The sequence below is a fragment of the Marmota flaviventris genome, chromosome 12 (assembly GCF_047511675.1).
Source record: "Marmota flaviventris isolate mMarFla1 chromosome 12, mMarFla1.hap1, whole genome shotgun sequence".
Taxonomy (NCBI): domain Eukaryota; kingdom Metazoa; phylum Chordata; class Mammalia; order Rodentia; family Sciuridae; genus Marmota; species Marmota flaviventris.
Window position 1 is genome coordinate 77346255 of NC_092509.1, and position 141218 is coordinate 77487472.

The following is a 141218-nucleotide window of genomic DNA, read 5'->3' on the forward strand; positions in this document are numbered from 1 at the left end:
CTCTGAGACCTGGTCACCTTTCACCCACCTAGCCTGGTCCCACGGGTGGGATTTATGACTGGCTGCCCTGCCGTCTGTCCCTAGGTAATAAATCAGGGCAGAGCAGGAGCAAAACCATCTCAAGTGCACAGTGTATAAAAGAAGGGCTCAGGAGCCACAGGCTTCTGTGGATCCCAAAGAGCCCAAGACTGAGCGGAAGCATGGACGGACAGAGCAGAATGCCCCGCTGGGGACTCTTGCTGGTACTCTGGGGCTCCTGCACCTTCGGTCTCCCTGCAGACACATCCTCCTTCCGACGGTAACCTGGGAAGAGAGGGGGTGGCAGGGGTGAGCTCTCAGATACATGGGGTCACCCAGTGTTCACGACCAGCCAGTCAGGGAGGTATGTTACTGTTCAGAGAGGTGAAGTGACTTGCCAAAAGTCACACAGCCAATAAGCGACACTGCTCAGGCCTGGAGATCATGTCTCTTAATCTCTTCCTAGAGCTTTTGATTCCTGCCCAGAGCTCCTTGCTTGGCACTGTGGGGAACTCAGAGATGATTAAGACATGCCCTTCCCCAAGTAGCTCACAGTCTAATTATTAAGAAGTGTGTGGGTAGTTAAGTCTATTGAGTAGTTAAGAGCAAGTCTTATGGAGTTGTTTTGGTTTTAATTCTCCTCCCCTAGAAGAACACGTTAGCTCTGAAACCATGGGCAGGTTAACCTCTCCGAGTCTCAGTATACTGTTTTTAAAAACAAGGATGAAAACAGAACCTGCTTCCTAGGGCTGCTTTGAAGATTTAATGAGATAATGCATGTAAGGCTATGAGCGTCTTGCTGTGCCCACGGTAAGAACCAGATGCTGTTAATAACACACGGCAGATTATCACCAACCATAAGAGAACGGCTTTCTGCAGCCCCGAGCACGCAGAGAAAGCCCTGACATCCATTTGGTGCCAGGCCCCACAAGCAAGTCCCTAAGACTGGAGAAGTGGGAGGCAGAGCCAGAGGCTTCATGGAGAAACAGGCGGCAGATGAGGCCTACAGGGGAGTCTTGAAGGGCGCAGGCAGGGCTTAAGAGCAGCAGTCGTTGCTCAGCCTATACAAGGCCTAGTATTTCACAGGAGCTCTTCACGTGTCCCCTCCCAAATGATGTCCCCACAGCTCACCATTTCCATTTTACAGATGGAGACTCTGAGGCTCAGGGAGGTCACCTGGAAGTGACCTCAGCACACACTCCATCTTTGGATGTGTGAGGCTCAGGACACACTCCATCTTTGCTTCCAAAGCCTCTCTCCAGCCTCTCTAAGGCTCTCAGCTGCTGGGTTGGAGTGTGGGGTAAGAGGATGGATGGGTCCCAGCAGCCCCACCCCAGGATACAAGTAGAGGGAAGTAAAAGCATGGAACAAGAAGAAGGGAATCAGGCAAGGGGTGAGAGGGAGCCAAATCTGGGGACAGCCATAAGATTACTTTGCCACCTATTCCATGCACAGCACCATGCAAGTCTCTGAGTTAGCTGGAGCCATTAGGCCCATTTATATGGAGGAGCTAATGGGGATTCAGAAGACGCCCAGAGAGGTTAGGTAATGCTCAGAATCACACAGCTAGCAAGGGGATCCAAGAATGTCCCCACAACCACAGTGTCCTCACCGCGATGAGCACTACCCCCATGGGCCGTGTGGTGTGCTGGCTGGAAGGACCCAGGGGAAAAGGAGCAGGAGCCAAGGTAAGGGATACCTGTGTGGGTTGGAGTCCCTGGGGCAAGCTGCCAGGTGGGGATTCACGCGGGGCCTCGGAGGATTACAGAAGTGAGTTGGGAGTCTGGAGAAGGAAGGGATTTTCTGAAAGTGAAATGGCAACAAAGAAAAGGTCCAACGCAGAGACTCTCTGCAGCTAACATGGGAAATGCAGCTTCTTTGGAGTCAAACTTCCATTTTCCCATTTGTAAAATGGGACCAAGAAAAGCACCCATCACCTGAGAGGGCTAAGGATCAAGTAAAATCAAATGTGATAGGCATATAGCTCATTTCATCTACAATATTACCTAGATAGGCATGAAAGTCATGTTCAGATTCATGGGCAAAATGAGGGGAGGGTCAATAGTAGGCTTGGAGTGTGGGGAGGGATGGAGAGGACAAGTACAGGGGGACTCACAGCCCAGAAGAAAAAGGGCCTCTCCATCTGTCTGGAAAGCCAGTTAAGCTGGGCTTCAATCCTGGGACCCTTTGGCCACCAGCTAGAGACATCTTCCTCAGGTTCCAGCAGAAAGCCTTCCCGTGGAAGCCCAGGGGACCCTGTATGGGAAAGAGGGCCAGACACAAGCTTGGAATCCCTACTCTACCATTTGGGAGCTACTACCACCCCCGGAACCTTCCCTGTATGTCAAACAGTAGGGCCAGTTTGCCAAGTTGTTGGGAGGTTTGCTTGGGCATGTGTGCGCTATGGCTGGCACTGCCCCAAGCAATTCAGCGTGCTGCGAGTTCTCTTCTTAATTCCACCTGCCAAAGGTGATTGGAAGGCATCTGTACAAGAAGTCCAGGGTCTGGAACTTAGGCCCAAGACACATCTTGCCAAGGGCAAGGTACACTGCCATCTGGAGATACTGGCCGGTCCCTGCCCAACCCAGTTCAATGGGTCCACTCCATCACAGCCCAGGCTTCATGGCTGTCCCCAGGGGTCTTGGAGTCCCCTCCCCACTCCTCATCCCCCGACCCTGACCTTTCAGTCGGCTATGTGCATCTGCTGCCACCTACAGGCCTCACTTGGAACTGCATCTCCCATCCAGCATAGGGCTGTGGGAGTGTGACCCCCAGACTCCATCCACTAGAGGGGACCTCAGTGTGTTTCCTGTCTATTTCTCCGCCTGCTGGAGTTCCTTAAAGGCAGTGATGGTCTTTACATCCACCCAGTGCAGTGAGGCACAGAGTAGGTGTTCAACACAGGATGGATGGATGGATGGAGGAAAAACAGCCTTGTCTAATAAAAATCAAACATCAGGAGGAAGTTGGTTGAAGATGACTTAATATCAATTCAGGTGACCCAGAGGCCTGTACATCCTCCTTCAGAAGCCCTAGGGCCCAAAAGTGAGTTTTGGGTGCTTGGGCTATGGTCAGCTTAGAGGTACTAAAAGTCGGGGCCCAGGACTCTCCCATCACTGTGGGGGAGTACAGGGCTCTTCTATTTCCTTCTTCCGCTCAGGATCTTCCTCAAGAAAATGCCCTCCGTTCGGGACAGCCTGAAGGACCGAGGCGTGGATATGGCCAGGCTCAGTGCTGAGTGGGGCCAGTTCACCAGGAGGCTCTCCTTTGGCAACAGCACCTCACCAGTGGTCCTCACCAACTACCTGGACGTGAGTGCCTGGCCCCGACCATCTCCTTTCTTTCTTGGACTTACTGCATTTTGGTTGTTGCCAGGACCTTTCTCCCCTGGCTCTGCTTGAGAACCACAGAACACTCCAGAAAAAAAAAAAACATTTTATATCTGGAAAGCCTGAGGTGCAGAGAGCAGGAAAGAACCCAGAGGCAGTGTTAGGTTGGAATCAATCCAGGTCTCAAGCCAGGCATCCCTGGTGGGGGGATGTGGGAGGAGTGTGCAGCTGGGCCTCACGGCCTGTCTCCGTGCAGCCCGATGGCTCCGGTTCTGGTGCCCCCTCGGGGTTCGATTCATTTTCACAGTTCTTATTATGCTTCCTTGTCTTGTTGAAACTTCCATCTCCTGAGATGTCAGGGGACAGTGCCAAGCACCCCCACAGTTGCCTGCAGGACAATAGAAACCCAGAGAGGCTGTAGGATCTGCGTCATCTTCCCCTGAGAGCCAAGAATGGAAGCAGGCAAGACCCCAAGCCCCAAGGGTCCCTGGGCCCCTCCAGCACCCTCTTCCCTTTTACCCCCACAGACCCAGTACTACGGTGAGATCGGCATCGGCACACCACCACAGACCTTCAAAGTCATCTTTGACACGGGTTCGGCCAACCTCTGGGTACCCTCCACCAAGTGCAGCCCCCTCTACACTGCCTGTGGTGAGACATGGCCCCATGGCGCTTGCCCCCAACCTCCCTCCCTGCCACCCTCAGGCAGTCCTACCCCACCCCAGCCAAGTCCATCCTGCTACCAATCAGCTCCTTCCTCCCTGCCCCTGTGCCTAGTGACCCTGAGAGGAAAGAAGGTGACTCCCACTTCCCTGATATGACCACCGAGTTCAAATAGCCAGCTCCAGGAGCCACCTGACTACCCAGAAGGCCATTCTCCAGTCTCCATGAGACTGAGACAAGGCCAAGTTCGTTCCCTCCCTCCCTCCCTCCCTTCCTTTCTTCTCGCCTGGATGTGTGTGCACACGAACCTGTGAGTGTAGGAGATTGAACCCAGAGCCTCACACACGCTAGGTGACAGGACCAAATTCTCAAACCTGTCCCAGGCCCTTGGGGTCCTCCACTAAGTTTTACTTACTCCAGGCCCAGAATTTTCTCTGGCATTATCAGTGGGCAATTCCTTTACAATGCTTCATTGGAGACAAAAGTCTCAAAGATGTGAGCGTGGAACCAGGCCCAAGGAACAGCCCTTGATGCATGAAGCACACATTCCGAGGCCCAGCCTCAGGGCCACCCCCTCCCCACACCTAACTCCTCAGCCACACAAGCTGTGCCCACAACCCACCCTGCCTCCAAGCCCTTTGCCTGGGCGGCTCTTACTCAGGCCTGAGTCTGTGTCCCTCCACCAGAGATTCACAGCCTCTACGATGCCTCAGAATCCTCCAGCTACTTGGAGAATGGGACGGAATTCACCATCCACTACGGATCAGGGAAGGTCAAAGGCTTCCTAAGCCAGGACGTAGTGACTGTAAGTGAGGCTGCCCCTGGCCATCTGACCACCTACCCTCCTGTCCCCAGGCCCCTGCTGCCCCTCTAGGCTACACTGGGGGCAGATATACTCAGCCCACCTCAGAGCCTGGGGAGCTGATCCCTATTGCTTCTAGCTGGAGCTACAAAGAAGCACAAGCGTGGTGGAGCAACCCAGGCTCCCTGCCACCCTTGGGTGATGGATGGAGGCATTTACATCTAATTTGCATGTAGGGCTTGTCCTAGCTCCAAAGCCTGCAGCCAAGGAACCTGCCTGATGTCACCAGCTCTGACTAGACTCTGAACCAGACCCTGGATTGAAAACCAGGATATTGTTGACATTGGGGTCAGGCTTAGATCTAGGGTCCACCACAGCTGAGGTTAGAGTCTGGGGTGTGGTGTCAGGGCAGGCTTCCTTTTACATTGGGCTGGTGTCTGACCCCTTCCCATTTTGGAGTTTCTTAGCCCCTACTGTGGGGAGGGGTACCCATGGAACCTCAGAGGAAATCTGTGAGCCCCTCTCTCCTCTCCTTGTCTGTGAAATTGGGGTGAAAGAAATCCTGTGCTGAAGACATCCTTAGCCTGCGATGGCAGTGGGGACTGAGGCCCAGGCCTGCGGGCCTGAAAGCAGGCCATGCGGAGGGGTTGTGACATTCTTGGTCTCTCTTCTATCACTGCCTGGAAGGATCACCTTCACCGCCCATGCCCTAGCAGCCACAGGTCACCCCAGCTGTCTCTGAACCCCACAGCACACATTTGTTGAAGGAGAGGCTATGTGTGTGGGTGAATGGGGGTATTGATGAAATAATTTTACCCCAAATGGCTGTACCCCAGAGAAGGTGTGACCCTGGGGCTCCCAGTGTGGAAACTCAGATCACACCCCAGTTGGCGTGAGCAGTGGGCTTGGTCTCCTCTGATTCTTCTTCCCACAGGTGGGCGGAATCACAGTGACACAGACATTTGGAGAGGTCACAGAGCTGCCCTTGATACCCTTCATGCTGGCCAAGTTTGATGGGGTTCTGGGCATGGGCTTCCCTGCACAGGCCGTCGGGGGTGTCACCCCTGTCTTTGACCACATCCTCTCCCAGAGGGTTCTGAAAGAAGATGTCTTCTCTGTCTACTACAGCAGGTGGGCTCCTGACTCCAAGACCAAGGGCAGAGGAGGGAGGAGCAGAAGGAGCTGGGGAGTAGGAAAGTCTGGGCCAGGATTTTTATGCTGGTGGTAGATGGTCAATCAGTACCCAGCGCTGCACTAGTCAGTATGGAGGCCACTACTGAAATATAAATGAATTAAAATTAAGTAAACAAAAGCATGAAGTCCCTTGGTTGCACTAGCCACCTTTCCAGTGCTCAGCAGCCACAGTGGATGGTGGCTACCATATTGGATAGTGCAGTGTAGAACAGTTCCATCGTGGCAGAATGTTCTAATGGTTAGTGCTGCTCTGGAACAAGAGGATATCGGGTGGGGATTACTGCAGGCTGGAGATGCTTCCTCTGAGGATGATGGCTCCTCCCACACAGACAGCCAACTTCAGTCCTTTATCAGCTTCTATATTCATTTGCTCACTCATTGATCCAATCAATGCTATGCACCACACACTGGGTGGGCTCAGCCAGGACAGTGAACATGGCAGATGAGCCTGCAGTGTAACAGGGAAGAAGAAAGGCCCCAGTGTGATGGGCACCCAGGGCCATGCTGCTGAAAACCACGGTGCTTCTCAATTCTAGGCTGAGCTGACATGCTGTGCTCAGCTCCTGAGTAGGGCTGTGATTTGCTTCAAGCTGCTGGGTTTAGAAAGATGGTCTGAGTTGGAAACAGAAAGGTCGTATGGGTAAGAGCATGAGTTGGAGGGGAGGAGCAGAGTCCAGACTGAGCTCAGAGGTAAGAGGAGTCTCTGGTTGGTGACAGAAAGGGAGATATTGAGAAAAGGCCACCATTGGTGGCTTTGCAGTCAGGGGCAATCTTGGGGAAGAGCCCTTTTAGAGGAAGAAGGGGGCAAGGCCTGAGGGCAAGCAGTTAAGGGGTGGAGGTGAGTGTCAGGATGTGGAGGTCACAGAACGTAGGTTGCTCTGGGAAATTCAGCAAGGAAGGGGGTGTGGGGTGAGATCCAGAGAGAAGCAGGGACGGGAGGTGGGTGTTTTTAAACGCTAGAGGATCCTCCAGCAATGCTTGTGGGAGGAGGAAGAAGCCAATGGAAAGCAAGAGATTGAAAATGTGAAAAGGCGATAAATGTGGGTACACAAGCCAGGGCTGCGGAAGGGATAAGGGTCCGTCAGTCGGGAAGAAGGCCGTCTTTGCTGAGCAGAGGTCTTTTCCTTACCTGGGGCTGGGAAGAAGGGGACATGCACAGAGAAGCTGAGGCGTGAGGTGAGGGCAGGAGGGAGCTTGCCACTGCTGCATGCACACACATCCAGAAGGAGGCAAAACACAGGAATCGACACTCACACGAAAGAAAACATGCACACATCTACAAATTCTAGAAAGGCACACCACATACACACGCACGCTCTAGAAACCAGCTCCTTGAGCCCTTAGAGGCCTTGCGCAGCATGGAGGAGAGGAAGGCAAGGGGAGTCAGCTCCCCACCAGGAATCAGGAGCCCTGGCTCCTGCCCTGTCTATTAAGGCCCAGGTGACTTCAGGCAAGTGACTTTGTTGGGGTGACTCCATTGCCTGAAGGGTAAAAAAGAACATGCCTAATCTACCATGCCAAACTGCAGGACTGGTGAGGCTCCCCTGAAATAATGAAGCTCCCCCTTCCCTCCCCCTCCCCCACCTCCCCTGCAGAAATTCTAAGTAAGGAGATGAAACTCCCACATGGCCCTGTACTCCCTGAGCACCCGGAATCCCACGTGCCCCCTGCACCCAAAGCTCTCCTCAGCAAGCCTGGGCCCACCAGGTGCCATCTCTGCCCCTCCACCCCACTCTCTCCACACCCCTGCCGGCCCCGCCCCCGTGGCCTCCCCAGAGCCCACCCACGTTTCTGCTTCACCTAAGGGAAGGGGTTGCCTTGTGCCTGTTCCTTTTCTATGACTTCTCTGGGGAATTTTTTTTGGGGGTGTACAACTGGACTACCCTTGAAAACCTCTGGTTGGGCTTGAGAAGGGACCAGAAAGGGGGAAGCACCCCATTCTTCATGCTTCTTAGAGACAGCTTCCAGCCCTGCCATCTGCCCCTCCTTGTTCCCTCGCCCAACTCTCCCTTGTCACTGAATCTCAGAACTGCTGGTCTCTCCTTTAGGGACTCCCACCTGCTAGGGGGAGAACTCGTGCTGGGGGGCAGTGACCCCCAGTATTACCAAGGGAACTTCCACTACGTGAGCATCAGCAAGACTGGCTCCTGGCAGATCATGATGAAGGGGTCAGGAGTCCTTCCCTTCTCCACTCTACAAAACTTCTGGGGTTGGGCTGGGTGGGGACAGGGAAGGATTACCATCCTGACCTCTCTGCAAATAAGGGATGGCCACTCACTGCTCTCTGCCTGCTTTGTGCAGGATGAAGAAGACAGATTTGAGGAGTAGGGTGGGGGAGGGGGCCTAGGCAGGGCTGAGGAGTCACTAGGCCCTGTGCTGGGCGGGGGCATCTTCCCTCGTCCACTCAGGCCTCACCCCTCCTCCAGTGCATCACTGGACTACCAGCATGGCCTCCTGTCACCATCCTCACTCAGAAAAAATAAGCGGGCTGGGGGTGCCCTTCAGCTTTCTGCCTGTCTGACTGTGGCCTCCCTGCAGGGTGTCTATAGGGTCTGTCACCTTGCTGTGTGAGGAGGGCTGCATGGCAGTGGTGGACACTGGTGCATCCTACATCTCGGGTCCCACCAGCTCCCTGAGGCTGGTCATGGAGGCCCTGGGGGCCAAGGAGCAGAGCACAGATGAAGTAAGATGCTAAGGGGTGGGGTCCCAGGGTGGGGGGAACACCCTCTTGGACCAAGTCCCCAAATCACCCCAGGCAACATTAGGTCCCAAATGAGGCCATTTCAGGCCTTCTCCTTGTCACCTCTCACTCTCTCCACACCAGGCTAGTCCCTCCTGGAGGCAGGGCCAGCATAATACTCTCCAGCAGAGGGGTCAGGTCACGAGTGGGGCTCGTGGTTTGCTGAGAGTTCCCACGCTCAAAAGGGCTCCCTTGACCCCTTTCCTCCCCAGTATGTCGTGAACTGCAACCAGGTGCCCACCCTCCCTGACATCTCCTTTCACCTGGGAGGCAGGGCCTACACGCTCACCAGTGCTGACTATGTGTTACAGGTGAGGCACAGGGAGGAAGGGTGGGCAGGGACCCTTGCAGGGGGATAAGTCGCAATGCATAGATTACATGCTAAGCCATGGTTTCCAAAATTGGCTGCTCATGTCACCTGCAGAGCCTTTAAAAATCCCAGTACCCAGGCCCCACCCCACACCTGTGAACCCAGAACATCTAGGAGTGGCACCTGGGCAGTGTGGTTTCAAAGCTCCCCAGGGAGTTCCAGGGTGGAGCCACATTTGTGAATCACTGTCTTTGGTTTGTCCCTCTAGCACCATCCATTTTCTCATCAAATGTTCCTGATAATCTATATATATATATATCTGCAGGGATTGAACCTGGGGCATTTAAACACCGAAGAACATCCCCAACTCTATTTAGAGATAGTCTTGCTGAGTCTGGGTTTTTTTTTTTTTTTGTTGTTGTTGTTTTGGTACTGGTGATTGAACTCAGAGGCACTTGACCACTAGCCACATCCCCAGCCCTATTTTGTATTTTATTTAGAGACAGGGCCTCACTTTTGCTGAGGCTGGCTTTGAACTTGTGATCCTTCTGCCTCAGCCTCCCAAGCTGCTGGGATTATAGACGTGTGCTTCTTATGCTTAGAGAAATCACACGTCTAGGGTCAGAATCTAAAGCCAGATTGTGAGCGCTTGAATGCAGCTCAGTGCCTGGTGGGTTGCCTGCCTGGCTCTAGCACAGGGCCCTGGTGCAATCCATGCAGAGTTCAGATGGCCAAGATGTGATGAAGGCCCAGGGTGAATGGGGGAGGGAAGGTAGAATGTTACTGAAACAGATGAAGGGCAAAGGGAGGCTGGTTTTTGCTGAGCAGTACAACAACCCTCCTGCTTCCTGCCAGGACCCCTACAGTAGTGAGGACCTGTGCACATTGGCCCTCCATGGCCTGGACATCCCACCGCCCACTGGGCCCATCTGGGCCTTAGGTGCCAGCTTCATCCGAAAGTTCTACACAGAGTTTGATCGGCATAATAATCGTATTGGCTTTGCATTGGCCCGCTGAGCCCTCCGCTGCCTGGGGAAACCCTGACTTCAGCCTGAGTCCCTCTGCCTTGGCCTGTACGCTCATGTGGGGACACTGGATGTGGAGCTCCTGCTAGATGCTTGCCCTGCCCCCTGCACCAGCCCTTCCCTGCTCTGAGAATAAAGACTTCATGTTCATGATCCATAGCATCTGGATTTACTTGCTTTTGGAACAGAGAGGGGAAGTTGCATGGTCATGTGTGAATAGGAATGTGACAAAGACCAAACAAATTCCAATTCACCCTGTTGCACAGGTCCCTGCATGCAGAGATGATGCCATCTGTTTGTTGTCAACAGGGCTTGGTGGAGTTTGTTTACACAACCTTGGGTGGAAGTATTTCGGAGAGTCAACTCCAGTCCCTTCCAGTCCCTCAGGGATCAAGGCTAATGCTGCAGCAGAAGCTGTGGGCCAGAAAGATGCCCCTAGGGCACGGAGCCCTCTCCAAGCCCAGACTCTGTGCTCCACACGCTGTGAAACTCCCTTCACCTGCTTCTCCTCCTCTGTAGACCCTGCCCCACCCGGTGTGGCCATTTACACAGGCAGTCTAAGGCACCACCCTCTAACAAGGCAGACGAGCAGAGATCCAGCCAGTACCCCCTCTTCATATGTGGGAAAACAGGCGCACTGAATGGCAAGCATTTGCCCAAGATCACTCAGGAAAGAATCAGGTAGTGAAGAATTAAGCCTAGAACCCAGTTTGTCAGGCTCAGGTCCTGAAGGTTTTCCACCTGATCCTCACAGCTGGAACTGCCGCAGGTACGGAGCTCATGTGTACGGTCACGTGTAGGCACATAGACGCTTACACTGCTATCCTCCGTTGCGTCACACGACTAAACGGTCAAGGTCACTCCAAGTGAGTGAACTTGGGGAATAAATAAAGACACAGACACAGAAAGTACCTTTTCTTAGGATTCAGTGACCACTCCTCAGCCGCAGCTCCCACAAGAGGGGGAAGGCAGGCAAGAAAGAGAGAGAATAGCACAGCATGTGCTGAACCCTTTTATTGGGGAGAAGCCATTCAAATGAGGCAAGAGGTCAGGTTTACAGGGGGTTGAGTCTAGCTTCCTGATGTCTTGCTGTCAGCAGGTTGACTGACATCTAGGAAGGCCACACCCATCTCATGTGCTGTGTGGGGATCTTAGGCAGAGCCAGCAAAAAGATGCATAAGTTGCCCGCTCAATGCTCATAGTCACACACACACACACAGCCCGTGGCTGGCTTGCCACATCTCCACATTCTCATTGCTCAAGGCTAAGGGATGCTGGGTTCCCATGTGGCAGCTCCCAACAATCCTCCATCTCATGGACTTGAGACTCCTTAGGCAGAGTCTCTTCTCACACTGTTACCCCAAGGACTGTCCAGGCGTGTAGGTTGGGAAATGAGAAAGCAGCAGCCACCTGAAGCCACTAATGCTGTCCCTTAACTGTAGCTACTCAAACCTCTTTTGCCTGAAAAATATGAGTCTCTGAATGTTCCAATCAGGCTCTTGGTACCTCTAGGAATGCAGCTTCCTGGGACTAGATGGGACCCCAGGGATGGCTTTATTTTCTCAATGCAAAAGGAAAAAATGAGCAGGGCATGGGGGCGCATGCCTGTAATCCCAGCAGCTCAGGAGGCTGAGGTGGGAGGATCGCAAGTTCAAAGCCAGCCTCAGCAATGGCAAGGTGCTAAGCAACTCAGTGAGACCCTGTCTCTAAATAAAATACAAAATAGGGCTGGGGGGTGTGGCTCAGTGGTTGAATACCCCTGAGTTCAACCCCTGGTACCAAAAATAGGAAAAGCTGGAGGCAGTGTTCTTTCCAGACCTGAATCCTAAGGATCCATGACCTGAAGTAGGCAGGCCCCCATGTTGTCCAATACAGTGGCCACATGAGGTTGTTTACATTTAAGTTAAATACAATGTCACACTAGCTACATTTCAAGTGCTGATAGCCACCTGTGGCCAGTGGTCACTGCATTAGACAGCACAGATACTTCAGTAGGGCACAGCTGGGTTATGGACAGAAACAATCATAGGGTCTTGTGGTTGAGAGGTTCCTGGGTAGGCCAAAGGGATAACTTGGGGACACAGAAACAGGTCCCTTTTCTGTAGGCACTGAGTGAGACAAAGTAAGATGGTGACTAGTGAGGTCCATGAGGCAGGACAGTGAGTGATGGCAGCCAACAGGAGGTGACAGAACGAGTAGTGAAGACTACAACTAACAGTGGCTTCCCCGTAGGCTGGTCTGGCCCCTCCACATCTCCTCTTCCTCATAGCAACTGCCCTGGCACACCTTGTCAGCTCACCTCTTTGTGTCCCACTCCCCAGATATTGCTTATTCTGCTTTGGCCCTATGCCAGGCTTCTACCTCTTCTCCCAAAAGGCCAGTCCAAAGTCTATCCACCTCCACACCCCTTTGCCCAACAAAGCACTGGGATAAGGGACACCTGCTGGGCTACTATCTGCCCCCAGTCAAACTCTTGGGTCAGGAGGGAGGCTTTAATAATTTATTACTGACCAAAACTCAGTCCTTCTCAAAGTCTTGGCCTAGAATGTGCCCCAATACTCCAATGCCCTGGAAGGTTCAGTGACCTGTCAGAAGACAAAGTCTGCCGGCTTAGCATGCCCACCTCCAAAACCATCTCCCAATATCCCTCTCCATTAAATATGTGTGTGTGAGGTGGTGGTGGCAGTGGGGAGTACCCAGGACTCCCCGCAGGGAAGGAAGGGCCTTTGAGAGGCAGCAAGGGCCACTCCTGCAGATCCTTTTCTGGGGGCCCAGGGACTGAGCTCAGAAGCAGGGACCAGGATGGGTGGGGGGGGATTCAAGCTGATGTCTTGGGAGCACTCGGATTTCCATAACCCAGGATGAGGAGGGGCGCCGAAGAGCCCTCCCCGCCCCTGCCCAGCTGCTGGGAAACTGGTGGAGAGTGCCCGGAGCAGCCCCAGCTGGGACCCACGGGCGGATCCTGCAGAGGCTCCGCCCCCGGCGTCACCGCCCCCCCGGGGGGGGCGTCACCCCCCACCCCCCACCCCCCACCCCGCGCTCCAGGTAGCTGAGACCACAGCTGCCCGCGATGGCAGGCGGCGCTCCCCGGCGGCCCTCGGGCCCGGGCGGGGGCGGGCAGGAGGCGTTCCCGTGGCCCGCCGCCCGTGATGTCACAATCGCGGCGGGCCCCGGCGTTCCGGGGTCGGCTTCGGGCGCCGGGCCGAGAGCCGGCGATCGAAGCGGGCAGCTGGCTCCTGAGTCATGGACTTCCCCTGGCCCCTCCTCTACCACTCCCACTCCCTCGCCGGGCCCCCCCGCAGGGGCTAGCGCTCGCGCGGCGGCTCCGAGGGGGTGGGGCTGCTGGGAATGGCTGTGCCCCCTTCGGCTCCTCTGCCGTGCTCGCCCTTTTACCTGCGGAGGCAGGCGCCTTGCCCGCAGTGCTCATGGGGCATGGAGGAGAAGGCAGCGGCCAGCGCGGGTTGCCGGGAGCCGCCGGGCCCCCCGAGGGCCGCCGCTGTCCCGTGCTTCAGCGTCTGGGTGGACCAGGACGACATCCTCCCGGGCGCCCTGCGCCTCATCCAGGAGCTGCGGCCGCATTGGAAGCCGGAGCAAGTTCAGACCAAGGTAGCCAGCGGGTGCGGGGCCGGGATGGGGCCCTGCCGAGGCTGCAGCTGGGCTGCGTGGACGCCTGTCCATGCATCCTTCCGGGTGCCGGTCCCAGGGGTGCGCGACCGCTTTCGCAGGAGAGCTTTGGGACGTGGTTTGTATGCCTGTTTATCCCACCGTCTGTTTTGGTCCAGAAGCAAAGCTAGGCGCACGCCTCCTTGGACCTTCCACACACGCCTCCTCTCCGGGTTCTTCTGCTCGCGGGAGGTCCACCTGCCCACTGTCAGCATGCTACGCGTGCGGGCCCCACCCCCTGTCCCTGCTTGCTGGTGCCCCTAGCTGCCCAGAAGCGTTTACCCAGCCAGCTGTGAGACCTGAGGAGGCAAGAACTTTTAAGGGAACCCCATTACCATCACCATACACGTGTTGCTACCCCTTCTCCACCTCCATGGTGGAAGCAAAACCTCCAGGTTGTGAGCAGCCCCTATGAGTCCCGGGAGCCACCTCGTGGAATCCAGCCAGCATGGAGCCCCTCACCATGACTGCAGGCTGGGACTCAGCACGCACACACACTAATCTCCAATAGGCGCCTTGCCCACCCCAGCTGGACACGCTCTCCCTGACACACCTGTGGGCAGAGCTTCCCACTGAGCAGTGCCAGGCTGACTCCCCAGCTGACCTGCATTCTCGGAAAGGAGGCCTCCACCTGCCCACCACCCCCACGCCCCCTCCGGGCTGCCTATGAAGGCAAGAGCGGAGCTGTTAAGGCTTCATGCTGATGGGCTTTCTGGGTAGAGAAAGGCAAAGTTCTGGGAAGATTCTGGACTTGAATGTGGAGGCTGACAGAACCCTCCAGGGAGTGGGCAGCATTTTCAGAAGGCCCAGTTTGGTGTGTTAAGACGTCAAGCAGGGGGCTGGGGTTAGCTCAGTGGTGGAGCGCTTACCTGGCATGTGTGAGGCCCTAGGTTCCATCCCCAGCACCACATGAAACTAAATAAATAAAATAAAGGTATTGTGTCCACCTGAAAATAAAATTAAAAAAAAAAAAGACATCAAGCAGCCTGTGGTGTTGGCACATGCCTGTAATCCCAACCACTCATGAGCCTGAGGCAGGAGGTTGGCAAGTTCAAGGCCAGCCTCAGTAACTTAGCAAGGCCCTAAGCAACTTTGTGAGACCCTGTCTGGAAATAAAAAATAAAAAGGGGCTAGAGATGTAGCTCAGTGGTAAAGCACCCCTGGGTTCAATTCCTAATATGGAAAAGGAAAAAAGACATCAAGGGATCTGAGGTCATTTCCAGCACTAACCAGCCTAACATTTCAGCTGCCAGCCTCTCCCTCTCCTGGTCTCAGTTTCCCCACCTAGAATTGGTCCAAATGTCCTCTAAGATCCCATAAAGCTCTGTCATAATGTGCCCTCCCCTCAAACCCATGGTTTCTTCCTCCTTATAACCCTATCCATAGAGCCTGTGCCCCAGCCCAGTTGTCTCCTATCTCTACTGGTATGGAACTCAGAGGCTCCAAGGACCTCTGGCCTCCAAAGTCCTGGGATGGGTGCCAGCCTCAGTACCTTCCTTGTACCTCTGCTGCTGGATAGAGCCAGAGGTACAGCAAAGAGCCCTCTGCCTGGCAACAGTGAGAGGCAGCTGGTCAGGACATTCTGTCCCGGGTGACTCCCAGTCTTCCTCTGCCACTTTCTGGTCCCATAGGGTGTCTTTCAGGACAGGGATGGAGGAATAGGGAGGGGAGGGACTTCTACCCACCACCCAGTGTGGACTTTCCTCTACTGCCAAATCACATCCACTAGGGTCAGACCCAGGGGAAGAAGTGTGCCTGCGCTGAGCCCAAGCTGCCATTTTGTTTCTCCTTTGGGCTCTCTAGTTTATCCTAAGGTTAGGGACAGGACTGGGTTATATGTTGCTGTGGCCAGCATTCAAATGAGCCTCTCCTGCTGAGGCACTGGGGGAGAGACCAGAGACATCCTGCCCCACCCACCCACAGCTGTCCTCTCCCTGTGCTAGCGCTTCACTGATGGCATCACCAACAAGCTGGTGGCCTGCTACGTGGAGGAGGACATGCAGGACTGCGTGCTGGTCCGGGTGTACGGGGAGCGCACAGAGCTGCTGGTAGACCGAGAGAATGAGGTCAGGAACTTCCAGCTGCTGCGAGCACATGGCTGTGCTCCCAAACTCTACTGTACCTTTCAGAATGGGCTGTGCTACGAGTACATGCAGGGCGTGGCCCTGGGGCCTGAGCACATCCAAGATCCCCGGCTCTTCAGGTAAGGAGGGTGCAGGGTTCTATTCATCTCTGTTCCTCTGGCCTTGAGCTTTGAAATCCTTGGCTCCCTTCATTGCTGTAGAGTGGTCTCCATGGAGGAGAAGGAGATCTGTGAGCTCCCTGAGATTACATGAACGTGTGTGTGTGTGTGTTGTGCATTGCTTTGCAGAGAGGCGATGGCTTTCTGTGGGTTTTCATTGGAGTTTGCTAGAAGGATGAGCTCTGGGGGAGGAAAGTGAGAATTTTAATGAACATTGGACCCAAGTTTCTGGTTCCTGAAATGCAGCAGAGATCTGCTTCCTGATCCCATGCCTCAAATCTCTGCCCACCCCTGGTCTGACCTGGAAACATCTCAGAACTTTGGAAATGAAATCCGAGCCAAATCCACAGGAACACACTCAGGTTTTCCTGCCTCTCCTCACCTTCTGCAAGACCTTAGGTGTGCGAGGAAAATGGGCTGTATCTAGGGTGTGCATGGCTTTATGGAACAGAGAGAACCCTCCCTCCTGCTGGTCTGAGCTCTTTTGGGGCTCCCTGACAGTGTGAGAATCCAGGTTTGGGGAGCTGCTGAGGCCTTCTTGCAAGGGCTTCAAAGAACCCATGACCCTTAGGGGGCCCCTCCCCATAAATACCTGGATGTGTAGTGCCTAGAAATTGTACTTAACCTTTAAACCCTGTGGATGCTGCTGTGGGGCCCATAAAGGGACTAATCAAAGTGTCCCTAGTGTACTTCTCTGGATATGCCACAACAAGGGTACCAAGCCATGTCCTTCCTCTTCCCCACAATGCTATGAGCCCTGGTGAAGACATCAGTGAGTGAGGCCTGAGACAGGCTGAGGTTATTGGGGACAGCCGTGCAGGGTCTGCCTAAGATCCTTGGCTTCTGTTCTGTGCAAAGCAAGGGAAAGGAAACCTCTGCATACCGAGGGCAAACCATGAGGCCCACCTGGGGGTAGGCCAAGGGCATCTTTGCTTCCTCACCTGCCACCCAGTTAGCCCAAGTAAGTATACCCGGCTCTCCAGGGACTCGGGGAGTCTGAGAGCCCCTCCACCTCCATGCTCCTGAGCACTACCTCAGGCTGCTAGGGCCCCGTGAGTTGTGCCTTGTAGCTGTGCTTGGAGTGCGAGGCGTGCATACCTGTGCAAGGGTCGCTTCAGCCTCCAGTGAACAACTCCAAATGCACCCAGCCTGGAGATGTGAGGTCAGAGGAGGGTGTGGGCACCAGGCCCTGCTTCTCCCACTGAGCTCCTCCCAGATCCCCCTTGGTCTTGTGCAAAGAGGCTCAAACATTGGCAGGTCCCCACCACTCCCAGTCTCCCTCCGCCTCTTCGAACCTCATGCTGTCACTCATCCTCTCGGTGGAAACAATTGCCACTGTCAGGAAGATTGAAGAGGGATTTAGGTTCCATAATAAGAACTTGGCATTTGGGGGAGAGCCAGACATCCGGAGAGGTGAAGGAGGTAGGCCCTTCCTTGATTTTTTTTTTTTTTTTCCCCCAGGACAGACCATTTTCCTCCCGGTGAGGGTGGATGTCTGAGGGGAAGGCCTCACCCTCCCGTGTTCCCCTGAGCCCATAGCCCAGCCCCTCTGCTGAGGCTCCGCAGGAAAAAAAAAAAAATGCTGAGTGTCGAGGTTACTTTCATTGCTATTCAGACAACAGTCCTATTGATATTCAAGGAAACGCTCTGTTCATGCTCTGTTCGGAATCTTCCTTTGGGAAGGAAGGCCAGGCCTGGGTCTCAGGTCTGTTTCCTTGCCTTGCCTACAGCTCTGTGGACCCCTCCTGCCCCAGGACCTCCGGCCTCCAAACACCCAGCCTTCCTTTCTCGCCCTTGGAGCTGCTGCCACACCCCCTGCTCCTCTACCCTTTAGGAGGTGGGACCCTTGGGGGCTTCTGGAGGAGGCCTGAAGCTGCGCTGTATCACCATGGGGCATGGCCTGTCCCTTCCCACATGGGGCAAGGAGAGAAGGGGTATCCCTGGGATAGCTCTGTAAACAGCCCATGCCTTTGTTGTCTTTCCTAGTGATTATCATTTGGGCAACAGGCAGAGGCAAAAAAGCTTGGAAGGTTGACTGTCGGAGGCTTGGCAGATGGGTGGGGGTGGGGCTGCAGAGGGAGGGCTTGGCAGAGGGGTGGGAGTCCCACTGGGACACAGGCCTCAGCGCTGGGACCCTTATCGAAGCCCTCCCTCTCTGACCGGTCAGCCTCCAGCCACCCCCACCCTCTCCCAGCAACCTTCTCCGCCGCCCACTCCTTCTCTCCCGGGACCTTGGATAATGTCCACAGGAGGACTTGAAAATAGAACGCTGGTTTGTTTTGCGTCCTTGGCACCCTGCCGCCAGCATCAACTCCCTGCGGCCAAGGAAGGGCTGCCCCAGCCCCTGGTTTCCCTCCCCACCTTGGCCAGCCTGATAAGAGGCCTGAGTTTCTTCCCCGCCTGCCACCATCATCCCTGATCTTTTGGTGGAAAGGGACCTGCTATCAACTCCCCTGAGAGGATGGGGCAGGGTCCAGGGGGGAGAAAGGATACTACCCCTAGTCCCAGGTACCCCTGCTTTCATGGCTGCTTCAGAAACACTGGGGTGGGGCGAGATTGACGTGGGGCCAAGAGCCCTTTGCTCTGGCCTGCTCTCTGAAGCAGCCCAGCTCTGGAGACCGAGCTGCTGGGCTGAAGGTCTTACTACATTTTCATGCTTTCTGTTGAGACTCTCTTCCTGGGAAACCTTTGCTGCTGAAAGAGTTGTAACCATCCCACACTGGGCCCTCTAGCTAGCGTCCCCATGAATCTCCCAGCCAGTCTGGTCAGGAGAGACCAAGTAGGGAAGGCATGCCCAGCACTGACACACTCTCCCCCTCCTGTTTTCTGCCACTGTAGGTTAATTGCCTTAGAAATGGCAAAGATTCACACCATCCACGCCAATGGCAGCCTGCCCAAGCCAACCCTGTGGCACAAGATGCACAGTTATTTCACGCTGGTGAAGAATGAGATCCACCCCAGGTACAAAGGTCTGGGAGGGTGCAAGGCTGCCACTGTCTCTGCTGTTGTAATCTGCTCCCTTGTCCCTGTTCTTTTGGCTCTAGCCCCCTGCTCCCACTACAAGAGGTTTAGGGGACAGGGCCTGGGATGGGGCCAAGAGCTTCCCTGGCAGCTCCTTTGGTCCCAGTTGCTGGGCCTCCGTCTCCAGGCTAAGTTAGGCCGGTTGATCGCATCTTAAAAATATAGATCAGCAGTTTTATACACATGTGCTTATTTCTCCTTGAGTCTTCGATGGTGGCAGGGACTAGGGTCAGGGGAACTTCTCTCCTCCGTGTTACTTAAAGGAAACTGAGGTTCAGAGACAGAGCTTTCCCCAGCGTCAGGCTGCCAGGCAGGGCTTCTGTTTTTCAGCCCAGGGTTCTTTCTGCCTGAGCTGCCCTCTGGACAGTGGGAGGGCAGGGTGCTCTGAGAACAGGGAGGGACTGAGCTCAGAGTCACTCAACAGAACAGCTCAACAGCCAGCAAACCCTCGGGACATGCTGGCTCCTGCTGCCTGCCTGGCCTCCTCTCATGCCCACATGGCTGACACTTGCTATTTCCTGCACCACTCTTTCCAGGGACTGAGGTATAACCCCCATCCTGACACTGCCTTTCCCCAGGCAAGGCAGGGCACCCCGAGTTTTTCCTTCAGCTCTTTGGCCAGACAGACCTGAGTCCCAGCACACCCCGGGGTACCTAGGAAGGACAGAGGCCTGTTTACCCCTCCCCTCCAAAAGTCAAAGTCAGCATTGAATCTCTCCATGCACCTTGCTAGGTTCAACATCACTTTTAAAAATATATACATTTTAAAAAGTTTTAAGTTAACAGAATTGTACATATTTATGGAGTACAGTGTGCTATTTGGATACCTGTATAAAATGCGTAATGATCAAATCAGGCTCGTTGGTGTATCCATCACCTCGTGGGTCGTTTCTTTGTGTTGGGAATGTTCAAAGTCCTCTCTACTAGCCATTCTGAAATATGCAATTAACTTGAACATCATTTTCCTTCTAGAGGTTCATGGGAAATCTGGGAGAAGGTGTCTCCTTCCTCCTCTAAGATGACACTCATTAACCCTGTCCCCATTGTGTGTCTCTTGAACACACACGTGACTTTATCTGGACCCTCGTGCTTAACGATTATCAAGCACTGCTTTGGAACTGTTTGTCCAGGCTGGCCCCAGCCTGCCCTCTATTTGACCATGTTCAGACCTGTGTCACATGTTATCTCTGGAACAAGGACACCCTTCTCCCTGGGGACTGGAAAGACACATGGAGAACAGGACCCTCCATCCACCACTTGGTTCGACAGACAGGAAAAACTGAGGCCCAGAGAGGGGATGGGACTTGCCCAAGGTCATTGCCGGTCAGTGGCAGCTCAGGGACTGGGGTGCCTCCTGGTGCTCAGGCATGATCTTTGTACTGCAGTGTCCTTTGCCTGTTGTCCCTGTGTGACCTTGGAGAGGTGTCTTTGTTGGGAGGAGAGAGATCCCTGGAGAAGAGCCGGCCAACTCCCTTTGCTCTTGTCATGCCTTTGACATTGGACAAATTAAGGTTTAACTTCTTAGCGCCTCTTTAGGAGATGACCCCCTGCCCTATGCTGAGCAATCCTGGACACTAACTAGACAAAGCACCTTGAACTCCTAACCCTGGTTTATCCAGTTCTTCATTTCACAAACATGGAGTGACTGGGATTTAAGATAATAAAAATTTTAAAATGATCGTGTCATTGGCCCTGTCCTCAAGGAGCTTAGGAGTCATCTGGGTAAACAGGACCTGCCCAAGCTCGACTACAAAAGAAGGCGAGGTATTTCATGCATGTGGAGGGTTTGGGAGGGGGAATGAAGGGAAGGCTTGGCAGAGGTGCTGGTTGAGGTGAGCAGGGGCCACTCTAGCTGGAGGAGAAGGTGACTGAGCAGGGTTTGCTCAAGGAGGCCAAGGCCATGAGGTCTTCAGGAGGGTCCAGAGCGGGGAGGGAGACGGGGCACTTTGGATCTAGAGGTGGGGACTTAAATGCCCAGCTAAGGAACCAGGACTGAAGTGAGTGGGCTGTGGAAAGTCCTGCAGGTGTCTGAGCAAAGACTGTGGCTTAGGAAGGAAGCTATGAAGTACCATAAGGGACAGATTTGGGTGACAGTTGAGGCAGGGTGGGGACTAGAGGTAGGGAGACGGATGGAGGAGTGTTGTCATTAAATGAGCCAGTTCTAGGACTAAGGTTCCCAAGTTTGGAGCAGAAGGTGCCCCAGGAGTGCTTTCTGAACCCAGATTCCCAGCCCAGCACTGGAGTCAGATGGGGAGGTCTTGCTGGACCCCAGGAATCTGCCATTCAGTAGGCTCCCCAAGGGATTCTGCCCTGAGAACTACACTTTGAGAGAAAATTGCTCTAGAACAATTGGTGGGGGGAGGCAGGTGGAGAGCAGAGGAGACCTACAGATGTGCACCTAGAGCTGATAGCCACGGTGTCTGTTTGGCCCTGCAGGTGTCCAGGATGGTTTGGGGAATGTGGGACTGATAAGCACTTCAGGGACATCAAAAGGAAATACTGGCCAGGCGCATGCCTGTGATCCCAGTGACTGAGGAGGCTGAGGCAGGAGGATCGCAAGTTTGAGGGCAGTCTCAGCAACTTGGAGAGACCCTGCCTCGAAACAAACAAACAAACAAAGGCTGGGCTATAGCTCAGTGGTAGAGCACCCTGAGTTCAATCCTAGTACTTAAAGGGGGAAAAAAATAGAGACATATAGGTGGGCTGGTGGGAGGCCAAAGGTCAAAATCCAGGAAGCTGGAGTGCTTAGAAGGTCCCCCCAAGGGAGAAAGTACTTTTGTCCTGTGTGATCCGAGACCTGAGTGACCGAGAGTCAGGCAAGAGTCCCTTCATCAGTAGGAGCTCCTAATGTGTCCCTGGGGCACCCTCGCCCCTCCATCTTCTCTTGTCCCTGAGGTGCCTGGGATGGGGTTTCTGGAAGGTGGCAGTGGTCACTCTACAGCCAACCCCACAGCCTTGGGAGAATCTGGTGGCATCAGGACTGAAGGTGGCAGAGCTGGTGGGAGCTCAAGTGCTCAGGGGAGGGACTCCTGGTCTTGCGGAGGCGCCAGGGAGATAGGAAGGAGGATGGTTCCCACAGTAACCATCTTCGTGGCCTTGGGGAGGGGGATGGGGAGGGGTCAGGCAGAGGTCAGGGACCGGGCAGCAGGCGTGTGGATGTCAAAGCCATGTTTTTCAGACTGGGACCTGGGCAAGCCAGAGGAAGCCTCCTCCTCCTTATCTTTCGATGGTCTCAGTCCAAGAAAAGAGGAGTCTTCAAAGGAAGTGGCTCCTTAAGGAGCGTCAAGATTGAAATCTGTCGCATGCAGAGCTGTGGACGGAGATAAGTCCAGTGCGGGTGAGGGGAGCCCCCTCCCCTCTGCGGCCTTCCTGGCTCCCAGAGCCTCTTAGCACCCCAGAGCCCGAGGCGCCGGGCCTCCGGGGAGGTGCACAGCCTCGCCTGGATTGGGAAGCTCCGAGTCCAGAGCTGCGTGGAGGCCGGAGGCAGCTCTGTCCTTCCTGGAGCCTCAGTTTCCCTGTGGGGTTGGACCACAGGACCCGGGATCCCCTTCAGCTTTGACCTTCTCAAAGCCGGGGAGGGAGCCTGCAGGCTCTTCCTTTTCCAGAGGGGCCATGGGAACGCTTTGGCCACTGAATGTCCTGCCCGTGCTTACCTCATTCCCCTTCTCGGGCCTCTGCACCCTGGGCACAGAGAGACGAGGCCTAGAGTCCTGAGTGGAGATGATAAAACCCACGGTCCTGGGTTTTTGAGCACACACAGACCTGTGTGCCTCTGAGAGGCCAAAGTTCAGAGCACCTGAACATGTTGTGTCCTCACCAGACCTTGCGTGGACTCCACCGATTGACCAATTCATTTATTTCTCAATGCATATTGATTGAATCAGAAATGGCCGCTGAAATGGGGGTGGGTGGGGCATGTTTGTTTTCATCCCCTTAAGTTGCTCAGGTACCATCTGGCAGGGGTCCAGGACAAGGAAACACAATTCAAGGTGGAAGGGACCCATCCCTGGGGAGCGTCAGAGCAGTACTTTTCCTCTGGAAGACCTTTCTGTGCCCTTGGCATTGAAGGAGTGAGCCCAGCAGCACTTTGCCTTCTTGCTGGGCCAGAGAGGTGCTTCTGTACAACATGAGGTTAGGCCTGATGGTCCCAGTGCCTTCCTGCTGTGACTTTGTCAGCTGCTGGAGTGGGAGGGGGACACACCAGGACATGCCTCTGCCATTTAAGAGGATGCCTTTGCTCCAGCAGTTGCAGGGCATGGTTACTCCTTCACTGGAGAAGCTGCAGCTTCTCTCTGGGGATTTTTCCCAGGTCTGCTCCGCATCTCCCACTCCTCTGTGGGCCTCCTCCTCCCGTAGTCTGGAATCATTCCATCTAGACCCTGGCTCTCACTGCCCCTCTTCTCTACCTTCTTTTCTTTTTCACGAAGTAGCAGGGATGCCATTTGGTCAGCGACTTTTATCTCGGCCAGTCGCTTTCCTGCCCAGATTTCAATCCACTTCTTACTATAAGCACAGAAATTAGGAGGACAGGAAGGCCTAGGGCCAGCTGACAGATGGCAAAAGTGAGGGTCTCAGAGGCTGGCCATTGTCCGAGGCCTCTGCAGTCAGGGGAGAGATGAGCCTGGATCCTGGGGGCCTGGAGGCCGGTGCCTGCCCATCTGGACTGGCCCTCCCTCCACCGTTACCTTTCTGCCACTGTCCAGCCTCTCTGCAGATGTCCCTAAGTTGGAGGTGTTGGAATGGGAACTGGCCTGGCTGAAGGAGCACTTGTCCCAGCTGGATTCCCCGGTGGTGTTCTGTCACAATGACCTGCTCTGCAAGAACATCATCTATGATAGTGCCAAAGGTACAGCTCCCCTGGCCTGGCCGGGGGTGGGGGAGGTGGGTTGGGCATCTGGCTCCAGGGTCCTGCTCCTCGGGCTGGCCCTTGGACAAGCCAAAGCAGGTCTGGGTTTCAATCTGCAGTTAATTTATTTATTTTTTTCATAAATTAATTTTTTTGTAGTTGTAGATACAACAGAGTGACTTTGTATTTTTATTTATTTTTTTATTTTTTATGTGATGCTGAGGATCGAACCCACTGCCTCATGCATGCTAGGCAAGCGCTCTGCCACTGAGCTGCAGCTCCAGCCCCCAATTTTTTTTTTTTTTTAATGTGGTGCTAAGTTTCGAACCCCAGGCCTCACGCGTGCTAGGTGAGCGCTCTACCACTGAGCCACAACCCCAGCCCCTGCAGTTAATTTATAGAAAAGGAGACAAGAAATTCTCCTTGAGAAAAAGCTATCCCAGGAAGGAATTCCGAATCATGGTCTGGGGAGGTCCTCCACGTTAGCCATTCCTCTTGACAGGACTTCTGAGGGCATCATGGCTGCCCAAGCCTCCAGAGGGAGGGAGCCTCCTGGTTTCTCTGACGAGGGCATTGCCCCCAGAAAGTACACTTGTCCCTTGGCGTGCATGGGGAACTGACTCCAGGACCCCTCAAGAATGCTTAAATCCCTTATATAAAAGGGTGCTGGCCTGGTGGTGGAGCTGTATGGTAGAGCCCTTGCCTAGCATGCAGCTGGCTCCGGGTTCCCTCCCCAACACTGCAAAAATAAAAATAAAAATAAAATGGTATAGTATTTTTATATAACCTACTCACATTCTCCTGTATACTTTTTATTTATTGGTACTGGGGATTGAACTTAGGGGCACTTAGCCACGGAGCCACATCCCCAGCCCTTTTTTATATTTTATTTAGAGACAGGGTCTCACTGAGTTGCTCAGTGCCTCGCTGAGTTGCTGAGGCTGGCTTTGGACTCACAATCCTCCTGCCTTAGCCTCCTGAGCTGCTGGGGTTACAGGCATGCACCACCGTGCCTGGCTCCTGTATACTGTACACCATCTCTGGGTTACCCATAGTACTTAATACAGTGTAAATTGTTCCTATACCATGTTATTTAGGAAATGACAAGGAAATGTCTGCACGTGTTTGCTACGGAAGTTGGTTGGTGTACAGAGGTGGCGCCTGTGGATGCGGAGGGCTGCCTGTGCACAGCTCTAGCTCAGACCCCTAGTCATGCTGAGAACAGATGTTTTCTGCTGGGGAGAGCTGGAGGTGGGAGCTGGGGTGGCACAGATGGACAGGCGGACAGATAGAAGCTGCGAAAGCCGGCAAGAGCCAGGGGGCGCATTCCGGAGACTGGGCCCTGTTGCCAGGTCTGGGCCAACCTTCATGGCCTCCCCTCTGCCTCCCAGGTCACGTGCGGTTCATCGACTACGAGTACACGGGCTACAACTACCAGGCCTTTGACATTGGCAACCACTTCAACGAGTTTGCAGGTGAGGGGCATTTCTGCTGGGCCTGTACCCAAGTCCCCATCCTTGTGATGGGATTAGGTCCACAGGCAGGACCCAAGGTGGTTCCATGGAGGGTGGCAACTAGATAGTCCCTGTCCTGTGACTGTCACAGCTCCAGGTGGGAGGCACAGCCTGGCTGTAGCGAGCTTCAGGTCTCACAGGAGAGACAGGACCACCCCACACACAGCCCACCTTTATTAGTTAGCCTTTGTGGAAGTTTGGTATAAATCAGAAAAATAATTCCTCTGTGGGGACCCAGGGGATACTTGGCCTGCATGTGAATTAGAAAAAGTCCCCCCCTCTGGGCAGACACAGCCCATGCCAGCACGGCCAGCACCACACAGGATGGCTTGTCTCTACTTGCCCCTGTCCCGGGTCCCTTATTCTGCACAGTTATACATGAGGGCCCTGCATGCAGACAAGGCAGGGCCGAGCTGTTGGCCTGGTGACCTGGAGAGCATAACTAGATGGGGCTACTTAGAAGTTACATACACAGCTTTGCCGCTGTACGACCTTCCGGCAGATTACTGACCCTCTTTGTGCATCTGTAAAATGGAGATGGTAATAATATCTGCTTCATAGTAGTGACCTGAGTCACATACACCCCTCAGCACAGACTAAGCAAATGGTTGGTGTTGGCTGCTGCTATCAGGTAGGGCGGCCTTCCTGCAGCTGCCAGGGAGACCGGAACGGGAATGGAAGCGTCTAAATGAGGTAGGACAGGTTCCGAGGGTAGGCGACTGTTCCCTAGAGGCATTATTTGCACAGCAGGACCACCGTTCATGTAAAGGAAGCAGGGTGGGTTTTTCCAGCTCGAGGGCTTGCGACAATCAAGACTGAGGAGGTCCATAGATGGAGCCGGCCCTGGGGCTGGAGGGGTGTCCCCTGGCTGGCAGTGTGGGGTGCTCAGCGTGACGTGGCCAGGCCCTGGAGCTCAGGATAGGTGAGGTATGCCCGGGCCACCTGTAGAGCCACCTCCCTGGGCAGAGCAGCTGAGCTTCTAGGTGTGGCCTGGAGCAGAGGTGGCCCTGACAGAACGGATGATTCCTAAGCATTTTAAGTCCCCCTTACCCACAGCCCAGAGCAGAGTCCAGAGAAGGAGAGGGAGGAAGAGTCCTAGGGGAAGGTGTCCCAGGCCTGCTCCTGTCCTAAACCACCTCTGTTCATCCTGGCTCTGATGCCAAGGTCTCTGCCACCAGGCCTGGCACGACTGGGCTGGCAGCTTGAGGACTTCTAGAAAGGTGGTGCTGGTCCACGGGTGCCCAGCCTGGCCACCTGTCAGAATCATCCGGAGAACTGGACGGTGTGGGGGGTGCTCTCTGAGGGGTGTTTTCAAGGAGCCTCTTGACACCGGTGGGTGCAAATAGGTCTAAGCAGGGTTTGAAATTCACCACCAAGTGCAGCTCCCTCACCTGAGAATGAAAATCAGGGGGGCCGGGGAGAAGAAGGGCTTGTCTGGGGTTAGCGGGGCCTGGCGGAGACCTGAGGCTTCTGGGGTTCATCTGCGCCCTGGCCCAGGGCTTCTCGAGCCCTGGTTTTGCACAGTGCTCACGTGGTGCCACCCTGGGGGGTTGCCGTCACTCTGAGGACAGTGCTCCTCTTTACTTTCTCAGCCCAGAGAAGCAGTGTCCCCAGCTGGGATGGGGAAGACCCCACCCTACCCCAGACCCCATCAGCAGAGCTTGGAGGTCAGAGAAGGCACTTCCTGGGGCCCCCTTGTGCCCAGCCTGCAGGTCGGGGGAGATGGCAGTGTTAGAGGAGGAAGGACACCTGTCCAGGTGGCCCTCCCAGCACCTTCTGTGTGGCCTGCTTTCCCATCAGGTGTGAATGAGGTCGACTACAGCAGGTACCCGTCGCGGGAGACCCAGCTGCAGTGGCTGCTCTACTACCTGCAGGCACAGAAGGGGACAGCTGTGACCCCCAGGGAGGTGGAGCGGCTCTATGTGCAAGTCAACAAATTTGCCCTGGTGAGTGCTTGTAGCTGGGAGGGGGCAGGGGAAGGAGAGCCGCAGCCCTCCACTCAGAGTCCAGGACCCGCAGGGAGCTCTGACCCCCACCCTAGAGGTGGTCTAGGAAGAGCCATCTTAGGTGTCCCCTTCATACCAAGGTGGCCTCTTCCCTGCTCCGTCAGCTCCATCCCATTGAGGTTCCCTCCTTTCTAGAGAAATACTTCCAAATCTCATCTTCCTATTTTAGCAATTCTGTCGTTTGGATGAAAATTCCTTCCATTGTCTAACCTCTACCTTTCATGCTACAGTAAAACCCATCCTTTTCACTGTCTTCAGCCTTTGAAGGAGATGGAGACTGTCAGGCTCTAATCCTCCTTGTAACCCCCTCCGTGGGCTCAGCTTCATGGCAGCCTTTCTATCAGGCTCTCCCTCTCCCACCACCGTGTAGTCGGGTCAGGACACGGTCCATGCCAGGTCTGCACTGGTGTGTCCCCGGGGAATTACTAATAAATGTCAGCCACACACAAGCAAGAAGACGAGTCAGCGGCCCGCAGCCCACGATTCATGCTAGAGCGTCATGGAATCTGTCCTTCTCTGGGATTTCGGACCATCCCTTCTCTTCTCTTTTTTTGGCACAAAACTGACTCTGCTGAGGGCTGTCCCTCTTGGTGTCCCTCTTGGGTCACCTTCAGGGCTGACCCTCCTTCTGCTAAGATGGTTTGTGCCCCTTTGAAGTCAGGAAAAGGAGGGTGAAGGGAGGTTCTCTGGGGTCAACCCAAGCGAGCTGGACTTTGGGATGGGGTGGAAGAGCTGTGAGGGTGGAGGACCCCTGTCTGGGCAAGTGGTGGTGTCACTGTTGGGACCCTGGCTCTCTGGCTTCATGAGTCTGGGGTGACCCTGGTCTCTTTTCCTACAGGGAGAGGTTAATGCTTAGTGAATTACCAACCTGGAGGCTTTGTATTCCCAGCTCTGGGCTCCCCCCACCCTGCCTTGCCAGCACCCCAGTAGAAGTGGGGGCAGAGAGGGGGCTGGGGTTGGGGCTCAGTGGTAGAGCACTTGCCTGGCATGTGGGAAGTCCTGGGTTCCATCCTCAGCACAGCATATAAATAAATAAATAAAAATTTAAAAGATCTTTTTACAACTAAAAAATATTTAAACAAAAAGAAGAGTGGGCAGAGGGAGAGGTCAGTGTAGAGGGTCTTCCAGCAACGCAGACCCTGGTGCCCGCCCAGCCAGGACACTGCTGCCACCACTCTTGTGTTCCCTCTAGCCCCAGTTGGCCTGCGTTCTGGCTCAGGTATTCACCTCAACCTGGATACCTTGGCCTTGATGCCCAGAGAGTCCTGGGAGTTGAGAAGAGAGGCTGTGGGTAAAGGTGTGTCCTTCACAGACAACCACTGAAATTCCTAGAAGCACCGTCCTGCTGGTGTGGCCCTGGGCGGGGACAGGGGACGCCAGGACCTGGGTGCACTAGTTCTGCTTGTCTTTGGTTTTGTTTTTGCAGTGCTGGGGATGGAACCCAGGACCTTGTGCATGCCAGGGAAGTGCCCTGCTACTGAGCCCCACACCTCTAGCCCCTGTCTTTCTCTAGTAGGACAGTGAAGTCCCCCCAGGTGCTGCCGAGTGACTTGGCCACAGCAGTCTCCTCAGCCTGTGCTGGGGAGATCCACAAAGTTTCTGCCAGAGTGCTAGCTCTTTGTCTTCCAGAGTGACCATGTCCTCCCTGCCCTGTGAGGCCCCTAACAAGCCTGTGCATGGCCAGGCTGATTGTCTCTGATCTGTTTCCAGGCATCTCACTTCTTGTGGGCTCTCTGGGCCCTCATCCAGAACCAGTACTCCACCATCAACTTTGATTTCCTCAGGTGAGTGCAGGGGTAAGTGGCAGGAAGGTGGTGGGTACAGGGGTGGAGGAGAAGAGCCCTGAGGAATGGCTACCCCAGACTGAAGGTGTCCAAAGCCATTAGAGATGGGGTAGAAGAGCTGTGAGGGTGGAGGACCCCTGTCTGGACAAGTGATGGTGTCATTGGTAGAGAAATGCAGGTCGAAAGCACAAAGAGTTGTTGCCTCCCACCAGTCAGAGTATCTGCTCCAAACACCAACAAGACCACAGAATTGGTATTGGCAGGAATGTGGAGAAATTGGAAACTCGTGCACTGTTGTTGGGGACATGAAATGGTGCAGCCACTTTGGAAAACAGCACAAAAGTCCCACAACACTCAAAAATGAAGTGCAGGGACTGAGGCTGTGGCTCAGAGGTAACACGCTTGCCTAGCATGCGTGAGGCCCTGGGTTCGATTCTCAGCACCACATACAAATAAATAGAATGAAGGTCCATCAACGACTAAAAAAAAAAAAAAATGAAGTGCCTGTGACCCAGGGATCCCGGGATAGAGCCACGGGAACCGAAAGCGGAGCTGGGTGCACATCTGTCATCTCACAGAATCTGGAAGCCGAGGCAGGATGATTGCAAAAGTTCTAGGCCAGTCTTGGCCCCTTAGCCAGATGCCATCTCAAAATTTAAAAAAGGGCTGGGGATGTAGCTCAGTGGCAAAGTGCCTCTGGGGTCAATCCCTGCTTCAAAAACAAAACAAAACCTCAGGCTCTCAAAGAAATAATGTTCATAGCAACATTATTCACAGCAGCCAAGAGATGGAAGCAACCCAAGTGTCCATCAACAGATGAATGGATAACATACAACAGAATATTGTTCAGTCTTAAAAAGGAAGGGAATATTGTCACATGCTGCAACATGGAGGAGCCTAGAGGACATTATCCTCAGTGAAATAAGCCAGTCACAAAGACAATATATGATGATTCCATTTGTAGACACAGGTAATTGGTGGTTATCAGGGGTTGGTGGAGCAGAAAATGGAGAGCGGTGTTTCATGGGTGCAGATTTCAGTTTTGCGAGACAGAGAAGTTCTGGAGATGCATCGAATGACCACATACATATCCTTGGCACTCAGAACTAGGAAAACAAAACTCCAATCTAACGTGTTTGTATAAAAGTTGCTCCAGGCTTATCTAGAAAAAAAAATTGAAAAAAAAAACCAATCCTGTGGTGGGCTGGGGTTGTGGCTCAGCGGTAGAGCGCTCGCCTAGCATGTGTGAGGTCCTGGGTTCAATCCTCAGCACTGCATAAAAATAAATAAATAAAGATATTGTGTCCAACTACAACTAAAAAATAAATATTTTTTTAAAAAATCAATCCTGTGGGCTGGGGCTGTAGTTCAGTGGTAGAGCGCTTTTCTCGCATGTGTGAGGCACAGGGTTCGATACTCAGCACCACAAAAATAAATAAAGATATTGTGTCCATCTCCAACCAAAAAATATATATAAAATTCTGCCCCAGCCTAGAGGCCTGGAGGTGGTGAGAAAGAGAGCCCCTGGCAGGGACGCCACGGGGGCTCACACCTGACTCCCTTCCCTATCTGTTGACAGGTACGCAGTGATCCGATTCAACCAGTACTTCAAGGTGAAGCCTCAAGTGTCAGCCTTGGAGATGCCAAAGTGACAGTCTCCCTATTCCTCCCCTGCCCATCTGCCTGGCCAGACCTGTTCTCCAGGGCTTGGTTCTGCTCTGGGGTCTGCACCCTTGGACAAGGTGGGAGAGGGGCCAGGTGGGTGTCCAGGAAGAAGATGGATGCCAGTGGATGCCACTGAAGACCCCATTCTCCTGTTTGGAGGGGCTGATAGGACCCAACTGTGGGGGTCCCCTTCACCTCGCCAGGCTGGGGAGGAAGTGCCTGCACACAGCCAGGACCTGGACCGGAACCACCCTGGGAAGCACACCGTTCCCAGCCCTAGGCCTGCTGGTATTGGGGCTGCCTTAGATGTTCTTTGACCCTTCCTGGCGGGGGGGAAGGGAGGGCTCCTTTCTACCTCCAGCGCCCTGGCCGGTCCCCCTGCATGCCCCGCATGGGAGGTGCTGAGCCCCAAACCGGCAGCATGCCAATCTGGCAGAAGGATGTACCTGTCTTGGGGGTGGAGGGGTGGTCCGCCAGCAGCTGCCTCCTGAAAACCCCCTCCCTTTCTCCACACTGATTCCCTCCATCACCCTCCTGAGCCTCAGCTCTCTGTCCCTCTGCAGCCTGCTAGGAGAGGAGAGGGAGCCGGTCACCAGCCCTGGGTCTCAAAGCCTGGCTCTGCTTTGTGCTGTGGCCTGGCCCAAGGGGACCAGGCCAAGGGTGGGGTGGCAGGAATCAGAAGCAGCCTCCTGCCTTGCTCCCTCCCATACCCTCCAGGCCTCCCTTCCAAGGATCTGTCTCTCCATCTCTACCTTCTGTCCTAAAGTCGGCTCCAGGTCTTCCCACCTGGGAGTGACAGGTGGGAATCAAGGAGCGGAGGGCCAGGGACCTCCCGGCTGGGCATTTCGGAGCCTGCCCAGACCAGATCTTGAAAGGTGCTGACTGAGCTGGGTGTCCTTGACACTCAACAGCTCCCACCTCCCTCTGTCCTCACAGCTCTCACCTCCCTCTGTCCTCACAGCTCTGGGGACCCTCCAGGCTCTGGGCTCATATAGTGACTCATTTGTAAATTATCGTGGTTTTTCTGCATTAAAATGCTCATTTCTGGACTGGTCCGTGTCTGAGGGACAATGGCAAGGGCTTGACTTGGGGATGTGATTAGGACTTCAGAGGTGGGGGGCTGAGGTGTGCTCCTTGGGCTTTGTTCCATGCTCAAGTCAAAGTGGCAGGAGCCCACACACCTCTCACTTCCAGGCCCCTGGCTTCCAAGGGTCCCAGGTCCCTGTAGATGGTGCAGGACTGGTGTAAAGGGCTTGTCTGCCTGTCTTCTTGCTGGAACCAGGGGACCTGGTACAGTGCCGCTTAGAGGGAGCTGGGCTGTGGATCACGAGAATTTTGGCCAGCCAAGGTGAAGAGTCAGGACTCCTTCCTTGGTCCTCGCTGGCTTCCAGCTTTCAGAGTGGCAAGGGGGGGCTATTCCGGCTGACAGCAGGCAAGAGAGATTTGGGGACCCAGTCTGTCTGTCTCTCGGAAGGCCAGAAGGGGAGAGTAGAAACAGAGACGAGAAGAGTCCCGGAGTCCTTAAGGGCAGCAGTGACCACAGCAACAGCTGCCTGCCAGGTGGACTCTGGTTGTTTGGCTTTTGCCTGCAAATGTAGCAGGGTGCCATGGCAACCACTGGAGCAGGCCGGCCGCGGAGGCCTTCAAGGTCACAGTGATTCCGGGTAACCAGGCCCTCCACGGAGGGTGCTAATGGAGGACATGGGGAAAATGCGCACCTAGACACAGGGGTGGTCAGAGCTGGCCAGTAGGAAGTCCTGAGTGTCATCTGCAGGGGCAGGTGGTCGTGGACACGACCCGCCAGTGTGTTAGATAGCAGTGCCCCTGCCTCCTTGTCCTCTCCGAGGCACCTCTAAAGCTGAGGGCAGAATTGACCACTGAAGTCCATTTTTTTTTCTAGCCTCCTGGGGCCTTGATGTCACAGCATGTTGACTGGTATTGCAGTGATGAGCAGGGAGTGACTGGGAGAAGGTCCCCAGGTATACTCTTTGTCCTGCAGGCTCTGGCCACTGTGTGCACGGACACCCTCCCGCTGCCTGTGCTGATAAAACATTCCTGTCCCTCCAGGGTTCCAGGAGGGACGCGGGTGGGCTGGGGGGGCTATGCAGGCACAGCTCTGCTCCTTGACAGAGCCGAACCCCTCCTCCTCTCCTGTCACCGCCACTCCAGGCTAACTGGCATCTGCCCTCCTGGATCAGCACCAAGTTCTGGGCTCCACCCCGGGTCCCTTCCTAGACCCTCTGCCAGAGCTCCAGGGAAAGGACTTCGGAACCTGGCCTCCAAGAGAGGCAGGGAGGGAAAAGAAAGCACGCTCGTGGCCCACACTTCCTGGTAAGGACCAGGACACACTGTTCCCAGCCTCTGCAACCCACCTGACCCCGTCCTCTCATGGGACGGGGGTGGGGCTCCAGTCAGCCTAAGAGTACACACAGGGCCTGGCCTGTGACGGTCTGTCTCAGCAGCTGGAGTGAGGACAGAGGTACCCAGAGTACCTTTGGCAAGGATTCCTGTGAACCTCACAAGGCCACAGAGGACCCAGTAGGGAAGCAAATGGAACTCGGGACTGTGAGGGACAGTCCCCAGGAGACTTCTGGGGTCTGGTTTGGAAGAGAGGGAGGGTGGAGACGGCCACTGGAAATGGAGTTGAGCTCTCCCTGGTGACCACTAGGGGGCCCCCCTCTTCCCACTTGTCCCCTGCTGTTTCTACCAGGAGCTTGGAGGCTGGGCTTGCCCCAGGGTAAGGCTGGTGGGGAGGGGCAGAAGGGCAAAGCTCTGAGGGATGCCCCCAGACCCAATGACCAGGACCTTAGTTCTTGGGGAATCTTCATGCCCACACCTTCCCAGGTTTGTGGCCCTTGAACCCACCACACCTCCCCCACCCCACTCCCCAATTTGGAAACCCCTCTTCCAGTGTTCAAGCCTCTCTGCTTCAATGCTTCCTCTGTTTGGAAGTCCATTCTACTTTTGAACATCTTTGTTGGAAAGTTATTTTGTAAAACTAAAATAGTGATCCTTGAATCTGGGCCCAACTCCAATCCTGTGAGCTACATAGAATATTACACTCTCGCACAGCCAGCAGCTTTAAAGAGGCCATCTTGTTCTTTCTGCCTTGTCCTTTTGACCACTCTCAAAGGGCATGTCCACCAAGATCCCTCCAGTCTTCCTCCATGCCAAGTGCCTGCTTCCAGGCCCCTCCAGATGACAGTGGCATTTTCTAGTGAGAGTCCAGGACTGTGTGGCCTCACCTCTTCCCTTGTTAATCCAGCCCAAGTCTCTCTCTCACAAGAATGGCCATTGAGCTTTGCTGCTTCCATTCCTTATTGATGGGATTGAATTTTTCAAACTTGGGGCCTCAGACACACTAGGCAAACATCATCTCCAAGTTCCAGCCCTAATTTTTTTTTTTTTTTGTACTGAGGATTGAACTCAGGGGCACTCAACCAATGAGCCACATCCCCAGCCCTCTTTTGCATTTTATTTAGAGACAGGGTCTCACTGAATTGCTTAGTGCCTCCCTGTTGCTTAGGCTGGCTTTGAACTCGTGATCCTCCTGCTTCAGGCCTCCCAAGCCACTGGGATTACAGGTCTGCTCCACCGCCAGCCCTAACCTTTTAACTGCAAGAGTTATCTTTTCAATAGATCCTCATCAATAAGCATTTTGAAGAGTTTCAGTCATGGCCCTTTCAGGCCTCTGTATTTCTCCTTTAAAGCATAAAGTCATAGATAAGAGTCCTGAAGCATGTTATTAGAGACCCTGCTTCTTTCATCAGTATGGAGAGGGCTCATTGATGGGCTTCCAGGTGTCTATGAGTGAGCCCTTTCTAGACAAGAATCCACAGCTTGCTTTAGATTCTCAAAGAGCCCGTTCTCCAAGAGTGGGTAAGAACCAAGAAGTTTAATCCTACTGTTTTCAGATGAGGTCGATGAGGCCTAAGTGACTCCCCCACCACTCCTCCTGTGGCTAGTTCTGGGGAGACCCCTGTCTCATGACTGTGATTACAGAGTTCCTACCAAGTGCCTTCCTCCTGGGGACCTGGGCAGGCACCCTCCTGGAGCAGGGGCCCTGCTTCCTCATTTACAGTATCTCCCAGCCCTGGGCCTGGAGTGCCCTTAAGTGACCACCAGGGGGCAGCAGCATCAGGGGCTGGCTGCACATTTAGGAATTCTGGACTTAGGCCAGCCTCCCTCTACCCGGATGCAAGGACCAGATTCTGAAATGGTCTGTCTTTATTATGCCATCAGAAAACAAATGTGCTGGTTAAGTTACTCATCGTTATCTTATTAACAAAATAAAGCACTATCTATGTTTACAGTCATAAAAAAGAAACAGCCTGGAGAGACGTGGGGGTGATGGGGAGGCAGGCACCAGACTCCACCTCTGGCCCTGTGGGATTAGAGTCACCACCCTGATCCTAGGGCTGTTCCAGCTCTTTGGAGTTAGGTGCCAATGGGATTTGATTTTCTCAGGGAAATAACTTGTGAAGCTGAACAGGGGCTGAGACCTGTTCCCTAGAACCGAGGATCAGGGAGAGGATCAGACGGGGAGTGGCAGGCCTGGATGCCACCCACCCACCACCCACCCAGTGCTCATGAGGGAGGATGGGGACCATCTGCTCTGGGGCCCCCCTCCAGGGCCTCTGCCACTGACCATCAGTCCTCCTGGCCCCACTCCTGGAACGCAGGCTGGGCCCCGGGGCTGGGGCATCAGGACAAAGCCTTTGGAGGAGGAGGCACATTCTCATGCTGCTGGGAGCTAAAAATGGCTCCGTGGGAATCGACTGGCAGAGTCGGAGGGAGAGAAGACGCAGGCAGGAAGTCAGGGAGGCCGCTGGCCCAGGGCAGTCCAGGGGCCTACAGAGACCCAGAGAATTCAGGGGGGCCTGGGGGTGGGGTGGGGCTCAGGGATGGAGAAAGGGAGAGAAAGAGGGCTTTGTAGCAAGACAAGGACAGAGAAATGCACACAGGACACACGGAACCTGAGACACCCAGACAAAGAGGTAGCAATTTGGGGACGAAGAGAAGCACAGAGGAGGCCCCCAGAGAAGCAAGAGTGGCATGGAAGAGACATCTGCAGGAACTCAGCAGCAGTGCCTGGCACCTCGCGGGCACTCAATAAATATCTTGTGCAATGACTGAACAGCGAAAATGCACGGGTCTGCTCACGCGCTCACACACAGCAGCCAGAGGCACAATGGGCTTAGCAGAGATAAAGACGCGAGGGACAGTCAGACCTGTTTGCACAAAGTACAAAGTGATCCTGGTGACAGAGGAGTGATCTAGGGGAGTGTGGGGGGGAGTGTGGGAGGGGGTGTTGGTCCCATGGTGGCTGGTCCAGCCAGGACAAGAATGGGAACAAAGCATGTGACCCAGGGAGACAGGTGTATAGCTGCCAAACCCCCAGGTGGGTAGACCTGCAAGAGAAAAGGGTCATCCAGTGTCCCTGGCCATCAGCCCCAAGAGCCAAGGAGCTCAGCCAGCTCGGTTCATCACCGCCATGCAAGCCCCACCCCTGAGGCCGACAGCTCCTCAGGTGTGCCGAAGGTGTGGTGGGAAGAGGAATGTATCTACAAGTGCACGGCTTTGCCCATCTCCAGACATACCCAAGTCCAAGTACCAACAGAGTTCAGGCCGGCGGGCTGTGCCCATTGGGTTGGGGCCAAGGTCTTCCCCAGTGAGGAAGGGGCCAGGCCCAGCCAGCTGGGATCAGTCCGTGAGCACCACCAACTCCCCGTCACTCTTCTCTTCACCCTCCGAGTCCTCGTCCTCGCTGTACCGGTACATCTCGCCATCAGCCACCGAGTGCCTGTCATCTGTGCTCTCACCCTCCTCCCTGAGGCTGCAGGTATTGACGATGACAGGCATGTTGGGGTCCAGGCTGTGGGGGACACAATGCTCCACCAGGGGCTGTGCCAGGGGCATGCCCGCTGCCCGAGGGTATAGGACGTCTGAGGAGCTCATCTGCACCTGGCCGGCCTGTGGGCTGAGATGGAGGAGAGGCGTGGTTACAGGTGCACTCTCCTTTCCACTCCAAACCCAGCTCCCCAACACCTGGTATTAAGTCAAGGGTGCAGCTCAGGGGTAGGACTTGCACACTCCCACTCCACCCCCTCTTGGCTATGTGACTCATGTACCCTGGCCCCTGGTCTGCTTTCCAATGGCCACATTCACTGTCAGCCAAGACCTGCACAGATTCAGAGCCACGGGGTGCTCAACAGGTACATTTCTTGGGGAACTCTCTGTGGATCCAGTTTTGGGAAACTATATTCTAAATGCCCGAGGGGGATTTAAATCCATCCAGGTGGTCTTGGCCCAGTCAGGAATCTTTCTGTGGGATGAACTTTTGACGCCTCCACAGAACTACAGGCACCTCCCTCCAGGGGCGTGTGGCTGGTCCTCCACAGTCACACACAGCCACACACCTGTAGCGTCAGCCATGAAGTGCCTACCACATTGCACATGGTCACTCTCCATCTCCCCTAAAGTCACTCACATAGACCCAACCACACACGGATGACACCAGGCACACACTGGATAGACACGCAGCGCCCCCACCACTCACAAAAGCCAGCCACACATCCACATCCTGCCTCTCACAGTCACGCACACACCGTCACTGGCTGCCCGGGGTGGGCCTGCTCACGGGATCACGTAGCTCTGACGGGCATCCTGGCGCCGGGTCCTCATCAGGGCCTTGTACTCGCCCACGCGCAGCCGCTTGCCCTCCACGATGCAGGTGCGCTTGGGCCGAGGCTTGTACTTGTAGTCGGGGTACTTCTCCAGGTGCTGCCGGCTCAACCGCGCCTGCTCCTCATAATAGGGCTGCTTCTCCTGGTTGGTCATGGACTTCCAGCGGGAGCCTGGCCCAGACCCCAGGGGGAGGCGGTCAGAGCTGGGCCCTGCACTTAGCAAGAACCCAGCCCAACGTGGATGCTCTTTGGACGATGAACAAATGAATCAATGAAGATGATGTGTAGAGGGGTTTCCAACAGCCAGATTAAGACACAGCACCCACCCACACGCCACATAACCCAGCAACTTCCAGGAGGAAGTCGGTAATGCCTCATACGCATTAATAAGGGAGCAGCCACCCCGGGCTATCAACAATTCAGATGAGTGCCCAGCTCAGGACAACACCTGGTATTAAGTCAAGGGAGCAGCTCAGGGGTAGCACTTGCCTAGCATGTGCAAGGGCCTGGCTTCAATCCTCAGCAACACACACACACACACACACACACACCCTTGGCAGGGTGTGGTGGCACACATCTGTAACTTCAACTACTAGGGAGGCTGAGGCAGGAGGATAGCAAGTTTGAGGCCAGCCTGAACAACTCAGCAAGACTTTGTCTCATAAAAATAAAAAGAGCTGTAGATGTAAGTCGGTCTTTGAATACCCTTGGGTTCATTCCCTAGTGTTCTTAAAAAGAAACCCAAAAAACCTGTTGTCTCAGACAAGATACCTACGTTGACATGAGTGGGGACTCAGTCTTAAAAGCAACTGTCTTCTTCCAACCCCATCTGCCCTGCCCTGCATCCCTCCTTGGCCTCCAAACAGAATGTGTAATTCAAAAAATCTTTATATGCATAGCCCAAGAATACTGATCTCTCCTGTCTTCTGCCACCGCCAGTTTCAGGGATGTGGGTAAATAGTAGAATAGGTTAGGGACAGACCTGGGGGGCCAAAGAATACATATACATATTGTATACAATACATATACATACACACACTCTCTCACTCACACACAAACACACACGCTGCTTGAGTTCTTAGCGGGAAGCACTATCAGAAGAGCCCTACATGGTTCAAGACCCCAGGACCCAGCTGCCCCCATATCTAGACTCCCACACCTCCAATAATAGTCCACTGGGGTTCATCGTGGTGTGGAATGTCACCGAGCAAGCCTCGAGTAGACCCAGCTGACTCCAGCAACCAGGCCCTGCTGCGCTATGTTCCCTGGAGCCCCGCGCTCCCCACGAGGCCCACTCCCTGGCCCTTACCAAGGATCTTGCTGATGCTGGAGTTGTGCATATCGGGGAAGGCTTGGAGGATCTTTCTCCTCTCATCCTTGGCCCACACCATGAAGGCATTCATGGGTCTCTTGATGTGACTGCTATTCCGAGACTCAGGGAAGTGGCGCGAGCCTGGGGGACAGGGGGACAGTCAGCAGGGCAACCCGTCTGGGGCTGGCAAAGTGACGTGCCCTGTGTGACCACCAGGGGCCGCTGAGGAGGCTCCCAGCAAGGCAGGAGCAGAGAGGCACCTCAGGCCTGAGCCCAAGGACAGAGTCAGGAGGAAACCAGAGCTCCTGTGGTCACAAGACGCAGGGAAGCAGACCCAAAGATAGAGATACCAGGGGACACAAGAGGCACACTCGCCTGGAAGGACCCAAGAAGGCACAGCAAGGGAGAGAAGGGATCAGAGACAGATACAAGCCCGGCGGGACACAGCCGTGGGCCCCCCTGCCCCCCTGCCCAGTGCCGGAGCCCTCACCGTCCACGTCGCAGCTCAGCATGGCTTCTTCCAGCGGGTGCACACAGCTCTCCTCCAGTCGCTCCTTGGCTGGAGAGGAGTCCAGGCTGAGGAGGTCCTGAGGTGGACAGGAACAACTTGTACCTCAGTCCCCTTGGTGTCCCGCCTCTCCTCTCCCTGCCCGTCCTTTTGGTGGCCTCGGATTCTGCATCTTTTACCTGGGACCCTGTCCGCTCCAGCCCTCAGGGACAGACGAGTGGGGCCCATACCTTGAGAAAGGGGGTGCTGGGAGAGCTTTCCAAGGCCCCACTGTGGCTGTGCAACAGCTGTCGAGCATCCTGGATGGCTTTGGTGACAGCGTCCCCTTCACCAAGGAAGCCTATAGGACGGAGAGGAGGAGAAGGAGGAGAAGCTGGGGAGTCGTCCAGTTTGAGGCCGGGCTCCTGGGAGCTACCCGGTGAGTGATTCCCCTGCCCTCCGTGGGGCTGCTCCAGGCACAGCCACCTACACTGGCTACCGGGCAGTGTCAACAGATCGGACACAAGACTAGGACACTCGGATTGTGTGGCTCAGCAGCCTGAGTCCAGGGCTGGAGTGCCCGGACAGACGGGATGGGGAGGTGGACAGGAGGAAAGGGGTTTTCTAAACTCCTTGTTTTAAAAAATTGGAATCAGAGCGGAAAGAGACATGGCCAAGGTCACATCCGGCCCTCTGGCTCTCCCCTGAGAGAGTGGATGGCAGAGCTCACCCAGAGGCAGACTCGGGGGGCTGGACTGCAGGTCCCTTGTGGGGGCCCCATGGCTGGGGGGACGGGGCCCGCAGTTGCCCATCTTCAGGCTGGGGGAGCTGGAGGCGCTGGGCAGCTCAGGAGCCTTGGGCTTCGCTGTGAGGTTCAAGGGCTGGGAGGGCTCCTGGGGGAGATCCAGATGGTCAGGTGAGAGACACCAAAGGAGACCCCTTGGGGACACCAAGGGACAGAGACACAGAGGGAAAGTGAGACGAGCATACCCAGGCAGACAAGGAGAAGGACCAAGAAGAGAGAGAAGTGCAGGGTGAACAAGAGCAAAAACAGGCGGAGGGCGGTACCTGCAGGGGGTGGTGGGCGGCCATGGGCCCCGGCCTCTTCACCACCGGGGCAGGGGGGCTGTGCAGCAGCTGCAGCGGGTACTCCACTGTGGAAAAGGCGGCAGGGAGAAAAGTCCTGGATGAGCACAGAACAGCGGACACCTGCTTGACGAGGCCCCCGCACCACAGGCAGGCAAGGCTCGGAGCTGGCCCAGTTGGTCCCAACCACTGCCCCCAGCTCCAAAGCACTGCTGGGGACCACCTCTCCCCTCCTGCCCCACTGCCCTCGCACACTAACTGGTATTCATCCTGGGCCTGCCCTTCCCAACCCACTCCAAAGAGTTTCCACTGGCCAGGTGTGATGGCTCATGCCTGTCATCCCAGCAGCTCGGGAGGCTGAAGAAGGAGGATCATGAGTTCAAAGCCAGCCTCAGCAACTTAGCGAGGTCCTAAGCAACTCAGTGAGGTCCTAAGTAACTCAGTGAGACCCTGTCTCTAAATAAAATACAAAATAGGGCTGGGGATGTGGCTCAGTGGTTAAGCACCCTTGGGTTCAATTCTCAGCACCAAGAGAAAAAAAGAAAAAAGAAAGAAAGAAAGAAAAAGAAACTGAGGTCTTCTAAGACCTTCCATGACTTGCCCACAGAGCTATTAAACAGCAGCACCAGGATTTGAACCCAGGCCCTGTAGACTCTACAGCCCCACCTCCTCCCTCTCCTTAGTGCTCTTTTCTACCTACCCACCCTCCCTCACTCTCCATCAATTAGGCCTTGCCAGGCCCGTGTCAAGGAGGTGGAGAGATAAGCCCTGTGTACAAATCACTAACCACATGGCAGGTGGTGAGAGATAAGGCCCCCAGGTGGCATATCAGGGGACTTTGTTCCAGCTAGTGTGACTAGAGCAGGCTTCCCAGGGCAGTTGATGTGAGCTAGGACCTTCAGGATGGGCAGGGTTCAGGGAGGTAGATATGGGGTGGTGGGGACACGTGGGGAGTGAAACCAGACACAAGGTGAGATCAGGTCCAAAGCCTGTGAGTGTCAAGCTTGGGTATTTGAACTCTGTGCTGCAGACCACAGGGCACCGCCCGAGGCTTGTGGAACAGGGAGGGGGCAGCAGCGGGGGCTGGCGGGGCAGCTGTTCACACTCCTGAAGCAGCCATGGGCAGCAAGTCTGCCCTGCCCCCATAGCTCACCTGGTCAGTGCCTTCCACGCCCTTACCACCCACAGCCAGTGCCAACACATTCACCACTCAAGTCTACCCCCGCTCCGGCAAAATAAACCCCAGACCCCAAGCCCCCCTTCACTGCCCTCCCTAGGCATGCCCCACCCCCATCAGGCACTCCCTTAGCTCCACCCCTGCACCCTGGGCCTCTGTCTGGCCGCCCTCCTCCTGGGCTCTCTCCCGGCAGCTCCCAACTTCACCCTTGCCCATCCACCCCTTACCCCAATACCTCTTCCTCAGCCAACCTCCCCAGGCCCCTGATGATAGATTGGTATCCTCTGTCTCTCCTCAGACTGAATTCCTTGAGCTCAAAGTTCATATGTCATCACCACCAACAGCACAGTGCTGGATGCATGGTCACTGTACTGAATTTCAGTGCAGGAGTGACAGGGTAAAGACAGGGATCAGAGTGTGAAGGCAGAAATGGTGGCCATGGCCACTAGAACCCGGCAGATGCTGAACTGAACCTCAGTTAAGATTCAAGATATTGCTGGCACAGTGGTGCACCCCTGTAATCCCAGCAGCTTGGGAGGCTGAGGCAGGAGGATCACGAGTTCAAAGCCACCTCAGCAACAGGGAGGCACTAAGCAACTCAGTGAGACCCTGTCTCTAAATAAAATACAAAATGGGGCTGGGGATGTGGCTCAGTGGTTAAGCACCCCTGAGTTCAATCCTCACCCCCCCCCCCAAAAGATATTAATATTCAGGCATAATAAATGTACCAGAGTGGGGAGGCAGACACAGAGAGCTGCCTCACCTTACATCTGGAAAGCCCTCGACCGTTTTCAATACACAATTTCCTTTTCATTCTCCCATCAATGTTCAGAAAGGAGGAATTACTCTTCCACTGCACAGATCCCAAACTGAGGCCCAGAAAGTCCACAGAATAAATTAATAGAAGACAGAGGTTCCAAGGCTCCTTCCCTGACCTTAGGACAAGCCGGTCACAGTGGCAGACCCTCCCTCCCACACTCACCTGGTTTGCAGGGGATGGGCTGAATGGGCAAAGCTAGCTGGGAGTCAGGGGTGACAGGTAGAGGCTGGTGGCTTGGAGGGAAAGCTGGGATCATGACGTAAGGCATGTTGACCTGCTGAAGGCAAAGAAACCTTGTGTGAGCCCCTGGGGCCCAAAGAGCTACTCAGCTGTGGTCAGCCTGGGACACAGAGGATGGACCCATGCATGACAGAGGCATAAGGCATAGGACAGGGACAGTCTTCAAAAGAACCCATCTGACGCCATGTTCCTATCTCTCTGCTCTTGAGTTTCGGCTGGGGAGGACACCCCCCTCCTTCAAACAGGGAATGCAACCAGGGAGGAGGCTTGAGGGGGAAAAAAGGGCCCTGGTCAGGGTTCAGGACCAGGCCGGATCCTGCTCCGTGCAACTCTTGCCTGGCCTACATCCCCTGTCCCCAGCCCCAGCCCCTTGCCCTTACCTGGATCTGCTGCTGGAGGAGGTTGATCTTATGCTGCTGTTGAATCAGCTGCTGCTGCTGCTTGGCGATCTGTGGGGGGGAAGAGCAGGCAAGAGGGCCATGGACACCAGCCCTGGGCACCCAACCCCGAGCCTGCCCTGCACTAGAGGCCAAGACAGAGCAGAGTAGCCCGGCCTTCCCGCAGAGCACAGAGACGGAGCAGGAGCACAGCCCCCGCAGCAGGCCTGCCCCCAGCGCCTCCCCGGCTGCCCCGGGCCTCGGCCACACCTGCTCCTGCTGCTGCCGGGCCAGCTCCATCTGCTGCTGCTGCTTCTCAAAGAGCATGGCTGCCATGTTCTTTTGCTCCGAGTGGGCCGTCAGGAGCTGGTCCCGCAGGGTGGACAGCTGGTGGATCATGACCAGAAGCTGCAGCTCCTTCTCTGCCAGGCTCTCTTGGGTCCCTGCTCCTCAGTGAAACAACCACCGTGCAGAGTTTTTGTTAGTTCATCCATCTACCCATCCACCCGTCCACTCAGCCATCTGACATTTACTGAGCAATTACTACATCCCAGGATGCGATCAGTCGAGTTACTAACTTCTAGGCACCTTAGAGCAGTTTTTAAATCTATAAATGGGCACAAGAACTGTGAGATTTGAATGAGCTCATGCATGGAAACCTCTCCGTCTAGGATTTGGTACGTGGTCCTCCCATTTAGCTTGCTTCCGGCCCTCCCATTTAGCTAATGTTGGGTATGGCAGTTTGTTCCAAAGTCCCAAGCTGCAGACCGCTTGCACCAGAATCACTCGGGGTACCACGGCAAAATTCAGATGCCCACGCCCCCGCCTGTTAGGGTTCTCTTTCAGTAGCCCGGGCATCTGCATTGGTTTTAAGCTCCCTCTGTAGGTGTGATCAACCACACTGGAAAAATGGTCACTCAAAGAAACCCCAACAGCTGCCCTTTAATAACACTCATTTCCTCGGGGAGGTTGGCAGTGAAAGGGACCTTTCTGCTCCTTGTGGAGGTAGACCTGGGAAAATGGAGTGACAGGGCCTGAAGTCACCAGCATCTCTGACAAGAGCCTGAACTCATACCCATTCCAGCCAGACCCGTTGCTTGGGGGCTCCCAGGGGAGGGACGGTGATGACCCTGAAGAACGGGCAGGAGCCATGTGGCATGGGCCAGGTATGAGGGGACCCAGAAGCACAAGAACTGCCCGACACACCACGGCCAGCCCACAAGAGCAAAAAGGGCTCAACCCGCCCGCCCTGCCGCCCCCACAGGCCCTCACCTTTGACATCTTTGGTTTCCACCGAGCTCCTTCCCAGAAACCTCTCCTTCCAGTCACTGGACAGCAGTTTCTCGATGGCGGGCACCACTGGAAGACACCCGGGATGAGCAGCGTCTTCCCAGCGCCCTGACCCGAGCCCCCTCCCCCTGGGGCAGGCGTCTTACCCTCCTGTAAATTGCGGTTGAAGTCCAGCTTCTCCTGGCTTCCAGAAGCAGCCTCAGAGGCTCCGGGTCTCTTGGGCTCTGGGGACCCGTCACGCTCTGGAGAACTACAGTCCTGTAAGACACCCTGAATTGTCACTGCTGCCCCCAAGAGAAGAGGGGACAAAGTCTGGGGAGGGCTGAGCATCCCAGCGTGTCTACTAGGAGGGAACCTGAGCCCTGCAGCTCCACGGGACGGGACCTCGCACCGCTGCTCACACTTCGCCTGAGAGGGACAAAGGAAGGACCTGGGTTTCGGTCCAGGCTTGGTGACTCACAAGTGATCCCACAAAGTCCTGAACTTCCCTCTTCTGAAAGCGGAAATACTAACACCTCCCCTGGCAGGGGACTGTCTGGGGATCGAGGGTGTCAAAGCATGAGAATGAGGGTCGCCATCACAGCCAAGGACCCGTGCCCCCTCTTAATGACTGCCCCCTGTGCACACCTGCTGCTCCCACCTGGCTCCTTCCAGCCAGGGCCCCAGCCCTCCTGAAGGACACGCCCCTCCTCTTCCCACTGAGGTCCTCCCCATCCTCGAAGGCCCAGGAGGTCTTCTCGGGTCACCACCCCCAAATCAAATACCTCCTCATTTTCACTCATTCGTTCAGCTTTTATTTATTCCCTTTTTATGTCTCCTGTGTGGACTCACAGATGTCTTTTTTGGGGGGGGGATGCCAGGGATTGAACCCAGGGGCTCTTAACCACTGTCACCAAAGTCTTAAGAAGTGTAAGAATCCCGTTCCCTCATTTTAAGGATGAGGAATTATATGGCATTTTAACCGTGATTTGAGCTCTGTACTTGGGTAATCAGGCCAATTATCTGAAACCATATGAAAAAGATACTGGACACTCCTGAGCCCAGTGTTCAGTGTGCATATACTACCTCTGCAGCTGGTTCTCAGGAGCAAGGACTGGGCCACCCGTGAGTGAGCAGTCACCATAGGATAGGGAGGAGAGTCTACGCCCTGCTCTGGTTTCCGGCCTCACACTGAACTTAGCAGCCCCTCCCTGCCCACCGGAGCAACAGCTTGCCCTAGGATGCCCACTTCTGCCTGCTGTGCTGCCCAGACAGGGGATGTGTCCATGCTTGCCCAGCCTCGCAGACAGGCTGGGGATAGCAGGTAAAGCTACAGGGGTGGGGCGGGAACACGGACCCAGGAGCCCCTGGGGAAAGTGCTGGGCACCTGAGCTGAAGTGTGGGGGTCAGCAGCATCCTGGGGGGCCCGGGATGGGTCGGTGGGCTGGGGTTCAGCCGTAATGGCCGAACTCTGGGGGGCCTCGTGGCAAGACTCCTTCTTCTCCTCTGACTTGATGGTACAGTTCACCATGGTGCCAGCGCCATCCAGGGCCAGCTGGGCAGAGATGGGGCTCCTCATGGACATCCTGTGGGAGGAGGGAGAGTGAGCCAAGGTGAGTCCCATGTGCCAGGCAAGTGCTCTACCACTGAGCTATGCCCTCATCCCTTTTTATTTTTAATATTGAGACAGGGTCTCGATAAGATGGGGACTAACCTCAAACTTATCCAGAGGTAGTGACTCCACTCTTTGCTCACCCAGCCTCGGAACACCCCTGGAACCTCTCAAACAGGGAGACATACAAAATGGAAGTCTATTTTTGGAACCCAGAGAAAAATTAGTGAAGCCTCTTCTGTCCCTCTTGTAGACCTCAGCACTCCATACCTGTAGGAACTGGTGGGCCAATGTGCTTATTTAAGGAGGACAGAAATTGTTAACTGGCTGCTTCCCAGCCAACAGAACTGAAAATGTGTGTGTGTGTGTGTGTGTGTGTGTGTACATATTTGTAATTGGTTACCAAAACTTAAAAATCAAGAAATAGCACATAAAAATCTGGATTTGAACTTTCAGCCGAATGACGAAAGCTGGCTAGAATTGAGCAGTAAGTAAGTACTCCTCCTGCATAGGCGGGCTTGCCTTAGATGCCCTGCTCCCTACCTTACACCCCAAAAGGAAACCACGTATCAACTACCCTGAGTAAAGGATTCTCTTACAAAGTGCAGGGAACCCAACTAGGGACCTCCTACATGCTAGGCTAGCACTGAGCCACACCCCCAGTCCTTTGTAGAAACAAAGTAAAAATTAAATATTTCTTCAATCCATGTATCTATCAAAAGTGGGAAAATAAAATGCAGGCCATGACATGAATGGTTTTAAGAAGATTATTTGCTGATATGTGGCTAGTCTCTGGTTTAGGAGATGGCCCCGCAGACAGACATTTGAATTTGCACTCCCTGGCAACAGGGCAGCAGCCAACCACCTGATAACCCTGCCTCACTGCTCTGCGGTGCCCCCGTGTGCCTCCCCGCCTGCCACGCCACTGCTGGGCACATCTAGAGGAGCCAGGCAATTGCAGGATCTTGTGAAGTTGTTTGCATGGTCATGCCAGGCTTGGGGCCAGAGAAGCAGGTACCCAGCCTCCCAAGTCACGCATCCAAGGACGCATTCTTAAGTCCAGTGGGCACGTAAAGCAGGTTCCTACTAGTTATAGGTCCTGCCTCTGCTACTTGCCCAGCTATGTGACCCTGGGCAAGTTGCCTAGTCTCTGCAGTTTCCTGTCATTCACAAATCAGTATCTTTGGGGACTGGCCAGGGCTTTCAAATTAATTAATTTGAAAGGGGTGCTCTACCACTGGGCTACATCCCCGGCCCTTTTAATGTTTTATTTTAAGACAGGGTCTTCTAAGTTTCGGAGGCTGGTCTTGAACTTGGGATCCTTCTTGCCTCGCCTCCCAAGTAACCAGGATTAAAGGTGCGGGCCAGCAGCAGGGCCAGGTGATTCTGATAAGCATTTTAAATAAGGTCCCGAGGGTCCTGCCTTCATGGATGGGTTAATATCATCCATGTCATGATCAAGGAGTGGGAGTTATGGGGAGAGCAGTTTTGTTGTAAACTGAGTTTGGCCCCTTTTGGTCCTTTGTACCCTTCTGGCCCTCACCAGTCAGACATGGTGGCGCACACCTGTCATCTCAGCTGCTTGGGAAGATGAGGTAAGAGGATCACAAGTTCAAAGCCAGGCCCAGCAATTTAGCAAGGCCCTAAACAATTTAGGAAGATCCTGTTTCAAAATAAAATATAAAAGGGCTGGGGATGTAGCTCAGGGGTTCAGTGTCTCTGGGTTCAATCCCAGGTACCAAAAAAAGAAAAGAAGGACCTCACCAGATTCCAGCCTCTTGAACTTCCCAGTCCCCAGAACTGTGAAAAATAAATATCTATTTATCATAAATTACAGTCTGTGGTACTGTTATAGCAGCACAAATATACTAATACACATGTGGATTAAATTCTTAGGGGAGGTATAAGGATAAATCAGAACAGTAAAATATCCCTGCAATGGCAGGTGCAGTATGGTAGTGAAGTAGCCCTTTATCCTCAGAGGCTATGTTCCCAGACACCCCTGTGGATGCCTGAGGCTGTGGGTAGTGCCAACCCTATTTATACTGAAGTTCCTATACACATATAAACAAATCCAATGCCTTTTCCCACCTAATTAAGCATTTATCATCACACATTAGGACTGTAACTTGTATAGTCTGAGTTACCATAGCAAAATTAGCACAAACTTCTTTTTCTGTCTTCATAATTTCATAGATTAAAGATTTGTTCCTACTATATATTTCTAGCAACTTAACCATACATTTTTCTTTCTTTCTCTAGTAGAAATTTTCATCATTTCAATGAAAGGAAGTTCTTCACGGCTGCTCTCTGGCATATCCCAATTCCAGAATCACTGCCCTTGCACTTGGGGCCATTTTGTTCAAGTAAATAATAATAAGTGCTGCTGCAATACCTCAGTAGTCAATCTGACAACCACAATGGCTACCGAGTGACTAATGGGCAGGTAGAATATACAGTGTGGATACTCTGGACAAAGGGATGACTCACATCCTGGACAGTTTGAAATTTCATCCTGCTCCTCAGAACGGTGCACAACTTAAAACCTACGAATAATTTACTTCTGCCATGTACAACAGTATACATGTACCATATTTTAAATAAAAGAATTAAAGGGCATTATAATCAACTAAGATATGCATAAGATATATATCTGATTTGATTCCACCCTACTGATCAGACCCCAGCAGACTCTCTGCTCACCCACTTTCCAAGTGCACGGTGCCCTGAGGGCTGGTGCTGGACCCAGAGCAGGGAACTGCAGGGTGAGAAGAGAGGGGCCTCCCTATGAGTGTTGGCCCCCATCTCACCTAGACCAAAACAAGAGACCCCAGCCCTGAGGTCCCCTCCTACCTCTGGGGGACCTGGAGAGACTCCAGGAAGCAGGCAGCAGCCCATCCGGGCACCGGGAGGGGCTGGGAGCCGGGCCCTGCGCAGGGGGCAGGCGTGGGGGTGGGGCGGGAGGGGTATTATCCTGAAGCTGAGGGCAGCAATTACATAACAAACAAACCCCGGGCTCAAGCTGTGAATTAATCAAACCGCTGAAAATAAAACCTTCCTCTCAGGAACTTCAGACAAAAGAAATGAAAACAACCAGGCTGGCTGGGAAATAAAAGGCAGCGCGCTGAAAGGGGGACAAAAGGAAACCAGACAATAGGGTGTTGGACAAAAGCAATAAAGCCAAAGGAAGTGTGACAGGCGCACAATGCGGGCCCTGTGGGCTTCTGATCCCCGCCGGCTCTGCGCCACCTCATCCCACACCCACTGCCACCAAGCGGGCCACCGGGTCGCCTCCTCCTTCCAGACTTGGGTGCTCAGGGTTTTTCTCCTTCTTCCTGGCCTTCCAGCTCCTACCTCTAAGCCTTTCTTCCCACTGCAGCCCAGAGACCCTAGAAGCAGCCGCAGCAGTGGCCGCTGCCAGAGCACGGTCAGATGAGCACCAGGGCGCAGAGGCCTAAGGACGCCTCGCCGGAGCCTGTTCATCCCGTGAGCTGAGCCAGGAAGAGGAGGCGATCCTCTGTCCTGATAACTCTAGGACCGCACTGCCCAAGGCAGGTGCCACTGGCCACATGTGGCCACTGAGCACCTGTAATGGGCCAGTCCCAGGGGAAATGTGCTGCTGAGTGCCACAGGTTGAACACAGGTCCCGCAGGTTGAACACACGAGACAGAGTGCAAACTAGCCCTCTGTAACTGGTTATCAATTACGAAGTGAAATTATATTTTGGATGGATTAGGCTAGATACACTACAACTCTTGAAATCCATTTCGCCTCTTTCTTTTGTTCGTTCGTTCATTCATTCATCATGGTGCTGGAGCGGAATCCAGGGCCTCACACAGGCTAGGCAAGGGCTCTGTCACTGAGCTACACCCCTCGCCCTCTTTCTGTGTTATTTGGAGGGGGGTACTGGGCCACTGAGCCACATCCCCAGCTCTTTTTATTTTTTGAGGATCTCGCTAAGTTGCTGAGGCTGGCTTTGAACTTGCAATCCTCCTGCCTCAGGCTCTGGAGCCATGGAGATTACAGGGGCTGTAGCCCCTCTTTTTAAATGCAAATACTAGAAATTCTTAACTTATGCATATGGGTCCCATTACATCTGTTGGGCAACCGGGGGCTCTAAGACACATCCTGGCTTCAATGGCCTTTTCTACCCACACTCTACCCCCCATATACACATCGCCCACGGTGCCCAGCTACCTGCAACCAGCACTGTGGATTATTTTTATATCAGGGAGCTGCCTCCTGGGCTCCCAGTACCTCGGCCTGGCCATTACTCGCTGGTCTATCTTTGGCATGTAACTTAACCTCTCAGCCTGTTTCCTCCTTAGTAAAATCGGAATATGAAAACCCAATACGAAGAGGTGAGTCTTCTGTTAACAACCCAGATCCTATCAAATGCGCCTGTGTTTCATTCTCCTGGCACTTTGCACTTGGCCTTCAAAGGTCCGATCACAGATGGTAATGGTACCTTCACATACCTGATTTATTTAATTTGGATTCACCCAGTAGCCAGAGAACCAACCCCACACAGAATATTATGAAAATAAACCTGTTTCTGCCCATCAATGCAGCCCCAGAGCCTAGTATAGTGCCTGGAGTATAGTAGGGTGTTCAATAAATACACAGCAATGACAAGTGAGTAGCATCCAATACAGCAGCACAGCACAGAGAAGACCTGGATTCTAACAGGTGACAGACACTATTATGACCATCATTAGGTAGATGATGCTCTGCCCGCCTACGCCCGGTTATCCTCTGCCACCTCTTCCTCGGATCCAAGCCCTTCCTCTGAGTTTGACCTAAATCCCTGTGAGCAGCAAAGCAAGTCCATTTCCTTTTGTTTTCACCTTGGGTCACATAAGAAACATTTTCCATACTTTTTAGATTTAAAGACCCTGTTGGAGTCCTCCCTTAAATCTCTTCTTTCCCAGGGATTTAACTAAAAAAAAAAAAAAACAAAACCTCAATTTCCTTTACCCCTCCCTTACAAAGCATGTTCCGTGCCTCAGTTCTCCACATGGTTTCTAAGGAGGTTTTAAGGTCACTACCACAACCTCCCCATCTCCCCAAATGCTCATAAAGGCCTCTCAACCCACAGGAGACAGGAGTTATTGAACTTCCCAGCTCCCACCCTAATCTGATGCCCCAAGTCCCAAGTCAGAGGCATAAACCCGCAGAACACCCCGTCGGCTCCCTGCGGGATGGAAGTGCTCCTGTCTGCCGTATCGCCTTCCTCTTGCCCAACATTACACGTATTTCATAAACAGAAACTGAGGTCTAGAGGTGTCAAGTTCATGTGGCTTGATGGGGCAGCGCTGCTTTAGGACTCTATAATCAGAGGACCGGAAGGGTTAGGGTTAGGGTTAGGGTTAGGGTTAGGGACGTGGAACGTGCCTGGCTCTGCCCTCCCTTCCCTTCCCTTCTTGGGAACCCACCTCAGGCTTTCTGTCCTCCTTTCTCCTTGGCCTTATCTTACCTGAGCATCCCTAAGAGGAAAGGGCTCTCTCTGACCATCTTCATCCTTGATGCTCAAAGCCTTGAGTCTCTCTGAGCTGGTGTCTGCCCGACACTGGGGCCTCCAAAACCAGTGCCTGGGTCAAGTATAGAGAGGTACTTCCAAGGAGGGCCCCTGGCTCAGAGTGCAGCCTCTATGTGACAGAGCAGATGCCAGGTGCCAAACCCCACCCCCAACCAACTCTCTGGGCCCCTCCGACACCCCGCCCCCCACACAGGTGCACACACTGAGCCCCTTTTCCACCCCAAACAAGTCCTCAGCCACTTCCTCCTCTAATCAGTCAGCGACAGACCCTGCTGGATTGGAATCAAAGGAGTCTTCACTCTCAGCCCTTCCTCCCTCCATCGCCGCACCCCTCCCCCCAAAAACATCTAGATGCAGAAAGAGATAGATTCCAGTTATCACAGCGTGACCGTGACTCAGACCCGGGGTACAGGAAGACAGACTGCACGGACAGGCAGACCCTTCAAGGAAACTCACAGCAAACTCCCAGCCAGCCCAGGCCGCGGTGCCAAGGGGCACAGCAGGGAAGGAAGGGAAGGAGATCTGCAGATCCACACAGCAGGGGTGGGGCAGGCCCAGGTCCCAGGGGAATGTCACTTCCTCTCAAAGCCCCAGAGAGTTGAGAGCCGCAGGCTGCCCTGAACAATAGTCCGAGGCGTGGGTGCCCAGAGCAGTGCCCTAGTGCCACATCCTGCCATTCTTCTCACAGGCCGCACCCTGCCACCCTTCCTGGCTACGCCCGATCCTATCTCTGTGTTTACTCAGAACTAGGAGCTGGGCTGGCTGCAAGCTTGGGACAAAGCTTTCCTGAGAGTCCCCTCCTCTCCCTCTCCAGCCTCTGTGGACCCATGGGGTACCAAACCCACGACAGGCCCGGTCCACCCAGCTCAGGGGCCACTGGCAACACTCCCAGGCCCCAGGATGTTTCCAGGCTGGCCCAGGTGCCATTCACCTGGACAGACAAGGTGTCCTCCCCACCAGCAGCACCAATGCCACAGAAGTGCAGCTCCCAACCGACCGAGCTTCCACAGCTGCTGCTCGGCTGACCTGGGAGAGAGTGCAAAAGAAAGAAGCAGCCAGGGAGAAGGTTCCTGTGGGTTTCCACCTGCCTCCCACCTGGTCTTCAGGCACCTGCAGCCCTTGGGACATCTGCAGTATTTGGGTCCTGCCCGAACCCAGGGGGAAGGTCAAGGACAGCGAGAGGATAGTTTAAACTGTTGTTAAGGCTCCAGGAATAACGCATGCGATGGAGGGCCTGAGAGCAGAGGCTCTGGAGTCCCCCCTGGAGACCTACCTCCCTGCCTTCAGGACCTGAGCTGTCTCCAGGCTCTCCTGAACCCCAATACTCTAAGGAGGCAGCTGTGGGCCCGTCCTTGCTGTCTCCAGGGGCCAGGGCCACACCTGTGTCCTGAACAGGGGCATGTGTCTGGCTTCCTACAGGGGCAGTGCCCACCCAGGGCCAGCACCAAATTGTGCAGCAAACGGTCCTTGTCAAAGACCCTGTGGGGACAGCCGTGAACATTCACCAAAGGAAGAAGAGGCACAAAGACAGCAGGGGCATCTGAACTCAGGACGCACTGATGCCCAAACCCACACCTTTTCACCTACCAGCTAAGGTGCGGCCATTCCCCCCCCAGCACCCCCAGATAATAGGCTCTGGCCCAGCAAGATAGACTGGCCAGTTCTTACCACCTGCAGGACACCAGGTGTTTCTTTTTTTTCTTAATTTTTAATTTATTCTTTAGTTTTCAGTGGACACAACATCTTTGTTTGTATGTGGTGCTGAGGATCGAACCTTGGCCCCATGCATGCCAGGCGAGCACGCTACCGCTTGAGCCACATCCCCAGCCCCAACACCAGGTGTTTCTGACTTGAATCATGGCCGAGGAAAATTAGTCAAAAGAAGCCAAGGCAGCTTTGGGAACTTGGGGGAAAGATTCTACCCCTCAAAACCTTAGTTTCTTTTAGGTGTAAAATGGGGTTCCAACCCCTGCTTTGCAATTAGAAGATAATGCACACAATTCAACAATCTGGGGCCAGGCGCAGGCACAGTGGTGCATGCCTGTGATCCCAACTGCAGTGGCAGGAGGATCACAAGTTCAAGGCCAGCTTCAGTAACTTGGTGAAACCCTATCTCAAAATAAAAAATATTTGGCTCAGTGGTTCAACCCTCAGTACCAAAAAAAAAAAAAAAAAAAAAGAATCTGGTATAGAATACATACGTTCAGGGAGGTGGGGATGGCAAGACAGACCTAAAGCAGGAAGAGATTTCTTGTCCTCCAGTTAGGTTTTGTGAGATATATATTATGTTTGATCTTCATCGGGGTCTCCTAGCTTATAGCTCCTAAAATCCTTGGAATCTCCAAAGTGATAAATGTCTTTTTGTATGCTAATGAGTTGGCTGAAGCTGGCAGCCCCCACAGAGCGGTGAGATGGGGGGCTGGTCACCAGAAAGACCAAAACAGGATTAGAGCTTGGGACTTCCAGCCCCACCCCCTAGGGCTGGGGAGGAGAGGGGACTGAAGGTTAAACTGATCCTCTCCCAGAGAGGATGCCTATGTCTTGGAAGCCTCCATAAAACCCCTAAAGGGCAGGTTTGGGGAGTTTCTGGAGAGCTGAACTCACGGAGGGTCTCGGAGGGCCTTGGAGGTCAGCACACCTGGAGGAATGGTGGAAGCTCCACACACCTCACGACCATCTCTCCACGCATCTCTCCATCTGTGTCCTCTGTTACGTCCTTTATAATAAATCAGTAAATGGAAGTAAAGTATCTCTGGGAGCTCTGGGAGCCTCTCTAGGTTACTTATCAAACCCGAGGAGGGGGTCGTGGAAGCATCGGAAAAACAATCAGCTTGCAATTGGCCACAGAAGGGCATGCAGAGCGTGGAGCCCAGCCCTCAACCTGTGCCATCCTCAACCTGTGCCATCGGAGGCTACCTCTAGGGAGTGTCAGAGGAAATCGATTAGAGGACGCTCAGTGGCCAGGGTCCACTGCAGGCCTTGCTGCTTGCTTGGTGATCTGGTGAGAGAATCCTGCTGAGAGGTGACAGCAGCAGAAACTGAGTCCTGTCCTGCCCCTCCCCCACCAGAGCACCAGCAGCAGGACAGCTGCCCCACCCTCCTCCCAACTTGCCCAGGCTCCTCTGGAGGTGGGTGGGTGGGTGTGATCATCACAAGGCTGGCCCAGCTACCAGAAAGTGGGCCCTGTGTCCTGTGGCCTTGTGCTTCCAGCCTGGCTCCACCACCATCATCTCTAAAGTGGAACGGACAGGCCCTGGGGGAGAAGCTCCTCGAAAAGCCTAGTATACACGAAGCCCTAGGATCCACCCCCAGGACGGCAAAAAAAAATAAAATAAAATAAAAATAAAATCATTAAATAAGATGGAATAAACATACCTACATCATAGATTTATCAAGAAGACCGAATGTGATTGTGTCTGTAAACAGCAAAAAATACCTGCTCCCTGAGCCTGCCCCCCAACTCGCACACAGGCACAGAAGAGGAAGACCCACACCTGAAGGACCACTTGGCATGTCTTTGTCTATTACACACCCTACTTAAGATACCTGTTGTCCAAATGTCCTTTTGGTGTCCCCAACAACCTGGACTCTCTCCTGGCAAGGACTGACACTAGGTCCCAGGCCTCCGCAGTGCAGAGAGGATACAAGGCCACCCCGTGTGCTCAGCATGGCGGCTTCCTGAGCCCGGTGCCTTCCCCTCCCTTCCAGGCCTGATGACCCCAAAGCTCTGCAGCACTCATCAGCCCCCTCCAAGCTCCTCCAGAGCCCGCGGAGCCCGCAAGGATTAAGGGAGGTTCAATCCTAACCCCTGCAGTGCCCTGCCAATCCCAGGAGCACAGGGAAAAGTGGGGACAGAGGGGTGACCAGAGACTGGGAAAAGGACAGCGAAGCGAAAAACAGTCTACAGTCTACAAACATCCACGTTCAGCCACCAAATCTCATCTTTCCTAGACGGTACCAGGGTAAGCCGGGCAGCATTTGGCTTCTGCTCGGTGATGAGGCTAGGCCATGGAGACCGAGCTCTAATGGTACAGGGTGAAATGGAGGCCCTGGGGATCTGCAGAGCTGGCTGGCACCCAGCACCCTTCTTACCAGGTGACACGTTTAACCCTCTAAGCCGGCTACTTCCTTTTTCTATAAAGGGGACAAGTCACTCATACCCCTAATGTGGTTTCCAGAAGTAAATGAGATAATACAGGCAAAGCCTGCCGCCTGGCACACAGCTCAACAGCTGTGATGGCCATTATCGCCGTAATCTAGACTGAGAGGGTCCGGGGTGGTAAGTGGGGAGTCTGGTTCAACACTGCTCTAAGCAGGCGGATGGATACTTTCCGTTGTATCTCTTCACACCTAAGTCTCCATCTGCGGCGGGGCCAACACTACCCACCTCTCAGGGTTGCTGGAGAATCGATGTTAATGTATCCAAAATGCTTAAGGCAGTGTCGGGTACAATATGGATTGGCACTTAGTATTGTGGTGGTTGAAAAAACCCACTTCCAAGGACCCTCTGCCAAACCAAGCACTCAGTCCTCAAGCAGTGAATGTTCCCAAGGCCTTTTTGTTTGTTTGTTTTTGGTATGGGGATTGAACCCAGGGACACTTAACCACTGAGCCACATCCCCAGGCCTTTTTATATTTAATTTAGGGACAGGGTCTCACTATATTGCTCAGGGCCTTGCTAAATTGCTGAGGCTGGCTTTGAACTCTCGAGCCTTAGCTACCCCAGGCTCTCCCGAGCGGCTGGGATTACAGACAGGCACCACCACACCAGGCTCCCAAGGCCATGCTTAGAGTTATTTAAAATAACCACTTCTGTACCCCACCAGCCTACAGTTCACTCCCATGCAGCATCCTGGGGTCCCCAAGGGCTTAGAAAAGGGATCTCACTTTTTTTCCAGGTCCTGCCTCAGACACCCTCCACAGATAGGCAGGGATGAGGAAATAGGCCAGCCTTCGAGATGAGCAAATGAAGCCAAAAAGAATGAGAAGTCAGTAGATGCTGGTCACCAAGAAAGCCACCAGGCAGCACTGGCGAGAGCCCAAAGGTCAGCACACAGATCATGGGCAAGTACACTTCAGCCTCATCCTCTCCTCCCTGGGATGACTCCCCAAGGCTCCATGACCCACCTGGGAGCTGGTAGTGTGGTGGTGTATGCCTGTAATCCCAGCAGCTCAGCAGGCTGAGACAAGAGGATCTCTGAGTTCAAAGCCAGCCTCAGCAAAAGCAAGGGGCTAAGCCACTCAGCGAGACCCCCTCTCTAAATAAAATACAAAATAGGGCTGGGATGTGGCTCAGTGGTCCAGTGCCCAGTAACTCACCCCCTCCCCCCAAAAAAAGACCCACCTGGAAAGTACACCCCAGAGAGGTTCGGGCATCTGGCTCCCCGGCTTGAGCACCTCACTCAGGTGGCCAAGCCCAGGGGCTGGACCCGGATGCGTGGGCCACTCCAGGTCTGCTTCCCGCTCGCCTCCCCTCCTCCAGCCCCAAGGTCCTCGTGGAGGCCTAATCACCACCATCTCCCCCAAACCAAGCTCGCTCACCAGGAACCCCACTTGGGCAGCCCTTGCTGGCGCAGCATTCGCTCCTCCAGTGAACAAAGTGTTCCGTTCTTCTGCTCCGCAAGGGCCACATTTCCTTTCCCATTATCTACCCCATCGGCAGCCGCAAAGGCAAGATTTCTTCTTTCTTTTTGTTATTTTCATGGCCCCCTTTATTTATGGGTATTTTTTTCCCCTTGCTTTTGGCTCCTTTTCAAAAAGGCAGAGAAGCAAGGGGAGGCGAGCAGTATCATCGTCTCGAATCACTCAGATTTCATCTACAATTCTCAACAAACAATCCAGGGCAGCCAGCCGCCCCCAGGTCTGCCTGGGACCCCACCTTCTATCACTAGCACCCTTTGGAAACTGAGGCAAGACCACCGATGCCAACCCATGCTTGGCAAAGGCGGGGATCCAGGGAGGAATCATGATGTGGGAAGCTCATGACACTGATAAGAATGGAAGTGATAACGAGGACTTCCAAAGTATTTAATGACTAATGGGCACCAGCCAATCAGAGGGACCCTTGGGACAATCTGACGAATTGGCAGATGCCAGCCACATGCAACTGGTATGTAGGACCGAGGATCCCATGCACTGAGTCCTGTCACCATATTTATCACGCGCTGGGCACTGTTTGAATCCCTTTTACTTATGTTAATTTATTTAATCTTCAAAATAATCATCTGAGGTAGGAAATATTATGATGTCCAGTTTAGAAATGGAAAAACGGAGACTCTGGAGGGGATTCGAGCTTGGACAGTCTTGCAGCAGAATCGAGGTCTCAATCAGACAACAGGGATGCCAAGTGTCATTTCACAACGTGCCAAGTGTCATTTCTAGTGCTTTAGCTCTATTACTTCATCAGCCCCTGTGAAATAGTAACTATTAATTATCTGTTTTACTGATGAGGACAGAGGCTTAAGGAGGCTAGGCCCCAAGATCATAGCCAGGAAGTGGTAACCAAGAAGCAGAACCCAGAAACTGGCTAATGAGTCTCTTAATTTTTCTTTTATTTTTGTGGTGCCTGATAGAACACAGGGCCTCGTATATGCTAGGCAAGTGTTCTACCACTAAGCTACATCCCCAGCCTCAGTCTCTTTTTTTAAGCAGTGGAATATAGTGGGTAGCTTCTCTCACACCTGTCAGAGGTCCTAAGGGCCAAGGAAAATCATCTCCCTGAGGCTCCATTACCTGTTCCTAACCCCCACCTTTTGGACACTGGTGCTCTCCTGATGGTTCAAGAGAACTAGGCCCTCGGTCCTGGTTCAACTGCTACAGGGAAAGTCAAAGACAAGTGTGGGCAGAGAAGACCCTGGTTTTACAAGCTACAAGCATCACTCGGATCCTGCTAGCCATGACAAAGAGACCAGGTAAGTGCAGGTGGGGGGCTCAGAGAGACCTGCCCATATCCCTTGCAGAAACAAAGAAATTCAAAGCCAGGGTTCTACCAGCACCTTCCCCAGCAAACACAAATGAAATGCAGCAAGCATTCTAGAGGGCACAGCACAGGGCTGACCGGCCCAACCTCCCTCACACTTATCACTTCTCCAAGCCGCTCCTCTCCCACCGCATCACATCTAATGCCGGACTGTCAGTACATCCATCAGAGCTGTGTGCTTACAACACATGTGCCTAATGAACGGGTGCAGTCACTCTAATTTTCTTTTCAATTTTTTCTGACGATAAAAGGAGTATGTGTTCACTACACTATAGAAAATCTACAAAATTTAAAGTAACAAAGAAAAATTTAAAGTCACCCATTTCTCATCAATCTGGAGGTGGCACTGATCACTGACATATTTCCATCAAACTTTTCTCTAAACGTAGTTTTCTTTTTCACCATTGAGCTCACACGCAAGGTTTTTTATCTTGTTTCTTCACCCTCACTTAATTGTATATCCAGGGGCTTTTCATGCTACTACAAATTAGATATTATTAAAAATTCGTTGGAAAGCGAGTTTCCCTCACTCTGGAAAGCCATTTTTAATGGCTGTCTGTCTTCCACCACAATTTACTTTACCCCAGGCCCCATGGTGGGATAATCCCACTCTTCAGATCTCACATGACTTGAACCATCCTCCTCACCCCCAAGGTCATCTACCCTCCCATCACCTCTATAGGGTCTCAGTCATTCTGCCACTTTGACAGGTAGGGAAGCAGGGTCCCTGAAAGCCAGGGGACCTCACCTGCCATCTCTGTTGAGCCAGGGACAAAAATAGCAAAGAGGTTTCACATGGAGGCTGGAAGCCATGACCCAGGATTAAAGCCATGAGCAGGGCATAAAAGCTTGGGCCCAAAGCCTGACTGCTTCTAGGATAGGAAAGCCAAGACGTTGTGTTCCTGGGACCTTAATTTTCCCTTGAAAAAACAAAGAACAACCAGACATGGTGGCACACACCTGTAATCCTAACTACTCCCAGTTATTGGGGAGGCTGAGGTAAGAGGACAGCAAGTTCCCGGGGCAACTTAGTGAGACCCTGTCTCAAAATAAAAACTAAAAAGGCTGAGGATATAGCTCAGAGGTAGAGCACCTTGAGTTCAATCCCCAGTACTGTGAACAAAACAAAGCAAAAAACAAAACAAACAAACAACAAAAAAAAACTGCACTAAAAAAAAAAAAAAAAACCTACAATGAGACTCCACTTCACGCCCCCCCAGAATGGCCATTACCCCCAACACATACACAAAAAAAGAAGGCAGAGGAGGAGGAGGAGGAGGAGGAGGAGGAGGAGGAAAAAGGATAAGTATTGACTAAGCTGTGAGAATCACTAGTGGGAATAAAAGGTTGCTACTATGGTGGAAAAGAGTATGGTGGTCCTCAAAAATTTAACATAAAATTGCCCCATGAATCTCGTGCATGCCTTTAATCCCAGAGGCTCTGGAGGCTGAGGCAGGAGGATCAAGCCAGCCTCAGCAATTTAGCCAGGCCCTAAGCAATTCAGAGATACCCTATATGGCTCAGGGGTTAAGCTCCCCTGGGTTCAATTCCTGGTACCAAAATACAAAACAAAACTCTATGACCCAGCAATCCCTCTCCTGGGCATTTATCCAAAGTACTAAAAGAAGTCTTGAAGAGATATTTATATATCCATGTTCATGGTAACAGTATTCTTTTTTCTTTCTTTTTTTTGGTGGTGCTGGGAATTGAACCCAGGGCCTTGTGCATGTGAGGCAAGCACTCTACCAACTGAGCTATATCCTAGTCACTCCCACCCCCCATCCCCGCCACAGCAGTATTCTTGATAGCCAAAGAAAGGAAGAAGCCTAGTGTCCATCAACAGATGAAGAGGCAGGAGGATGAAGAGATCAACAAAATGGGATACACCCATACACTGGATGATCAGCCTTAAAAAGGAAGGAAATCTTGACACATGTTACAAGATGGATGGAACTTGAAAAGTGATTTCACTTAGGAGGTACTTAAAAATAGTTAAATTCTTAGGAACAGAAAAGAGAACAGAGGTTACCAGGCGCTGGGCAGAGGGAGGAACAGAGTTGTTGAATGGGTACTAAGTTTCGGTTTGGGAGAATAAGTTCTGTGGCTGGATGGCGGTTGCACAACTATGCCAATGTACCTAATGCCCTTGAGCTTTATTGTATTTATTTATTTGGAGGTACTAGGAATTGAAGCTGCAGGGGGGGGGGGGGCTCTACCACTGAGCCACATCCCCAGCCCTTTTTTTATTTTTATGTTGAGTCTTGCTGAGTTGCCTTAGACATGACAATTGCAATCCTTCTGCCTCAGCCTCCTAAATCGCTGGGATGAAGGTGTGTACCACTGTGCCCAGCAGACCTACACACTTTAAAAATGATTGAAATGGGAAAATAATGCTACATATATTTTAACACTTTTTTTTTGGTACTGGTAATTGAACTCAAGGGCACTCGGCCACTGAGGCACATCCCCAGCCCTAGTTTGTATTTTATTGAGACAGGGTCTCACTGAGTTGCTTAGTGCCTCACCTTTGCTGAGGCTGGCTTTGAACTTGTGATCCTCCTGCCTCAGCCGCCCAACCTGCTGGCATTACAGTGTGCGCCACTGTGCCCGGCCTTATCACAATTTTTTTTTTTAATGAAGAACAAGAAACTACTAGTAATTTTCTTTCATGGCACTTTTAATCACAGACTGGTGACTACCCTAGATGGGCATCGGAGAGGGCAGCAGTGCCGGAGGCCAGCTGCCTGGGGAGAGCCCCTACTCGCAAGGCCATAATTAAAGTCACTAATTGAAGTGTCTAGAGTTGGCCAGAGCCAGCCAGGTCTTTCCTCACCACCTCTAGGAACAATTAAAGGCAAGGTGTGTTTAGGATTCCTGGCAGAGCCAAGGGACCTGCGGGGGGAGGAAGCTGGGGACAGAGGAAGAAGTTTGGTCTTCCCTTGAGGTCAGTCCCTCGGCTTTCCGGAATGTTCCTATTCGAAGCAAGCACTGGGCAGACGCCTGGCTTCCAGAACAGATCTGCCCCAATGTGCTGAATAAGGCAGAATAAGGTTTGCTCCAGATGCCTGGGCTGCCTGCAGAGGACACAGGACAATGGTCCAGACCGAAGTTCCCCGGAGCCCATCTGTGCTACCAGGCAGCGAGAGGAAGGGGAGCAGGGCAGCCCTCCCAGAGCGCAGGGCGGAACTGCACTGGAGGTCACATACACTGGCTTCTGCGACCCAACCAAAACATCCTTGTCCTTCTCAATGAAGGACAGGCTCCCCAAAGGCCCGCTAGCCCTAAGGTTTATTTGATGTTCCCATTTTCTGATTTTCCACTTGGTGCTTTACTGGTGAACTCTCCCGGTCCCACTCCAAGCAGAGACCACAGAGCTTCCTGTGTCTCCGAGAGCGGCCTGTGCTCTGCGGCTTCATTAAGAGGACAGGCCACAGCGATGGCAGCCCACCCCACAGGACCCGAGGGATTTCCTAGGGAGACTTTGTTCATCTTTGTCCAAGGAGGGAGAGGGATGAGTGGCCCTCAGGGCTGTCCCTCCCCAGGCCCTCCCTCTGCCACCACTGGGCCACTGGAGCTCACTGTGCTGCCTCCCTTCCCCCACAGCCTGCAGACCTGACCCAGGGGAAGGGGGTCAGCGATGGGGTCACTGGAGGCGCCCAGCTCAAAATCAGCTCAGCACTGAGGAAGAATTTAACCCTCTCCCTCCCAGCTCATGACCACCCACTCTAACAGACCTGCCTGTACGGAGGAAAAATAGCTGCAAAAAATCTAGAAGGATCCGGTCATAGTTCTGAGTGTGGTGGAGAGAGCGGAAGGCCAGAGTACGGGCCTGATCTCTGTCACAAACTTAGGGTGTGATCCTGGGCAAGTCTCCAAAAGTCTTGGAGCCTCAGCTTTACCATCTGCAAAACGGAAGTCAACGTGCACACCAGCAGCTCACTAGGGGCCTTGGTTGTTTTCTAGCACTTGACACACTAGATGGTTTGCAAAGCCCCATACACGTGTAAGGGATTTGGACACCTTGAACACACTGTGAAGCCTGGGACAAATCACTCGGCCTCCCAGGGCTGTTTTTCCATTTGTACAGGACGTGAATTATTACTTCTTCCACTGACAAAATTATAGGTGGCAGAGACTCCCAGGCCTTTGATGCCGTGGAGATTAAAGTGTTCCTAAGCCCCCGACTTCCACCTTCAGGGTGTAGCCCAGGGCAAGCCTTGGATAAAGCCCCTTAGCAGCAAGATAATGACAGCTCCCGCCATCTACTGAGTGATCGCAGGCTGAGTGCTTCACAGGTATCTTCTGCAGTGGCAAAAGCCACTTCACAGATGAGGAAACGGAAGCCAACGGGTGGGGGTGGACTCCCACTAAGGTCCACCTGACCCCAAGCCCAACACCACAGCTCAAGGATCTCTGAAAGAGGCTACTTCCCCCGGCTGCGTGCCACAGGGATGGCCAGCAGGCCAGGCCTCTCCCTGCCTCCAGCTGCCCTGTTACCATGGTCACCAGGGAGGGCAGCCCCACACACCCTCGCTGCCTTCACTTCCTGCCAGGCTCTTGCCTGCGGCCACCCCAGCTCGGAGTCCAAAGGTTAGTTAAGGGCTGTTTATTATTACGAATTATTGAAATTCATAACCCAGCAGTGGGTTTTGTGAATGCGGTGGTTTCCCGCCTTAAGGCAACCCCAACTCAAGTAAATACCATTGGTGTTATAAAAATGGGCTCTCCCCAGCGAGGACGGTCCCCTTAGCTCAGGGTGGACAGAACACGCAGTGTGCTCTGAGCCAGAATATCATTTCCCTCACACCTGGCAAGCCCTGCCTGTAGTTGCCATATGACAGTCACTTCTCTTTTCTGTGCTGCACCCGGGACCATCTTGGCAGGGTCCCCACCCCAGCCCATCTCCACTCAGCACCTCTGCCCTGCTCCAAGACCCTGAACCACTTGGGACAGAAGCTCTTACCCTGGTTAAGCGATCACTCCAATAGCAGAGTAGAGCCAGTTACAAACCCCAGCAGCAAACCCCAGGTGAAGCCCCCTATGTGTTCTGCACGGTTCTAGGCACATTTTTTTTGCGGGGGGGGGGGGTATAGGGGGATTGAACCCAGGGGTGTTTTACCACCAAACTACATCCCCAGTCTTTTTTATTTTATTGATTTACTTTTTTGGCTACAGAAATTGAACCCAGGGGCGTGCTTAACCACTGAACCACATCCCTAGCCCTTTTTGAGACATAAGTTGCTTAGAGTCTCCCTAAATTACTGAGGCTGGCCTTGAACTTGCAATCCTCCTGCCTTAGCCTCCCGAGTCGCTGGGATTACAGGTGTGCACCACTGCGCCCAGCTCTAGGCAGTCTTCACATAAGCCTTTTCATGCACTCACACAAGGGCACTGCTATCGATGGCATGTGACACTGAGGAAGCTGAAGCACCAAGAAGCTTAGTAACTTAGCCAGGGTGACACAGGGCATCTGCTTGTTGCAACGGAATGGACATTGGGAAGATGAGGGAAGGGTCCTCGATGACGATGCCCGTCCCCAGCATGGTCTTGAGAAGCCCTTCTTCTCAGAATCCTACAAAGGCCATGCTCCTGACACCAGGAAGTCACTGCCCCCTACAAAGCATGCCCATCACAGGACAAGCCTCAGCGTGGAATGGCTGTGGACTAAGTGCTGTAATATGTACATCACCACTTCATGAAATCTCTTCATCCTCGTATGGCACCACTTGTAGGTGAAAAAACTAGGCCATAAGAAAGTTCTGGAGCCAAGTATGATAGTGCATACCTATAATCCTAGCAGCTCAGGAGGCTGAGGCAGGAGGATTGTGAGTTCAAAGCCAGCCTCAGCAACTTAGCAAGACCCTAAGCAACTCAGCAAGACCCTGTCTCAAAATAAAATACAAAAAAAAAAGTGCTGGGTATGTGCTCAGTGGGTAAGTGCCCCTGGGTTCAATTCCTGATACCAAAAAAAAAAAAAAAAAAAAAAAAGAAAAGAAAGAAAGAAAGTTCTGGGCCAGGCATGGTAGCACACACCTGTAATCCCAGTGATTTGGGAGGCTGAAGGAGAAGGATCACAAATTCAAGACTAGCCTCAGCAACTTGGCAACACCCCATCTCAAAAAAAATTAAAAGGGTTGGGGTTATGGCTTAGTGGTACAGTGTTTCTGGGTTCAATCCCCCTACACACACACACACACACACACACACACACACACACACACGGTCTGGTATTTGCCAGAAATCACACAGCTCAGAAGCAGCAGAGTCAGGACCTAAATCCCAGTCTGACTCTGCCTCACCCCTGTCTCCCCACCTGAGGAGACCTAAACCTAGGAGGGAAAGGGGGTTTGTTCTCCCCTAGACAGAGTAGGGACTCCCTGAGGGCAGGACCTTAACTCCTCACCCAGGGCCTTTCATACACTGAGGGCTTGGTAAATCTCGCCAGGTTCTCATTTGTTTAAAAATACACTCAACTGCTGCCTTTTAAAATGACATCCTGAGATCAATCCTGAACAATGCAAGTTTGCCCATTCATTAGGAAACTGACAAGCTGGATTTCCCAGGAAAAGTGGCCACATTCACTGAGCCCCAGTGGGACCAAAGTGGTGGGCAGCGTAGGTCAGGGCAGACAGGAAAAAGCAGCACATCTTTCAGGGCCACCAGCCTCAGCCCCACACCCTGGAGCCCCCAGGCCTGGCAGGGAAGGGGAGTCTGTCTCAGTCACCAGGCAGTTCAGCAAGACTTGCACGCAATTCAAAGACTTGCCTCTGAATGGAAAAGAACTGGGTACTGCGGGAATTTTTCAAGGACAATGAGAGATGCTTCAGCCTGAATGAATGAGCCACCCATTCTGAAAGTTCTCTGAAACCTCTGGTTCCCCATTGTCAACAAAGTCCCAGCTCGGTGGCCTGTGTCCAAGGTTCCCGCTAGGCTGGGTGGTCTGTGCCTAACTGCAGTCTAAACTAACAGGATGCCTTCCCCTCCGGGCAGGGCTCCCTCAGCCTCTGGGCTGGGAGCTCAGCCACTGTTGCTCCTTAGTACACCTGGTCCAAGGTGTCCCTCAAACACGGTCATCTTAGCAGACATAGGGGCTGCTGGTGGAGTTCTGAGTCCCGTTCAATACACACGCACTGGGGCTGGGGATAGAGCTCAGTTGGGAGAATGCTTGCCTGGAATGTACAAGGCCCTGGGTTCAATCCTCGGCACCACCACCCCCCCAAAAAAAATACACATGCACTAAATTGAATCTCAGCATCTGTCCCTTCATGAAGCCTTGGCTAGCCTTGAGAACCCAGAGAACAGAAGGCAAGTAGCCAACCCACCAACCCACCTCAGGGGGATGTGCCCAAGTGGGGGACATGCCTCCCGGCTGGAAACCAGGCCACCTCTCGCAGCCTAACACCCTTCTTCAGGACCACCCAACACATCCTCCAAGGCGACCTTCCCAGAGTCCCACCTGAGCTTCTTATCTTACAGTAACCTGCCCATCAACCACCATCCAAAGGAACCAAGCTTGGAGAAGTGGCGGGAATGCAAGAAACCACCATTTGGGCGACTCACTCAAAAAGCAGTCTCTGGCTGGTCATGGTGGCTCATGTTTATAATTCCAGAGATTCGGGAGGCTGAGACAGGAGAATCCCAAATTCAAGGCCAGCCTCTGCAACTTAGCAAGGACCTAAGCAACTTAGTGAGACCGTGTCTCAAAGTAAAAAAAAAAAAAAAAAAAAAATTAAAAGGGTTGGGGATGTGGCACAGCGGTAGAGCACCACTGGGCTCAAGCCCCGGTACCAAAAAATTAAAAATAAATACATAAATATATGCAGCTTCTGCTCCCTCCAGAGGCCCGGGGGATCAGGCACCACCATCCGTGACCCTGAGAAGGTTCTGTCCACGAGCTTTCCCTACCATGCATCCTGGGGAATGCTCTTGAAGAGGGGAGTAGCTACTTGTAATCAAAGACAAACATCTAGGAGGAGAATGAGGGGGAACAAGGGAAGAAGGAGGCCAACTTACTTGAGGGATGGATGGAGGTAGGGGACTTGCCTCCAGGAACGGGGACCAGTGATGAGCCCTGGGTAGCATGGAGGCCAGCTCAAAGGAAGGGGCACTGGCCTGGCCCTCTCCATTCTCTTCCGGGACCCCCACATAACAACCTGCGCGCACAGCCCGCAGAGCTCTATCTACCGCCCCAATCTCGCAGCCACCAAGTGAAATTCCGCCAGCTCAGCGCATTTGCAAAAAGGGGGTTGTTTGCCTGGTGCACCATTCTTTCCACAGGGGTGACAATCTTGCCTGCTCCCTCTCTTCCTGGGTTCGAACACGCCAGCTCCCCTGTTCCTGCTCTGAGAGTCACTGCTCCGGACCTGTTTCATGGAGAAATGAGAAACCCAAGGCCGGGGGTGGGGGGCATGAGTGTGGGAGCAGAGCCTGCTCCCCGCACCCCAGAGCCTCTCAGGCCATCCAGAGGCGCCTCCTCACACAGGGCTGGGCTCACACTGGCCCCATATTAAAACTGTCCCCTAGCACAGGCCAAGACACCACATCGTCAATCATAAAACTGTTGATCCATTCCTCCTTCCTGTCCAGCCTCTTGCCCTGTCCCCCAAGCATTTTCCCCCGACACTGGAGAACAGAATGTGCTTGGCTGGAGACCCGGATGTAATAAATTGCTAATAACAAGACTCTCAATCTGGAAAACAAAATAATCGGCCTCTTCCTTTCCGTTCCTCTCATCCTCAACCCTCGATCCTACAAGGTTGTGAAGACAAAGAAATGCCTTCTCTGGCCACCACCGCCAACTCTCCCACCCTCAGGACCCCCCAGGCCCACTCTGCCCGAGCCCCCTTTCACAGGCACAAACCTGGCCCAACCTGTCTGGTGTGCCTTCCCATCCTGCCACCTTTGCCTTCAATCTCTAATTTTGCTTTATCCTCACATTTATGGAGCACCTGCTGAGTGCCAAGCAGGTGGACACATGTTCCCTAATGCAGGTAAAGGGACAGCTGCTGGGATGATGTGTTCCTGCTAAGGAACAGCAGTGGAGGGCCAGCCCTCTGTGCTAACCCCAGGGAGGTGGAATCAGACAGATGACAAGGACAACCCCAAGCTGACTCTGTGTTCCCAGTGCCCTGCCCTCCCTGTAAGAGAGGTCACAATGGGAAAACAGGACAGAGCAAGAAGATGGAAGCAGCCATCTCTGGAAAGAACAACAGGACAGGGCCAATCTGAATGTGTGCAGGGACAAATTACAAAACGGTGTTCAGTGTGTAAGTTATATGCAAATCGCATGTAAATAGGGACAAGACCCCTGGAAAAATCTAAGTGTCCCTGCTGCTCTTTCCTCCTCTCTCTGACTTGTGAAGTTTCCAGGGTACCTGCGAAGCCATCTGACCACCTGGCCAGGTGACCCTTGAGTAGTGTCCCCAGCCCTGCCTCTCAGTGTTCCTCTTCACACCAGCTCCTCTCCTTGGCCTCAGTTCACCTCATGACCACCTGAGAAACATGACCGCAGGGAGGAAGGGGGAGCGGGGCTCTGTCCACACCAGGCACAACCACAGCAGGTAACAGAGGCAAGGAGGAGAATGGCGGCCTCTGCCAGGTGCCACATCCTTCTGGATCTTGCCTCGGGCCGGGCTCCCTGTGGCTGTCAGGGGATCCACTGGGCTCCAGACATTCCCCGATGCCGCTCAGGGCCCTTCCCATCATCAGTTTTTCAAAACCAATGGCAAGAGGCCAGGGCAGGAGGCCAGGAGACAGCAAGATGTACAGAGCGGGTTTTCAGTTGTTCTGCACAGGGGTCAGACACACCATAGGGACCAGCCTCCTCCCTGCAGATGCACAGCCAGGAGGGACTTAGGGAAGCCCTGCCACCTAAGCAAAGCCACCTCTCCGAACAGCGACTTTCTCATCTGCAGAATGTGGGGAGCCGAGGCTCCCCACCCGGCCTAACTTGGACAGTTTGCTGGGGAGAGGCCAGAGGGCTGTGGGGACTTCTCCCCACAGGGAAAGGAAGGACAGGGGCCCTGCTGCCTGAGCAGCACCCAGGCAGCCACAAAGAGGGTCCTGCACCCAATGCTGCTCCACCTCAGCATCAGGCTCCCCCGGCTTCATCCAGCAGGGCCTGGCTGGGGACCCTAAGTGCAGCACGGGCCCCTTGGTCCAAGTCAGGGGTCCTGGGTCTCCAGCCTGACTCGTCTACCCAGGTGACGGGCAGCCTGGCCTATCACCGCTGAAAACCATGGGAAGAAGGACACAGACCACGTCCCCTTGTTATAGAGATGGAGACTGAGGCCCAGACAGGTTTGCGACGCGGGCCAGCTCACGCACACCAGGTGCCGTGCACCTTTTCCTCCCATCCTCACTGAACCCTGCCACGGAGGAGAGTCCATCGCCCCCATTATTTTTGGATGAGGAAAGTAAAGGGAGATAAACAGCCCAGCACCAAGACTCAAAATCCAGAAGCTTCATATCTAGAGCTTTCTGACCCTAACACCCCAGGGCGTTTTCATTCCACTCTCTCTGAACTGAAGAACATTCCAGAGGGAATGAGGATGACGGACGTGAGCATAATGTAGTAGGGGAAGGAGAAAGTTGCTGAGTGGCAGCCATACTGGCACCTCCCATGCTGTACAGGTCCCCTCACACAGTCCAGGCCACCCCAACTGTCACCTGCACAAAACAGTACTGCACAAACATGCACTTCCACACCTCGGGGCCCTTGCCTAGAAGACCTTCCCACATTCCTGAAGAGCAGCTCCTGCGCCTGCTCAAAACCTGGCTCCAAGGTCCTCCTTCCCAAACCCTTCCCTAACAATCCAGAAGGGTTGATGATTCCTCAGGGAATCCTAGGGACCTTGGGCACACTGGCTCCTAGCACTTCACTAGACTGCAATTATTTGTTCCCTGGCCTACCTCTTGGGCTTTGGCTAGATTTAAACCCCTAATACTCTCTCAGGGACAGGGACAGTACAGGCACTCACATACATGCTGTACTACGGGCCACACATTGCTTTACAGCTTCACAGATCCCAGCATTACTGTCGCTCCGTGAGCATGAGCAGGTACCACCGTTTCCACCTCCATTTTATAGGCTCACAGAAGTCAAGTCACCATTCCCAAGACCACAGGCAGCCTGGCTCCAGAAACCATCTGTCTGCTGATTCTGTATCTTTCTCCATTGTCTCCCAGTCCCTAGCGCAGGTAAAGGTTTGTTTTATAAAGAGGTCAAGAGGGAGGAAGATATTGCCACGTCCCAGGCCCAAATCCCACGCGGAACCCCCACTTCCATCACTCCTGACAGCACTTCTTCCTTCTCAAAAGCTCCAGGTGCTCCTCCCATTTCTTGGGTGCCCCCCGCAAGGCAGAGTGATCTTGCCATCTTCTCAGTGGGGAAACTGAGACCCAAGGATGCCTCAGGACCGGGGGATTTGTCTCCTCAGTTAGTGCACACGGACTGGCCTTACCTCGGCCTCAAGCAAGAACAAACCAACGCCAAGAGGCCGGGGATCTGCAAGACAGCACCCTGGCTGACCTGGTCACTGGGCTCTGGGCGGAGCCTGGAGGGAGGGAGGAGAGGGGGCTGCTCCCTGGGCCAGGCAGGGGAGGAGGAGACAAGAGGCCCTTTGTGTCTGCGAGCTCCTGGGACACCTGTTCTCCCCTCCTGCCTGCCGTGGCCTCGCTTCCCAGAGAGCCTGTGTGCGGCCTTGTTTATCCTGCAGCCCTGGCAGCCAGGCCGCCTGCACCCAGCGTGGGGCTCCGCAGCCCCTGCCAGCACCTGCCCAGCCCTGGCAGCCCCCGAGGCTGCTGGCCAAGCACAATCACCCTGCTGTTGACACAGTTGTTGATTTTTCAGGAAGGTAGGGAGGGACCGGAGGAGAGGAGAGAAGCAGCGAAGGCATTTCACGCCAGTCTGGCTAATTTGCAGTTGGCCAGAGTGTTCCTGTGAGTGTGCGCATGCGTGTGGGCACACACACCTTGAAGACACTCGCTTGGGTTCCAATTCCCTGGTAGCCCAAGCCCCATGAGAACCACACCACACCACAGGCAGCCCCACCTCAGCGCCCCACACATGAGCACACACCAAAACTCAGGTTCTGGTGCCAACCACCCAGCTCCTAGCCAAACAAGTCCTCTGCATGCCAGAGGCTCTGGCCACCTGTCTACCCTGCAGTTATGATGTGCCCAGGTCCTTGGTAAGGGACAGGACCATGTGATATGCCCTGGGAGACCCTGATGGGACCCATGGGAGATGCAGGGGGAATCTGCCCTTATATCCTTCTCTTGCCAAGCTATCTCCTGGTCTAACCGGGAGGGAGCCTTCCCTAACAGACCAAATCTGGATTGGGTGGCCCTCCTGGATGCTCCTGAAGCACCCTGCACCTTCCTTCCTCACATATGTCAGCCATTATTGTACCTGTCACTCACTTCTCTACCTTTCTCAAAGCTGGGAAAGGGCTGTGCGGGTCTCTTGGTCTTCTGGCCCCAGCGTGGTGGGCACAGGCCCAAAGCCAACACTCCTGCCTATTTGGTGAGAGGACAGAAGGAGGAAGGGAACAGCCCCTGCAGGGGCCCTCCCTCCCTTCCCCATCCCTAAGTTCCCATTTTAAAATCAGCTTTTCAATTAATAAGGTCCTGTAGGTAGCTGGTAGGTAGCTAGCTGGTTAGCGTAGCTGGTTAAAAGACTCTGGAATTACCTGTTACTTTGCCACCAGCCCATGCACCTAGATTGGTCAAATCTGACTAGCTGGTTATCTCCTTAGAGATCAAACAGCAGGGATCCCCTGCAGTCAAGGGACAGAGGAGTTTTGATCATGGGAGAGGGAGAGAGGAAGGCAGGGATACAAAGACCCTATGAGTTGAGGGACAGTAAAAGGATCTGGGAAGGGCTTTCTCTTCGGTACTGCAGGAACCTCTCTCTTGCCCACTCTGTCCAAGTGGGCAATCCACCCAATCCGCCATGGCTCTGGTGGTCGCTCACACTTCTACTTGTGCACAGACAACCCTGAATCAACAAAGGGAGTGACCATCCAGCTCCACAGACCCTCTCTCACCTGCCAAACACCCACACTCAAACACAAGCACCCCCTAATTCTGGTCCCCCAAGCCCCACATCAATCAGTGCCCAGGAAAAGATAGTACAGCCAAAATCACTCCCCAATGGGGGCGCCATAAGGAGGAATTTGGATCTAAGGCCCAGCAAACCTAGTAGAAGAGAAGGGGAACTTACATTATGAAAACCATAGGTCCCTGGTGCTTACTCTGAGCCACTTCCAACACGGCCATGATGTCCAGTCGTCTAGGCAGCGCATACACTGCACTACCGGAAGAGCCCCATCACTCATGACAACAATTCTCTAGCAGATGGCAGTCAAGTTCATCCCTTGTCTCCCTCAGATACCAAAGAGAAAGCCCTCCTGCCACCTACCGCTATCCAAGGCAAGGGCTGACACAGGGCCCCTTCCAGTTCTCTGACGCTGTTTCCTGATCTACTACTGGGAGTTCACTGGCCAGGGCACCTGTGAGTGAAGGCTGAAACCTTCACCCCAACTAAGGGGAGAGGCCTCCCCTCCCTCTAAGGAATCCCACTTGACCCCATTCTTGGCTCTGTCTTGACCCCTCCTCTCTTCCTCCAGCCCCAGACTCTCCTGGGTGAGGCTTGCAGAGGTACCCTGATCCTGCAGAAGGTAAGGGGAGGATGGGAGGGTGAGTAGGGGGACTGAAATCCCTATCCACTTGGACACCTGGAGCTCAGGAGGATGGAAGCTCAAGGAGAAGTGGGGAGAGCAGGACCCCCATCCCCCACCTCTCTTCCACATGCACATGCACAAGCACACCCTCTCCACCAGTCAAGAAAAGGTGAGTCCTATAAGCCAGAGAAATGGCTGAGGGCCCCTCTGTTCTGCTTTCAACACTTGCTATTCACGCTCCCCCGCACTGCACCTGTGCAGAGAGCCCTGGCCCACCTGCTCCCAGGCTTCCCCCAACCCTCCCCACCACCCTCTCATTCCCCTTCCCTCCAGCCCTACCCCACCCCTCAAGGAGCAGGCCCAGAACCAAAGCCTCAGGGAATGGCCCAATGACTTCAGATTCCCACAACAGGGCTGAGGCGGGCACTGGCTGCCCAAGGGGTGCAGAGGGCTTCACATCCCAGAGACAACCTGCCACTGCTCTGCAGAGGGCTCGGTCCTGCCTGGGAGGCCCGGAGGGTTCATTCTTTTGAATCCTTATGAGGCAGCTCCAGCCCAGACCTCCCTCCTGGCTCAGCCTCTCCCATGTACCAGGGCCAAGGCTGGAGGCCTCAGGGCTCCCACAGCCCCGCAGCCAGGGACAACCTGGGATTCCAGGGAACCCCTGACTGTCTTCTTGTTACCCCTCCTACCTGGAACCCTCTTCTGCTGTCCTAGTATTGACCGAACCCTGATTCCTCTTGGACTTTCACGAAAACACAGATTTCTGTTTCACTGGCTACTCAAGATATATTTTAAAACCTTTTCATGCTGATAACAAAAGTCACACACAATGAGGCATTGTTTCTAGAAACTATAGAAATAAGAAAATAAACGAGCCACAGTTTTTAAAAACTAAGTCAACGAAGCTGGTCCTGGATGGGCCACCGTGGCTACTGGACGGGGCTGCTCTGCCCTCAACTCCCCACCTGCCCCACCAGGGTTAAAGGAAATCCCCGGCACTGGCTGCTCCTTCAAATGGCCAGACCTGGACCCCTGTGGCATCCACCTCTGCCCCAACTTGGTGTGGGATTTGGGTGGCAGCGGGGGCACTCCTCACCCCCTTTGGAGGGGGATGTGAAGAGGGGGGAGCGAGCCCACTGGAACTAGTTCCCACCCCATCCTGTTCCACAGGCTGCACATTCCATTCTGAGTCAAGAAGGAGGCGGGGACTGGGGGAGGTAAGGCAGAGGGGAGGAGACAGTCTGGCCTCCTCTGGGGCGGATCCCCCAGGGAGCTCCAGGCCTGGCAGGGATTACAGACCAAACCAAGAGGAGGAAGGGTGCCAGGAGTACCGCTGCCCAGAGGTGGTCCCTTCCCCTTTCTCCTCTGGAGCCAAAGCACTGAAATTCTGCCTTGGACGTGTCCCCAGAAGACACAGGGGCACAATGAGGGGGGTAACGCTAATATACCCTTCCCCCCAGCCTTGCCCCAACCCCATGGACAGCTTATGGGGCTTCGTGCCAAGGCCATTTAAATGCTAAGGCCATTGCTGTGGGGAGCATGGGGTGGGGGAGGAGTCTGAATGCTGTTCCTATCAAGGGAACTGAATTCCAGATTTGATGGCTTCCCGGTGTCAGGCTTTTTAGAGAGACCGAAAAGGCCTGCGTAGTGAATGCTATTTAGGAAAACAAGGTAGCAGCTGAGGATGCGGCCCCTGCTTCTTCCTTCCTCTCCCTACTACCCCATGCCTGCGCATCCCCAAGGCTGGAATCCTCATGTTTGGGCACAAGTCTCCGTTCCTTTGCTAACTTGTCCCACGTGCACACTTGGAGCTCAGAGATGCCAGGCCCACATGGCACATCCAGGGCCCTGCCAACTCATGGACCAGACCCAAGAATACACCTGGAGTCCCAGGAGGTGTCTGGGAGGTCCTGTGCCATGAACCATGGGAATGGATGGAACCCTTTCTCTAGGGGTCTGGGAAGGCTTTGGGGCCCACGTGGCCTCTTTGGGTCAGGTCCCTGGGTATGGAACAGGCACTCTCAGGAGAAACTACCACATCCAGGCGGCTCAGGAAAGTATATGCATCTTTACATTTTATTTATTTATTTATTTTTAAATGAGGATTGAACCCAGGGTTGCTCTACCACCGAGTTACATCCGGAGCCCTTTTAGTTCTTTATTTTGAGACAGGGTTACTTAGGGCCTCACTAAATTACAGAGGCTTGACTCAAACTTGTGATCCTCCTGCCTTAGCCTCCCAGTTGCTGGAATTATAGGATTACAGGTGTGTACCACCACGCCAGGCCAACTATTATACATTTTAAAGGAAATAAATAAAGAGTGACCCCATCAGAGAAGCTGGCAGAGGTTGGAGGCAGCCTTGCTGAGCTGGCCTGTAGCAAATCTCCTAACCAGGTTTTCCCAAGGCTAAACAAGAGCCCGTCAAGACACCAGGCCAGGACCAGCACACAGAGCATGCCCTCCAACTTGGGGGAGGGAGATAATGGGAGATGCAGAAGCTATCCTCCATGAATTCTGGTTCCCCATCTGGTGACAAGCATTATGACAGCCACCCTGGCTAACATATCCGGGTTCTGGGAAGGGACTAGCAAAGGGTGAGGGCTGCTGCGAGTTCAGACAGGAGCAGTCCTCTTAAGCAAACAGTGCGCACAAAAATAACTCCCATTCAAAGCACGATTTACTGTGCAGGCCAGCCTTCCCAGCACAGAGCTCTTTTCAAACACAGCTTCACCCCTGAATGTGCTGGGGGAGGGGGCACCCTAGTCCAGCTGCTTCTGAATCCACTTTTTCCGGTAGTGTCCGCTTCCTGGAGACTTACCCAGAGAACTACCCAACTAAAGGCCATCTTGAAGCACCCCCAGAGAGGAGAAAACCTTAGTAGACTGGCGTGTCCTCCCCTAGGTCTCTTGGAGGAATAGACCGGCTCAGCAGCAGCCTTTACCATCCACAAAGCAACCGCTGCCATGTGCTTCTCAAGAGCTCCCAGGGAGGTATTCTCATTGCTGTTGTCCCATTTCACAGATGAGAAAAGAGAGGTTTAGAAATGATAAATGACCAGTGTATCGCCTGGCTCTAAATCCTTCTCACTACATACACTCGTTTCTCTGATTCTGCTAATTATCAAAGTAGCAAAATGTCCAGATTGAGGCTCTTCCCATCAAGAGGAACAATGGGGATAGAATGGCAGATGGAATCCGAGGTTGGAAATCACTCTTCACGCTCGCCTGGCATGCATGCAGCCCGGGTTCGATCCTCAGCACCACATACAAACAAAGATGTTGTGTCCGCCAAAAACTAAAAAATAAATATTAAAAAATTCTCTCTCTCTCTCTTAAAAAAAAAAAAAGGGCTGGGGATGTGGCTCAAGCGGTAGCGCGCTCGCCTAGAAATCACTCTTCACCCTTATTGATCCTCACACTCCTCATCACAAAGTCAGAGTTGGGGTGGTAAGCCCTCTTTAGGCAAGAGCATAAGATATTAAGCAAAATTTTGTCAGTGAGACCTGTTGGCTCTACTTAGGTGGGAACTAACTCTCCCACTGTCCACCCTAATACAAAGCACCCTCCTTCTCAGTTCTCAAGCAGCCTGCCTGCCCCCCCTAAATTCCATTCTTAGTCCTTTTCAGGCTAAAGTCATCTCTATTTTTCACAATTTTTTTCCACTTATAAAAGTAATTTATGACCACTGTAGAAGATTGGAAAAACCAACAGAAGATTAAAACAGGAAATAAAAAATTATCCATATATCCAGTGTCCCAAATTAACCTCTGTAAACATTTGATGCATGTGTCCGGTGTTCTACATATGTGCGTATGATGGACATGTGTATACAGATAATTAGATCTTTACAAAATTGGTACTTACACAGTTTTAGATCCTGTTTTTTTTTCTTCTTTTTGTATGCGTTTTCCAGGTGATACACTGTTCTTTGTTAACTACGCTTTTTGGTTTTTTGATAAAGGGGCCTACAGGAAAAACAAAATTTTTCCTCCCTCAGCCACCATTTCCCTCCCCTGAGGCAATTAGGGATTACTGCTTTTTTTTTTGCACCAAATAATCTTTAAAAATCATGAATCAAGACTATTTTGCTCTCTAGCTTCCAATGGTTTCCCATGGCTCTGGCAATAAAAGATAGGATTCTTACCAGGTGAGGAGGGGCCAGGTCCAGCCCTCTGTCCTCAGGGTCTCTCCCCAGAGCCACATAGCTGTTGGCTCCCCTTGTCCACAGGGGGTTTCCTTTGCTATTCCCTCACCCTGGAATCCCCTTCTTCCTGTCTTTGTGCAGCTGGCTTCTCCCCAGTCTTCAGGCCTGTGTGGGGCAGCCTTCACTGCCCTCCCAATCCAGGGCCACCTGCCACCGGCCTCTATACCCTCTTTCCCATCACCCTGTGGTACTTCATTCATATCACACAGGATGAGCCACTACTATCTTGGTCCCCTACAGCCCCTTTAGAAAGAAGCCTCTGGCAGGGCTTGGGAGCACTTGCCTAAAATCCCAGTGACTCTGGAGGCTGAGGCAGGAGGATATCAAGTTCAAGGTCAGCCTCAGCAACTTAGCAAGACCCTGTCACAAAATAGAAAATAAAAAGAGTTGGGGATGTAGCATAGTAAAGTACCCCTGGGTTCAATCCCCAGTACTCCCCACCCCCCAAAAGAAAGAAGCCTCTCTGAAGGCAGGCATGCTACCTGTCTTGTTCACCTGTAACCCACTGCCTAGCACAGGGCCTGGTACTTGATTGTCACATTTCTTTAGCATGTTTCTGTTAAAGGAATGAAGTTATCTTCAATGTGGGGTCTCATCACTGAAAGCTCTCCACCTGCAGAGTCTCCAAGCACCAAGAATTGAATCTCTGGCCATCCTCTCCCATCCCTGGGGCAGGTTAAGAAGGCAAGAGAAAGCAAGACAGGAGCCTCCTGTCTCAGATAGCCTGTCGCCCTCGCTCTGGCTGCCTCACCTCTTATTTGTGCTCTGCAGTGGTCACAATCAAACAAGGAGCTTACGCCGAAGCCAAACTCAAACTACTAGTGGAAAGGTAGAGGTGGCACATTTGTCCCTCATTTACCTAAATCCCATACTCAGTGTGCCCTGGCAGCTGGGCCTTCCCAGGCTCCCAAGTGAGTCCCAGCAGCAGGAAATGCAGAGCAGAGCTCCTCCAGGGACAGCCTATCCCACCTGACTCTTCCCCTGGGCTCCAGACACCTGGGCTCCTCTCTCTGGAAATTCACACAGCCCCAGAGACACAAATGCACATCCAATCCTGAGCCAGCAGCCCTGGCCAAGAATGCCCAGGGGACACCCTTTTGGAGACACTTCCTTCCTGGGGCCCAATTTCCATGGAAAGAATACTACAGTGGTTCCCTGTCTGATTTTTTAAAAGAAGGAAAGATGAAATGCTGTTCACAAATATTGTGAAGCAAGGGAGGAAAAAACAAAAGAAAAAAAGACTCAAGAAAATGAAACTAAACGAGGAATAGGAAGGACAAGTTTGATCTTAAGAGCCCAAATCAGAACCGGGGAACAGGAGTTCAGTGAATAAATTATAAAAATTGATTAAGTGGGCACAATCCCAAAGTGCTCTTCTGGGCTCTACACAAGTTCACTTAATAATGGCACAGGTTGGGGGATGTAGCTCAGTGGCAGAGCATTTGCCCAGCAAGCTCCAAGCATTGGGTCCCATTCCCAGCACGACCAAAGAAATTCATCAGAAAATAATGCAGTAAAAGCTAATTTTTGCAGTGCTGGGAATGGAACCCAGGAACTCTGGCATGCTAGGCAAGTACCCTACCACTGAACTCCAGATTAGTTTTTTTTCCTTTTCAGGATCAAGAGGTGGGTACTCTTCATATTAGCCCCATTTTAAAGATGAGGAAACTGTAGGGTAGGGGTTGATTAAACTGCTCCAAGTCATACCAGCACTGGGGATCTAATTCTAGCTGCCTGGAGTTTAATCACTAGGCTACACTTGATTGTCAGTGGTCCAAGTAGGTGGACCCCTACCCTCCTGGAGTTCATGCCTTCCAAACCAGTATCCTTCAAAGGATCACTATATACCAGTTTCAAAAGTGGGAGCGCAATTCTTTCTGTTTTCATAAGAAAAAGTCCAGAAAAGTTGAGGAACTCGCTCGAACTCACGCTGCGCCTCGGTGGGGAACTAGGACTCAACTGTGCTGAAACCCAGCATCTAGCGAGGCACTTCCTAAAGGGAGCACAGTAGAAATTGGGTCTCTGCAAACCCCGCCCAGAGCAGCAGCAGCATCTTCTCTGGCTGCCTTTGGCCAGACCCCTTCACCAGCGCCAGCGCCAAGGCGCTCGGCCCGGAAATTCCCACAGAGTTAAAGCAAACTTCCCAGGAAAACTCCCCGGCTTCCTCCAAGCCCCTGTCACGGAGGCGACTGCCAAGAGCGCCAGCGGAGTCTTTGCAGCTGCCGTGGGCCCTACAGGGAGGGAGCCGCCGCTCCAGCGTTCGGGGTCCTCCCGGAAAGGTCCAGGGCTGAAGTTCAAAATTCACTTCCCGCCCAGGCCGGACTCGCGGCCCCGCCCGGGACTCTCCGGCAACCCCAGCTCACCGAACCTCCCCAGCTCCAGTTAAATAATGGGGCACCTCCAGCCGGAACACCCTGGAGGACAGCGGGGCAATCCCACGGGCTATCCCAGCGCGTCTGGGAACTCCAAGCAACCCGAGCAAGCGCGCGCGCACACACGCTCGTGCACACACCACCACACACTCACATACACGTGTGAGTGTGTGTTTACGTACAGAACGCGCGGGGTGGGAAAACAATGGCGAGCCGCTGGGACTGAGCGACCATCGCCTCCGCGTCTCCCAATCCCTAGGCACAATTTGCTTCTGCAGTGAAATAAGGGGGAAAGGACCCCCTCTGGCATCCTAGGGTGGGAGGTAGGGGTGCTAGGGAGAGGCTGGGATGGGGTGGGGGTGGAACGCGAGCAGTGCGAGCAGAAAACAAACAGGAGGCGGCGCCCGGCTGGTTCTCTCAGGAACGAACCTGGAACGGTGGGAAGGGGTGCGCGGCCGCCCCCACCCCGGCACCCCACACACTCAGGGCGGGGGAGCTCTGCGTCTGGTCTCTGGCCCCCGACGCGGGGCACGCACACATCGCCCGGCTTCCAGCTGGGAAATCCTTAAACTGGGCGCACAGTCGGGTTGGTGAAAAAGACCTGGCGCCCGGCGGCTTGGCGAGGAGCCGGCGTGGGGCTGGTGGCGGGGGGGGGGGGGGGGGTGGGGGCCGGAGCTCGCTCGTGTGGTGCGCACACATACACAGAGCCACCCACGGCCATTTCAGGCTGCCACTCCTCTCCACAAGGACCGGGCTCTGCCGGCGAGGAGCCGCCACTGGCCGGCGTTGTTCAGGGTCGGCGAGGGTCCGGTCCTCCTCGAAAAACTTTGCAAAGGATGGAAACTCGAAGGGAAGAGGATCGCCGTGTGCCCAGAAACGTGGGGGCGCGAGTGTCAAACTTCTCAGGCCGGGGAGAGGGGCACGAAGCCGCGCGGGGCGCACTTACTACTCAGCCAGGCGCTGGGCTCGGGGCTCGGGGCTCCGCGCTCCTGCTCCTCCTCCGTGCGATCCTCGCGACTGGTAGCCTGGGCTTCCCGCTCACATGCCCCGGCGACGCGGCGGGCGGGCCGAGCTGGGGCGGCGGGGCTGGGAGGCGGCACGCCCCCCGCCGGCCGCGGAGGAGTCGCTCTGGACCCGCGGTCACCCGGGGTCCGCGCCCCACGAGGGGCCACCGTCCCGGGAGGCGAGCTCGGTTCCGGCCGGGCGGCGCCCTTCGCCAAGCCAGGCCGCTTTCTGCACTCTGCCCTCTGCCCTTGGCTTGCGGCCGTCTCGCTGCCTTCCCGGTCCTGCTCCCGGACTCGCCCGGACGCTCGCTGGCCGGCCCTCCCGCCCTGCGGGCTCTGCGGCTCCGCGCCTCGGTTAGCCTCCGAGGTTGAGCGCTGCGCCCCGGCCTCAGACCCCGGGTGATCGCTCTTGGGCCCGGGTTCCAGGACCCGCGCTCACAGTTCAGTTCCGAGCCCGGACTGGAGCAGGGCGCTCGCTGCTCGCAGCTGCGAGGCGACTCGACAGCCTCGGAGGAGAAAGAGGGAGGGAGACCGTGAGCCGGCAGGGGGAGGAGGGGGAGGGAGAAGGGTGGGGAGATGTAGAAGGAGGGAGGGACAGAGAATTTCCTCCTCCTCCTCCTCCCTGCAGCGGAGTCCATCCAGGCATCAACAGCTGGGAACCTCTGTTGGGAAGAGAAGGACTAAGGTTCTGGACCGCGGGGTGGGTGGAGATGAAGTGAAAGGGTGGAGAGAGTAGGAAAAAGAAAGTGGATTCTGCTCACTCCGTCTGCCCAGGAATGAGGGTTCCTACAGAAAAATCTTCACTTGGAGCAAGATCTGAGAAGTTATCTATCCACTCAACCTCCGAATTCCTTCAACAGGCCGGATTTGGAATTTTAAAAACCTCATTTGAGAACCCCCCTTAAAAATCTGATCTCACCTGCAGCTGTACAGCTTCCTAATGTCTGTGGCCTCTCCTTAGTACTGTTCCCCCCCACCCCCCGAGGGGGGGTGGATTTTCTTCTTTCAAAGTTTTTACTAAATGTCTACCATATGCCTGGCCCATTAGGTGCTGGGAACAGCAGGATGAATGAGACATTGTCCGCCCTTCCTAGATTTCCATTTTAAAATTTTATTTATTTATTTAGTACAGGGTTCACTCTATCATTGAGCTACATTCCCAGCCCTTTTATTTATTTATTTATTTATTTATTTATTTTTGAGACAGGGTCTGGCTAAGTTGCTCAGAATGGCTTCAAACTTGGAATCCTCCTACCTCCACCTGGCCAATAAGTTTAACTACAGGTGAGCATCACCCAACCAGATACTGGATTCCTGAAGGAAAGAGTGCACACAACTCCAGTGAGTGGAAAGTGTTCAGACAGGGCAAACTCCTCGTTGGGTGAGGACCTACTGAGGGCCTTAGGATGTAAGGACTGGAATCAGTCTTTTGGGGGAGGCCTCATCTGAACTTGGAGGGACCATTGGAAGAGGACAGGCTAAAGGTGCAGCAATTTATAAAACTGCAAATTACCCTGTGTGTGCCCAGTGTGGGTGGCTGGTCTTCGTCAGGTAATAGCCAGTGAGGCTTCCAAGGCCTTCTAAGGGCTTTGGATTTCATCGTTCCTCCACTGAAGCAAATGGAAGAGAAAGAAAGAGAAACAGAGACAGACCTCAACAGATCAGGGATGGTTTATCCAGCAGCAGAGGGGCACATTTTCAAGAGGAAAATGGCAAGTGGTTACTCTAGGGGTCTGAGTTTTATAGGGTTCAGTGAGGCTGAGTCATCGTAGGGATGTGTCTGTTGGGCAGTCAGGGGAATAGCTGTAGATATGAGAAATTGTGAAAGTCCGGAGCGCATTGTTCTGCTTTTCTCCCTGGGGCTTATTGTGCTTCCTTTTCTCTCTGGGGGTTGTGATTTTCCACATCCTTCACCCACTGCCTTCCCTGGCTCATTCCCTTTATTCACCTTTTGGGTCTGAGCCTTTTGGGTCAACTCTTCCAGGAGCCTTTCTTGATGGCCCAAATCTGGGTGAGGTGCCTCATTTGTGGGCTCTGAAAACCCCTTGATGGCAGATAGCATGGTAATCACCTATGTCTGTCTTCCCTATTAGACTGTAAGCTCCACAGGACTGAGATAGATCTTTGGTTCACTGTTAGGGAAATCTGTGTGCCTAACCAGGACTCTGCCAAGAGTGGGCCCTTAATAAATAGCTTATTGATTGGTTGTCTGATGGAAAGGAACGGGGTTAGGGGTGGGGGTGAGCTAAGGGATTCAAAGTAAGGTCTCTGATAAGATCTGTCTAGTTGGAAACAAAGAGAGAGGCAATGACCAGGGTAAAAAATGGTGCAGGCCTGAGCTAACCTAGGAATAAAGGGATGCAAAGGAGTGAACAGGTAGGGGAGCAGGGTGGGAGAAGTCAGCTCTGACTCTTGATGGTCTGTTTTGAGGATGACTGGTTGAAGTCATCTCAGAAACCCATGAAAGAGTTTCCCCATGTTCCACGTATCCTTTGCTCTTCCCAGACGAGGCTCCTGTGATTTCCATCTGCTGGTGTTTTTCTCTAGCCTCTGTTTGGCTCCAGTGGGGGAACTTCACGGTGCTTCCTTCTTCGTAACTTCCCTTGGCCACAGCAGATTGAGTTGGGAAGAACAGGGAGGCGAGAGGTGCACTCTCGTCTCCAATATTCCACCATCCACTTTATCTCATTGGTATCAGGCCTCTTCAGTCACTACCACCAAATTCAGACATTGAGGGTCTGCCTACTATGCCTTAGGCACAGTACTACTTTCCTATAAAACATCTATTTGCACCTTGCCCCAAATCTTTGAGGGTGTGTCATTATACCTTTTTAGAGGGGAGAAAAAGGAAGCTCAAGGTCACAGATTGTAAATGGAAAAAAAAAATTACCTGATTGAGAATTCTAGATCTTTCTATATTACCATACCACTTCCCAGGAATACTCACCAAATTTACACCATTTAACCCAATCAGCCGCTCCCTCCTTGAAACACTGGCAACATGATTCCGCACTCTCCTGAGTTCTCCTTGCCCTCAGACTGCCTTGATCAGCTTCCCTTGTTTATGCTCCTTCTCCACCTTGGTCTCCAGGTGGGTGCTCCTGTGGACCAAGATCTCCTACACCCTATTTTCCTCCTTATCCGCCTTCTCTCCTAAGAGACTTCCACAGTCCACTTTTTTACTTCAATCTCTAAGACTTTAGACTTGCATGCCCAAATATGCGCTTGACATTTCTACTGAGGGGTCTCACAGACATCCTAGACTTATGTTTAAAACTGAACCTTTAACCACTACCATCCTGGAGCCTGTTTATACTCTCTGCCATTCCCCCATCTCAATAACTAGGACTACACTTCTTCGGTGGCAAAAAACGGACAGTCACCTTTGATTCCTCTTTCCCATCTAGTCTGTTTAGTGAATGCCATTGGTTTTTCTCCAAAAACATGTCCCAGTCCCTCCATTTCTCTGTCTTCACTGTTCCCACCTTAGCAAGGTCACATCGTCATCATTCAGCTAGACTACCACAGCCTCCCTGCCTTTGAGAGCTGAGACCACCTAAAATCACCCTCCACCCCATCCCACTTCTATTCTCTTTCCCAGCCCCCTGCTTCCTTTATTGCACTTAGCCACACCATAACACTAAGGCCGTTTGCATTCCAGAAAGTGCTTGCCCAGGAAGATAATACTGCAAACCAGTACATAACTTTCATTATTTGCTTCAGGAACTTACTGGAAATCAATTTATCTGAACAAACCACCACTCGCTTCTCTGGACAATACTTTGCTTAACTGGGCAAACCCCTAATTTTTCTTTGTTTCTTTTGGTTTTGGCTTTGGTAGTGTTGGAAATTGAACCCAGGGCCTCCATGCATGCTAGGCAAGTGCTCTATCACTCAGGTACATCCCCAGCCCAAACTGCCAGTTTATCGACAATGGTTTATTTTTCAGGACCCTCCCTTCAATGCATTCTCCAGTCCTTCACAGTTATATCTCACACTTTTCCCAGTCCCAATCAGATCCCCCTATGGAAAGATCTGCCTTAAGGCTTCAATCCTTGCCGGGCATGGTGGCTCACACCTGTAATCCCAGGTGGCTTGTGAGGCTGAGGCAGGAGGATCACAAGTTCAAAGCTAGCCTTAGCAACTTCATGAGGCCCTAAGTAACTTAGTGAGACCCTGTCTCAAATAAAAAGAGCTGGGGATGTGGCTCAGTGGTTAAGAATCCTTGGATTCAATCTCTGGTTCAAAAAAAGAAAAAAGGGAAAAAAATACACTTCAATTCCTGTAATATCTCCCTATAAATATCTCTTCACCTGGAAAGTACTTGCCAAACCCTGCTCTTCCCAGACAGGCTCCTTTCCATCCCCTGCTTTCATGTTCCCTCTTCCCTCCATCTGAAATCACCCTCCACCCCATCCCACTTCTATTCTCTTTCCCAGCTCCGGTCTGCTTCCTTTATGGCACTTGCCACAATTGGTACTTATTTAATCTCTTTCCTGTTTTCCTGTACTTTCTCTGCTCCCCTTTGGACTATATAGGCTTTGTGAGACAGGGGCCTTGTCTGCCTTGGTCTCCATTGCATTTCCAGAGTGGTAGGTGCTCAAGAAATAGTTGCTGAAGGAATGACTCAGATTGGCTTCCGGGGGTGCAGCCATCAAGTGGGCTCGTGGGCCATGAGTGGGGCTGAGGTGCCTGTGTCCCCTTAACCTCCAAGGTTAGAGACTAGGTGCCACATGCAAATGCCTCAGGAGAAGCCATAAAAGGCTTAAGTTTGCAGAATGGTGTGAATTACTTTCCTCAGGAGCTCTGCAAGGTGAGGAGAGAAAGCTCAAGGGGAGAAAGACAGCTGGGGAATGGGGAAAAGGGAGGATGCACTGGAATTCTAGTCTCTGCCTGAGCTCTATCTTGTTTGCCCCTCCAATCACCAGCGCCTGCCCCTCCATGTCTGGTACCAGCCCTTTATCCTATTGACTAAGCAAGTGCTTTTCCAAATACTGACCACCAGAGATGTGAGATGACGTACCTAAGCCTTGGAGTCTCTCACCATGGCTCATCCCACAGGGGTGACTTTTCTGAGTCACTGCCTTTGGGTGGAACTCCAGTGGCTTCTACTCAGTTCTACTTGGGTTTTCCAGAGAGTCATACTCAGGGACAGAGCTAATCAAGAAGGTGATAGGTAGACAGTCAGGGTGGCACACATCTGTCATCCCAGCTACTTGGGGGGCTAAGGCAGGAGGATCCCAAATTTGAGACCTCCCTGGATAACTTAGCAAGACCCCATCTCATAATGAAAAAATCAAAAGGGCTGGAATGTAGCTCAGTGGTAGAGCACTTGTGTAGCCTGCTCAAGGCCCTGGGTTGAATCCTCATCCCAGGTAGAAAGGGAAGGGGAAAGGGAGGGGGAGGAAGAAGAGAGTGACAGTTTGAGTCACTGAATGTTGCATTCGCCTATCAGAATCTGAAAATACAAAATCTAGAAGGAATCAGCCTTTCAGAAACATCTCCTTCAGCTCCTTCTTTGAGCAATAGAAGAGAATGAGACACAGAGAAGAGGGGTGTTTTGCCCAAGGCCTGGTACTCTACTCACAGGATCTTCAATAGCTCTGTGAAGATGGGGACAGTTCCATTTTACAAATGAGGAAAATGACACGCAGGTGAAGGAAGTGTTCCGAGACCACATAGTGAAGGGGCAAGAGCTGACATTTGAACCCAGATTTTCTGGCTCTCAGATCCATGCTTTGTCCAGTATCCCAGGCTGCTTCTCTTCCGGGAAGTTTTATGATCCTTATGAAACTTAATAAATCCTCTGGCTTCATTTGCCCTTAGTTACTTGTTTTTATTACCAATTTCAGAAGTCACCTAGCTGAGCAGCGCATTCCCATCAGTCTTCCCCTATGTAGCACCTCTGCTGTACTGTCATGATGGTAACCATTGTCTGAGTTGTTTTTCAGGAATTTGAAGCTTGCTTTGCCGAAATCAAACCTGGTAAAACCATCAGCCCTTCACTTGAGTCTGCACAGGTGTTCTTTGGGTAACCTTTTGATGTCAGAGGTCAAAAATTCTACCCTCAGAATAAGCTAACAGTGCCATTTTCTGAATGTGCTTCCCAGGAAAAGCCAGGAATTTTGATTATGCATGCATACACCACTGTCCCATGTCACTTTTTCTTACCTTCAATCACCACTTCCATGCTTTAGACCACCGTGCTTCTTTATCTCATAGCTCCTATCCTTAGTGGGGATGGACTTGAGACTTGGGCACTCAAATTTGCCTGCCTCATGAATGAACTGTCTTGCAAAATCCATTGCTTCAGTGTTTGTCATAACGCATGGTGGGCAAAATGGGCTTTATCCACTAACATTTAGAATCTGAACCATTTAAACCAGCACTTGAATGTTAGTCCGTGTTCTAGATTTTAACCTGGATCTTGGAAGAAGGTCCAGTGGTAAAAAGCTCTCTGCTTTCTCTGTAACAGTTAGCCAGCTGGCCCCCAACTGGAGGACTTTCTCCTAGAGGGCCCAAACCATACTATCCTGCAACACACTTGCACTCACACGTATAGGGACCCCACTGGGTGCATGGGCTCAGCTTATGTTGGAGACTTGTGTCCTTTACACACACACACACATACACACACATTTCTAAAACTTCTCCACTCCATCCTCAGAAGTTTAGCTACTTGGGGAATTGAGTGTGGGGAGTGGTCATGCTCACCTTCAGGGCTAATTTTCTCTCTCTCTCTCTCCATATTTAACCGGACTCCTAAATTCTGGAGGTGGGGTTAGCAATCAGGCTGCAAGTCTTACTGGCCCACTGGAATGGGTACAGTACAAAGACAGGGCCACCTCCCTTTCTCAGAGGGACACCCCACCCACATACACAGATGTGCACACACACATGAACACACAGGACACTGTTTTTTTTCCTTTTCTTTTCTCATCATCTTCCATCTCTTCCCATAGAGGGGGCCTTTGGGCCCCACCTGGAAAGGCAGCTGATGGAACGTGGGGAGGGCAGTGAAGAGGTGGTCCCCTCCGGAAGCCTGGGCCCAGTGGAGCATCCCAGTGCTGCCTCCCCCTCCTTTCCCCCACCTCCACCCTCACCACCTGGTTTAGAGTGCCCCACCCCCACCACTTACTCTTTTTCTTTTAAACCCTTCTTCCTGTCTGGAGGAAACCTAGATCCCCATCCTGGGAGGGACTGGCAACAATTAACAAAGGCACCATGGAGCAAAGACAATTAACAATCCAGAAAAGAGTGGAAAGAGAGGCTTTGTTCTGGTCGTCATGGCAACGGGGGGGGGGGAGGAGGAGGAGGAGGAGGAGGAGGAGGAGGAGGAGGAGGAGGAGGAGGGCGGCCATCCAAAGAGACAGATCCTTTCTCTTTCCTTTCATCTCTCCCCTCTCCCACCCTTTTGGGTTTCTGCCAGGGTGGCCCAGGGAGATCCTGAAGGGAACAGGGCTAGGACAGGCCAAGTCTGAAGACTGAACACTTGAGGGGGTGACCCTAAGGCTTGTGCTCTACCTAAGAGCCCACTGGGGAATTAAGCCTAGACAGGAAGCCTTGGGGCCAGAATCAAAGGCCTTCGATCCCTTCCTCCTCCTCCTCTGAAGGGCTTACCTTATACTAGGAACTGTACCCAGGCCTCAAACCAGCTCTGGGTAGACAGCTCACAGTCCAAAAGAGCCCCATGGCTTATCCTTTGCTTCTCATCAGGACATGTGGGAAGTGGAGGCGGCCGGCAGGGTTGTCTACATAACTTTCAAGGCCCAGTGCAAGAGCCCCTTGTTCCAGAATTACTGGTGACAACAGAGCTTGGAATCAAGTGCAGGGACCCGGGGTGAGAGAAGGGTTTTCAGACCTGTGCACTCCATACGCTTCTGATCTCATGTGCTGCAGTCTGAATGTTTGTTGGTCTCCCAAATCCATATGCTGAAATCCAAAATGTGATGGGATTAGGAGGCAGGACCTTTGGGAGGTGACTAGGTTCCTGAATGGAACATAGTTAAAATGCAGTCATTTGGATAAGCCCTACTCCAACATGACTGGTATTCTTTAAGTCCAGGAAACTTGGACACAGACACATACAGAGGGATGACAATGTGAAGAGTCATCGGCCAATTACAAGTGAAGGAGAGAAGCCTGGAACAGATTCCCCTTCATATCCTTCAGAAGGAACCAACCCTGCCGTCACCTGGGTCATGAACTTCCAGCCCCCAGGACTGTGAGAAGATTCATTTCTGGGTTTTTTCTTGTTGTTGTTTTGTTTTGTTTGCAGTGCTAGGGATTGAACCCACGGCCTCGTGCACTGAGCTGTGTATCTCAGCCCCAGTATCTGTTTTTGAAGCCACTCACTCTGCAGTACTTTGTTACTAGAGCCCTACAGATTGATACAGATGCCTAGAGCCTGGGTGGTCTGCAGGACCTTGAGGCTCCCTTCACTCAAAGAGTAAGTCCTCCTGAGGGGGTAGGCCTTTGTACTTGCATTGATGCGTTATTTTAACTTGAAACAAAATTGATCTATTATTCTCTTTCCCCAGAGCTGAGTCTTTTGGATTTTTTATTTCTTTGGTATCGGTTTAACACATTTTATTGTTTTAATCCCTTTAGTCGTTTATTTATCTGGTTTTAATGATTTTACTTATCTCGGTATTTTTAATCTGTTTGGTCTTTCTTCTAGCTATTTCATATTATTTCCTTTTATCTCATCTTATCTTCTAGATTTATTGTTATTGTATTATCTCTTTATTCTCCATCTTTTATTCCTAACCTTTGCCTTATCGTGTCTTTGTTCTATCTTTTAATTTCTTTTTAGCTTATTTGGTTTATTTTTAGCTCATATTATTACTTTATTGCCTGCCCCCCCCCCCACTTTTTTCCACTGTTTTTTTTAACCATCTTTTTATTTCTTCTTAGTTTACTTTATCTTTTTATTGACTGCTGTATTATCTTCAATTTTTTATGTTTTCAATTCTCTCAGCTGATTAAATGTGGAGGATGGAAACACAGCCCTCAGGGGAGTCCCTCCGAGGCCAGCTCGGCCGAGGAGGCTGGATGCTCTGCCTTCTCCAGTTGGCGCTCCCAGAAACCCCTCATGGATGCCCCGTTTGCTCCAAAGCTGGCCCCTCCTCTCTGTAAGAATCAGTCTGTGTAATAGGAAAGACTGGGGCAAAAGTCCCCCCCCCGGAAGACCCTAGATTTGCTTATAGTCTTATAGTGATAACACGTTAGAATGGTTGGAATAGACAAGCTTTCTCACATTATATGCTGTCAGATTTCTCCTTGTAAGGGGCTCGGGCTGTAGCTCATTGTAGAGAGCACTTATCTAATGTGTGCTAAGGCCGCGGGTTCAATCCCCAGCACCAGCACTCTTTGTTTGTTTGTTTTTACTTGCTCTGTGAATACCACATCATCTCAAGACATTAGACCAAGTCTATAAAGGGACCACACTACTTCTCAGAGTGGTCAGAAATGTCACTTCAGGAAGCACCGGTGTATACTGCTCGGGTTTAATTTGAGCAGGAAAACAAGATGGTCTGGATCCTTACCACCAAAGTCCTTAGGAGGCACAGTGGAGTGAGTGCCTGTCTTCCGGAATCCCTCTCACATCCAGCTGCTCTCATTCATTTGTTTGACAAATATATGCTGAGAATCTAGTATGTGCTATAAACATTGCTAGACAATGAAGAGAAAATGATGAGCAAAAAGAACCAGGTTCCTGGCATGAAATTTGTAGTCTATAGACTGGAGTGTGGCTAAGGGGTCTGGGGCTTGTCTAGCATGTATGAAGTCCTGCCACCCCAGCACCACAATGAAAACATAAAATAAGTAAATTAAAAAAAAAATAATAAAGTTTACTGGAATCCCAGTGGCTAGGGAGGCTGAGTCAAGAGGATTGCAAGTTCAAAGGCAAACTCAGCAGTTTAGTGAGACCCTAGGCAACTTAGTGAGACCCTGTCTCAAAATAAGAAATAAAATAAAAAGAGCTGGGGGTAACTCAGCCATAAGGCACCCTGATATAATCCCCAGAACCGAGAAAGGAAGGAAGGAAGGAAGGAAGGAAGGAAGGGAGGGAGGGAGAGAGAGGGAGAGCGGGAGAGGGAGGGGAGCAAAGGGGAGGGAAGGAAAATTTTTAGTCTAACAAAACTTTATTTACCTATTACCAATGATCTATCCTGCTTCCATGCAAAATTATAGGAGGTTCTTATTTTTAAAAAATTTATTAAAATTTTTTATTACTTTTGGCATTATTAGGGATTAAACCCCAAACCTAGCATGTGCTAGGTGGGTGCTCTACCACCGAGCTACATCCCCTGTCCTTTTTGTTTTATTTTTATTTATTTATTTATTTTTAATTTTTTTTAATATTTATTTATTTTTTTAGTTTTTTTTTTGGTGGACACAACATCTTTGTTTGTATATGGTGCTGAGGACCGAACCCGGGCCGCACGCATGCCAGGGGAGCGCGCCCTTTTTGTTTTATTTTGAGACAGGGTCTCACCAAGTTGCCCAGGCTGGCCTTGAACTTGAGATCCTCCTCAGCCTCAGCAGTAGCTGGGGTTACAGGCATCCATCAGTGTGCCTGGCTACAGGAGGTTCTTATGTCAGATACTGCCAGTTGTCCTACAGTATCTGTTTTTCCCTTCTAGTGTAACACAAGTTTTAGTCAAGAAAATGACTACCCACTGAAGACTGTATTTCCTAGCCCACTTGCCACGAAGCATGGCCATGGGCCCAGTTTCTACCCTAAATGGAAGAACTATATCATTTCCTGTTCTGCGCTGTAAAGCAGAGTGATGCGCACTTCCTGGTTCTGCCCTGTAGGACCAACGCAAAGTGATATATGCCACTTCCTGGTCTTGTACTTCAGAGAAAGGGTGTATTCTCCCCTTGTCTCTTTCTCTTGTTGCCTGCCAGAATTTGGATACCATGGCAAGAGCTGTAACCATTTTCCCAGGCCATGAGATAAAAGCAGGGCATTGAAAATAAGTGAGGAGTCTGGGTCCCTGACACCATGAGCCCTCCCAAAGTCTGGCCATGTTTATTCCTAGACAACTAATGAGAGGCTAATAAATTGCTCTTGTATAAGCTGCTGGGACATAGGCCTCTGTTAGAGCAGCTATGTCTGTTCTTGCTAGCATGTAATTCTCCCCGCAAACCTTCCTTTATTTTAAGAGATTGGAATACATGGCCAGGCAGGAATCATGCTCCTGGGAACTTTGAAAAAATAATCAGATATGTTCCTTCTGGGTTATTCCTATAGGCAAGAAAGAGAGCCCTTCCCTGTCACCAGGGTACATGATGGTGGTGATCTGCTGCACTTCCTGGTTGGGCCTCTGAGTCCAGAAAAGCCTGCTCACTGCCTCCTGTTCTCTTGAGTCCTGGAAAAGTCTTAGCCATTGTCCCCACTTTGCACATATTTTTCATAATAAGTAATCTACACAAGCTGAACAATGTATTCTGTTAAAAAACAAGCTTTCATCAGTAGACGTCACATCAACATCATACTGACCCCATCACCACCACCAATAATGATTTTTCTCCAAATCTTCAACTCTTGGCTCAGTACTCCCACATCGCTTCCCCAGTCACAGTTCCGGGGATTTCTTCAGCTTTGCAGACAGAAGCAGTCCTGAAATCCTGCAGATTTCTCCACCACAGAAAACACTATGGAAGCCTACCACTGGGAATTTGGTCTCCCCACTCAGTAAGGAGACAGTAGCTCCTCTCCACTCATCTCTCTTGTTCACTTCTGCATCCCCAGTGCTTAGAAGAAGTCAGCTAACAGTCATAATCCTGCATGATTCCACGGCTAAAGGAGGCATCCTTGTAGAAGTTTCCTTGAAGTTGTCTCCCAATATCTAAGGTATTTTTCCCTGTATAGAGCTGATTAGAGTTCTCAATAAAGATTTCTATTATTTTTATTTTAGGATATAATAGTATGATATCTATAAAGAGGACAAGCTTCACCACTGTGGAAATCAGTATGGAGGTCCCTTCAAAGAATAGGAATGGAACCACCATATGACCTATCTATATGACCCCTCAATATTAATCCCAAAGAGTTAGCGTACTATAGCAACACATGCATACCCATGTTTATAGCAGCACAATTTACAATCACCAAATTACGGAACTTGCCTACGTGAATGTCAATGAATGAATGGATAAAGAAAATGTGGTGTGTGTACATAATGGCATTTTATTCAGCCATAAAGAAGAACAAAATTGTGTCATTTGCAGGAAAATGGATGGAGCTCAAGAGTATTATGTTAAGCAAAATAAACCAAATTCAGAAAGTCAAGGATCATGTGTTTTCTCTCATATGTGGAAGCTGAAGAGAACAAAAGGGAAAAGTCAGGGGAGTCTGGTGTAATTAGAAGGGAGGCGCACCAGGACAGTACATTAAGGGGACCAGGGTAGATGGGAGGGAAGGTACTAGGAGAGGAAATTGACCAAATTTTGTTTTGTGCATGCACACATATGTCACAATGTATCCCACTATTATGTGTAATTATAATACATCAATTAAAAACTAATTTTAGGGCTGGGTGTGGTGACACATGTCTGTAATCCCAGAGATGCAGGAGGCTGAGGCAGGAGCTTACTGTCTCAAAAATAAAAATAGAGAGGGCTGTGGATGTAGTTCAGGGGTAGAGCACTTGCATAGCACATGCTATGTTTGGAGGTTGATCCTTAATAATGCAAAAAGCAATACAAATTTTTTTTTTTAGTCTAATAAATAGCATTTTTTAAAAAAAACCTCCTATAGTCTTGCATAGTATGCAAGAGGCCCTAGTTTTGATCTGTCATTACACACACACACACTCACGCACGCACACACACACCCATTACTGGGAATCTGGGAGAATATCTACTCTCTAGAAAGCATGACTAAATCATCTGTGTAATCTATGTTCTCCTACACCTCATAAAACAAGACTGGACAAAATTAACTAATCGATTAATGGTTGGCTGCTTATTGAGATTTACATCGCTTTCTATTTGCTGTATTTAAACAAATTTTTATTAAATTCACAAAGCTCTTTCTGGAGCGAAAAAGCATTATTTGGCATGGTGGATCTATTTTAAGCAGATCTTCTCTACAGTCTTCCTTGGCCACACCCCGCCCTGTCCTCATCATGCAGATGGGCCCTCAGAGTTCTGCTCTCTCCCTGGAGTTCCCATGTGCTCTGAGACATCTCTGCTTTGGCACTTGTCACTGCACTGGCTGATAACTTGCTGTCTCCCTCCATAGGCTAGGAGATTTTTGAAAGCGAAGACTGAGATTTATTCATCTTTGTTCTTAGAACACAGCCTCTGGCTCATAGAATCAGCTCACCAAATATATCTCACATGGGCGAATAGAATATATTAATGAAGAAAGGAAGGAATAAATGAATAAATGTGTTGGCCTTGGAAGAAAACCAAGCGGCCTGAGGAAAATTGCTTCCCCCTTGGATTTCTGTTCACCTATAAAATGAGGAAATGGAAGAAGATATCCTTTTTTACTCTGACCTTCAGTAGTTTATGATGGGAGATGGGAGTGGAAACCTATACCCTTCCATGACCTTCAGAAAGCAATGCTGGGAAGAAACTAATAAAGACAATAATGGAAATTGGTGAAACAAGAAACAGACCAAAAATAAAGGAAATCAATGAGAGTAAAGGCTAGTTCCTTCAAAAGATCAATACAATTGATAACCCTCTCGCCAGATTGATCAACAACAAAAGAGGAAAGACACGAGTCACCACTATCAGGAAGGAAAACAGCCCCCACTTCAGATCCTCCAGCCACCAAAACGATGACAAGGGAGAATTATTAACAACTTTATAGAATAAACCTGGCAACTTAGATGAAATGGACAAATTACTTGAAACACACATATCACCAAAACTGGCCCAAGAAGAAACAGAACATCTGAATAAACTTCTCTATATACAAACTTGTATTTATAATTATATAAAAACTCGTAAAATTCTATCAGACGGTTAAGGATGAAATAATCCCAATCATACATGAATTGTTCTAGAAAACAGGAGGAAGGTTCTACAATGAAAGTTGGACAGTAGCAGCAATACCCATGACCAAAGATATTGTAAGGAACATAAACCATAACTAGTATATCTTGTAAATGCAGACATAAAAGCCTTCACATTTTGCAAAGAGAAAGAAAGAAAGAAAGAAAGAAAGAAAATCAGGACCAATTATGGTATTCCAAGAATGTGGGGTATTCAATGGTTGCTGTTTTTGTTTTGGTATTAGGAGTTGAACTCAGAGCCTCTGACATGCCAGGCAAGTGCTCTGCCACTAAATTGTACCTCCAATCCTGAAATAGTAAAGGAAGAAATAAAACCATCTTTATTCACAGCCAATATGATATGCATGTAACCCCATTACCACCACCAAATTTTTTTTGGTGGTGCTAGGGATTGAACCCAGGGCTTTGTGCATTCGAGGAAAGCACTACTCTACCAAGTGAGCTGTATCCCCAGCCCAAACCCAAAGAATTTACCAACTACCAGAACTAATAAGTAAATTGAGCAAGGTTGCAGAATGCCAGGTCAATGTACAAAGTCAATTGTAAGGGGCTGGGGATATAGCTCAGCAGTAAGATGTTTTTCCAGCATTGTAAAGCCGTGGGTTCAATTCCTAGCACTGGGGGTAAAAAATTTGTATTTATATTTCTATGTAGTAGTGTAACAGACAATTGGAAAATGAAATATAAGGGCACCATTTACGTTAACGTCAACAAACATGAAATATTTAGAGATAAATTTAATGAAAGATTGTAAGACATTTATACTATAAATTATGAAATATTCCTGAGAAAAATCAAAGATCTAAGTAAATGAAAAGCTATATCAGGTTCATGAATGAAAAGATTCAATATTGGTAAAATGTTAATTCTCCAAAATTTATAGATTCAAGCAACCCAATCATAATCACTCAGTAATTTTTGCAGAAAGACAAGCTAATTCTAAAATTTATGTAAAAACTCAAAAGACCTAGAATATCCAAAATTATCTTGAAAAACAGCCTGGAGGAGGGAGAAGTGGGGAAGAAATGGGAAGCACTGAGAAAAGAAAGGGAACAAACTGGGGTATGTCACAATGAGTCCCACTATTATGTGTAATTGTGATGCCACAATAAAAACATTTTTAAAAATTATTGTAATTATTGGGATTATTGTGTATTTGCTTGGTAGACATTTGACCTCTTCACAATCCAAATGTGGTTAGGATTAAAATAAATACATGGCCTGGGGCTGTGGCTCAGTGGTAGAGTGCTTGCCTAGCATGTGTGAGGCCCTGGATTCGATCCTCAGCACCACATAAAAATAAATAAAATAAGGATATTGTGTCCAACTAAAAAATAAATATTAAATAAATAAACACATTAGCCGGATGCAGTGGAGAATGCCTGTAATCCCAGCGGCTCAGGAGGCTGAGACACAATGGAGTTCAATGCCAGCCTCAGCAAAAACTAGGTGCTAAGCAACTCAGTGGGACCCTGTCTCTAAATAAAATACAAAATAGGACTGGGGATGTGGCTCAATGGCCAAGTCTCTCTGAGTTCAATACCTGGTACCTAAATAAATAAATACATTAAAATATGAAAAGAAAGAAAGAAAGAAAAAGAAAGAAAGAAAAGAATAGCAAAGTAGGAGCCATATCCCCTAGTTTCAATATCTACAATGAGGTTGGACACAGTGACAGCCCGAGGCAGGAGGATCACAAGTTCCACACCAGCCTGGACAACTTAGCCAGACCCTGTCTCAAAATGAAACACAGAAAGTGTTGGGGGGTGAGGGCTGGGGTTGTGGCTCAGTGGTAGAGTGCTCACCTAGCACATGTGAGGCACTAGGTTCGATCCTTAGCACCATATTAAAAAAAAAAATGAAATAAAGATATTTAAAAAAAAAAAAAAAAAGAAAGTGTTGGGGGGGTGTAGTTCAGTAATAGAGTGTCCCTGGTTTCAATCCCTAGTACCACTAAATCAATCAATCAATCAAAAGAAAGAAAGACCTATGATGATGATCAAGTCAGTATGATATTAATTAACATAAGGATGGATCTGCAGATCAATGAAAATAGAAATAGACCCAGACATTTTGTCAATTGATTTTTGGCAGCTTTATGGTTGTAAGGGAAAAGAATATGTACCTTGTCCCTGACCCCATAAAAACAAAAAAATAAAGTAGAAATGGATCATAGACCTAAACATAAGAGATAAAATGAAAAAATTCTAAACAAAACAAAACAAAAAAATAGGAGAAAATCTTTCTGCCGTTAGGGTAGGCAGAGGTTTCTCAGGATATCTTCAGCCATCAAAGAAACATCTAAACTTGACTACGCTGAAATTGGAAACTTCTCTTCAAAGAACATTTTTAGGAAATGAAAAGGGAAGTCACGGATCACAGCCTGGAAAAAAATATTTGCAATTCATATATCTGACAAAATATATATATATATAAAGAATATATAAAGAACACTTAACATTCAATAATGAGAAGACTCATTTTTTAAAAAAAATTTTTTTAGTTGTCAATGAACTCATTTTATTTATTTATATGAGGTGCTGAGGATCAAACCCAGTGCTTCACACATGCTAGGCAAGTGCTCTACCACTGAGCCCTGATGCCAGCTCTCTCGGTCTTTTTTTAAAGGACAAAATATTTGATTTTTTTTAAAGGACAAAAGTCTTTTCACCTTCCCCCCCCAAAAAATCTCAATAGCCAGAGGCAACTTCAACCTTCCTAGCTAGCAAGGAAAATGCAAATTCCAACCACAATGAGCTCTCATTACAATTGCATCAGAATGGCTAAAAGAAGAAGACAACAATAGCAAGTGTGGCCAAGAATAAAGAACAACTAGGACATCATGGTTTCCTTGTGGTGGGTGTGCACAATATCTCAACCACTTTGGAAATCTCTTATAAAAACTTAACATCTACTTATCATAAGACCCAAAGATTCTTCTACTAGATATATACCCAAGAAAAAATTAAAATATATATCCATAAAAACTTGTAAAAATTAATGTTGAAGGAAACTTTATTCCTCCTAATAGCCCCCAACTGGAAACAATCCAAATGCCCATCAACAGGTGAATGGATGAACAAATCTTGGTACAGCCACACCGTGGGATCTGCTCAGCAATAGAAAGGAAACTAGTTTCTGATACATGTAACAATTGGGTGGAGCCAGACACAAAAGTGTCAATACTCTATGGTTCTGTTCATATGCCAATCTGGCACCTTCATCTGCCTCTAGTAGGCCCTACCGGCTGGCTGGCTTTAGGGATGAGCCGTCTGTGCTTCCTCGGGCCAGGGCGCGGGGCCAAGGCTAAGCAGACAGCAAATAATGTTTAGCTGTTGCGGAGTTGGCCCTCCACGAACTGCATGGGCCTCCCCGTGCTTGCAGGATCTTGGCAAGGGCGGGAGACGGCACACCTTCTCTGGTCCTTTTGCCTTCAGACCTCAGCCCTCCTTGTGGGCCACAGGGCCAGCTTTCCCTGGCCTCCATGTGGCACAGGTTCTTGACCTTTCCCATAGCTCCCTTTGTCCCCAATCTCCTCCTCCCCTAAAGCACCATTCCATCTGAGAAATCCGGGCAGTTGTTGCAAAGAAAGAAACCTGGGTAGGTGGGGACCCCCGAGTAGGTCCCTGATGACCAACTTTGAGAGGGAGCCAATGGAATGCCCCCGAGACTCCCATGAGAAGCAAAACCCTGAGCTTGTCATTGTTTCTCTACCAGACATGGCTGGATGTCCTGATCATCTACTCTTGGCTACCCCTCAGCCCTTCCATGTGGATAAGTGCACAAACTTTCTGGAGACACAGGGAAAGATTCTGGGGAACACAGAGAAAAAAGTGTGCCAGGAAGATGAGAGGCTTGGCCAAGGCTCCTTCCCTGCATTTACCTCTAGATTCTTCTTTGCATCCCTATTCCAGGGAGAAGCGGAGGCATGGGCTTCATATGCAGTCAGAGCCACAGGACTTCTGGCTGTGGGGATTTGGACAATGACCTCTTTAGGAGAGCTGTAGCTCTCTGCCCCCGTCCCTTGACCTCGTACTTTTGGACTGCAAAGAGGATGCAACTACCCTAGTCATGGGAATGGCTGCACCCGTAGGACTTAGAGACAATGGCTTGGCCAGAGCACACGGGCGAGCCCAGGAGGCTGGCTCGGGTCTGCCGCTTCCTGGGAGGAAGTGAGGCATTGTTTCAGGGGCTGTGTGGGCCACTGGAAGTCAGCACAATGCAGGGAGCAGTGGGTGCCAGGTCTAGCCCACCGACAATTGGGAACTTGTTTATTGCTTTAATGACCCGGTGGTAGATCCACCTGGAAACAGACCTGCTAATGAGCAGAGGCAGAGCTGGCTCAGCCCCAAGGGAAGCCTGTCGGGCCAGCTCCCCTGGAGGTGCTAAGGGTGTGTGTGGTCTGAGACTGGGAGAGCTGGGAAGTAGAGACTGGGTTCTGTCTGGGAAAACCACAGGGAGATCTCAGGCTTCTCCATCCCTGCTGCAAGGTCATAAGAAGGTGGAGTGGGGGAAGGGACAGGAGATTGAGACTGGGAGACACAGCCAGGCTCCCAACTGCTGGTGGCCTTGAATGAGCTGTCTGAGTTTTCTGGGCCTCAGTGTCCCCATCTTTCAGGAAGGGAGACCAAAATCATCCCTGCCATCTCCCCACTTCCCCTGGGGTGTTGGGAGGATAAGGTAAGATCAGACGCAGCAACTGCTTTGAACTCCTCGGAAGAGAAAAGCCTTTCAAACATCAAGGCTTTGCACTGTTTGCTTCTTTCCCCTGTGGCTGGAACCTGGGAGTGAGGAGAGATGTACTGTCTGGGACTTGGTTTTCCTAGACTGTTCATCAGACACATGCCAAAGGCTGAGATAAAATTAAAAACTGCCCCTGCATCGAGGACCTCTGGGGGCCATGGGTGGGCACATAGGGGCATGGGTGTGCTGGACCCAGCCAGGTGAGCGCACAAGAGCCAAGTGTTAATGCTCAGGACTGTCATTCAGTCCACTGGTAGCCTGCAGTTGACTGTTATAGAAAATTTCCTTCCATAGATATCGACAAAATATGAATCGGGGTTCTTGTTTGTTTGGCAGTGCTGGAGATTGAACCCAGGGTCTTGTGCACACTAGGTTTTTTTGTTGGTTTTGTTCTGTTTGAGAGCTGGTTTTCCAGCAAAGCACTGGAAACAAGAGAGCTGGTAGTATAGCTCCGACCCCTGCTCGGCCCACCCCATCCGGGTCGCACGAAGCAAGCTCAACCCAGCTGTGGCTTACTAGCCCTCCCAACACAGAGCCCAGGAGACTGGAGGGCTGACCAGGTAAACGACTCCAGTCCAGGCAGTAATGAGACAGGATTTAATCTAGAGAGGGAGGGTGCTGGAATCCAGTCCTACAAGGAGGAGAATTTGTTTCCTCTGTGTCCTCTGACTGTTCTGGAGGTCAGGTAGGCAAAGCCAAGCCTCAGTTGGGACTGAGACTGTTCTGGGGGGTTTTTGCCTTGGTTTGATTGCAATAGCGAGTGGAGGGATTGGCTGAAGGATAGAGGGAAGGGGGACACTGGGTTGAGCACATTAGACATCTCTGAATACACTCTTAGAGGAGCATAACTCAGGGATCTCGCTAAGTATTGAAGGAATTGTTTGGTTGCTTGTGTTTTAGGGGTTTATTTTTAGTCCAAGAAGTTTCTTTTTGGCAGTGGGTACCAGGGATTGAACTCAGGGGCAATTAACCACTGAGCCCCATCCCCAGCCCTATTTTGTATATTATTCAGAGACAGGGTCTCACTGAGTTGCTTAGCACCTCACTTTTGCTGAGGCTGGCTTTGAACTTGCAATCCTCCTGTCTCAGCCTCCAGAGCCACTGGGATTACAAATGTGCACCACCGCACCCGGCCCAAAAAGTCTCTTTACAGGCTGCAAAAGGGTGCTTGTCACAGAGTCTACGGAAGGTCTTTGACATGACAGGAAGTGGGAGATGAAATGGTGAGGTGAAGGAGAAAGCTGTCAGTGACCTGGGATGGGTCAAGGGGAGAGCTCTGGGCCTGCAAGCCAGGACCCCCAGGTTCTACCTCTGGCTCTGCCATGGGTCCACACACTGGTCCCTCGCAGAACCTCCTTTCTCAGCTGTACTCTGCAGTCTCCTTAGGTGATCTCTAAAGGCCCCCATAGCCTTCATGGTCAATGATGCCTAGTCTGTTCTCTGGCTTCTTTCATCAATGTCCCTATTCTTACAACGGCTCAGAAGAACTTGAGGTTATGAACTGAATGTCTGTGTCCCCCCAAAATTCACAGGTTTGAACCCTAAACCCCCAATGTGAGGGAGGAGGTGGCACATTTGAGAAATAATTAATTAGGTTTGAGGTGGTCATGAGGGGGAGCTCTTATGGTAGGATTTGTGTTCCTAAAAGAAGAGGAAGTGACCAGAGCCCCCGCCCCAGCACCCAGAGACGGCAGGGGGGCAGCGTGCAGCAAGCCAGCAGCTGATCCGCACCAGGAACCCAATCGGTCCGCAGCACCTCCATCTTGGCCTGACTTCCCAGCCTCCAGACTGTGGGAAATAAAGGTCTGTGGTTTAAGGCTCACCCAGTCTGTGGTATTTTGTCATAGCAGCCAAAACGGAGACAGGGTGCTTCCCTGCATGTGTTCATCTTTTGCAGTTAAAGGCCTTTGCTCCAGAGTTCAGGCAGTCTTGCTCTCAAATCTTGGCCCTTGCCTCTTGCTGGCTATGTAATTGATCCTCTTGCCTCATTTGAGAAACAGCTGGGTGTGGTGGAGCACACCTGTAATCCCAGCTACTCGGGAGGCTGAGGCAGGAGGATCCCAAGTTTGAGGCCAGCCTGGGCAACTTAGAATAAAAAGTAAAAAGAAGGGCTCGGGTTGTGGCTATGGAGTAGAGCACTTGCCTGGCATGTGTGAGACACTGGGTTCGATTCTCAACACCGCATATAAATAAATAAAATAAAGGTCCATCAACAACTTAAAAAAAAAAAAAGGAAAAAGGGCTGAGGCTGTAGCTCAGTGGCAGTACTGTAAAATAAATAAATAAATAAGAGTGATCAGGGTTCTTGGAAGCTAATTCATGTACACTCCTGACACAGACCCTGGCACCAAGTGGGGTGTGCAGTGATGGTAGCTATGGTCACTCTACTGGGCGGGGGACACTGCTGTGCTCCTAGAACAAAATGACATGCAGACCCAAGAAGGACCTGCTGCTAAAGAGAATGGCCTCGTCAGGGAAGGCTCTGTACCTCCAGGTGGTCTTACCAGGGGATTTCAACCCAGCAAGTGAAAGTCACCACGCCCCAGAGGAGACCCCGATATCATCCCGATGAAACTGCGTAATTGCTCTGAGGCTGAGAGTCAGGGGACTGGGCTTCTAGTTCTGACTCAGGCAAGTCACTTGGCCACTCTCTCCTGCTCCTCTTGTTTGTGAAGTGGAATTCATCTCTGCCCTGCCCCGTAGCCCAGCACAAATGAGGTCATGCTTACGAGCAAAAATGAAATCAGTAAAAATGTTTTAAAGGGCTCTGTTAAAAATAAAATGTATTATTATCACAAATAATAATGTAATTAATCTCCATGGCCCGGGGCAGCCCTCGGAGATTTATTTGTGAGCCGGAGAATTTCTTCTCTTTCCCGTTCTTTTCCAGGGAGCCCCCCGCACCCGCAGGCTTCTGTGCAGCTGAATGTCCAGCCGAGCTCAGGCCTGTCTTCCACCACCCACTCCTCCATCCACTGGGGAATCTAAATGTATTTTTAGGGAACCCCATTCCTCCCACCCGTTTCCTTTCCAGGGCCTGCCTGGGAAAGCGCTCGGGAGTCGGGAATGGAGGCTTCTGCAGGGGACAGCCTCTTCTGTCCCAAGCTTCGGTCCTCAGGCCAGCTTCCCAGGAGGGCTGAGCAGGACCCAGAGGCGCAGGGGCTGAGGTGCCCAGTGGCAGGGACAAGAAGAGTGAGAAAACCCATGTGGATTGTCAGCGAGGAGAAGCTTCCAGAAATCTCCAAAGAGAGAAGATGAATAAACAGACTGGTCACTGTCCCTGGTTCCCTCCCAGGGCAGGCTGCTAAGGCTCGGGGCTCCAGGCCTCAGGCAGCTCAGTCAGAAAGCTGGGGGTGGGGCAGGCGGCTGCACTGGCTCCTCGCTCCTGAGGGATAAATAATCTTCAGCTGCAACAATAGAGATCAATTATGACCTAATCGCCCAGCCCGATTCCAAAGGCCCAGGGGTGGGCCTCCTCTCCCAGCTCCCTCCAGGTTTAATTATTGAAGAGCCTTTGGACTTTGGGAGACCCAAAAGAGAAAGAAGATCTGCAAATAATTAAGCCAGGGAATGGCCTTCAGGACAGAAGTGTCTGTGGGCATGGGGCAGAGGGTACAGGATATGGCAGGTCCCCCCTTTGTGCATCTGGGTGGGTGGGGCATGGGGTGGGAACCCAGAACCAGAGCAGAGGCAGCTGAGGCAGACAAATGCTTCAGCACCAGGAAGAAAACAAAGTGAGGCCTGAGAGAACTCATTTCCTGAGCCCTGACTCCATGATCTGGGGGATCCTCCATGGGAGAACCCAGAATTCTCTATGGCGCCCAAGGCACATTTGCAAATATCACAGTCATTGGACGTATCCTTCAAGGGACTGAAAGAACTCAAGGCAACACTGGGCGGTCCACAGGACTGTTGTCCTCACCACTAGTGAGGACACAGTCTGCATCACTGGCCATTGTCCCTCTGCAGCAGATGGGTCCCAACTGGAGACAGGCTGTTTCTCTCTGACCTCCTCCTTGGTAAAGGCCCGCCTGCTGCACTCGCCTCTGGCCTCTGTGGGCAGCAGATTGTCTCCTGTCCTACTGTACAGGTCATTCAACTTGCCCAGGTTCACATTCGGCGTGACAGACGTCACTGAAATACGCGACTATCCTTGATAGCATCAAAGGTGGCTTTCACACAGTGATCTGGTGCTTAAGTTAAGCATTCCTGCGAGGTTAGGCTGAGTCCCCAGGACTTCCATAGGTGTCTTCCCTGGTCCTCCTTTTCTAATAGAAATACCCATGGGGTCCCTAGTGGGATTTCCACATCTCCTCCACCATCCTTGATGCTGGATTCCTAAGCAACCTCTATGGAATCACAACTTACTAGAGCCTAAAGGTAGAGCAGAGGTCAATGGATCCATTTTACAGATAAGGAAACTGAGGCACCAGCAAGGAAAATGGCCATATTCAGTGCTTCTTTCTTTACTCAGAGATGGCTCTCTGGACTTCCATTTGCTTTCTCTCTCTCTCTCTCTCTCTCTCTCTCTCTCGCTCTCGCTCTCTCTTTTTCCTGGATTGATCACTGAGTCACATCCCCAGCCCATTTTTGTATTTTATTTAGAGACAGGGTCTTGCTGAGTTGCTTAGTGCCTCACTCTTGCTGAGGCTGGCTTTGAACCTGCGATCCTCCTGTCTCAACCTCCTGAGCTGCTGGGATTACAGGCATGCACCACCGTGCCCAGCCTTCCGTTTGCTTTCTAAATTATTTTTTTCACATTATAGTTTGCTAGTCAGCTAGATCTTTATTGATGACAGTTTTACATTTGTCCCCGTATTGCATTTTTTAAACGTGATGATGGACCCTTGCCCTGAATTAAACCGCATCCCTAAGGATCCCACAGGGAAGTCAAGCACACGAGTTGCCTGTGAGCAGGAGACCATCCTCCACTCCAGCACTGCGGCTCCGCTATGTTTTAAAATTACCTTGGTGTATTTATATATTAGTGTTCTTTTCTATTTTAAAAATGCTTTTCCATTGTGCCGTGTTTCACTGGGCAATGCTGTTCTCCCGGTTGTACCGATGGGCTTTTCAATCAAAAAACAAGAAGAAAAAAATCCACGTGTTTCTATTTCTTTATATCTATCTCTGCTTTTTTCAGGAAAATAAATATTTTTTGAATTGAATTGGAAAATTTTTTTTGAGAAAAAATGTTTTTGTACCCTGTATGTTTTGCTGTTATTGTTGTTAAATAAGTGCTTTCAGTGACAGGGCTTTTGTTCTGAGAAAGGGCTTTTCTTGTTGGGGAGGGGAGATGCTCTGTATCCAGGGGACCGTGTGAGGAGTTTCAAAGCCAGAGAGTCTTGTGTCATGTAAGCCAGCAGTGGTCCTCTCCCTTCTCATCTTCTTCTCCTCCTTCCTTCTTCTCCCCCACTGTGTTTCTGCCCCCTAATTCATACACTGGCTCCTGTCACCAATGCTACCAACCATCACTTGACCTTCCCCCATTCCATGGTGGGCGAGCCTCCCAGAGCCCCGTAATGCAGGTTTGTCTGTTCACCAAGGGAGCGCAGAGGTCCATGGAACCCACTGATCCATCCCAAGAAGGTAATAGAAAGCTGGGTGCAGGGGCACATGCCCACAATCCCAGCTACTCAGGAGGCTGAGGCAGGAGGATCGCAAGGTGGAGGCCAGCCTGGGCAATTCGGCAAGAAAAAAAGAAAGGAAGGAAGGAAGGAGGAAAATATAACTACATTATCAAATAATAGCTTTTGTTTTTTTCCCTGTATGTATTTTAGCAGTATGTAAAAAAAAATGTAAAATAAAATTCTTTCCCTGGGAAAAAAAAAGAAAGAAAAAAGATGAATAGAAAGCTTTCTAGGGTCCCAGCACCTGGTGGTTGAGGTCAGTCTCTGGCCCCTCTATCTACCAGGTTACTTTCAGCATGCCACACTCGCAAGTAATAACCCATGGAGTCGACAAACCAAGGATTAAAAATATTTTTTGAGAATTTTTTTCATCTGTACTGAACATGTACAGACTCTTTTCTTTGTTATTATTCCTTAAACAATACAGTGTAATAGCTATTACCATAGCATTTTTTTACCATATTAGGTATGAGCAGCAAGCTAGAAATGGGTTCAAAGTATATGGGTAATACATGGTGGCACGTACCTGTAATCTCAGGGGCCAAGGAGGCTGAGGCTGGAAGATCGTGAGTTCAAAGCCAGCCTCAGCGCCTTAGTGAGGCCCTGAGCAATTCAGTGAGACTCTGTCTCTAAATAAAATATAAAAATAAAAGAGCTGGGGATGTGGCTCGGTGGTTAAGCGCTCCTGGGTTCATCCCCGGTACCAATAAATAAATAAATAAATAGAAATAAAGTATGTGAGAGATGTGCCTCAGTTATGTTCAAATACTGCACCTTTTATATAAGGGACTTCAACCTTAGAGAATTTGGCATCCATCAGGGGCTCTGGAACCAATCCCCTGAGGATGCGGAGGATGGTTGTATTTCTGGTGCCTCTAAGTTCACCTCAAGGATCATTTCCCAGCAGGAGTAAGTTTTACTTAGACTGAGTCACTGGTGTTGACAAAGGTGTAGAGTGAATCCCTTTCCCAGCCAGCAAGAATAAAGGCCCAGAGAGGCAAGGGCATGGGGTGGGGATGCGGCCCTTGCTGAGGCTGGCTTTGAACTCATGATCCTCCTGCCTCAGCCTCCTGAGCTGCTGGGATTACAGGCGTGTGCCACTGCGCCCAGAGGAAGGGTATGTCTTCATCAGATGAGGAAGCGGCGGGAAAGCATCCCGGGTGGAGTAACAGCCTGTGACATAGAGTGACTGAAAAGAACGTCAAGCCCTGCGGTAGGCAGGAGGCACAGGCTCGTTTACTTATGCCAAGCACTGTTCCAGGTGCTGAGAACATCATGGGGAGCAAGTGACAAGCTCCTTGCTCTCCTGGAGCCTTCATTCCAGTGGCCGAAGACGGTGAAGGTCAAACTCACAAACCCATTGGAGTAATAGGTGCTGTGCAGAGAATCACAGCAGAAAGGGCTGCCAGCCAGGGGCAGGGGCACTCCTTCAGGTCTGGCAGCTAGAAGAATCTTTCTAGGAGAGCTGAATGATGAGGAAGGGTTGGTCATTAGCTGGATGCCATGTTGCTCACCTGTAATTCCAGCAATTTGGGAGGCTGAGGCAGGAGGATTGCAAGTTTGAAGACAGCCTCTGCAATTTAGTGAGACCCTGTCTCAAAAGAAAAAGTACAAAGGGTTGGGGATGTGGCTCAGCGGTAAAGAGCCCCTGGGTTCCATCCCCAGTATGAAGAAGAAGGAGGAGGAGGAGGAGGAAAGAAGGAAGAAGGAGGAGGAGGAGGAGAGGAAGGAGAATGAATGAGTTGGTCATGAGCAAATCAGGCACCCCAAACAGAAGAAAACAGCTATCAAAGAAGCACCAGTCATCTTGTTTAAGGAAATTTTTGTAAGGAATTACTTTTTTTTTTTTTTTTGGTACTCAGGATTGAACCTAAGGGCACTTAAGCACTGAGTACATCATCAATCCTTTTTATTTTTAAACTTTGAGTCAGGGTCTCACTAAGTTGCTGAAGGTCTCAGCTAAGTTGCTGAAGCCAGCCTTAAACTCAAGATCCTCCTATCTCAGCCTCCCAAGTCGCTGGGATTACAGGTGTGCACCACCGTGCCCAGCATAGGAATTACTTCCAATGAGGCCCTCACACCTCTCTAGCCCCGTTAAGGAGTTATTGCTATATAATAAGTTATCCCAAAACTTAGTGATGTAAAATAGTGACTATGTTCCCTCATATATATATATGAAGATCAGGACTGGGAGCATCTCGGCTGCACGGCTCTGGCCCAGGGTCTCTTCCTCGGCCCCTGGGCCTCTCCACAGGGATGTGCTCAACATGGCAGCCTGCATTCCCCAGAATGGTGATCCAGGGGAAAAGAAGCGGTGGGAGGAGGTTGATAGACCCAAACAGCCGCCAGAGTCTCTGACAACCTGAGCCTGAAGACGCACACCGACACTTGCTGAGGGCTGTGGGTAAAATCTGGTGCACACAGGGGCGTGCCCATGGGGAGGCAGGGACCTTCAGAAGCTGGGGACTTCCGCCTGCTGGACCCTAATGTTCACATCCCTGCTGCACCCAATATCCACCCACCCCCTCTCCAGGGCCTTTAAGTCTCACCCCATTATAGCAACATCTAAATCACGTCCAAGTTCAGACGAGGCCCTTCAGCTCCTCTCAAGAATGATTCTTGCCAGGCCCAGTGGCACAACTGTAACCCCAGCGACTCAGCAAGAGGAGGCAAGAGGATTGCAAGTTCAAGGCCAGCCTCAGCAATTTAGTGAGACCCTGTCTCAATACCCTGGGGATGTAGCTCAGTGGTAGAGCACACCTGGGTTCAATCCCCAGTAACAAAACAAAATAAAACTGCTCCTCATGGGCTGGGGCTATGGCTCAGAGGTACAGCGATTGCCTGGCATGTGTGAGGCTCTGGTTTAGATTCCCAGCATTGCATATAACTAACTAACTAACTAAGATACATTGACAACTAATATATATATATATATATATATATATATATATATATATATATATATATATATATATATATATATCCTCTTGACCAGTTAAATAAAGAGGCGAGTTCTGTGACCCCGCTGCACCCACTATATGACTCAGGTCAGGTATCGGATACCTGCTTTAGACATTCTTGCTCCAAGAGGGGGGAAGTGGTCCATAGCGATTCTGAAACCCACACCAGGCAGAGGGAATCATGCTCCGGGGCCCTTGGCTTTTTGTTTGGCCACTGAGGTGAACACTCACATGCATGTGTTTCTAGCGGAAGAGTATTGTCAGCCAAAGGTCTCTTCATTTGGTATTGTCTTCGTAGTATATGAAAAAACGGAGGGGCTGGGGGTGTAGCTCAGTGGTAGAGTGCTTGCCTAGCCAAGGCCCTGGGTTAGGGTCCCAACACCACCAAAATATAAAAATCTCTCCCTCTCCCTCCCTCCCTTTCTTTCTCGCCTCCCCCACCACTCTTTCTTTCTTTCTTATTGGTACCGGGAATTGAACCTGCTTAACCACCTCAGCCCTTATAAAAATATTTTATTTAGAGACAGAGTCTCGCTAAGTTGCTAGGGCCTTGCGCTAAATTGATGAGGCTGGCTTTGAACTCACGATCCTCCTGCTTCAGCCTCCCCAGCCACTAGAGATTACAGGCCTGTACCGCCACACTTGGCAAAAAAAAAAAAAAAAAATTATAAAATAAAAAAACAGTTTTTAGAAAACCAGCCTCAGTAGCCTAAACCACAGAAAGTGTTCAGTAATGGTAGCAATTATTACCATAGGGAAAAGCCTGGGGTGGGTGGATATGGTAGGCAGAATAATGGTCCCTTCCAAAGGTGCTCACATGCGAATCTTGGAATTTATGAATGTTTCCTACGTAGCAAAAGGGACTTTGCCGAGGTGCCTAAATTCAGGAGGCTGAGGCAGAAGGATTACAAGTTCAAGCCCCTGTCTCAGAATAAAAAAATAAAAAAGGCGGAGGATGTAGCTCAGTGGTAGAGCACCGTAGGCTCAGTCTTTAGCACCACACACACAGTGCAAGAGAAGGCACAGGGGTCAGAGGACATGTGACGCAGAGGCAGAGCCTAGGGCTTTGAAGATGGAAGATCTGGAAACCGAATGGGCTAGGAAATGGATTTTCCCCTGGAGTTTCCAGGAGCACCACCCTGCCCTCCCCTTGCCTGCTGCCCAGTGAGACCCACGTCAGATTCCAGACCCACCAGACTGCAAGACAATATATGTGTGCTGTTATAAACCACTAAGTTCGAAGCGGTTTGTTCTAGCAGCAATAGGAAATGAGCACAGGGGCTAACACTGGGCTCCTGCTCTGGAGCCATTGAAGTCTGCAAGCCATCGAGGTCTGCAGGGCAGGCTTATGCTTGGACTGGTTGGGTTGTTGGTGCCCAGGGTCAGACAGGCAGGTGTTTGGGGGTGGAGCTCTGGAGGGAAGTCTAGCTGGGGAAAGAGACATCAGGGTTTGGGAAGAAATGGAAACCATACAGATGAGTGCAGCAGGAGGGCGAGGGGAGATGGAGAATGGAGAGAAGCCCTTGAAGGGGAAAGAACGGGGACTTAGCTACCTCCTCCCCCGGGCAGGCAGGCACTAGAGTGATGGCTTAGTGAGGACTCTGGGGATGCCTGGGTCTGCTCTTTATTTTCCAGTCTGCCCGGATCCCTGGAGTCTGTCTGGAAAGCCTCCCGAGGCGGGGTACGTGTTCCCAGGATCCCAGGAGGAGGGATGGGGAGGCAGAAAAACATACCTGTGCAGCTGCCTGGGAGCCGGCCCAGCTGGGCTCCCTGCCCGTGGCCCCAGGACACCCTCCCGCCCTCAGGGGACCCAGGGGCAGAGGGACCTGTAGGGCGAAGCTGTCTTTTTCACTTCCTTGGCACTCAGCCCAGGGGCCTAGACTTATCCTGCACTGAGAGATGGTTCAGGGCCCAGGAGGGGCTCCTGAGCTGAGCTGGGAGGTCCTCGCCCTGATGGGGAAGGAAGGATTTCCTCACCAAAGGTCTCCTTGCCTGGGTGGAGGGGCTTAGGGACTCACCTCCCTGTTCCAATGTAAATAAAGCCTCCTTCCCTGTGGGAATATTCATAGCAAGTTTATCACTTAGAAGTGTATTTGAGCACTAGGGACAGAACCCAGAGCCTTGTGCGTGCCAGGCCAGTGCTCTACCACTGAGTCACACCCCGAGTCCAGGAGTGCTTTCCAATGACAGAGAAACAGGAGAGTCAACTAACAGGAACTTAAGTAAATTGGAATTTATTTTTCTTACATAACAAGAAGGAGCAGTTGCCAACCGCTGGCGTTAGGTATAGGTATCAAGAATAACACACTGTGGTGGGTTTTTTGTTGTTGTTGTTGTTGTAACCAGGGGCACTTGACTACTGAGCCACATCCCCAGCCCTATTTTGTATTTTATTTAGAGACAGGGTCTCATTGAGTTGCTTAGCACCTCTCTTTTGCTGAGGCTGGCTTTGCATTCATGATCCTCCTGCCTCAGCCTCCTGAGCTGCTGGGATTACAGGTGTGAGCCACTGTACCCAACTACATACTATATTTTTCTTGTTCTTTTTCTCCAAGTCACAATATGGATGCTATAGCTCCAGGTATCACATCTCCACTCAAAGGGGTGTTGAAAGTGGGGGAAACAGTCCCAGATATATCTGTCCTATTTATTTATTTAATTATATATTTTTAGATGTTGATGAACCTTTATTTTATTTATTTATTCATATGCAGTACTGAGAATTGAACCCAGCGCCTCACACATGCTAGGCAAGCATTCTACCACTGAGCTACAACCCCAGCCCCTGCCCTGTTTATTAAAAAAAAAAAAAAAAAAAAAAAAAGCAGCTGGGAGCTTTGGCACACACCTGAATTCCATTCCAGTGGCTCAAGAGGCTGAGACAGGAGGATCGTGAGTTCAAAGCCAGCCTCAGCAAAAGCGAAGTGCTAAGCAACTCAGTGAGACCCTGTCTCTAAATAAAATACAAAATAGGGCTGGGGGTGTGGCTCAGTGGCTCAGTGTCCCTGAGTTCATTCCCTGGATAACCCCCCCACCCCCGCCAAAAAAAAAAAAAAGCATTTCCCCCAAACTAAACAAGTCCCTGGCTATGTCTCTTTGACCAGGACATTGTCAAGAGTTCCTGCAAGGTTCAGAATGGGTGTTGGGGATACCAGTCTGTAGTTAGAGAGATACTTATTGACTCAAATCAAATTGCCACTTTTCTTCCTTTTCCTTTTGTTGCACTGGGGATGGAACCCAGGGCCTTGCTCTTGGTAAGCAAGCGCTTCACCACTGAGCTGCACCCCCCGCCCTGAGTGGTGCATGTTTTGATGATGAGTGTGTATTATCCTGATGATAAAATAGTGAAAGGGTTACAATCATTTTGGGAATTCAGGTGGGTTCTCAGTTTAGGTGAATGTATTATCAGTACCCTAGGAGAGAACTCTGACCTGAATTCCACAGGTAGAAGTTTTTAAGACTCTGGAGGGTCCCTGGAGCATGAGGTGCCTGGTAAAGGGACCTGGGGACAGGTGGGAGAAGCAGAACTGCAGGCTTCCACTGTGTGGGGCAAGGGCTGTCTCTTGGTCTCCCCTGCAGCTTGGACTCCTAGATTCCAGTTTCTTAAGGTGAAAAAATAGAAAACAGGCAGAGAAAAAAAGATAATAGAGCAGTCAATTAAAAAAATGATGTAACTTAGAAGAAGTAAAAAAAATTATTAAGACAATATAAAAGGCAGTGTGCTATTGAATGATTAGATTAACTAAAAATAACCTGCCTCAGGGGTCAATCAGCTCCCAGGGTGACCAGGTACCACAGCTGGGCCCTGTGACACCGCCCTCACCTGGGAGGCCCTCCACCTACCCAGTCCTCAGAGGCTCAGCTGCCCCTCACCGCTCACTGCTAAGCTGGAATCTGGGGGACTGTCCAAACCAAAGAGTGAATGAAGCCTGGGGACCTTCCAGGGGCATTGAAACTAGGAGACACTGTGCATGAGGTAGGACCGAGTCCCTTCTGGGACCACAAGCAGCCCCGTCTCTGCGTGCTGTGTGCTTCCTGGGCCTGCCTCCTCCCTCAGAGAGGGAGCCTTGGCTTTCCCACGGGGTCCTCTGAGCCCCAGGCACCCTCGGGCCACTTCTTCCACTTACTTAGTCCCTCCTGGTGTCTGCCAGAGGGACAGGCACGGGCTCAGTGCAGCCCTGAGCAGTGCAGTGGGGTCACCAGCCCCTCCCACCTCAGTACCTGACCCAGAGCCGGGGCTCTGCAATCTGACAGCACCTCAGGAGGTGACCTCCTGGCGCGTCTGCACCAGACTGGGAGACTAGAGGGCCTGGCCTTCCTTCAGCAGCTTCTTCCTGGGCCCCCTTAGCAATGGTTACAAGGGCCACGTCCTTACTTCTCGCTCCCTGATTGACAGGAGCACCGCCTGCCACATCCCTGTGGAAATGGCACGTCTGTCACTCAGGGGAAGGTCCAGTCCACGTCACTTGCCTCCTCACCAGGGAGCACCTGGAGCCCCGGAGCACGTGGAACTGGGAAGGTAGTGGAGGCCCAGGGTCCAGTCCCCTGGGGCCAGAGAAATATTTGCCTAGAATTAAATCCCCACAGTTCCTGCTCTGAGACCAAGTGTCTTCCAGGTCTTCAAAAGGCCCCAAACCTATTATTGGTCAAGGCTTGAGTTTAACATGTCCTCGGCTCCCCATCACACAGAGCCCTCCCCAGGGAAGGCACTCTCCCCAGCACAGAGCAGTCTGGCTCTGAGGGGGGCACCGGGCAGACTGCCCACTGCCTGCCTCTCCAAACCCTGGGGGGCTCTTCACGGCCTCAAAAATAAAACAATAACAATAAAACCAAGAAGAGTAGATGAGATAAAGGAATGTAATATAAAATTATAAAGGACAAAATAGAGATAAGGAATGACCAAGATAAATTAAAAAAAAAAAAAAAGAAAAAAACCTAGAGGATGAAAAACCTACAAGGATAAAAGAAAGAAATGAGCTTTTGAAATTATACAAAAAATATCATCAACAATAGATAAGATTAGGAACAGAGATTATAAAAACAAAGATTTACAAATGTTCCGATAGACCCGGGCACTGGGTGACCTACGCAGCCGGCAGCCTGTCGTCTTCCTTGTCTGCCACAGAGTTGGGCTCCCACCCCTATTTTGCCACTCCAGGGCCCTTCCAGACGATATCTTGGTGCTTAAAACCTTTGCATTTTACTTCTGACTCCAGTTTTTTTTTTTTTTTTTTTTAACTGGCTGATATCCCAAAAGGTGCTATCCGATTCATCTCTCTGCCAGGGTTTTCCAAAGCAATTGTTACTGGGAAATTGTTAAGTATTGGTCCACAATTCCTAATCCTCAATTCTGAAATGCAAAAAGCCCTGAGAATCAAAAACTCTGTCAACCTCTTATTTGTAAGCAAACCCCGACCTGAACTAAAATGAAGCTATTTATAGAGTCAGCATCCATTTACTTCCCTGCAGAAGCATGAAGGTGCATGATTACCAGGCGCTGCGGCAGACCCCGAGTGGAGAGTTGTGTAGTATGAATCACATGGGTCTGGTCTTTCTAAAAAAACTCCAAAACACACAGGGACTTGAGGATTCAGATAAGAGCCAGGTCAGGTGGTGTATGTATACCTGTAATCCCAGCAACTCAGGAGGCTAAGGCAGGAGGATGGCAAGTTCAAGGCCAGCCTCTGCAACTTAGTGAGGCCCTAAGCAACTTAGCGAGACCTTGTCTCAAAATAAAAAATAAAAAGGGACTGGGGATATGGCTCAGCAATTAACTACCCCAGTACCCCCCCCCCCACCAAAGAAAGCTTCAGATAACAGATAGTGGATCTTCACCAGATAGAAGAATGGGTAAACAAGCTGTGGCCTGGTTACACAATGGAATACTATACAGCGATGCCAATGACTCTGCTACACTATAAGCAACATCGAGAGAAAGAAGCCAGACACAAAAGCCCACATTCATGTCGGAAGGCTTGATACCTTGTTTTTGCGTGTTTATTTTTCAAATTTCATTGAAATACAGTTAAAAAAACAAGAGATTTCATCAAGCAGGAATCTTTCACCAAATATAGGCCACCGCCCGCCCTGATCCCCTCTTCCTGCCCTTGGATGGGGCTGCCAAGCCCCCTCGCTGACAGCCCTGTGGCCAAATGCGGCTGTTTGCTCCCTTCCCGCCTTCCTCTCTCTGCCTTTGTCTCATCTCCTCTTTGTTTGCCCTGGTGGAGTGGTTCAGGGGACGGTGGCAATCTTGTCCTTTCATGCTTTTGTCCCAACTCCATTTGGGGTCCCTCTCCACCCTCTTCCCTGGCCATTCACGTGGGCTTTTTATCTTCCTTCCTTCCCGATCCTCCTTGGCTGATGGCTGCCCGGTCCCCACGGTCCCCACGCGGCCTGGTCTCTTCCTGTGCTGTGTCTCCACCGTCTGATCCCCGGCTTCGCTGGTCTTAGGCCTTTGTTTGGGCTGCGGGGCTTTCTCTCCGCTTGGCCTCCCTCTCCTACCACCCTCCCTCCTTTCTCCCTCATCTCTGCGTCCTTTGTGGGACATTCACTTTTATCTCCCTTTGATTCGCTCTCTCCTCTTTGTAGAGGGAGAATGAAAGGCTCAGCTAATTGTAGCAGTGGGGCAGTGGTGCCCGCGCCCCTTCCCAGCATCACCCCCACCAGGGCCGGGCAGGAAGGGAAACCAGGGCAGGCCAGCTCCCACCGCCCTCCGCTGCTCCAGATCTTTCTCCCCGTGGGTCTTTCTTCCTCAGGGGAGATAAGACAGTATAGAAGCCTCATCCCCATCCCTTCGTGGGACCTGCCACCGGTCCACGTAATGTACTCTTTGCACACTGGTGTATGCCAGCCAGAAGGCCAGGCGCGGGGGGCACAGTGGTCAACCACTCAGATGTGCAATCTTTGACATCACGAGACAGAGAAGTGGGGTGAGGGGTGTGAAAGGGGACTTATGGTGTTGTCTTCAACGGAGGAACTGATGTCTGAATGGGGCCAGGGAACAGCTCCCTGTGAAAGTGATGTCTAAGCTGAGAACTGAAGGGGACATAGAGGAGGCAGGCAGGTGAGAGAGGGGGGACATCTTAATCAGAGCATGGTGTGAAGGGCACAGAGGATGCGCTATTATAAGGAGCTGGGGATTTAGCCCAGGATGGAGGAGGTCACTGACATGCTCTTGATGGAGAGTGACAGATCCTATTGGTATTTGGGGTGGTATGGGGCATAGGCTGGAGTGGAGCACAAATGTACTATCTTAGAGTTCTGGAGATCGGAAGTCCAAAGTCAGCCCCCCACACACACCCGGGCTAAATGTTAGGGAGTAGGCAGGGCTGGTTCACCTGGAAGTTCAAGTAGGAAATCCATTTCCTACTTTTCCAGCTTCCTTGGGTCACGACCTCTTCCTACAAAAGACACCAGGCCATCCCTGCTTCCACTGTCACATCCTGTCCTGATAGCAGGTCCTTCTGCCTCTCTCTTCCTAGGGCCTTTCTGATTAGATTGGGCTCACCTCCATAATCCAGGACAACCTTCCCATCTCCAGATCCTTCACTTGGTCACATCCACAAAGTCCCTTTGTCATGTCAGGCAACACGTTCACAGGTTTTGGTGATTAGGACATCTTTGGCAGGCCACCCCAGGAGACTATTGTGCTATTCCAGTATCAATAGAGGCGATCTCAGTTGCTTAAACTGGTGTCAGCAGCAGAGATGGAGGCCAGGGAGAGAACTGAGATAACTTTTGGAATTAGATTAATTGGTGACTGATTGGATGTGGGAGGTGGGGGAAGAGGGAGGAGCAGGGATCACAACTGATTAGATGGAGATGTCATTAAAGACAGGTTTTTCCTCTTGTAAGGAAAAATGAAGGGCTGGGGCTGTGGCTCAACAGTAGAATGCTCGCCTAAGATGTGCAAGGCACTAGGTTCGATCCTCAGCACCACTTAAAAATAAGTAAAATAAAGGTATTAAAAAAAATGAAGTGCAGGGGTAGAACACAGAGGAAATGAGACTGAACGATCTCTGAAGCATCCAAGGAGAAATGCCCAAGGGGCCGGCAGGTGTGTGTCTAGAGTCCAGAAGGATCTAAGAGGCTGGGATAAGCTACTGTAGGGCTCAGCAAACTATGGCTAGCCTATATAGTGAATAAGGCATCCTAGGAACACAGCCCAGCCACTGACTTCTGTGTCTCTTGGGCCACTTTTGCAGTATGGATGTAGCTCAGTGGAGGACATGCTTAGCCTGCTCAAAGTCTCGTGTTCCATCTCCAGCAACACATGCATGCACAAAACAGAAAAAGTTTGCACCAAAGGTCCAAAGGTGTCCCATCAGCTTGTACAGTAGCCCACAGCAAATATGTGGAATGAGAAGAAGAGAAGCCCCAGAAACCCAATATCCAAAGACAAGGACCAATACGAGGAGCCATAGTGGGTGCTGAAGTCGGGCAGGGTGGCACACACCTGTAATCCCAGCAGCTGGGGAGGCTGAGGCAGGAGGATTCAAATTTGAAGCCAGCCTCAGCAACATAGCAAGGCCTTAAGCAACTCAGCACGATCCTGTCTCTAAGTAAAATACAAAAAGGCTTCGGATGTCGCGCAGTGGTTACCTGGTTCAATCCCTGCTACCAAAAAATAATAAAATAAAAAAATAATAATTATTATAAGTGGATCTGAGGAGAGCAGCCAGAGACGGGAAGAGGCAGTAGAGTTGTTCTGCTGCAGGAGATGAGTGAGACAGCATTTATTAAAATATGTCCACAGATTCTTTGATAAATTGCCCTCTGAAAGGTGCTATTAGTGGCTGGGGTTGTGGCTCAAGTGGTAGAGCGCTTGCCTAGCATGTATGAGGTTTGATTCTCAGCACCACATAAAAATAAATGAATACAATAAAGGTCCACCAACAACTAAAATAATAATAATAAAATTTTAAAAAAGAAAGGTGCTATTGGGCTGGGGCAATAGCTGAGTGGTAGAGCTCTTGGTAGCGTGTGTGAGCCCCTGGATTCGATCCCCGGGCCTAAAAAATTAAAATAAACATAAGGTGTTGTCTAATGCTCTTTCCCCGAAATGGGGCTGGACTCGGTGACTCATTTCTAAGGAACGGAATAAAGTGGAAGTGACAGTGTGTGAATTTGGAGACTAGGTCATCAAATGCATGACAGATTCCTCCTCTGTCTTTCTGGGGAAGTTGCCGTCCTATCATGAGGACACACAAATAGCCTATGGACAGAGATGACCACGTGATGAGGAACCGAGGCCTCCGGCCAGCAATCAAACAGGAATGGGAGGCCACGTGAACGAGCCAGCTCGGTAGGTCCCCAGCCCCAGTCAAGCGCTCAGCCGACAGACCGCAGCTGTTGCCAGGATCCCGGCTGCAACCACATGAGAGATTCTGAAACCAGAACCACCCTGCTAAGTTGATCGGGAATTGGTGACCCACAGAAACTGTGAGATCATAAATATTTGTTGTTTTAAGCTCCTAAAGTTGTGGAGCAATTTTTTACATGGTGATCAATAACAAATACGAGGAAGTAAGTTTTTCAAGGGGAAAGGGATCTACTATGTCTTAGAACTTAGCTTGATTTTTTTTTAACCCTTAGTTAGCTTCTGGTGGGTCCTGTGTCCTGTAGGATTGTTCCAGAGTTGAGGAACATTAATGCAGCTTTTGCAGGAGGCTTTGGCCAGGATAAGCAGGAGTGTGTGCAACGAACAGCCATTTGCTTTTCACGTACGTAATTCTGGAGAGAAGAAATAAGGAGCATCTGGGGACTGTTGTAGAATGTCAGTCCTCACTTCTGAGCTAGCTCTGCCCACTGCAAAGGGAATTTGTAAGATCCTGGTTTGGAAAAATATACATAAGGGCACCGACCTGCAAGTCGTCCCAGTGCCTTGGCCCGAGGCTTACAGGAGCATGACCAAATACAAGCACATCCTCTGCGCTCTCTCTCATTCCTCTGGTGAAGTCAAGACCTGTGTCCATGGCTTTATGATTTTCCATAAATGACCCAGAGGGATTTGTGCTATAGTGGTCAAGCAGCTTTTGAGAGTGAGAATGTACCAGAAATCTGACTTCTGTTTCCACCCCTCACCTAAAACTTGTCTCTCAAAAGCATCATGGAACTCTCTATACCCAACAGAAGGATCTTTCCTTAGTTGTTGTTTTTTTTTTTTTTTGGTACTGGGGATTAAAACCAGAGGTGCTTAACCACTGAGCCACATCCCCATCCCTTTTAAAAAATGTATATAATTTATTTAGAGACAGAGTCTCCCTGAGTTGCTTAGGGCCTTGCTAATTCGGTTTTGGTTTTTATTTATTTATTTATTTATGTTTGGATACTGGGGATTGAACCCAGGGGCACTTGACCACTGAGCCACGTTCCCAGTCCTATTTTGTATTTTATTTAGAGACAGGGTCTCACTGAGTTGCTCAGCACCTCATTGTTGCTGAGGCTGGCTTTGAACTTGCAACCCTCTAGCATCAGCTTTCCAAATTGCTAGGATCCACAGGCACGTGCCATCACGCCTGACTCCTCGGTTGCATGTTTTTTGACAGTTTGGTGAGGGAAGCAAATAGCCCTAATATTTAGGCATCCGCTGTGCAATGAATTAACTCATCTCTTTTGTAATTAAATGATACTGGTTATGTACCATCCTTGGGAAAATTAAGAAAATAATCACTCAAATAATTTTCCGTGTTCTGTGGTTCAGACGGGAAACCCTGGTTGAGGAAGACCTCAGGTAGGTGTGTCAGATTTTACGGTTGCTTCATCTTGAGTATCTCTAGTTGCCTTATCAAGACATGGCTCAGCCTTTGAATTTGTTCTTGCTCCAGGTTTGAACCTGTTTACCATGAGTCCTTCTCAGTTTCTTACATTTTATTTACTTTTATTTTTTTTCTATTTATTTTTTAGTTGTAGTTGGTCACAATATCTTTAATTAATTAATTTATTTTTATGTGGTGCTGAGGATTGAACCCAGGGCCTTGCCTGTGCTAGGCGAGCGCTCTACCGCTGAGCCACAACCCCAGCCCTTTTATTTACTTTTTTTCTTTTTTAAGAGAGAGAGAGAGAGAGAGAGAGAGAGAGAGAGAGAGAGAAAGAGGGAGAGAATTTTTAATATTTTATTTTTCTTAGTTTTTGGCAGACACAACATCTTTGTTTGTATGTGGTGCTGAGGATTGAACCCGGGCCGCACGCATACCAGGCGAGCGCGCTACCGCTTGAGCCACATCCCCAGCCCCCTTTTATTTACTTTTATTATTTTAGCTTTTAAAAATTTTGTTTTTTGTTTTTTTTTTTTTTTTGTGTGTGTGTGTGCCTTTAACTATTCCATCTAACTTGAACTGACCTGGCAGTGCTTAATTGTTCTTGGCGTACTTTGTCTTTTCTTACTATTTGATACCTCCTTTTATTCCACTTAAACTTTTTTGTTCTCAACCACATTTTAAAAAAATTTTTCCTTATCATTTTCAATTTTATGCATCTCTCTCTCTCTCTCCCCCTGGGGTCTGAACCCAGTGTTCTGCACGTACAAGGCAAACAAGGACCCTACCACTGAGCTGCCTCCCCAGCCCTGCCTTCTTTTTGTCTTTTACTGAAGTTTTTATTTTCCACTTATTTAAATTTTTCTTTGTTTTAACTTTATTAAATGGTGTGTGTGTGTGTGTGTGCGTGCATATGTGGTAGTCCTGGGCATTGAACCCAGGGCCTCACGCATGCTAGGCATGTGCTCTTATCACTGAAAGGCTCACCCTGCCTAAATGCTTTTTAAAAATAACTTGTTTTCTCTTCGTTTATCAAATGGCAGTGTAAGCACGGTTCCTACAGGCAACTGTGCCTTGCAGAAGGCTGAAGGTATCTTCCCCTCTACTTTACCCTTCCAGCTTCCTTTAATGGTACCACATTTCCTCTCTGAGTTCACAAAACTTAAATGTGATTGTTATAGGAGACCCGCTGGCCAGAGGCTCCCCTAGGATCAAGTTTGATAGGCAGCATTCTAATGGCCCCTGATCTTCCCATGGCCTGGTGAGCAAGCCCTGTATAGATAGTCCTCACCCTGCGTGAGGGTGCGACCTGTGGATGATAGCGTGCATTCCCCAAAGTAGATTGTGTTACACAACGAAACAGCAGGGGTTCAGGCGGGGCATGCCTGTAATCCCAGTGACTGGGGAGGCTGAGGCAGGAGCAAGTTCAAAGCCAGCCTCAGCAACTCAATGAGGCCCTAAGCAACTTAGTGAGAACCTGTCTCTAAATAAAAAGATAAAATCAGGTTCTGTGGTTAAGCGCTCCTGGGTTCAATCCCCGGTACAAAAAAGAAAAAAAATGAAGAGATTCTTTTTAGTGTCCGTGCTGGGGATTGAACCTGGGGCTTTGTGTGCTTTATGCTCTGCCATTGTACTACACCCCAGGCCCAATGGTGAGAGGATTCTGCAGATGGATTTGAGGTCCCAAATTAGTTCACTTTGAGCTAATCAAAAGGGAGACCTTATCTAATTAGGTGATCCCTCTGGGGACAAGGCCCATCTTAAAGTCAGGTTTGAAGCGTGAAAGGGATTCTGCGCTGGCCTTGAAGAGGTAGCCGCCATGTTTCAAAGGTCTGAGGAGAAGGTTGCAGGGCAAGGACCCGAGACCATCCTCTAGTTGTCCAGAGCAGTCCCTGGCTGACAGCGGGCAGGAGACAGGGACCTGCACTGTACAACTACAAGGAAACCAACTCTACCAAAACCGGGGGCGCTAAGAGTGAACCTTCCCATAGTTCAGCCTCCAGAGAAGGACAAACCCCACCGACACTTTGACTCCACCCTGGTGGAACCCTGAGTGGAGGACCCAGCTGAAACAGACCACAGACACGGAGAGAGCAACTTCATGTTGTCGTAAGCCACTAAACATGTGGCGTTTTGTTACACAGCAATAAAAAATGAATATATGATGGGACATCATGCTGATAACTTTTTCTGAACTGCCAGCTGTTGCTGGGCACAGTGGGGCACACCTGTGATCCCAGCTGTCTTGGGAGGCTGAGGCAGGAGGATCACAAGTTCAAGGCCAGCCCCAGCAACTTAGCAAGACCCTGTCTCAAAATAAAAAAATTAAAAAGGCTTGGAATGTAGCTGTCTAGCGAAGTATCCCGGGTTCAATTCCCAGTACCAAAAAATAATAAATAAATAAAACATGGAGCTATTTGCTCTATGATACTGTAGAGTTTCTCTCTGAGGGAGCACAGACTACCGTCTCCGTCCTCCTGAACACATTCCCACACGTCAGGAAGAGAAGCTATGTTAAAAAGTTGCATGTAAGGAAGGATCTCGACACGAACATGGTTAGAGTTAATAAATACGCCACATGTGCTCTTGACCAGAAGACTCGAGAAGGAAGTAAAGTACAAGAACCCAAACTTGGTGTCACAATTACATTTTCCCCAAATCAGCAGAACAAAGCTGCCTGTCGCATGCAAGCTTCTTATTCAGTGGCTTGGACCCTCCCCCAACTGAGTTCCTTGTCCTCTTCCCTTGAAGCCAGGCAGTTTGTGACAGCAGTTTGATGACCCTGAGGCCATTATGCTCTGAGCAACCCCAAATTAGCCCAAGCAGAGGTCCCGTGGTGGTGTGGAGAGCGCACCTCCTGGCCAGTCCCAAAACTCTGCAGAACCCCCATTGTTGGGTGCCAGCCAGCTGCTGGGAACCAGGGAACTGTCGGAGACTCCCAGGCAGAACCGCCCAGCCAAACCCTCTCACATCCCTGACCCACGGAAGCAGAGAAAGAGTAAAACAAGCCGTTGTTTTACGTCATGAAATTTTAGAGTGGTTTGTCATGAACCAATGGATGACCACGACATTTGATCTTGGTCTTAGGTCAGCTGCCATCCCCTGGCTCCACTGTTTTTATTTATTTTATTTTATTTTTAGTTCTGGAGATCAAACCCAGGGCCTTCCTGGGCTTGGAGGCATAGGCCTATAATGCCAGCTACTCAGGAGGCTGAGGAAGGAGGATCTCAAGTTTGAGGTCTACCTGGTGAGACCCTGCGTCAAAATAAAAAAATGGAAGGGCTGGGTGTGGGTAAGTGACAGAGTACTCAAGGCCCTGGGGTCAATCCCCAGTACTGGGGGGCCGGGGGTGAGGGGGGTGGGGGGGGAAGGGAAACAAAACAAGAAACCCCAGAACCTTGCTCTTGGTGGCCCCCTTTCTACTCTTACCTTCTCATATATCAACCCTGTAATCCTCCTGAGTATAAAGGCCCTCTTAGGGGACTTGGAGTATAGTTCAGTGTAGAGTGCACGGATAGCAGGCACACAGCCGGCTTCAACCCCAGGCTTAATTATCCAATTGTTTTCTCAGGGCTGGGAGCTGCTTGCCTAGAGTGTCCAAGGCTGCCTGCTATTACCTTAACACCATTCTTTCTTCAGTCTCCCCAAATACAGAGAATTGTAACCTGATTCTTCTAGTTACATGGTCAGAAAGTCCTGATGTTAACTTTGACTCCTCTTTCTCTCACACTCCACATTCAACCCATCAGCAAATCCTGTCTGTTTTACCTTCAAAATGTTTCCAGAAGCAGCTGGGTAAGGTGGTGCCAGCCTGTAATCCCAGCGATTTAGGAGACTGAGGTAGGAAGGTCTCAAGTTCAAGGCAGCATGGGCACCTTAGGGAGGCTCTAAGCAACTTAGGAAGACCCTGTCTCAACATAAAAAAAAAAAAAAAAAAAAAGGCTGGGGATGTGGCTCAGTGGTTAACACCCCTAGGTTCAATCCTTGGCACCAAAACAAAACAAAACAAAAAACAGTTAATGGAGTTAGTGGTCTGTAATCCCAGCACTTTGGCAGGCTCGGGCAGGAATTTAAGACCAGTCTCAGCAACTTAGTAAGACCCTCAGCAACTTAAAAAAAAATAATATTAAATAAAAAGGTCTGGGAATATAGCTCAGTGACAAAGTGCCAGTGAGTTCAATCCCCAGTATTGGGGGAAAAAAATCACTGTTATGCAAATCACACAATAAAAACTACAGGACTTAGAGGGAAAATGGAGTTATAGGTTCAGCACTCAAAACTCGTTATTAATAATAACAACAAAAGGAAGATAAGAATCTTATAAAATGGTAGCCCCGTGTACACATGTCAAATGGTTAAGGAATTTGTGTGTGGCTGTGGGTGTTGGAAAGGGTGCACCTGGGAGTTGCTGTGAAATGGTGACTGGGTGGGTCACCCCATAGACACAGGTGGTGGCCATTCGAGGGGTCTGCTTGTGCACATTGTGAGTGTTCCCATCCTGCTTTGTGTAGCTGGTCCAGAGTTCTCCGTTCACCTGGGTTTCCCAGGGCAAAATCAAGCCAACGCAAAATCTGTATTACGCTCAAATTGCTCCCTAATGTATGAGTTGAGTTGGAACAAATTCATGTTTTCAAAACAAGAGGAACAGCAGGACTGGCTGTCTTTGTTTATATCACTGCCCAAGGCTATAACAGTCTGTTTTTTGTTTTTTTCTTTTGGCTTGGCAAAGTCCACCTTTACTTCAAGGTCTATTTTCCATTGTCTCCATCAGTACCTTCTGTAGACTTTATCTTCTTTGAACATTCTACGCTTTCTTCTCGTCTTTGAAGAGCAGATTTTATTTTTCACAGCAGAATTGAGTAGGAAAGTACGAAGTGTTCCCATAAGGTCCCTGCCCCCCTGGGCACAGCCTCCACCATAATCCACAGCCCCCACCAGAGCAGTCCGTTTGTTGCAATTATGAACCTGCTTTATCAGCCAAGGACCATAGTCCATATCAGGGTTCACTTTGGTGCTGCACATTTTGTGGTTTTGAACAATGTCTAATGACACGTGTCCACCATTATAGTATCAGAGTAATTTCACTACCCTAAAAATATTTTGTCCCCACCTATTCATTCTCTCTCTCTCTCTCCCTGATAGCCATTAATCTTTTTATTGTCTCCATGGTTCTGCCTTTTCTAGAAGGCCGTACAGTTGAAATCAAACAACAAGGAACCTTTTTCAGCTGACCTCTTTCAGTTAGCATTCAAATTTCCTCACATCTTTTCATGGCTTGACAACTCATTTCTTTTTAGGGCTGACTAATATTCCATTGTCTGGATATACCACAGTCTATCCATGCATCCAATGGAGAACATCGGAGAACATCGTGGCTGCTTCCAATTTTTTTTTTTTTTTAGTTGAAGATGGACACAATAAAACCTTTGTTTTATTTATTTATTTTTATATGGTGCTGAGGCTAGAATCCAGTGCCTCACATGTGCTCCTCAAGCATTCTACCACTAAGCCCCAGCCCCAGCCCCAGCCCTGTTTCTAAGTTTTGACAATTATAAATAAAGCTGCTATCAACGACCATGTGCAGGTTTTTGGGTGAACATAAGTTTTAGGATCAACTCTTTTGAGTAAATATCAAAAAGTGTGATTGCTGGATCCTATGGAAAGAGTACATTTAGTTTTATAAGAAACCTCCAATCCATCTCCCAAAGTGGCCATACCATTTGGTATTCCCACCAGTAATGAACGCAAGCTCTTCACTAGCATGGATGATGTCAGTGTTCTGGATTTTAACTGTTCTAACAGGACAATAGTCATATTCTCACTTATATTTCACTTATTCTCACTTATATTTTTATCCTCTTATTAAGTGGAAGTCTCGTGGCACACACCTGTAATCTCAGCGGCTCAGGAGGCTGAAGCAGGAGGATCTCGAGTTCAAAGCCAGCCTCAGCAACTTAAGGAGGCCCTTAGCAACTTAGCGAGACCCTATCTCTAAATAAAATATTTTTTAAAAAGGTCTGAGGATGTGGCTCAGTGGTTAAGCAGCCCTGGGTTCAATGTCTACCAAAAAAAAAAAAAAAAGAAGTCTCCTAATGTTCATTCACTTTACACACGACTATGTCCATCTCTTCATCTAGCTCTAAACCACTAGAGAGCGGGAGAAGATGCCAGTTCCTCGTCCCTCCTTGATCACCTCACATACTCATGCTAGGACTGTCGTGTGCACCACTGTTGAAGATCACCTGTTGATGTGATGCAGCTCCCGAGCAGGACTGGATGGGCCTATTTCGTCACCGAGCTCTGGGCCTCAGCAGAGCAGGAGGATCTCGAATGGAGAAAATCAGACCCAGAATGAGCGCAAGAAACAAAAACCTGCCGTGACTTCATTTCCACTTGGTTGAACTTCCGGGGACCTCAGAGCACAGCACTAGTGCCTTGATCCCAGGGCTGTTCTCAGACTCTGGAAGATGCTGCCAGCCTCTGTGCCCACACCCTGCGCAGGCTGGCCAAGGGACTGCCCCCTGCATCACAGGCAGCGGTCTGGGGTGTTCTGGGGGTGTCAGAAAATGGGACCATGCTGAAGGCCTGGTGGAGCCCCTCAGCCTTTTGCGATCCGGTCCTGCCCGGTGCCTGGGCAGGATGGATCAGGAGTGCTGAGAACACAGTCGCTTCTGCGGCTGCTGCTCACTGAGTGTTGAAAAATAGAAGGGAGGAAGCCTCTGCCCCTGTCCCCTGTGGTTCCCTCTTTGGGAGGGATGAATTATAAATATGATTTGTGGACGTCCATTCTTTTTTTTTTTAACCAGAGATTGAACTCAGGGGCGCTTAACCACTGAACCACACCCCAGCCCTATTTTTTTGTAATTTTAATCTAGAGACAGGGTCTCACTAAGTTGCTGAGGGCCTTGTTTAGTTGCTGAGGCTGGCTTTGAATTCACGATCCCCCTGCCTCAGTCTCCCGAGCCGCTGGGATTATAGACGTGCGCCACCGCACCTGGCTGTGGAAGTTCATTCTAAACTTTATTTTTTCCTTTCTGTGCCCTCCCTTGATATGGGGAGTAAGGTGGAAGGAGACAGGAGGAAACTTGTGAAAAGCTGCTTTTCCAGTTTGGCTGGCCAATGGATTGCCAGCCAGCACTCTGCCTTCTCCCCAACAGCCTGTCCACAGATCCGAAGTGACCGTTGCTTTCATTGGAGGGAAATGACTTGTTTGATAGAAGAAGACAGCCAAGTAAACACCGAGCTGCGGGTAACAAATCTGTTTAGACTGGCTGAGTACATGGGAATCATGATGATCTTTACAGAACATGATAAGATTTAACACATTAGGGTTGAAAAAACACAAGAATAGTGTTGGAAGTAGGCACCAACAAGGGTGTTTTGTTCATTTCTAACAATGATAGAAAAAATTATTTTGAATTGTAGAACACCACAAGTTGGGAAAGTAGCATCACTGTCTAAACAATAGCAGCAAAATCCTTAAATCTAAGACTAAAGTTTTGGCAGCACATGCTGTCATCCCAGCAGCTTGGGAGGCTGAGGCAGCAGGATCATGAGTTCAAAGCCAGCTTCAGCAACTTAGGGAGGCCCTGAGCAACTCAGCAAGACTCTGTTTCAAAACAAAAAATAAGGGACTGGGGATTTAGCTCAGTTGGTAAAGTGCTTGCCTTGCATGCACAAGGCCCTGGGTTCAGTCCGCAGCGCCACAATAAATAAATAAATAAATAAAGGGCTGGGGACAGGGCTCAATGGTTAAGTGCCCCTGGGTTCAATCTCTGGTACAAAAAAAAAAAAAAGGTCCAGACCAATGTCCACAGTTTCTGGCAAAGACTTCTAGACAACCACCTTCTGGCTGATAGACAGCCACCTTCTTCTCACTGTGTCCTCACAGGCAGGGAGAGAAAGTAAACTCTTATCTCTTCTGATCAGGACACTAATCCTATGAGGGCCCCACCCATTTAATCTTAGTACTTCCTTATTCCATGGATAGTCACTCCGGGGTCGGGGCTTCATCATATGGGGGACACAAATCAGTCCACAGCATTGTGCCCTGCCCTTCCCCGAAATTCATGTCCTTACTACATGCAAAATACACTATTCCATCCAAGAGACCCCAGCCTCTTAACCCAGCACAACATCAAATCTAAAGTCCAAAATCTTATCTAAGATCAGACACAAGTCGGTCCGCTAGTCAGCTCTGCATCGCTGAGATCAATCAACTCTTGAGGAGGATGGTCTATTTTGGCTCACGGCCTTGGAGGGTTCAGTCCACGTCCGGCTGGCCCGCTGCTTTGGGGCCTGTGGTGAGGCCACACAGCAGGGCCCAGCACATGTGAGAGGAACCGCTCACCCCGAGGGCCAGGAAGGAGAGGGGGAGAGAGAGAGAGAGAGAGAGAGAGAAGGAAAAAGAAGAAGAAGAGGAGGAGGAGGAGGAGGAATAATAATAATAATAATTATTATTATTAGAATTATTTTAGAATTCTCTTTGGCTTAATGCTGTCTCTCAGACTCAGTGTGGAGGACTGTCCCACTTTCAGAAATCCCTGGGACAGAGTCTGTCCACCACATTGATGCCAGGAAGGGCTCACCGCCTTCCAGAGACCCTGCTAGGTGTGTGTGTGGGGGTTCCATTCACTAGGCTCCACAGAATGATGCCACCCACAAAGCTTCAGTCGGAGGCCATCAGACTTCTTGAGCCCCATGCCTTGAAACCTGGAAAGTAGCCCTCTGATCTCGGAGTGGCCTTCAGAGCTCCATGGTGCCGTCAGACCCTAGAGGTCCTAGAAGCCTTCTTCACTTTGTCCTGTTTCTCTGTCCCCTCCGTTCAAGCCAAACTGGCAATGTCGGTCCTGGTATTATCTCATCTCCATTCCTGGCTTCTGCCAAGACAATGGAGCCCCTGACTCACTCCTGGTCTCTTTTTCCAATACTCGTTCCGTCACAGTCTTAGTGTTCTCTTCAGGGCAAACGGACAGGCTGAGCGTTTTCCAAACCTTCAAGTTCTGCTTCCTTCTTGCTGAACAATTCATCTTCCTCCTCCTCCTTTTTCTTCTTCTTTTTGCTTGTGAGATGATCCTTTGTTGAAACGTTTTTCTTTGAATTTCTTAACTAGCTGGGTGTTCTACTGCACGGCTGTCACGTCATCTATGATGATGTGTCATCTATGATGTCGTGAGGCCATGGACACTGTAGCCCACTGAGACTGTGAGTGCTCAGGATCTCTCTCTCTCTCTCTTTTTCCCCACAATTTCCAACACCAGCAGTGCTGGGGATTGAACCCTGGGCCTTCTGCATGAGAGGCATGTGCTTTACCATTGAGCTACATCCTTAGTCCTTTCATCTTTTATTTGGAGTCAGTGAGGGTCTTGCTAAATGGCTGAGGCTGGCCTCCAACTTTTGACCCTCCTGCCTCAGCCTCTCAAGTAGGTGGAGTTACAAGCATGCACCATCATGCCTGGCCCCAGGATCTCTTTAATGGTTCCTCTGGCAAAAGTTGGTGCGACACCTGTCAGGCTCAGGCAATGTGGACAATCTTGTCAAAAGTGTTATCCACTGTGTCTATCATTTTTCAGTTTCTTTATCTCTTGGCTATCCTTAGGGGCTTTGATGATCAGGGAAGAGGCAGAAGTCACCACCTCAGTCTGCGCCTGCTGTTCTGAAAGGTCACTTTCTGTCATCCTCGGACTCTTCAAGTCACTGCTTGCCTTGGCAATATCATCACCAAACTTTCTGCAGACAGACCCAGGGGGCCAATCTTGGGGGCCAGGGAAGAGATAGCAACCTTACCACTAGTGCACCTCAGCCACAGGACTTTGATCTCACAAGGGTCAAACTTGGGTGGCATGGCGATGGATGAACTCAGATTTGGGACAACTGAAGAAAATAGCAACTTGGCCTCCTCAGAGTCAAAAGCCCAAAGAACAATTTCTTCTTCAATTCATGTCTCTCCTTTTTCATTTTACCATAAACAGTCACGAGAAACCAAGCTGTTCCTTCAATACTTTGCTTAGGAATCTCCTTAGCTAAATTCTGATTTTATTGCTCCACTCACAGGTTCTACTTCCCACAAAATTCAACCAAGATCTTTGTCGCTTTATAACAAGGATAGCTCTGCTCAGTTTCTCAGTAACGTATTTCTCATTTCCACCGAGATCTCAGCAGAATCACCTTGAACAGTCATATTTCTAACATGCGTCTCGAAATTTTTCCAGCCTCTGACCTGTTACCCACTTCAAAAGCTGCTTCTACATGTTTAGGTCTTTGTTACTACAGAACCCCACTTGTAGGTACCAAGAATAGTATTAGCCAGGGTTCTCCAGAGAAATAGGGCCAACAGGGGTGTGTGTGTGTGTGTGTGTGTGTGTAGACAGAGACACATGCAGTGAGACACAGAAAGAGTGGGATTTACGATAAAGCTCATGTGATTTTAGAGGCAGAGAATTTTCAAAATCTGTAGTCAGCAAGCTGTAGACCCAGGAAAGCAATGAACGAGCTCTAGTCTGAGTCCAAGGGCCTGAGAACCAGGGCGGGGGTCAGTCCAAAAGTAGAAGGCTTGAGGTTCCAGAAGAGCCAAAAGTCTCAGTTGGAGTCCAAAAGCAGAAAGCAGAGGTCCCAGCTGAAGTATTTGGGCAGGAAAAATTCCCTCTTACCCAGCCTTTTCATTTTATTCAGGTCTTCAAATGGCTGGACGAGGTCCACTCAACATTAGGAAGAACAACCTGCTTCATTCAGTCTCCTGTTTCTCTCCCCTCCCCCTCCCCCTCCTCTTCTCCTTCTCCTCTCCTTCTCCAGTGGTGCTGGGATGGAACCCAGGGACTCACCCTCTACAGTGAGCTACCTCTGAGCCCAGTCACTCTGGTCAGCCTTCTGATACAAATGTCAACCTCATCTAGAAATGCCCGCCCAGACCCACCCAGGACAACCGTTGACACATGTTTGAGCACTTCGCCTCCTGGTCCAGTTGACACATAAAATTAATCATCATGGGGTTCACGCAGGGAAACCACAGTAGGCGTTTAAACCTGTCCCCCAATAAGCTTTGACGGAGCGCAGGCCAAGTACAAAGTCCCACTTGAAAGATTATTTGAACGTGACGTCATGACTTCACTCAGTCTGATGGCTGAAGAGTTGCTGTGGTGGAACGGGCTGCTGCCACAGAGGATGGAGGTCTTCCTGTAGATGCGGCTGGATGACGTGGGTGGGCCCGTGTTCTCTGTGATTCTAGGTGATGGCAATGCCACATGATGCAGGCAGGAGCCAGGTGGGAGACGCTGTTCTCGATCACTGCTCCTTAAAGAGCATACGAATTACTGGGGGAGCTGGTGAAGATATGGATTCTGTCTGAGAAGGAGCCTGAGATTCTGCATTTCTAACAAGTTCCCAGGTGATGCTACTAATGCTGCTGATGCAGAGACCTCATCTTGTGTGTGTGTGTGTGTGTGTGTGTGTTGTGTGTTTGTGGTGCTGGGATTGAACCCAGGGCCTTACGCATGTAAGGCAAGCACTCGACTGAGCTGTATCCCCAGCCCAGAGACCACATTTTAAGTAGCAAGGAACCTGATGAGCTTCAAGGTCCCTTCTGACTCTATAAATCCAGTCTAGTTCAGTAAGTGTTCACTGAGAACTTATCGTGTACCCTGATGCTGTAGGTGATCAACAGAGGTCTAAAATGTGTTTCCTGCCTTCAAGGAGCTAACTTACATTTAGAAAGCTGGACAAGAGCTGGGCAGAGTGGTGCACACCTGTAATCCCAGCTCCTTGGGAAGCTGAGGCAGGAGGATCGCCAAGTTCAAAGCCAGCCTCAGCAAGTTAGCGAGGTCGTAAGCAACTTAGCAAGACGCTGTCTCAAAATAAAAATAAAAAAGGGCTGGGGATGTTGCTCAGTGATTGTGTGCCTCTGGGTTAGATCCCCAGTACGGCCAAAAAATAAACAAAAAAAACCCCAATAATAATAATAAAGCCAGACAAGGGCTGGGGGAATGTATGTGGCTCAGTGGTAGACCAAGAGGCCCTGGGTTTTATCTTGACACTGGAAAAAAAAAAAGAAAGAAACAGAAGAAGAAAAAGAAAGCAAGCAAGCTGGAAAATAGACACAATGTGTCCCATAAATCACATTATTGTCAACTTTCCAGGTCAACCTTAGAGCGTCTAGACTCTTAGGAAGACATTCTCCTTGAAATTCTTATATGAATTCCTCCCCAAGAAGTCTGGTCTCATTTTTTTTTTTTTTTAAGAAGCCAAAGACCCAAAGATAGTTTAACCACTTAAAAAAAAAATAACCTAAACAAAATAATAAGAACTTTGCTTAGGTGAAAAAAACCAGAGGCGTTATCTAAACCCGTGGCATCAGCCAGAAAGGGCTATAATCCCGAGAAGCTATGAGCCCACAGCCTAAGGCCAAGGAAGCCCCGGGAAAGGACATCTCTAACCCATTACTCCAGGGTCCAGGCTCCTCTAGGGAGGAAGGCAGAGGAGACACAGAGTGGGGAGGTGCTATCACTGTGGCTGAGGGTCATGTGCACCCTGGGGGTGGCCATCAAGCTATGGAAGGGCCAACCTGTACCAAGTGGTCTTCTCCAAGGGTAGGACTAGTTTTCTGATCCCTCAGGTTCAGCTCTAAGTGGCAGAGGTGGCAGGGGAAGCCGGGAGTTGGTGAAACCATAAACAAGGATGGGTGGAAGCAGTGGCCACGGGTGTGTATGTGGAGGGGACACTTGGTGGCACAAAGGAGGAAGGGGGCAGTACTCCAGAGTGGGACCAAACAGGCATGGCTGTCACTGTGAAGGCCTTGTAACAGTGAACTGCTCAGGCTGGGTTTGTGACTCCCTGAACCAACCCTGGCACACCCCAGTTTTCCTGCCCCTACTTGCCCGGCCCTGACTTCCATGCCTTCCCTCCTTGGAGGCCGTGATAAGGTTGAGGGCAACTGGAAACCCTGAAAGAGACCCTCCTACTCTGGTCCCTGGGTCCCCTGCTGTCACCCCCCATACCACCACCACTACCACCACCGCCAGACTGGTGACTGGAGCTCCAAATGGCTGGAGCGGGTGGGGGCTGGAAACCCGGGAGGGGGAGGGAAGGGAAGCGGGGAATCAAACAGAAACCTCATCTTTCTATCAGCAGCCATGCAAGCAATATTGTTCAGCGTGGCACAAAAGCGGCACTGAAAATAGCTTCAGCCAGAGCGGGGCTGCCAACCACTGCCTGAGATAACGTCTACTTGGAGACACTGGTGTCTTTGTGGGGCTGTCAGTGTCCCTATTGTTCCCGAGCCTATTGCCTGGGGAATATTGTTCCCGGCTTTTGTCTCCCCCAGTTCACTTTTGTTTGCCTTTACTTACCATTTCATTCCTGCTCCCTTTGTGCTCCCCATTCCCTCCTTTGTCTCTCCCTCTCCAGCCTGCCTGGGGCTGCGGATTGGTGCCGGGGACACAATAGGCCCGGCCCCCTCCCAACCTGCGGCCCCACCCCAGCCGCACCGCGCTCCCCCGCCCTCGCTTTCCGCGTGGCACCCAGGCTGGCCTGAGGCAGGAGGCCTCGGGGGAGGGCGGGGAGGGCGGTCCAGGGAGGATCTGACTTCCAGAAGGGTCTCCACTGCCTGCGTGGGTCCCCTCCGACGTGGATCCCCACCCCCACTTTTTTTTTTTTTTTTAGCAAAATGCATTTGGGGTCCCGTCCAAGGAATAAGGACAGGCTCCTGCTCCACAGCCCCCAGACCCTCTTTCAAGTGCCCAGCGTGCACTTCTCTGACCAGGGCACTCTGCTCTCGTCCTCCTCCCTCTCGGCCACACGGATCAAAGCTACTTCTGTTTATTTGCACATTCAAATCCAGACTGCCTCCAGTAACCCGATCCAGCCCGGCGCCAGGATGGGGCAGAAGAGCCCCGCCCGCCCCCTCCCCCAGCTCACAGCCCTTTTGGCTGAACCCGCCAAAGGGAGGGGACAGGGGTCTGCTAGGGTCAGAGCTGGGAGTGGAAGAGGAGTGGGCAGTGAGAAAAACAAGACTGCCCGGGCCCTTAGCCTGGCCCTGGGAAGCCTGGCCTCGGTGATGGGGAAACCGAGGCCTCGAAAGGGGTTTAGAAAATACAGCCATCAGACCCTGAGCTGCCCTGTCCACCACGGCCCGGCAGGTGGCCTCTCCCCGTCCTGCGGAGACAGTCCCTCTTGGTCCTAGTTAGGAGAAGAGGGCCCTAGAGGGGCCTGGATCTTTTCCTTCTGCCTCCCCAGCTTCCTACCTGGTAAGATGGGAACCCACCACTACTCTGGAAGCTTCTCCTCTGGGGGGCAGCCAGGGGCAGGGGTACAGCTGAGGCCAGAGAGAAGGCTCCACTCTCTCATTGTTCTGGTTCCAAGGACAATGGGAATAGTCTCCAGAGAGTCATTGTTTCAAAAGCTGGAAATTGGGTAGGGGATTTCCGGAAGGACTGAATGGAGGCCAAGCTTGGCTGTGAGGAGACAGGAGGAAGAGGAAGGGGAAGGGGAAGCGGAAGGGGTGGGGCAGTCTGGGGTGAGGAAGGGACTCCCAGGCCCAAGACAGACTTGCCCTGGCGGCTTCCCTGCCTTCAGTCCCAGGCTGCCCATTTGTGCTCCGATTCTTGCTTTCCCTTCTCCAGCCAAGATCAGCTCTAGATTCTTCTTTCTTTTTCTATTTTAATACCCCCGGATTGAACACAGAGGTGCTTTACCACTGAGCCACATCCCCAGCCCTTTTTAGTTTTGTGTATCAAAGACAGACTTTCCCTAAGTTGCTTAGGGCCTGGCTAAGTTGCGGAGGCTGGCCTTAGCAATCCTTCTGCCTCAGGCTCCCCAGCTGTTTGGACTATAGGTGTGAGCCACCACGCTCAGCCAGACTCATAATACTCTAAGCAGAAAGAAAAACAAAATAATTTGTCCCCATCTTCATGGCAAGAACTGAGTCTCATCCACCTTTGTAACGCCAGCCCACAGCCCAGGGTGAGCACTCAGTAAGTGTATGAATGACAGCAGAAGCATTATGAAGCTCGGAAGGCCACCCTGACTACCCCTGAGCTTCTGGGAGGGTGGGTGTAGAGCCAAAGGTTTGAAGTGAGAAAAATCTGAAGTTGGGGCTAGTGAGGATGCTGGGGCAGATGGGAATGTGGATGACAGCCATGTCACAGCAATACAGAATGACATGGACGCTGGCCTCTTTTCTCTTCCCATTCACTTTGCGTGGACTGAGCTGTCTTTCGGAGATACAGATGTGATCACATCAATTGGTCCCAGGACTCATTGCAGATAAACAGTGCCAGAGAAGTGGGCAGGCTCTTGGTGAATGTGGAACTCTTTAGCTGACATCTAGCCATTTCTACAGTGCTTCCCCAACGACATTAAAGTTTTGGTATAGTCAATGATTTGGACGGTTAATGTTTTATCCAATTTATTTGAGCTCTGAAAATAGGCAAGGGCCATAAAAATCAAAACATTTACGTTATGCCTGTAATCCCAGCAGCTCAGGAGGCTGAGGCAGGAGGATGGCAAGTCTGAGGCCAACCTCAGCAACTTATCGAGGCCCTGAGCAACTTAGCAAGACCCTATTTCAAACTAAAAAACTAGGGCTGGGGTTGTGGTTCAGTGGTAGAACGCTCGCCTGGCATGTTCAATTCTCAAAACCACATAAAAATAAACAAAATAAAGATATTGTGTTCATCTGCAATTAAAATTTTTTTAAAATAAGTAAATAAAAATGAAGACTAAAAAGGGCTGGGAAGTGCTCTGGGGTCAATCCCTAGTAATAAATAAATAAATATGGAGTCATATCCCATCTAACTAGAATGAAGTTGAGAAGAACTGGGAAGTAAGCTAATGTAGACTGCAGAGCAATCAAAAGTGGTGCTATAATGACAATTCATTCAATGTACTTGAGAGAACAAACATTTTCCTCATAGCTAAGGGTGGTCAATGCCATATAATTAGAAGAGGTGGAGTGTCTGGGAGTTTCTCCTAAAGGGGACTGCATGCAGGAAGTAGACCTTTTGTTTTTCTCATCTTCCTCTTTATCCTCTGTAGAATGTGCCTCTGATGGTTGGAGCTCCAGCAGCCATCTTCTGACCACAAAACAACGTGAAAGTTGTGTTAAATAGGCCCAAACAAAAAAATAAAAAGTGCATGCGGCCCTGATGATTGACAAGCTACGATGTGAGATATCCCATTACTTACTCGAGCATGGGAATTATCCTGTGTGTTTTCAAAGTAAAGTTGCAATTTGAGTTTGGAGGAGCAGCTGGAGAGAATACAATCATTTGGTATAATGAAGCAATAGGAGCCAGGCTGAGTGGCTGGAGAGCAGTGAAGAGGCCACAACAGGTAGATTACCATGGGTGAAGTGGTAGTGACAGCCTGAAAGAAGCAGAGGGGACTTTAAAAAAATAGAAGTTTATCCATATTAATGACACTTCGCCCAAAGTCCCATAAACCTCATCAGGGCCAGAGGGGCATCAGGCTTTGGCAATAATACACAAAAATGATTCAAAATGACGAGTATGTGTCATAAAATGAGGTTCCCCTATTCGGCACTGCGGAAACCAAGATGTGGCAACCTCTGCCTTCTCCAAACGTGTGAAATGAAACAGAAAAAACTCATACTACACTTGAAACCAAGAAAAGGAAGTCTTAAAAGCTATCAAAGAGGGATGACGGATCATTTGCCAAGACATAAGAATCAGATCAACACCAAATTCTGTCATATGAAATAGCAGATATTAAGATCTTTCAAATGCTGAAATAAAATAATGTTAAATGTAAAATTCTATGCCCCGTAAGGCTATTATTCCAGAGTCAGTGTAAATAAAGAGCCCAGAAGTTTTACTGATGACAGATTCTCCTTGGAAGTACTGTTTGAAGCCCTGCGTGGTGGTGCACACCTATGGTCCCAGTAGCTTGGGAGGCTGGGGGCAGGAGGATGAGAGTTCAAAGCCAGCCTCAGCAATTTAGTGAGTCTCTCAGCAACTTGTCTCTAAATAAAATTTTCAGAGGGCTGGGGATGTGGCTCAGTGGTTAAGCACCCCTGGGTTCAATCCCTGGATCCAAAAAACAAAACTGTTTGAACAAGAAGAGTGAATCCCGAAGCAGAAAATGTGGGATGCAAAATCGAACAGAGGATCATATATGAAAGCAAAAATAAACAGAAAGGGAAAAGACCTACATCAAGCACCAGAGGGGCACATTTTCAGGAGGAAAATGGCAACTGGTTACAAGAGGGGTCGATTATGTAGGTTTCAACTAGACGTGGCTCAGCAGAATGTGTCCGCTGGGAGTCGGGGAGCAGTTATGGTGAAAGTCCAGAGCCCATTGTTTTCCTTCTCCCTCTAGGACCCTGGCCTCCTTTTCTCCCTGGGGGTTGTTATTTTCCATATCCTTCCATACACATATCACAGGTTTCATTTTAAAAAGGAAGTACTAGGGCTGGGGGTGTGGCTCAGTGCTAGAGCACCTGCCTCGCATCCAGGAGGCTCTGGGTTCGATTCCCCAGCACCAAGAAAAGGCAGCACCCCCAAATCCCAAAGGCCAGTAAATCCCATAGGTGCATGTCTTGCTCTCCCCAATTCAGCTGCAGCTGGCGTAAGGTTGCTCTCAGGAGGCAATGGGGGTGGGATGCACGTCGTCCATGATTCTAGAACAGTAAAGAATCTACTGCGACAGGCAAAAGGGCTAGAAAAATACAACTGTTAGCAACTGTTGATTCTGGGGAGGAGAAATATATGTAATTATGTTCTGTATTTTCAGTGTTCTCAAAACGAAGAGAGGGAGAGGGGGAGAGAGAGAGAGAGAGAGAGGAAAAATGTTAGATTTATAAAAACACACATTTTTGGAAGTTTAATATTAGTTTTGTGAGCATTTGCCCACATCTTCTCCATTTACCTTTTTATAACAGAGATCTAATTTGATTTAGAAAGGCCAAAATGAATGAGATGATATAATTTTGGTGCTGAAACTAAGTGTGTTTACCAAGGAATTTGAATGTCTGATATCTTATTTTGTGTGATTAGGATCCTGAGTGCCATACTACCTTTTTTTTTTTTTTTCTTCGCACTGGGGATTGAAGTCTGTTACTTTAGCACTGAGCCACATCCCTAATCCTTTTTATTTATTACTTTGAGGCTCTTACTAAGTTGCCCAGGTTGGCCTCAAACTTGTGATCCTCCTGAGTAGCTGAGATTGCAGGTATGTGCACCTGCACGTGGCTTGAATTCTCTTTTGAATTTGTTGCAACACCTTACTGATTCCTTCACTAATTTAGTAACTTAAATAAATAAAAATCTTTGATATGTGTTCATCTTATATTTGTATGAGAGTTGTGGTTTTATATTTTTTATTTTGGGGGTATTGGGGATTAAACCTAGGAGCACTTAACTACTGAGCCAATCCCTAGCCCTTTTATTTTTAAAAACAATTTTTAAGTTATCAGTGGACCTTTTTTATTTTAATATGCAGTGCTGAGAATCCAACCCAGTGCCCCATACATGCTAAGCAAGTGCTCTGTCACTGAGCCAAAACCCCAGCCCTTTTATTTTTATATTTTATTTAGAGACAGGGACTTGCTAAGTTGCTTAGAGCCTTGCTAAGTTGCTGAGGCTGGCTTTGAACTCGAAATCCTCCTGCCTCAGCCTCCCAAACTGCTGGGATTACAGGCATGTGCCACTGCACCCAGCCTAGCCCTTTAAAAAAATATTTTTCATTGCTTCTTGTTAGTTATACATGACAGTAGAATCCATTTTGATAAAATTAAACAAGCATGGAACATAATCATATTCTAAATAGGACCCTATTCTTGTGGGTGGGCACGATGGTGGGATTCACTTAGGTATTTTCATATGTGTACATAGGAAGATTATGTTAGATTTATTCTACTGTCTTTCCTATTCCTGTTCCCCCCTTCCCTTTGTTCCCCTTTATATAATCTATTGAACTTCTCTTCTCTACCCTACCCCTTATTATAATTTAGCTTCCACATATCAGAAAAAACATCTGCTTTTGGTTTTTAGGGATTGACTTATTTCATTTAGCACGATAATCTCCAGATCCATCTGTTTACTGGCAAAGATCATAAAGTCTTTCTTCTTTATAGCTGAGTAATATCCCATTGTGTATAGGTACCACATTTTCTTTATCCACTCATCTGTTGAACGTTACCTAGATTGATTCCATAATTTAGCTATTGTGAATTGATGTGACTGTGTCACTGTAGAATGCTGATTTTAAGACCTTTTTGTATATGATGAGGAGTGGGATAGCTAGGTCAAATGGTGGTTCCCTTCCTAGTTTTTTGAGAAATCTCCATATTGCTTTTCAGAGTGGTTGCATCAATTTGTATTCCCACCAACAACAATGTAAGAGCGTTCCCTTTTCCCCACATCCTTGCCAACATTTATTGGTACTCGTATTCTTTTTTTTTTTTTTTAGAGAGAGAGAGAGAGAGAATTTTTTTTTTAAATATTTATTTTTTAGTTTTCGGCGGACACAACATCTTTGTTTGTTTGTGGTGCTGAGGATCGAACCCCGGCCGCACGCATGCCAGGCAAGCGCGCTACCGCTTGAGCCACATCCTCAGCCCCTGGTACTCGTATTCTTGACAGTTGCCATTCTGATGGGATAAAATCTCAATCAATATAGTTCTAGTTGCATTTCTCTAATTGCTAGAGATGTTGAATTTTTTTGTATATTTGTTGACTATTAGTATTTCTTCTTTTGAGGAAGGTCTGTTCAGTGCCTTTGCTTTTTTTTTGGTGTTAAGATTTTTGAGTTCTTCGGATATCCTGGAAATTAGTGCCCTATCTGAGGTGTGGGTGGCCAAGAGTTTTTCCCATTCTATAGGCTCTCTCTTCATGTTCTTGATTGTTTCCTTTGCTATCAGGAAGCTTTTTAGTTTGATGTCATCCCATTTATTGATTTTTAAATTTTATTTCTTGTGCCAGGGGAATCTTGTTGAGGAAGTCAGTTCCTGAGCCAATATGTTATGAGCCACATCCCCAGCACTTTTTATATTTTATTTAGAGACAGGGTCTCACTAAATTGCTTAGGGCCTTGTGAAGTTGCAGAAACTGGCTTTGAACTTGGGATCCTCCTGCCTGAGCCTCCCAAGCAGATGGGATTACAGGCATGCGCCACCACACCTGGTATATGGTTTTATATTTGTGTTACCTTTCAAACTTTTAAAAATAAAAATAAATTGTCCTTTTATACTGAATATCTCCGAGACTTCATTTGAACATTTATAAGTAGGTGGCCTCGGAAGCTACATCTTTGCAACTATACGTGACAATGTTTTGAATTATTAAAAGGTGCCTTTTCCCTGTGACTTTCCTTGGCTGGTCTCATTTGTTTCATTGGTCTCTCTTAGTAATTTGCTTCATCAGTTTGAATTGCCCTAACAGAATGCCATAGACGGGTGCCATTATGGTTTGGATATGAGGTGTCCCCCAAAAGCTCACATCTGAGACTATACAAAAAGGTTCAGAGGAGATGTGATTGGATTGTGAGAATCTGAATCCAATAAGTGAATTAATCCCCTGGTAGGGATTAACTGAGTGGTGACTGAAGTGATAGAGTGTGGCTGGAGGAGGTGGACATTGGGGCGTGGCTTTGGGTACATATTTTGTATCTGGAGAGTGGAGTCTCTCTCTCTCTCTGCTTCTTGATCACTATGTGAGCTGCTTCCCTCTGCCACACTCTTCCTCATGATGTCCTGCCTCGCTTTGAGCCCCGAGGATGGAGCTGGCCTTCTATGGACTAAGACCTCTGAAACCATGAGTCCTAAAACAAACCTTTTCGCCTCTACAATTGTTCTGGTCAGGTCTTTTAGTCACAGCAGAGAAAAAGTGACTAAAACAGTGGCTTAAACTACAAAAATATATTTCTCACAGTTCCAGTGGCCCAAAGTCCAAGTTCAAGGTGCTGATCAACTTCATTCCTGGAAAGACTCATTGGCTTGCAGATGGCCGCTTTCTCCCTGTGTCTTCACACAGTCTGTCCTCAGTGGAGAGAGCTAGTTCTGTGTCTCTTTTTATAACATTACTAATCCCTCTGGAGGGCCTCACCCTCACAACCTTATTAACCCTACCTTCCTTCCGAAGGCCCCATCTCCACATAGCACCCATGAGGGGTGAAGGGCTTCAACATAGGAATCTGGGAGCAGGGACAGAACTCAGCCCACAGCATCAGGTAAAGACATCTGTGCATCCTGGGGCTGGCAGTGAGGTCATAGCTAGGTGGCAGTGGTGGGACCACCTTGTTGGGGGCAGAGGATAGAGGAGCCAAGAGGGGAGGAGGCTGCGGGGAGCAAGAGGCCCGTAGAGCTGACAGGCCCTGCAGCCCAGGCCTGAGGGCTGCCTGACCGACTCTCTGGGCAGTCTTTTATTTCTGAAGGGCATCCAGAATTCTTCCAGTAAATTTTATCTTTGGATTTAGCTGATGTGAGCTGCTTTCTGTTATTTGCAACCATAATGACTTTAACCAAAACAAAAAGGAGCCAAGATGTAAGGCATAAAACCATTCACCTGTTGAAATCCAAGTCCCCATCCAGTCTAGATCCTGTGGCTGGGGCAATGGCATGTTCTTGCTCTGAGCTCATGATTGTGGATCTCAGTGACATCATGCTGCCAGCCATTGTCCTCACCTCCCTAGTCTATTGGCTTGCCCTCCCTGCTCTCCTATTTCAGGCCTCTCCTCTCTCCCGTCCCCATACCTCCACCCACATCCCCACCACACAGCTTTTGGAACATTGCGACATGACGTCTCCCTTTTCCTTCTGCCTGAGCCCTCCTCCTCAGCTCCCCTGCTCTCTTCTCCTAACCCTCTAATCTTCAGCATGGGCTGGTCTAGAGACTACTAGAAACATGGCCAGCTGAACTAACGCACTGCTATAAGCATTCAACACAAACCAGATTTCCAAGACTTCCTAGGAGAAAAAGAAGGCAAACTATTTCATTAATAATTTTTATGATAGCCAGGTCGGGGTGGCGCATGCCTGTAATCTCAGAGTGTGGGGAAGCTAGGGCAGGAGGGTCATAAGTTTGAGGCCAGCCTGGGCAACTTATGGGACCCTGTCTCAAAATAAAAAATAAAAAGGGCTGGGGATGTAGCTCCATGGCAAAGCACCCCTGGGTTCAAAGAAAAGTTCGTATGACGAAATGATAACATTTTGGGTATTTTTGATTAAATAAAATAGACTTTAAATTAATTTCACCTGCTTCTTTTTACATTTAAATGTGTGGCTACTAGGCAATTTAAAATTAATGTGCCTTGCTGGGCAGAGTGGTGCACGTCTGTAATCCCAGAGGCTCTGGAGGCTGAGGCAGGAAGATCACGAGTTTAAAACCAGTCTCAGCAATTTAGTGAGGTGCTAAGCAACTCAGTGAGACCCTATCTCTAAATAAAATACAAAGTAGGGGATGTGGCTCAGTGGTCAAGAGCCCTTGAGTTCAATCCCTGGTACTCTCCTCCCCCCAAAAATAAAATTAATATGCCTTGCAATATATTTTCATTATTTGGCACTGTTCTAAGTGTTAGAGAACCCTAGGGCTGTCTTGCGTTCTCGATTCTCTGATCCTTTCAGTCTCTCATTCACTTTTATGGCTTTAAGTTTTTTATGCTAACAGCTCCCAAATCTGTACAGCTGTCCCTCTTCCGTATCCATGGGGGATTTGTTCCAGGACAGGAACCAAATCTGCAGGTACCAAAGCCCCAAAGCTCAAGTTCGTTATATAAAAGGTGTAGTATGTGCATGTAACCCACACACATTCTTCCATTTAGATCTCTCTAGATTACTTATTTTTTTCTAAATATTTTATTTTTAATTGTAGGTGGATTCAGTACCTTTATTTTATTTATTTATTTATGTGGTGCCGAGGATGGAACCCAGTGCCTCACACATGCCAGGCAAGTGCTCTACCACTGAGCTACAGCCCCAGCCCTCTCTAGATTACTTATGATTCCTGATATGATATCAAGACTCTGTTCAGACACTTTTTCCCCGCCCCTGAATATTTTCCATTCACCATGGGTTCAATCCATGGGGTGGAAGCGATGGAGACCAGGCTGGCTGCACTACTGGCCTGAGCAATGTCTGAGCAACTGTCTGTGGGCTTCTCACCTGGAAGTCCAGTAGATACCTCAGGCTCTTCCCTTGCCTTCCCCATCTTGATGGATAGAAACTTTTCCCTTCCCATTGCTGAAGAGAATGACCTTGGAATCATCTTTGAGTCCTTTCTTTCTCTTGAATGCCATATCCGTTTCTTCCTGTGGCTTCTCTTCAGAGTACATCCAGCATCTCACCATTTCCACTGCTTTCCCTGTTGCTACCACCCTTTTGGCTCAGATTGCCAGGATAGAAACAGGCCTCTCCGGCTGTTGTGCCTCTAGTCTGTTCTCAACACAGCCCAGTGATCCCTTTAGA

The 141218-nt window shown here is 50.6% G+C and overlaps 3 protein-coding genes across 8 annotated transcripts; 2 read left to right on the top strand and 1 right to left on the bottom strand.

Moving 5' to 3' along the window:
• The first annotated feature begins 200 nt into the window (after nt 1-200).
• Ren (renin) lies at nt 201-10073 on the top strand. Its single transcript, XM_027945665.2, has 9 exons — nt 201-298; nt 3179-3329; nt 3875-3998; nt 4697-4815; nt 5747-5943; nt 8055-8174; nt 8545-8689; nt 8959-9057; nt 9912-10073. The coding sequence occupies exons 1-9, from the start codon at nt 201-203 to the stop codon at nt 10071-10073; spliced, it is 1215 nt and encodes a 404-aa protein (XP_027801466.2).
• A 3275-nt stretch (nt 10074-13348) lies between these two features.
• Etnk2 (ethanolamine kinase 2) lies at nt 13349-31726 on the top strand. The gene is made up of 8 exons (XM_027945664.2): nt 13349-13687; nt 15688-15947; nt 18825-18947; nt 23711-23853; nt 25245-25328; nt 27168-27313; nt 29084-29157; nt 30737-31726. Exons 1-8 carry the CDS (start codon nt 13430-13432, stop codon nt 30807-30809), a joined length of 1161 nt encoding a protein of 386 aa, XP_027801465.2. The 5' UTR covers nt 13349-13429; the 3' UTR covers nt 30810-31726.
• Nucleotides 31727-35031: 3305 nt separating this feature from the next.
• On the bottom strand, nt 35032-80173 carry Sox13 (SRY-box transcription factor 13). 6 transcript variants are annotated; one of them, XM_027945715.2, is made up of 14 exons: nt 79619-80173; nt 45664-45862; nt 44444-44555; nt 44280-44366; nt 43278-43450; nt 43011-43079; nt 42553-42667; nt 40376-40461; nt 40038-40200; nt 39559-39668; nt 39311-39407; nt 38818-38961; nt 37463-37679; nt 35032-36802 (listed from the first exon to the last, which is right to left on the bottom strand). In XM_027945715.2, the coding sequence occupies exons 2-14, from the start codon at nt 45859-45861 to the stop codon at nt 36526-36528; spliced, it is 1848 nt and encodes a 615-aa protein (XP_027801516.2). In that variant the 5' UTR covers nt 45862; nt 79619-80173; the 3' UTR covers nt 35032-36525. The 6 variants fall into 6 exon arrangements, with proteins under 6 accessions (XP_027801516.2, XP_071456255.1, XP_027801515.2 ...); XM_071600154.1 differs by lacking the exon at nt 79619-80173 and adding an exon at nt 75961-76054; XM_027945714.2 differs by lacking the exon at nt 79619-80173 and adding an exon at nt 51365-51397 and having other exon boundaries at nt 42553-42664.
• Between the last annotated feature and the right edge of the window lie 61045 nt (nt 80174-141218).

What these genes read in the sequence shown, in the direction of transcription:
- Ren (XM_027945665.2), top strand. Translation starts at nt 201, where the DNA reads ATGGACGGACAGAGCAGAATGCCCCGCTGGGGACTCTTGCTGGTACTC. An exon ending in GACACATCCTCCTTCCGACG is followed by an intron (nt 299 to 3,178) that starts GTAACCTGGGAA and finishes TCTTCCGCTCAG; the next exon opens with GATCTTCCTCAAGAAAATGC. An exon ending in AGGAGCAGAGCACAGATGAA is followed by an intron (nt 8,690 to 8,958) that starts GTAAGATGCTAA and finishes TTTCCTCCCCAG; the next exon opens with TATGTCGTGAACTGCAACCA.
- Etnk2 (XM_027945664.2), top strand. Translation starts at nt 13,430, where the DNA reads ATGGCTGTGCCCCCTTCGGCTCCTCTGCCGTGCTCGCCCTTTTACCTG. An exon ending in CGGAGCAAGTTCAGACCAAG is followed by an intron (nt 13,688 to 15,687) that starts GTAGCCAGCGGG and finishes TCCCTGTGCTAG; the next exon opens with CGCTTCACTGATGGCATCAC. An exon ending in AAGTCAACAAATTTGCCCTG is followed by an intron (nt 27,314 to 29,083) that starts GTGAGTGCTTGT and finishes ATCTGTTTCCAG; the next exon opens with GCATCTCACTTCTTGTGGGC.
- Sox13 (XM_027945713.2), bottom strand. An exon ending in CAACCGCAATTTACAGGAGG is followed by an intron (nt 44,367 to 44,443) that starts GTAAGACGCCTG and finishes GGTGTCTTCCAG; the next exon opens with TGGTGCCCGCCATCGAGAAA. An exon ending in CAGCATCAGCAAGATCCTTG is followed by an intron (nt 37,680 to 38,817) that starts GTAAGGGCCAGG and finishes GGTCTGGGCCAG; the next exon opens with GCTCCCGCTGGAAGTCCATG.